At 40.4% G+C, this 115698-nt stretch overlaps 1 protein-coding gene across 1 annotated transcript; it reads left to right on the forward strand.

The window, feature by feature from the left end:
- The first annotated feature begins 16787 nt into the window (after positions 1-16787).
- On the forward strand, positions 16788-115277 carry LOC148164848 (protocadherin-23-like). The gene is made up of 3 exons (XM_088021327.1): positions 16788-18773; positions 114731-114815; positions 114991-115277. The coding sequence occupies exons 1-3, from the start codon at positions 16788-16790 to the stop codon at positions 115275-115277; spliced, it is 2358 nt and encodes a 785-aa protein (XP_087877453.1).
- Positions 115278-115698: the final 421 nt, after the last annotated feature.

A 115698-nucleotide genomic window follows, 5' to 3' on the forward strand; every position in this document is an offset into this window, starting at 1 on the left:
TTGCTGATTCTTGGGTAATCAAGATTATAGAACACGTTGTTTCGAGATGGACTTGAAATTTCAAAATAAAACGACTGCTTTAAAAAATATTAGAAAACACTTGCCTCCACTTCTGAAGTTGTCACCATATCTGCTATCCACTTAGTTATTCATTTATTTTTTCAATAAATAGTTCTCCGGGACTTTTTACATGCCTCGCTTTGCATTTATATTGGCAAGGAGAGCCCATACATTTCTCTTCTCCTAGAGCTGACAGCTATACTGGAGCTCATATTAGCTTCTCGAAAGATTTTAAAAAGTTCTCTGAACCAATAAAAGACCTAAATCGACAAATGGCACCTAAATAAATGTGTCCTTCGATATCCTTAAATAATCTGGTTAAGGGAAATCAATAGAACTCTACAAAAGAGAGTCACTGAAAGCAGAGACATTGAAAGCAAAGTTTTGTAATTTAGTTTCTAGCGGTAATCGAGTGGCTGTTAATTTTAAGGTTTGGAAAAGGAAATCCTAGGAGAATTTCTCCAGTCCTTAGCTCCTTGTGTGTGTATACACACACACACACACACACACACACACAGTATGTATAAATTATATATAAATTGTAAAGGATCACTTTGCTTTCTGCCCTCTCCTGTGATCACAAGATGGCAGTGTTTCTGAGCTTTGCTGCTATAGTAATTTGACTTAAAATGGAATTGGGCAGAATTGCTGTAGGGAAGTCAGGATAAATGCTGTGGAGAAAACTTAGCATGTAAAATAAAACCAACTAGCAAAGAAAAATAAACCGATTGTTTAGGAATTTGCATTTCTGAAGGGGCAAGCTTGTGCCTAGGTCTTGAATATATTTGCATATTTACAATTTAGTGACCTTTTCTAGAACTCTCAAAAGATTTGAGCTGGTTGAGGTCTTGAGAGGAAAGAAAGGTGGTGAGGTTGGGAAATAAGCTGGGATTTGATCACGAAGAGCTCTGCATCTTACACTAAGGAGATTTGATTCTGGTCCTCACTGGGCAGCTATTGAAGGGTTCTTAAACAAGGGGAGGGTCAAGAATCATCAGGTTGTGCTTTGGAAAGATAACTCTGACAGTATTTTATAGGTTGACAATGGAGGGGAGGGAGAATAAGTAGATGCTGCAGGCAGGCTAGCTAGTTAAGAAGCAGACTGATGGTTTCAATAAGACTTAATTATCTAGATTGAAACAATGTCAGAGAGATGGGGGAGAGATTTGAACCATATTTAAAAGTGTAGTCAAGAGGGATCAGTGATTATTTTGGGCTTTGAAAGAGAGGGAGATTCCTAAGTTAGGTGGCTGGTTAGATAGTCACATCATTATAACTAAATGAATTATATAAGAGAGAGAAAATGGTACATGGGGTTGAGGTGCTTTGCCTCTAAAATATCATTCAGAGGAGACTAGTCACCATTGAAAAGGAGGATTTAGTGTTCGAGGGGGAAAGAGTATGATTTTTTTTTTTTTTAAGAAGCGAAGGAGTGAGCCAAGTAGATCTCCGGGGGAGAGCATTCCATGACAAGGAGGGTGCTTTATGTGTTCAAGAAACAGTAAGAAGGCCAGCTCAATCTCCTAACATCTATTGATTCATCAAATAGTTATTGAGTGCCTATGATATGCAAAACACCAAGCCAGGGGTTGCAAAGAAAAAAATTATTCCCTGAACCTCGAGGAGCTATGGAGGAGATACCACTTTAAAAACCATATGGGGGGCACCTGGGTGGCTCAGTCAGTTAAGTGTCTGCCTTCAGCTCAGGTCAAGATCCTGGGGGTCTTGGGATTGAGCCCAGAGTGTGTTCAGGTTCCTGCTCAGCAGGGAGTCTGCTTCTTCCTCTCTCTCTGCCCCTCCCCCCAGCTGCTCAAGTGTGCTTGTTCTCTCTCTCTCAAATAAATAAATAAAATCTTAAAAAAAAAAGACCAACATATGGTTTGACTTTGCCACTGTGCCTTCTTTGTTCTAGGACATCTTAAACTGCCTCTCCCAAGTCGTCTTCTTCCCCACGTCTTTATTCCGTCTCTCCTTTCTGTGGCCCTCTCTCTTCTCAGCTGTGACATCACCCCAATTCTTTTTGTCATCTCTCTTCTCCCCTTCCCCATACAAGCCTCTCCAACTCCCCTTTCTCTCTCTAGTTCTCTCAGTCTCTTTCTCACAGGAGTTTTTCCTTACCGTGATTTTCTGTAGTCTGAAAATGATATGCCTGATGTAGGGTTGTTGTTTGTTTGTTTGTTTTTTTGGCATTTATCTGGCTGGATGTTCTCTGAGCTTCCTGTATCTGGGGTTTGGGGTCTGAAATTAATTTGGGGAAAATCCTCAGTCTTATTTCTTCGGTTCCTTTCTTTTTTTCTTTTCCTCTTGGCAATCCCATCATGCACCTGTCACATCTTTGGTCGTTATCCTGAAGTCCTTGGGAGAGTACGTGATCTTAAAGTTAGAGTTTGGGGCATCATGGGGTCTGGGTAGAAAGCTGACACCACAGCAGTGGGCAAGCACATGGGGTGTCAAGAACGAGGGACAGTTGATCACCCAAATAATAATCACCGTGGTAATAACAGTATTCTCTATATGGCAACTAATATTTTCTGAATCTTATGTAAATCGTGAACACATGCATCTGACAGAAATTGCCATTGGGTAGATTGGGTGCAAGGGCGTCTGGATTACGACGTCTTATTTGTAGCATTCCGAAAACATGTAATCTAAGTAAAAAAAGGTGTGTTTGCCATACATAGGCAGTTTTAAGGCACTCTTCCTCCATCCTGCCAATCACCTTTGCGTCCTCTCTAAGTTTTAAAGCCATCCCTGGACAAGAAAATGAGAAGGGAAGAAAGCCAGGGAAGTGGGCATCAGTCCTGCCTGTGTACCAGCAGCACCTATGCCTCTTTAAAAAGACTACACCCGTGGAACACCACATCAAAAACTAATGATGTACTGTATGGTGACTAACGTAACCTAATAAAATTAAATTAAAAAATAAGTATATTAATACTAAAAGAAACAATGCTAACAAAATAAAATAAATACTCCTATATGAAGTTAAAAAAAATAAAAAGACTACACCATGCTTGGGTCCTGAGTATGGAGATTTTGACTCAACAGGTTTGGGGAAAGAAAACCAGGACGGACAGTTCCTGTGTAAACCACAGGTGACATTTAAAGGAGGGGCTGGTCAATCTTGTGTGACGCAGCCCAGAGGCCAGCTAAGTGACCTCAATGTGGCTTCTGGAAAGCCCCCTGAAACACACATAGGAGCATTGCCCTTGGGGTGTGTGGAGGACCCCACTTCAGCTAATGGAGGGAGGGAGGGGGGTTCTTCTGACTCAAGGAATGGGATTTGCCGATGAAAAAAGTTTACTGAAGAGCCGTGGGGACCCAGTTGAGGTTGGGACCTATGGATCTGAAGTGGTGTCTGTCTGCATGAATTCATACCTTTATTCAATACCCTTGTAGACACTAGGGATAGAAAAGTAAACTAAATGCACAAGAATCTTACTACAGGCAAAGCAGATGGTAAATAGGTAACCAAATAAAGCTCCTACCTTCACAAAGTGATAAGGAGGACACGGAGAGCCGTGATGTGATCCCAAATGAGGGAAGGATTACCTGTAGTGGCAGTTAACGTCTCAAGGAGGACAGAAGGAAAGCAAAAACGTACTTGTATCAATCCAAAAGGGAAGGCTTGTGGAAGGGGCTGGAGACTCAGAAGGGTCAAGGGCCAGGGATATTAAGAGTATTGCCAAGAGATGGTTAGAGTGATGGACTCTCTTAGCCAGACTGGATCTGAATGAGATCGAAGATGTCCTTAGTTCCACAAGCTTTTGATCACACCTTCCGGTAGCATTATTCATCTTGTAATGTAATTAATTTTTACTTGTCTGCTTCCCTGACTAGATTGTGGGTTCTTCTAGGTGAGGGATTTTCTCCTACCAGATTCTTCCTTGGATCCCTGATACCTTCTACCTAGTAGGTCTGTATGGTTTCTGGAATGCTGGCTGCAAAAATCTGGCTCTCTCCCCATCTTGCGGTAGTGCAACATACCCCCGCCCCATAATCTGCTTGTGTTGGGAGTAGATGACTGAATCTCTCAAAAGGCAGGCAACTGGTTTTTCTATACAACAAAAGAGTCGTGTCAGATAAATCCTCAAAAACAACAAAACAGAATTCAGTGGTTTAAATGGTTCATCTTTATGTTGGTTCAAAGATTACCGGAAGAAACCAAAAGGCAAACAGGAACGGATTTCGTATATATAGAAGCCCTCTGCAAGCAGCGAGGAAAACAATTTTTATCCAAATCTGAAGAAAGAGAGGTTAAGATAATTTACCATGCAGTATTTTATTCACTCAATAATACAGAAGATAATTATGTATTTTTCTACCCTGAGACATTAATCTTATTGTTTTACGCCTCTGTCTGCAGGCTCAGCCCACAAGAGGAAGCTTATATTCATTTAGATGCTTTGCCTTGGGAACAGCTTTGCAGTCTGATAGTCAGGCTTTCTGGAATTAATAAAGAGATTTGAGCCTTTCTTTTTTTTCAATTATTATTTTAAATGCCTTTTGATTTCCAAAATTACTCATCATAAATGAAAAAATGGAAAGCTACCTCTAAAGAGAAAACTATAAAATTTAACAGATATTTTACTGCCTTTTGTATTTATCTTTAACCGCTATGTCAATCAACTAGTCCAAGGGTTGGGTGTAACACCTTCATTTTCAGATTGGTTAGATAGAGACTTCTAAGCTCTCCTGAGTCCAAATCCTAGCTCTGGAAGGTTCTGGAACTTCAGTCCAAATTAGAGATGAAAGCCCCCCTCTGACAATGTGTCCTTAATGCTCCAGCTGCTCGTAATTTCTTTCAGCTTCATAAATCAACGCCCTATTTCCCTTCAGGGTTGCTAAATCTAAATATAGATACGAAAATTTCCCTTCAAAATCCGTATTTAGAATTCCGAAAGTATTTCTTTTTATAAATCACATTTCTTTTTTTTTTAAGATTTTGTATTTATTTATTTGACAGAGGAGACACAGCGAGAGAGGGAACACAAGCAGGGGGGAGTGGGAGAGGGAGAAGCAGGCTTCCCGCGGAGCGGGGAGCCCGATGCGGGGCTCGATCAAGGACCCTGAGATCCGGACCTGAGCCAAAGGCAGACGCTTAATGACTGGGCCACCCAGGTGCCCCTATAAATCACATTTCTAATGGAACCTTTGAACCAGCTGAAATTCTGGTTCTGGACAGAATGGGCAAGTGAGTTTCTTCGCTCTCGATGGGTATTTCCGTTTGGTATTGCTGGCTTCAAGGAAATAGGTCCAAAGATGTCTTGGTACCTTCCCAACTGCTGTCTTATGTCCAGCGTTTATTTTCCGGCTTTCTTTTCATCCTTCTATCTTTCTATCACTTTCCATAAAAGAGACCATGTCTTCTCCCATAAAACAATAAGCTCTCAACAGTTTGATGGGATTTAAAGACAAAGTCACAAAGTAGTTTTGCTATACTGTATCGTCAAAAGGCTTCCAAAATAGTATGCATTATACATACCAGGGTAATACTGTAAAGCCTTGAACTGTGATCCTTCTTCAATTCTAAATGAAGAACTATAGGACTCTGCTTCTCCCCCCCAACCGCTTTTTTCCATCTTTCATTTTTTAAAAATCAAAGTAGCTGGAGTCACTCATTCACATTACAGTTTATTGACTTGCTGTATTTTGGAGCAAGTGCAAAGTCATTTTGATATATGGCAATTTAAAATAATTGCTCTCCTCAAAATAGAAGGAAAATTAGCTAGTCTGGTGCATCAGCCTATTTAGGCAATATGTCTCCATGTGTCAGCTCGCCGCTCTCCGCACCACCTGCTTGGGTCCCCATCAGGGACACAGACCGATGAGATCACTACAGCAAAAAAATAGATCTTGGGCAAGTTAACTGGTCTGGTTTTGCCTGGTAATAAGGAGAGTGTCTCTAGAAAATGGGAAATTGGAATCTGTCACCGCTTAGCAAACTGATGAGTGATTGCTATTGTTTTCCATCTCTGTAGGTTAGCACAATTTATTAACTATTCCTGGGCCCTGAGAGTTTGGTGTTACTTCTATTTTACAGGCGAGAAACTGAGAAGTGTGTTACGAAGCATAATTGTTGAAACAAAGCGAAGGTGAGCAGTTTTCTGTGAGTCTTAGGAGTCTAGCATTACCTGCCTCGAGTAAATTTAGTGATGGGGAGTGGAGCGGATTTTTGTGGCTAGGATCCCAAATCAAAATTCTCTCAGGGAATGACTCACTTTATCCCTTAGCAGTGAGTCTGCTTCCCTAATTCCTGAAATCAAAATTCTCAAATACCAATGCCTATATGGCCCAAACTCTGACAATATTTTCAAGAGTTCCTGATTTTGATTAGGAATTAATCACTGAAGAACAAGAAGTATCAGAACTATTTTAGAAAAAAACATTGATTTATTAAACTGAACTTACTGGAGGGAAGGTTCCAAGTTGTCAGTCCTAGCTTCATTCTATTAAAAAAGAAACAGTGGGTAAAATACTGTTCCTTTTGAGGAAAAACTATGAAATCATAAAGTTGGAAAAGACCTTCAAGGTAGTCAGTTCCAAACTAGCATTTCATTTTTAAGTTACTAGGTAATAATGAAAAAAACCCTTAGTACTAATCGGGAAGAAAATACCTATTTTAGTGTTAAATAGTATGTACTGCAGAAGATTTTTTTTTTTTAAGATTTCATTTATTTATTTGTCAGAAAGAGAGAGAGAGAGTACTAGTGGGGGGAGCAGCAAACACCCTGCTGAACAGGGAGCTTACAGAAGATGTGTTTTTAAACTGCAGATCATGACCACTTAGTGGGTCCTGGCCAGCATTTAAAAAATTAACAATGAAAAATAACAACAAAATTGGAAATGTCAGAGTCCATCTCACATTGTAAGGGTAAGTGGGTTGTCATGAAACTATTGTTCCAGTTACAGTGTGTGTGTGTGTGTGTGTGTGTGTGTAGTGGCATATGATATTGAAATATATATATATATTTTTAAAGATTTTATTTATTTATTTGACAGAGAGAGACACAGCGAGAGAGGGAACACAGTAGGGGGAATGGAAGAGGGAGAAGGAGGCTCCCGCTGAGCAAGGAGCCCGTTGCGGGGCTCCATCCCAGGACCCTGGGATCATGACCTGAGCCGAAGGCCGACGCTTAACGACTGAGCCACCCAGGCACCCCGAAATATATTTTAATACAGTGGGTCAGAAAAGTTTGAAAACCACTGCATTTACATCTGAGTATGCCAGATGAAAAAAAAACCTTACCTGTGTGCGTTAGTAGGTTTCCTACCTCTTGGGCCCCTCACCTCCCAGTGAGTAGATTTCATGGCCCATTATATAACACATTGTTTCCACAGTCAGGATTTATTTCTCTCCGCAATGCAACCAGAACCCCATTTTCTGGCTTTGGGGCCATGCATTTTGCTTTAAAAGTAATCTTTGTGTTCCCAAAGACTCTCACCTTCTTCGGATATATTGTGGCTACCTCTCAACCATACCCCAAATGCACATCTAATGAAGGTGGTAGCCATCAGAATTGTGTTTTAGTTGCACATTATTCCCTTAAGCTTTCAACAGGAGTGCTTTTCTGTTGCAGGTATATTTTTTAAAAACATTGTATACAAAGATAAAACTTTGGATAATGCATTTAAATCAAAGAAAAAAACTCATCTTGACATTATAAGAAATGTTCCCTGAAATGAATCTGCCCAAATTTCAAGCTGGAGCTAATCCCTGGAGATGCTATTGGCTGGAAGCAAAACCGAAGCTGTGGTAACTTCCTCCTTCTTTGCAACTGAGAACTCAGGTATTTGAGAGATAACAGAGGCTCTGGGAACATAGGTACCTGCTGTGGAGAATGCCAGAAAGAAGACACACTGACCCTGGGACTGTCGAGGGAAGTATTAGTTTCTCGTTGCTCCTGCAACGAATTACCACAAACTTAGGGGCCTAAAATAATACAAACGTACTATTTTACAGTTCTGGAGGTGAGACGCCTGCCACAGTTCTTCCTGGGCTAAAACCAATGGGTCAAAGGGGCTGTGTTCCTTCTGGGTGCTCTGGGGAGAATATATTTCCCTTGCCTTTTCCACCTTGTAGAGGCTGACTGAATTCTTTCCCTCATGGCCCCTTCACACTGACCTTCACTTCTCTTCTCCTACCTCCTTCTCTGACTCTGACCCTCCTCCGTTCACTTATAAGGGCCCATTTAGACAGTCTCTCCATCTCAAGATCCATAACTTGATCCCAACTGCAAAGTCCTTTTAACCACAGAAGGTAACACACTGGTAGGCTCTGGGGATGAGATCATGGACATCTTTGAGGGGTGGCATTATTTTAGCTCCCACAGGGGACTGCAGGGGTGCATATGTAGGAGCCAGGGAAAATGAGGTCAGGAACTCATCCTTCAGATTACCTTGAGTTGTGAAAATGGCTTTGATGCTGGTGACATGCTTGCAGAATAAGGGCTGCGATCCTGGAATTGTTCACTCTTGGCACCTGCAGAGTTCAAGGGTTGGCAGCTGGGGTCATTCTGCAGCCTTGTACAGCCCTGCCTTGTCCCTCATGGGCGGCGTGATGCACTTGCTCGAAAATGAGCAATTGCCTCTCTGTTTGCTGGTGGTTGCTTCTCGGCACTTAATATTCATCTGGGCCTCGTGAAGGGAGGTCTTTATCATTTGGCTCTTTAAAGCATCTCCTCTATAGTGCATTTTTTATAGCTGTTACTTTTCAGCTTCCCCATTCTGCCTGGATTGGAGAGACCAGGGCTTTGAAGAAAGAAGGAACAGAGTATAACACCCACAGGTGACGCAGGTGAGCTGGGGATAAAAATACAGGAGAAGCTGAGGGCCTTCAAAAGAGATCTTGAATATAAAGCACAGAGCAAAAACTCGGAAGCTGGATTTATAAATAGAAGATCAGAGGTAAAAGCCTGTGAAGGCAAAGGAAAAAAAATACATTTGTGGATACAGGAAGCTCTGTTTGAGGAGAAGCTCCTGCAAATTCAGTAATGTTGCTTGCTGTAGATACCCTGGAGCTCAGTTTGATGGTGAAAACACTCAGTGTACAGTGGTCAGAAAGCATATCGTTGACCATGGGACTTAGGCCTGCCTTCCTGCGAGACTGTGGTTTATTCATTGAATGCATCTTGCCAGGCCAAGAGCTTCTGGGATTTCATTCTTCTGTTTTTCTCTTTTTTATAATGGATACAAATAGTGATGGGAAACAAGACATCGGCAGTCAATCGGAGGAAATTTGAGGGGCCTTTGAATTCATGAAGCAGTTTCTACCATTTGCCTCTCCAGGTATGGCAATCCAGTTTTCTGGGGGAAGTCATCGGGTGGAAGAGACTTTCCCAAGACCTCAGGATTTCTGGGCCCTCACACTCTAAATCTGTGGCTTTTCAAAGCACAGTTTCTCTCTTCAGGATTAGCTTTGACTACAATATAAAAACACCTTTAAAAGTATTAATCACTGGTGGTGTGCCCAGGTGGCTCAATTGTTTAAGCATCTGACTCTTGATATTGGCTCAGGTCATGATCTCAGGGTCATAATCTCAGGGTCTGCTTAAGATTCTCTCCCTCTCCCTTTGCCCCCTCCACTTGCTCTCTCTCTCTCAAAAAAAAAAAGTATTAAGCACTACTATAATCCTTATAAATTATAATAGCTATAGGAAACCTCTGCATGACTTAAAGTAGGTAAATACAATAATTATTTAATTGTTGTAAATATCTACCTAATTTTTAGGTGAGTTTCATAGTCAGTAGTGGTATTTGTATCATGAATGGCCAAAAAGTTATTTGGAAAGTATAGTGAAAATGTTGCATTGGATACAAAAGAAGTTTAGGTAAAAAAATGGAAATATGTAGAAAATGTAAATTGTGATGATAGAGATACAGGTGTTTTTTTTTTTTTCTCCATTTACATGCTTTCAAAAGGCCTGGAACATTCCTGTTATGATGCTGCTGCTGTTTTGATCATACTAAGGAAAACCAAAGTGGCCTTATTCACTTTTTGCATTTCTCCTTACCTATACACACTGCTAAATCTAGAGAATCAGGGCAAGGCGCTCTGGTCCTGTGTGATCCAGGCAAACTGAATCAAGGAGCAGAGCTGCCAGATCCACATATATTCCCTGAGAGAAATAACCTAGATACTGACATAGCCAAAAATCTGCGGCGTGAGCTTTCTTACCAAATGTCTGTATATTGAAGGAGTTTCTTGTAGATAGTATCTGTACCCAGTACATCCCCATCTGTGTGTGCTAATCGTGAACTGTGCTTGAATCCAGCAGGATCTATTTATTTCCAAAATAACTGTGTCTTGATCAAATAGGATTCATGTGTGCCTGTCGTACTGAGGAGACAAACTGGGCCGGATGTGGCTCTTTTCCCTGACTGCCTTGATTCAATGGGATCCAGGCATTTTCCAACTGAACATCTGTGGCTTGGGGAGAATCCAGGTGTTTTTCTCACTGAATATTTGTGGGATTGGCAGGGTCCTGGGTATTTCCTTTGCTTTCCCTTGCTTGGAATTATTATAACATATATTATGTATATGTATTTCAGTGAACTTTGCTTTGTCCCAGGAAACAGATCAGTTTCCTTTACTTCGCACAAGAGCAATTACACCTAGAAAAATATGGGCAGAATTAACCACTATTTATCTTTTTCTTCACTATGTCTTTCATGCTGTTTTATACACATACATGAATATTCTAAAAATCCCTTTCAGTGAAAGCAAGTAAATTACCTTTCCACACTGAATAATTATCTATTTAGAAGGTGTTGCTTTATTGAATGGGGGTGTCACACCTGTTCCAACATCCACTTGTTAAGAACCTGTTGGACTTGGCTTTGATTTCTGATTGAAGAAGTAAGTCAGCCTCCCTAAATGTGGCAATCCATAGACCCTGTTAGAAAATGTTGTGTGGTTTTGGTTTCCACATCTCACACAATGTATAGGGAAATTGGAATGAGTTCAGAGAACAGAAACAAAATGATTAAAGGGCTGGGGAAATAGGAAGCTGGGATTATTTTATCTAAAGAAAAGCTTTCAGGGAAAGCAAGATGGTGTGTGTGAGAGAGAGAGAGAGTGTGTGTGTGTGTGTGTCTGTGTGTGTGTGTGTGCCAAAGACAGTCAAAGAAGCCAAATCTTAAAGGCTATGTGTTTGAGCAGGTTTGATTGGCCTTTGTAGGCCATCTGGAGCCTGGTGAAGGGAGTGGGGAGATGTTGGTCTGCCTTACCAATTATTGGGAAGGAGAATAAGCAATTTAAGAGAGAGAGAGGAGACTTGGCGAAAGTCAGGCAGAAATTACTTTACCTAGGGGTTCTGTCTCAAACCTACTTATATTATAATCTTCAAATATAGGGAGAATTTTTGTATATGTAACACATTCCAGCTTCTACTAGATTTGAAAAATATGATTTGATATAATATATATAAATCTACTTAATGATAAGCCATGTCATACTTCTCTCCAACCATATGATGGAATTTTGGGATAAAGTTTTTCTTCATGTCCCCAAAGAATCAGAGGAAATAACTATATGTTGATATCAAAAACAGAGACAGGTACTCTATAAAATTTAATCATATTCTGTTGGGCTCGGAAAATAGAATGGGTGTGCACACAATCTGTGTTCAAAATTAAAAAAGAGGGAAAAGACTATCATCTCTTTTGGACACTTAGATCCTAAGGTAGGGAAGTAGACTTGATTACCTATCATGTAATCACCTCTCTGGGCGAGACCTCCATCATGTCCAGGATTTTGATTTTAATACTTTCAGAACATGAAATATATGTATATCAAATACAGACTATGATAATAGACATTAAATCATCTCTTCTTATAAAGCTCTATATCAGTCAGGGTTCTTTAGAGAAACAGAACCAATACATACCTGGTAATTGGCAGACATGACTGTGTGGGTTGATAAGTCCAAAATTTGGAGGGTAGGCCAGCGGACTGGAAGCTCAGACAGGATTTCTATGTAACGGTCTTTAAGCACAATTCCTTCTTCTCTGGGAAACCTCAGTTTGCTCTTAAGGCCTTCAATGGATTGTGTGAGGCCCACCATATTGTCAAGCGCATTCTCCTTCACTTAAAGTCAACCCACTGTTGATGTTAATTGCATTTACAAATTACCTTCACAACAACATTTGGAGTAGTGCTCTATTACCTATCATGCTTGGCATCATAGTCTAGACAAATTGATACATAAAATTTAACCATCACGAGTTCCATTCTTTAGCTCATCCTCTTAGAGAGATAATAACATGTGAGCCAAAAAATAGGAGAGGCACCCCTCGCTGTGAAGGTGTCCTTCCTAGCCTCAGAGGGTCTTCCTTCTGGGGGAAGAGGTGGGAAGAAACCCTCTATCTTCCACAAGATCTTGCTCCTCCCTTGGCTTTAATGCCCCATTTCTAAATAGTTTCTTCTCGGTGCACGCTCAAGTAGTCACCTCTTTGTGGCTCTTCTCCCATGCCATCCCACCACTCGCACAGACATGCTATCTAGAGTTCTTCCCTCTGTTGTTGAGAAGCAAGGCAGTTCGCCTTAAGCAGAAAATCATAGAGTTGATAAATGACCAGTGAAAAGCTCCAAAGGCCAAGGACGCTGAAGCAAAGCTGTCTAGGCTCAGATTCCAATCCCACCACTTAACACCTATGTGACTTTGGCCAAGTTATTTGCCATGCCCTGAACCTCAGTTTCTTCATCTGTAACATGGGATAGTAATTATAATCCCCCCCACCCCCGCCAAAGGGTTGGTGGGAGCAGCTTTGAACATTATGAGCACTTAGTAACTATTTAGGCTATTTAAGTTAACTAGGGGCTATCTACAGTCTGGGAGAAAACGTCTTTGGTTGATGGACTTCCTGTACTACTTAAACCATGTAACACTGGGTGAAGATCTGCTCTGGGCTTTTCTGCCCATGATGGATGCTCTCTGTGATACTGGGAAGTTTTCATCTCCCTCTCCACACATTCAGGATGGCTAAGAAGTCAGAATTTGATATGACTGAGAATCCCAAACCACTTTGCCCCTAAGATATTTCATCACACAAACAACAGGGGCAAGAGAAGTATATTTGCTGATGTGTTCTATGTGTTAGTCTACATACATTGCCTCACTCAAGACTCAAAACGTCTTGTAAATTAGATAGTATAACCCCCGATTTAGAGAGCAAGAAACTGAGGCTTAAAAAGATTGAAATAATCTGCCTACAATTATAGAGCAGAGCCAAGGTTGCCCAGCTTCAATGCCCAGACTCCTGCCAGTTACACCATGATACTCCTCCCTAGAGGGTCAGACCTTGACCTATTTCTTGCAAAGCTATTGGCTTCTGTGCTAGAATCTAAAATTGTTTTTTGCATATTTGAGAAATGCTCCTTTTTTTTAACCCCACCAAATTGAATTTTCAATTTAGAATGCTGCTCAAGGCATTCAATGAAGGGTATGAAGTGGGCAGGAGACCTTGAATTGCACATGCTTAAATTATAAAGCTTAAAAACTAGTGGGAAAATAGATGTTTGAAGTTTTTGATTTTTCATTTGTTTCTAAACCAAACCACTGTTTACAAAGAATGTCAGTGAAAGATGCAGAATAACTAGCTGCTTTTCCTTTATTTTTAGACTCAAGTAAATATTTGGTAACAATACACTCTGCAAAATAAGCTGAAGTTCAAAAATTAGTTAACGAAGCCCCGTAGAATGATTAAAATGAGTAAACTGTGAAGATACAATTCATCACAATAAAGGATTTCATGGTCAGTTAATTCTGAATCATGGCTTCAAATCTCTCCTTTAACAGACTTATCCCTCCATCCACCCATCAGCTAAACCAACCATCTATCCAGTCATCCAACACCTGTTTAGAAAATGGAGACCCATTTATGTGATAGGTACTGATCTGGGTTCCAGGATAAAGCAATGCTTCAAGTGCACGAAGAGGGTTAAGATCACAATAATTTAATAAACAACTGAATAAAGCAAGCTAATTTCAGGCTCCGATAGGTGTTGTGAATGAAATCTAATATGAGGATAAGGGTTTATGGTGGAGAAGCTACTTGAGTAGAGTGGTCAAGAGAGGATTCCAAACAGTTGGTATTTGAATTAAGACCTGAATGAGATAGAGCAAAATCTTCACAAAGCAGAAGAAATAACTCCCAGGCACAGAAAAGTTTTAACGATTCAAATGCACTGTCTTCAGGCTGCTATAAAAAAGTACCATAGACTAGGTGGCTTATAAACAACAGAAATTTATTTCTCCCAGTTCTGGAGGCTAGAAGTCCGATATTAGAGCATCGGCATGGTCAAGTCCTGGGGAGGGCCCTCTTCCTGGTTGTGGACTGCTCACCTCCTATGTTCCTCACACAGCAGAGAACAGAGAGCATCAGGCTCTCTCCTGACTCTTATGACACTAATCCCATGATGTCATCTAATCCAAAGACCCCACCTCTTAATACCATCACGTTGGTGGGGTTGGGGGGGGTGTAGGATGACAACACATGAATTTTGAGGAAGACACAAACATTCAGTCTGTAGCAAATACCAGTATCAGAAAAAAGGCAGTACATCTGAATCAAGAGTGGTGGTATAAGATGAGGTTGGAAAGGTGGGTAGGGCAATGTTAGTTTTGTACAATTGGAAGGAGCCTGAATTATAATCCAAGCATAATGGAAATATATTGGCAGGTTCTAAGCAGGGGGAGACAAGATTTGAATTAGCTTTAAAAAAATATTCCAGATGCTTGTCTGAGAATTACTTATAGGGGGGTAAGAGTAGAGGCGGGGGACTGGTTCAAGTGAGATTGAAGAGGTTGAGGTGAAAGAAGATTCTAAAGACTCACACCTGGTCTCCTTAATGGTAAGGAGACTTCACCAGTGAGAGGCAGCTGGATGTATTTTAATAATGTCTCTATTTACATGCAACATATCAGCTATAAAATAAATTTTTATTATTATTTTGTCAGAGGTAGAGATAATGGTGTAGATTAGCAGTTATATATATAACTCCACCAAATATTAAAAGGCATTTGACTTGCTGCCCAGAACCATCATGCAGCGCTGTTGGTCCTCCTTAAAGGAGAGCAACAGTATCTAGGAAATTAATTCTTCCCTTTGGCCTAAATGCAAAATTGCAGAAACCATTTGCTAAATAGGACCAGCCATTCTCAAGAAGGCAGAGTCCTTCTCCAGGCATTTTTTTATTAGAGGCCATTTATCAATTTCTACCTATCATTACAGATAATTGAAGGGAAACCTGCGACTGGCAATTTATTGGAATTTTTCTTGGACTCAGACAGAAGCTAGTTTGAAAGTGCTGTCAGCAGCGGCCCTGACAGCAAACTTCCTTGCTCAGAGGCCATGGTGAAGTGCTGGTCAGGTGGTCTGGCCTGAGCTACCCCATCTTTCTGCCCATTAATCAGCATCATAAAACATCCTGGAAGTGTTGTGATGGCGCTGAATGCATAAGAAAGTGTTCACAAGCCGAATCTATTGTCGTCATTTTCGGTGGCAGAGGGGAGTGACGCGACCCTCACACGTCGCTGAGTAGTAGCGCGGCATAATAAAGCACGGTTTGCACCATGTGTATCACAGATTTCTCGGGGTTTCGCGAAGGTTTTTCCAAGTTCCGCCTCCCCCCCCCCCCCCTTTGCAGTCATCCCGGCCCCAGCTGCGCATCGGCCTTTGACTCCCATCTGTCCTTCCGCTGGGGACGAATCTCTCTCGCCAAATGGGGAACACAAGTTTGGCTCCCTAAAGTGATTCTAACCCCCACCCTCTGCTCAGCCTGAGCCAAGCGTCAGGCCTGCCGAAGGAACCGTCCAGGGGATGGAGGGAGGAAGGCGTGGAGGGGCTGCTGCTCCCGCCTCCCCGCACCCATCGCCACTTGGCCCGCAAAGCCGGGGCAGACCGCAGGCCTGCGCGACGGCCGCGCGCCTCGCGGCCCAAATCTGCGCGTCCTTCCTCCCGCGCTCCCCTCTCTTGGGTCCCCGGCCCAGGCGAGAGCGCGCCCTGCTGCAGAGCGGCCACTCGCAGGTTGGAGTTGGCCCTCGTGTGTGCCGCGTCACTGGCGGGGAGGAGAAGGGAGCGGGGGCGGCGTGGGCTGGGTCGGAGCTGGAGCCGAGCGGTCCTCGGCGCCCCGAGACGCGGCGGGGAGAGGCCGCCCCCGGAGCCGCCGGCACTGCCGCAGCCGGAGCCTCCTCTCCCTCCCTCCCTCCTCCGCTCCCGCCCTCCTCCGCTCCCGCCCGGCGCCCGCACTCGGCCTCCCAGCCCTTACTCCACCCCCTTCCCCGGGCCGACCCCCAGCCTCTCCTTGTGTGTGCGCGCTTTAAATAATTTCATCCTTTTTGGCAAAAGAAATAATGCACCTGACTTTACCAGGGGGAAACAACAAGCCGAGCAGAACAAGGAACAGATGTAAAAGGAATAAAAGGAGAGAGGAAAAAGAGATGAGACTCATTGGAAGAAACCCAGGGGCTGAAGAGGTGGCTGCCGCGGCAGAGGCGGCTAGAGCTTCCCTGTCTGCGTGAGCGGCAGGCGGAGGACGCTTTCACCAGTTGCAGATTGAACCTCGCCAACTCCTGGGTCTGGTGGTTTGCCAGACGAAGTCTTTTCTTCTTTGGCCCCGACACTGAAGAGGCTACTGGATTTTTCGGCCACCTTAACACAAGCTGGCAGTTACCCGGGAGCCTTCCCGATTTACTGGCGGAGAAACGAGCCCTGCTGGACGGAGGATGGGCCAAGGGCACCAGCAGTGGGGGGCTCCAGCCGGGAAGCGCCTTCTGTTCCCGGGGAGGAGAGGGTCACCCCGCGGGCTGCCGGGCGGCGGCGGCGCCCCCGGGGGACAGCGCTTCCTGCTCTGGCTCTTCATGCACGCGTGGCTGTGCGCGGCCTCGGGTTCACATGCCCAGGTGTTCAACCTCAGCCTTTCCGTGGACGAGGGACTTCCTCCGGACACTCTAGTCGGCGACATCCGCGCGGGGCTGCCGGCTGCACAGCAGCAGGAGGGGGACGGCTTCTTTCTATCCGAGGATTCGGATGACTCACCGCTGTTGGACGACTTCCACGTGCATCCGGACACCGGCATCATCCGCACGGCTCGGTGCCTGGACCGCGAGCGGCGGGACCACTACAGCTTTGTGGCCGCCACGCTGCTGGGCGCCGTGGTGCAGGTGGAGATCCGCGTCAACGACGTGAACGATCACTCGCCCAGCTTTCCCCGTGACTCCCTGCAACTCGACGTCTCCGAGCTCAGCCCTCCAGGTACCGCCTTCCGCCTGCCAGGTGCCCGTGACCCGGACGCGGGCCTGTTCAGCACGCAGGGCTACACCCTGCTGCAACCGTCCGACCTTCCCGAGGATCCCGCAGGGCCGTTCTTCCAGTTGCGCTACGGAACCCCGGGGTCACCACCGTCCTCGTCGCCCCTGGAGCCCCTGTACCTGGTGCTGCTGCGGCGCTTGGACCGAGAGGCGGCGGCGACACACGAGTTGCGTATCGAGGCCTGGGACGGCGGCCGCCCGCGGCGCACTGGCCACCTGCTTGTGGAGCTGCGGGTGCTGGATGAGAACGACAACCCGCCGGTCTTCGAGCAGGGCGAGTACCGCGCCGCGGTGCGGGAGGACGCTCGGCCGGGCGCCGAGGTCTGTCGCGTGCGCGCCACCGACCGCGACCTGGGGCCCAACGGCCACGTGCACTACAGCATCCGCGCCCGGCCGGCGCTCGGGCCACTGGGCGATGGGGCCTACTTCACCGTGGAGGAGATGAGCGGTGTGGTGCGGGTGCAGAGGCCGCTGGACCGCGAGGCACAGGCCTGGCACCAGCTGGTGGTCGAGGCCCGCGACGGAGGGGCCGAGCCCGAGGTTGCCACTGTACGCGTGTCCATCGCCGTGCTCGACGTCAATGACAACCCGCCTACCATTCACCTGCTCTTCCTCACCGAGGGAGGGGCCGCGCGCGTTTCCGAGGGCGCCGCGCTGGGCGATTACGTGGCTCGCGTCTCCGTGTCCGACGCGGACGGCGGTCCGGAGCAGGAAGAGGAGGCCGTCGGGGAGCCTGGTGTTGCCCTAGGACGCGGGAGCATCTCGCTGTCCTTGGAGGGCGGGGATGGAGCCTTCGCACTGAGCTCTGGCGGCTCCCCCGGGGTATTTTTCCTTTGCGTCGAGGGGCCCCTGGACAGGGAGAGCCGAGACCTGTACGATTTGCGACTGGTGGCCACGGATGCGGGCTCCCCGCCGTTGAGCACAGAGGAAACGCTGCTGCTCCGGGTTGCAGACCTCAACGACCAGCCACCTCTCTTCAGCAGGGAGCATTACCTGGCCTCGGTGTCAGAGGCCGCGGCCCCGGGCACCGCGGTCGTGTGGGTCAGCGCCTCCGATGCGGATGAGGCTGGCACAGACCATGCCAGGCTGCGCTACGCACTGGTCCACCTTCCGGGTCGCTGCAACCCAGAAGGCGTGTGGCCCACCGCGGAGTGCGGACCGTCCTTCACTATTGATCCTGAAAGCGGCGTGATCAGCACCGTCCGGAGCCTGGACCGAGAGGTCCAGGAGGCAGTGGAGCTGAGAGTGGTAGCCCAAGACCTCGGAGAACCCCCACTCTCTGCCACCTGCCTGGTGAGCATCACCGTGGACGATGTGAATGACAACGAGCCCATCTTCCAGAGGCAGGTGTACAACGCCACCCTGGTGGAGCATGCCCCGGTTGGACACTGCTTTTTGCAGGTGAGTGCATCATGCTTCTGGATCAACCTCTGGATTCCAGAAGGGCCTGGGAGGGGAGGGCAAGAGTAAGCCTATCCAGGGAGGGAACATTGTGATGTAGGTGGTTGTACCCTGGCTCCAAAAGCAAGGGGGCATGAGCTTCAGTTCCTCCTCTACAGTGAGATGAATGGGCGTCCTCTGGGCACCTAACTTCTCTGCCAGGAACTTGCACTGAGTGATCTCTGAGGTCCTTTCTACTTCATGTGATATTTGGATCCTGATTTTGCTTAAGGAATCCAGGTTTCCTTCATGCTGGGTATGTGTACCCACATCGATTTGAGAGGAACCACTTGCTCTCAAACAGTATGCAAATGGCAGCGTCTCATATTTGGGGGCGTCATTGTGTGGTGTCTTAGAGAAATAAGGGGGTCCTCAAAAATTATTTTTTTTTGCAAATAATATACTTTAAACATCGAAACCGTTTGAGTAACCATTTGCAGAGATTTTTAACATACATTTGTACCTTAGAGTCTTACAAAGGCTAGTTGAGAACATTAAGTCATTTTTTTTTTTCCTAGTCAGTTGTGGGTTGAGTATCTCCAGTGAGCCTTCAGGACTCTGAGAAGTAGTGGGGCTCAATTATAAAATGGAAATCTTTACCTTGCTTTTTGGAAATTCTGCCTTTAGAATTCTGATCTCTCCTTCACTCTCAGAATGTTGTGATTTGGTCCCTTCTAGCACCAGTCCTTATTGCTTCCCACTTCCTATTTTTTTCTTTTCTTTTTTCTTTTCTTTTCTTTTGTCTCTCTCTCTCTCTCTTTCTTTCTTTCTTTCTTTTTTTTTTTTTAGTGTAGTGGACACACAATGTTATATTAGTTTCAGGAGTAGAAGGTGATTTGACAACTCCGTACATTACACTATGCTCACAAGCATAGTTTCCATCTGTCACCATAGAACACTATTGCAAAACCGTGACTGTATTTCCCTGTGTGATACCTTTTATCCCTGAGACTTGTACATTCAGTAACTGGAAGCCCGTACTCCCACTCCCCTTCACCCATTTTGCCCATCTCCCCACCCATCTCCCCTCTGGGTGGGAATTTAAATTGGTGCAGCCAGTGTGGAAAACTGTATAGAGAGGTTCCTCAAAAAACTAAAAATAGAATGTCATATGATCCAGTAATTTCACTACTGGGTAAAGAAAAAAAAAACACTAAATAGAAAAAATATATGTACCCCTATGTTTATTGCAGCATTATTTAGAATAGACAAGATATGGAAGCAACCTAAGGATCCAAAAATACACGAATGGATAAAGAGAATGTAGTACACACACACACACACACACACACACACACACACACAGAGGAATATTATTCAGCCATAAAAAAGGAGATCTCGACTTTTGTGACAACATGGATGAACCTAGAGGTTATTATGCTAAGTGAAAAAAGTCAGAGAAAGACACTATATATTTTCATTCATATGTGGAATCTAAGAAACAAAACAAATGAACAAACAAAGCAGAAACAGATCAATTTCCAGTTTCTTATCCGATGTGAGATAAACAGATTTCTAAGATTGACTTATTTACTCCAAGATAACTTGAATAAATACAAAGAGCCTGAGAGCCTAAGTAGTGAGTGAACCTCTAACACTTTATTTAGCTTTCAGGCTGGGTTATTTAAGACCTCTACTGTTTATTTCCTGTTTCTCAGGGGTAGGGCCTTAACTTCTATAGGTTATGTCTCAAATAATACCCTTTAGATAACCAAGATGCTACTATATTATAAAAATGAGTTTCATGACTGCTTCTATCTTCTTAATCTTTTGGATCTGTGAGCAATAATAATCTCCATCTCTTTCTCTAGCATGACTGGCAGTTCTTTGAGTTGCTAGGTTATTCAAAGGCTTGAGAATCAATGAATGCTTGCTGTTGAAACAGACAAGTCTACAAATGTCAGTGAGTAGCAAAATGGAAGTTTATCTCTCTCTCAAGCAAAGTTTGATATGATGCAAATTGGCTGGTCTTCTTCAATCCAAGGTAGGACCGGATCTGGGAGTGACTTAGATCACGTCCACCAATGTCCCGTTGGCCAGAGCTCAGCTATGTGGCCTCAGGTGCACCCCCAAGGAGGCTTAAAAATGTAAAGCACCACATGGATGCCAGTGTGCACTGATAATTTCTGCCTCGGATTTCTAAAAATGAAGTCACAGTAAGTGAGAAGTTGGACTTGATGATTTTCAAGATTTCTTCCACCTGGAAGACCTTGATGATCTTGGTATGAAATAGTACAACTTGGCTCCATTTGAAGGAAAATAGGCAGGGTGGATTAACTGTGATTCCTTTGATTAGAACCTGTCTTTAGAATTGTTTCTAAAATGAGATGATTCCGCTCTGAGGTGTGTTTATCCTGTTATTATGACTCAGTATGCAGCAGATCCATTAGGTGAGCCGAAATTGGCTCCAGGGTAGGACTGCATCTCCAATTGCAAAAAACCTTTCCGGTTTGCCAAATATCGCTGTAAATAGTATTAAATCGTGCTACTTAGAATTTCTGGAAATTCCAGTGAGCTAGCCCCTCACGACTGCAGAAACCCCCTTATTCACTGGCTTCCCCGGTGGCCTCTCCCCAGCAGCTGTGTGAACTCTCTATGTTCTGTAAGCCCACTCACTAGCTGGCTCTGTCTCCTAACTTCCAGGTAAGCCTCACCAGGTGTCTCCCATCTGTTTTGTATCTCTTTACTCTCAATCCTTCTTTATACCACTTTGTAAAAAGGAACCTTCCCATCCAGCCTTTGGGTCTCATGGCCTCTCCTTTCTTCCAGGGCTTTCTTTAATTACATTGTATCGATCCTTACAACCCTACCTTCTTTCTATTGCTCTCCACCAGTTTTCTCCATTTGGACTGCGTATGTGCTCAGTTTCTCCTTTGTCTGAATCAAACAAAAACAAAATGAGAAGAAACAGGGGAAAAAAAAAGTTCTTTCCTATATTCCCTGTAAAGGAATACCATGTCGTCTAAGGTAACAAATCCTTGAACCTTCAAGGTGTCTTGGCTGTCACCCCACACTATTGATCCTGGGGGTTCTTCCACTCTTGATACTGCTTCTCCCGCCCCCCGGTGCTGCCCAAACCCATTATATTCTCATGCCCAGATCAGAACTTTACCGTGACTTTAAATGTGGGGCAGAATGAGGGGATTTAATACCGAGTAGGAGAACGGGTAGCAGCCCGAGATAGGTGACCTCTACTCCTAAAGGGCTTTCACAACCTTGCGGGCACTCACCTGGATTCTTAATTCCTTGCTGCCCACTGTCCCCCATGTGGAGAACCCCTTCTTCACAACCCACCCCTCAGGAGCTCCTTTTAATATCTCTTTATGGGTCAAGGCAGAGAGGGATTTCTGCTCTACAGACACTCAGGGGTTGCCTCCCCAAATTCAGGATCGGGCCTAAAAGATTCTCTTTCTCCTCAGATGACTGTCAAAAAGACTAACTTCAACCAAGTACAGTGATGTGAACTGTGCTTACAGGCTTTATCGCCCACATTTATACCTGAATCACAGCAATGCTGTTTAACAAGAGTATTGTCTCAGACTTCCTCAGATATCGTTACTGTGTTCATTCACTAATTCATTTATTTCATCAAACAGCAACATTGATTGAATAAACACACCATTCCATGAGCAAATATTTATGGAGCACCTCTTACTTGCCAGGAACTGGTCTTAGCGTGGAGGATGCAGCAGTGAGCAGACCGGGCAAAGTCCCTGTGCTTCCAGAGCCCCAGTGCTGGTGGTGCTGGTGGTAGGCTCTCTCCTTCCCTCCCCTGTCATGGTCCTCAAGAAGGAAGGACACTCGTCCCACCTCCACTAGCCGATCGCTCTGCAGCTCCCTGTTCTGACGTTCCCTTATTATACTAAATCCTGTCTTTCAAAAGGCAGCTGTGTTTTTAAATTTAAATCCAACCAGCTTGGGCGCCTGGGTGGCTCAGTTGGTTAAGCGACTGCCTTCGGCTCAGATCATGATCCTGGAGTCCCGGGATCGAGTCCCACATCGGGCTCCCTGCTCAGCAGGGAGTCTGCTTCTCCCTCTGACCCTCTTCCCTCTCGTGCTATCTCTCATTCTCTCTCTCTCAAATAAATAAATAAAATCTTAAAAAAAATCCAACCAGCTTTTCCTAATCCTACAGCATTTTGGACGGTTTCCTGCTCCCTCTTTCTTGAAGGCTGCCTCTTCTCTCGTCTTACTGCCTTCTCTTTGTGCCTCTCTCTTGCCGGGTGCTCCTTCTCCTCTTGTGTCACCCCACTCAGTGTGGTGGAGGTGGAGGTACGGGTGTTGGTCTTCCTCTCATTTCTCTCTTTTCTATACTTTCCTCTCTATATTCCCAGAACTGTTTGTTTTTGATGTTGTTTGTTTGTTTTTATTTCTTTTTTTTTTTAAACACATCTACAGGGTCAGCCTCTCTTATAAACTCACATTAACGTTTCTCTACCTTGTATGCATCTCTACCTGGGTATATTTTGGGCACCTTAAATCTAACATTTCCCAAACCAAAGTCATTTCCCTTCTAGCACTAACTTCTTTCTTTCTTAACTTTTATTCATTAGCTCCTTTCTGAAACTTTCCCATTTTCGTTAATGTGTCCTTTCCATAGACGTGTTTATGCATTTGGTGTGTGACTATGTGTGTGGATTTGCTGTTTGTTGGAATGGTTGTGTTTGGCATTGTTGAAAAGTAAAGTACCAGGATAAAGAGCAGGTCATGTCTCAAACCAATCAGTTGCATAAAAGCAGCTCTTGAGAGGGCACCTGGCTGTGTGCTGGTTTGTTTGCTCTTGTGGTCTGACTTTGAGGAACCCGTCTAGGAGGGTGCCCCAGCAGTGGACACTAAAGATAGTACCTACCTCTGGGAAGACCCTGAGAGTTGGGAGGACCTGATTCCTGCTGGACTCCATGGACCAGAAAGGACTAAACTGTATCTTGTTTCTGATTCATTATATCTTTTAGGGTTATTTCTTTTTTTAACATCTCCTAGCTGTTAGTGAAGTCTTGCTCAATGTGTTGACTTTGTCTCAACTATACCTATGGAGGTAAAAATGGAGAACCCCAAACTCCCTCTGGGGGTGGTATGATTTAAGTGAAGGGCCATTAATTGGCTTAAGTCAAAGTGTCCAGGGCAAGCAGCCACGCCCCTGAAGGCTGAGTGGTAATGAAAGCAGAAGTCTGCAAGGGAAGCTGAGGTAAAGTGGTTCCTATCTTGGCGTGAGGCCCTTTCTCTCCAGGGCCTCTCCTAGTGCCTTTGGAAGTAATAGACTTTATCAAGGAAGAAGATGTTTCCTGAATTCTTAGTGTCATCTGTGATTCCTCTGCACATTTGACCACAGAAGTTGACCCATCTTATGGGCTTCAGTATTTCTTACAACCATCCCTTCATTTATACCCATTGCCCTTACCCTAGTTGTGTCCATCATCACTTCTTGTCTTATATTGCCCATTCTTCAAACTGGAGACCATAGCCAAATCTTAAATGCCCCCTCCTCCCACTAAATGTGTCACATCCATCCTGCTCTTTTTTCTTTTTTCTTTGTCAAAGATTTATTTATTTTAGAGATACAGAGAGCACATGTGTGTGCGAGGGGACTTCCCGCTGAGTGAGGAGCCCGACGTGGGCCTTGAACTCAAGACCCTGAGATCACCACCTGAGCTGAAATCAAGAGTCAGACGCTTAACCGACAGAGCCACCCAGGCGCCCGTGTCCCATTCTTTTCTTAACGTTCCTTGTAGAGCTACAGTTGTTTACTTGTATTAGTAAAAGAGTGGGTTGTAAGTACCTGGTGGGGCTGCAGTTTAATGGTATTTGAGTCCCCTGTAATTCCTGATTGATGTCTGCCATCTAATGCATTAGAATAGACCAATAACTTTGTTGGACTGTATTGAAGAGCTACATAGTGAAAACAAAAGCTAAGTAAGAGTTACAACTAGTCAGAGTTTTTACTCTTTAATTTTTCACCTTTCATCTGAGTGTGTATTAATTTTATTTTAAAGTGTAATTCCTCTGTATAGTTTATCATTGATCCTTTGGAATTTTGTGGTCTGAATTGCACTGCTTATCCCTCACCTTACTACTAGCATGCCCTTATTGTTGACCTTACGTGCATGCTTCCATACTTACGTAGTGTATACCAGCTTTGATGGTCATATAATTGTATTACCCTTATATGATTGTCCTCTTCTGGCTCTTTTATTTATGTATTTTTTTTCTTTTCTGGCTCTTTTAAATGGACCTATCCTGTATGTACATACACATTGAAAGCATGTGAGATTTCCACAGCAGTCATTTGCCCCTGCCTCCAGGATAGGCTAAATTACCTGCCAACTGTCATCTTCCCTGATTATCTGACTCCTGCTGGCCTTAGACCTTAGCTCCCAGCATGCGCTGCATATGCCTCTGGTTTTGCTTTAATGACCTGTTTTAAGCACTTGAGATCAACTGTAGAATTCTCTCTTGGACTTCAATTTGATATTTCTCGTCTTCCTTTCCCCACACAACTGCTACCCAAGACCCATCAGCTGGCTTTACTTCCTTTTCCCTTTTCCTGCTTGGGAAAAGTGATCAGATAATATGTTTGGATGTGTTACAGGAAGGGTATCGCCTAGAATCTGTGGGATGTGTTTTTAGTTACAATCAATATATAACTTGCTAGGAATTTGTCTAGTTCTTGGTTTTATAATTAAAGATAACTGACACTACATGGTAGAGTGTTCATAGCTTGGAAGAACAAAATTATGTTGCATGCAGTGATGAAAAACATAGGCAGACTATGGGGCTAGAGTGCCTGGGTTTGAATCTCAGTTCCGCTACTTACTAGCAGTGTGATTTTGGGCACTGTACCTCAGATTCCTCCCCTGGAAAATATGGATAAGAGTAGTGTCAGCTTGGTAGAGTTTTTGTGTGGATTATGAATTAATACATGTTAGCTTAGAGTGGTGCTTGACTCATAGTAAGTACTCAATACATAGTATATATTATTAAATGTTAGTAAGTAAGACTTCTAGAAATGTTGAGGGAAACTATTTTGCTTGATGTAGCAATCAGTCATTAAAAATGACATTTCAAATTAAGACTCTCTTGCACTAAAAGATGGAAGAGGAGCAGAAATACATTTAAATGGTGTATCAGGTTTTAGCTAGATGTATATATTTCTGGCAGTGAAAGCAGAAATCTTTTGTACTTCATTTGGACACTTGTAACATCTTATGGGCTAGCAATCCCACCTGTCTTAAGGAAGGTTCAGAAGACCTCTCAATAGCAAGCCTCCCCACCCCACCGCCCCCCCAGAAAGTGCCGTGAGGGTCTTAGAGACACTAGGCACTGTGATATAAGCGGTGGCCAAGGTCTCTGTGCAGTGGATCCTGATTCCCCATGGGCCCGCCTCAGGGGGGGCTCCCCACCTCAGGAGTGCTCACCCCCACACTGAGACTCAGTGTCAGAAGCTGAACCCTCTCAGCTGTGCAGGGCACAATTCTCATTTTTGAGTGTCTTAGTGTCTTCTTTTTCCGTTTATCAGTTATTACTCTTTCGAGTCTTTTATTGGGAAAGCATGGAATAAGACAGCACTGGGTTTAGAATACCTTGGTTCTGGCTTTGATTGCACCACTAGCTCTACGAACTTTCCTGGCCAGGTCCTCATCCATGAAATGTGTATTAGTCAAGAATAAAATGTGTTTCTATATTATGAGGAATTAGCTCACACAGTTATAGAAAGAGAGAATTCCCACAATCCCATAATCTGCTGTCTGCAAACTGAGGACACAGGAAAACTAGTGTAATTCAGTCCAAGTCTGAAGGCCTGAGAACCAGGAGAGCCGATGGTGTGAGTGCCAGTCAGGGGGCAGAAGAAGACTGATGCCCCAGCTAATACAGTCAGGCAGAGAGACAACTCATCCCTCCTCCTCCTTTTTGTTCTATTCAGGCCTTCAGTGGATTGGATGATGCCCACATACGTATATTGGGGAGGGCATTCTGTTTTACTCACTCCCTCAATTCAAATATTGATGTCCGGGGACGCCTGGGTGGCTCAGTCAGTTAAATATCTGCCTTTGGCTCAGGTCATGATCCCAGCATCCTGGGATCGAGTCCCATTTCGGGTTCCTTGCTCAGCAGGGAGCCTGCTTCTCCCTCTGCCTGCTGCTCCCCCACTGCTTGTGCTCTCTCTCTGACAAATAAATAAAATCTTTAAAACAAAACAAAACAAAAACAAATATTGATGTCCAGATGACAATATTTGATGTCCTCTGGAAGCCCCCCACAGACATACCCAGAAATAATGTTTAGCTAGATACCTGGGCATCTCATGGCCCAGTCAGGTTGGCGTATTAACCATCACATGCTACTTCATTCTAACAACACATTATTGTAGGAATTTAAGATAATATATACGATGTGGTAGAAAGTAGAAAGAGTGTAGGAAGAGTTAAGGCTTCTACCTTTGCAGGTAGAAGGTTCTTTATGCAGTGGATCAGGATGGAGGTTTCACTAAGTATGCACCTTCTAGAGGGTCTCTTGCCCTTTTTTGTGATATATGTTTTTATTTACAGTCCTGTTATGGAAGCATTCTATTGTAACTAGGCAAAAAAAATTTTTTTGCATAAAAAAGTGTAATGCATTCCTAGGCATGATCACTTCCAAAAGAGAATCATTTAGGATGGATTTCTGAAAGTTGTGATTAGTAAGATTTCCTTTCTCTGAGGATTGAAATCTGACAATAAATTAATTTTATTAACATCTTGGCCCCAGACTTTACTAATGAGCCCCTTGCCTTCTAAATTATAAATTAAAAGTGAGCAACTATAGAAGTAATTTATACTTTCATAGCCCATTAGGGAAATTATGCTAGATCGTTTTTAGAAATGCCAGGTTACTTCTTGAACTCTTACTGAATTAAAATCTTCATTTTAAAGGCTTTTGTGCTTTATGGGCACAGGGAGCTCAAATGAATATCATAACAAATATCAATTTTAATTAAAACACTATTTAGGATTGCATAGTCCATGTGACAATAGTATGAATTGAAATAACTACAGTGTCTCTGGTTCCTGTAGTGAAGACATGGGAAGAGACAGCCCATAAAGGACTTGCAGCGTTTGCCTAGAGTTTGGCCTTTGTTATGGAAGCAAACAGAAGAGATGGGAGGTTTTTGAGGAGAGATTGACATGTGTCAAGTAAGGTTTTAGGAAGCTCTATCTTGGGTTAGTAGCAAGAAGGAGACAGGGAAACCAGGTAGGAGAGTCTCGACCCTCTTGTCACAATCCCTGTTCAGATGTGAGGGCTTGAACCGGGGAAATGGTGGTGCAGGGTAATGGAAAGGGTGGCCTTAGAGGCATTATAAAGGAAGAATTGGTACAACTTAAATAAGATGTGAGGGGAGACGTGCTGGAGGATGTAAAAATGGTGCCGTATTTTCAGTCTACTTAGTGAGAGGAATAGGAAAAGCTGGAGGTGAGAGTTTTTGGGGAAGGACGCTCACTCAGTCGAGTGTTTGGCAAGTTGACTACAAATTAATGGCCGGTAGTCCAAGAAAAGATGTCTTGGGGGCTATTTAGATATTCAGAACTAAGTGCGGGCCAGAGCCTGAGGCTGGGGAAAGAAACTTGGAAGTCATGTGCATAGAGGTGATAATCAAAGCTACGGAAGTGAAGGTGGGGGTAACTGAGAGAAGAGTCAGTGGCTCAGGACGCTGGCTGGCACAAGGGTCTTGCCACTCATATGCGGTGGGAGGGCAGGTCTCTGTGCTGCTTCTGCTGCTTTGTTTGCTTGGTCTCCTCGGCCTAATGGATCAGAGCCCAGACAGACAGTTGGCAGCTTACCCTGTCTTCTGAGCTCCTCCGCACCTCCTCCCTCTCAAATACTCAGCATCCCTCTCCATGATCCCAGGCACTAAGGCACACTCTCTGGCTCTGCTGTTCTCTCTACCCCCCTGTCTTTCTTTCCTACAGACCTTCTTGTCAGTCCCCCATATGCATTTTAGCCATTTTTGTCTCCATTATAACTCTTGCCATTCAGCCAAACTGGTCTTATATTTTCCCATTTGGCCCAGTATTGATGTCTTTTGTTTATTACTTTGACTCCAGGAACCCTATCCCACAACCAGACTCCATTACCCTGGAATCATCTAGAACCGCTCCACTCAGTGGTGTATTCCGGTCTCTGATCATAGCCTTCTGACATTTCAGCTCTCTCAGTCTTTGATTTAATTTACATTTACTTTTTGAATCTAGATTTTCTTCTAGGCTCCTTATTCTTCCTTTTCTTTCTTTAGGTATCAGAGCCCTCCTTGCTTTAGTTCTTTCCCTGTCCAGCTAGAATTCTTGGATGCACCCTATTAACCCTTGCTCTTCCATATCTGTGTCCATACTACTGATGGTGGATCAATCCAGCTGCTTGCTCTCCCCCGAGGGTACCATGGAACACCTCTGGAATAATTGAGTGATGGGTGGTTCCATCGTAAGTGTGTGGTATCAGCTGGGCCCTCAGTACTGCTGGGCGGTCTTGTCTTCACCTTGGCATCTCTCCCACAGCTTCACTTTCTTTCAGCATCATGTCTTACTCCCTGTTCTCTTACAGGTAATCATGCCTCCTACTCAGTAGAATCCAGAAGATGAAAACGTGCTTGTGTTTTGCCTGCCACCATCAGACTTTCTTGTCTCTGCACCATCCACTCTCCAAGGACTAAGTGGTTCTTCTCTGTCCAAATCAAACCCACCCATGGCTTTTCCACACTTCACGTCCTCCATCTTTTCTGACATTTCTCCTCAGTTATACCCTTTCTCCTCTGTAATCCCTGCCTCTCTGCTCTTTCCTTCTCTTTAGCGTGTACTGTGCCTCTCCTGTTGTTGGCAGTGTTTACAACCCAAGTCTGTGGGCATGTTGCCCCTGTTTGCTCAACTTCCTTCCTCAGTGCCCTGTAATGATCCAGTCTGCCATCTGTTGGCCCATCTCTTTTTGGACCTAGCCGTATTTTTTTTTTTTCAAGGTTTTATTTCTTTCTTTGACAGAGAGATAGCGAACACAGGTAGGGGGAGCAGCAGAGAGAGAGGGAGAAGCAGGCTCCCCAACAAGCGGGGAGCCCAATGCAGGCTCGATCACAGGAGCCCAGGATTATGACCTGAGCCGACTTAAGGCATTAAGGCAGACTCTAAATGACTGAGCCACCCGGGTGCCCCTGGCCCAAGCCATATGTTAAGAGCCCTTTCTCACTTGAAGAAGGGTTCTAGAAATTTCTGCTGCTGTCTTCTTTAGTGTCTGATATCCCTTGATGATGGATTCAACAGCTCTAGAGCTAAAGTGGTCTTCTTCAGCATCTACTAGTGTAATAAAGTTGTGAAGAAAATGTAGCTCCAAGTGTGTAGAGGCACAAGCAGGGGCAGAGGGGAGGGGCAGAGAGAGAGAAGGAGAAGCAGACTCCCTCCTGAACAGGAAGCCTGACTAGAGGCTCAATCCCAGGACCCTGAGGTCATGACTGAGTCCTGCAGGTGCCCCCGTTGTGTTTTAATGTGCTGTGTATACATTTGATATAATAAGATCAAGTAAATTTTTTTTAATGGTCACTTTTAGAAATTGAAACTTAGGTTTTCCATTTTAAACATCATGGTAGTAAATTAATTGTTGCATTTTTTTCAATGCTATTTTTGGTTTACTTCATACTAAATCCTCAGACAAGAAAATACCATTCACTTGATGCTTTTGGGAAATGTATTATGGCAAAAAAAACAAGGAAGACCTGTAGCGTACCTTTGTGTACACAAGGATAGCAAAGAGAAAAGAACAAAACAGAATTTGAGGCAATTTCTGATCAGTTTGTTTACTGACAGTTGATCCCAAAATTCTGTTCAAGAGACTGTTCTCCACCTTTAAAAGCCCTTCTGTTCAGATTATTCTGAGTGTTCTTTTGTTCTTCATTTAAATTAGCTGCCTAGAGGGGCGCCTTGGTGGCTCAGTTGGTTAAGCCTCTGCCTTTGGCTCAGGTCATGATCCCAGGGTCCTGATATCGAGTCCCACATCAGGCTCCCTGCTTGGGGAGGAGTGGGGAGCCTGCTTCTCCTCCCTCTGCCTGCCTCTCTATGTACTTGTGCTCTCTGTCTCTTTCAAATAAATAAATAAAATCTTTAAAAAAATTAGCTGCGTAGGAATAGCCATTGTTATGGTTTATATAATATATATATATTATATAATATATAATAACCATTGTTACGGTTATATTTTCAGGAAATTAGCTGCGTAGGAATAGCCATTGTTATGGTTATATTTTCAGGAGATTAAATATTATTTCTAGCCCTACCATAAACTTAAACACTATTTGGCTTTTAACGGTTGTCTAGTAAGAAACTTCCTGCATTGTATACTCTGCTTGATGTCTGCATTTGGGGACACGGAGGACGTTATTGTTTACATAGAGATTGGCTTGTCTAGTTCTTCAGAATGTCTGTTATAAAAGAACAAAGTCATGAGGTAAAGGGCAATCTAAGCATATGCACTGTTTACTTTCCTTTGAAGTATAGATTGTTTTAAGTACTGAACTGTTAAAAAAATACAAAGGCTGTTCTGTTGCATTAGGCATAAACAAGAACACAATATTTCAGTGCTGGCGGCTACTTTGTTTCCTGGACTCATCTCACAAGAATTTTTAGATGATTTTTTTCTCATGTAGAACTTGATTGGCATGCTTATGTCTATTCCATTATTATTGCCTCTCTCAGTGACCAGCGCAAAGGAGAGCAGTGACAGGAAGTGCAATTTATAAATTAATGTTCGACAGTACTTTAGGTAATTTGCTTACTTGCATTAAAAATATAGATTCTGTGTATATTAGAACATACTCCTCATACCGCAAGCTGAATTTGGTAAGTTTATCTTGAGTCTTGAATCTTAGTAGATTTTAAAGGAAAGACAGGTTTTTTTTTTGAAACACGGTAATACTCAGTTTTGCTATATACACAGAGGAGCACGATTGTGTTCTTATCCAAATTCAAAATATCTTAAGGGTAATTTGCTATTATTTCTCTAAATGCATTTTAACATATAAAGTGCAGTTAGTACTTTCATCTGTAATTTATGAAGATAACTGTTCTATTTTTTTTTAATGAGAAAGTTAAGCTTATTGCATGTATAGAGAGGAATCTTTCTAGAGGCTGCTTTTCCTTTATTTTAAAGTTTTTTTTTTTTCCTGCCTCATTCTTTCTTTTCTGTGTTCTTGAGATTCCAAATACACATATGTTAAACCTTTTGATCTGAGGCCTTGAGGGGCTGTTCATTCTCCTTTTCAATGATTTTCCTTCTGTTCTTCAGACCAGATGGTTTCTGTTGCTTTATTTTCAAGTTCACTGTCCTCATATCCATTCTGTTGTTAAGTACATCCAACAGTTTTTTTTTTAATTTCAGATGTTGTTTTTTTCATTTGTAGAATTTCCACTTTGTTCTTTTATAGTTTCTGTTTCTCTGCTGGTATTTGCTATCTTTTCATTCAATACAAGAGTGTGTTTCACTATAATAGTTGCCTTAAAGCCACTGTCTGTGAGTTCCAACATCTGGACCATCCTGGGTTGGATTCTTTGTTTTCTCTTGAAAATAGAGCCCATTTTCCTAATTATTCATATGCTGAATTATTTTGCATTATATTCTGGACATTGTGTATGTTATTGTGGAGATTCTAGATTCTGTTATATTCTTCTGAACAGTGTTGATATTTTTGGTTTAGCAGGCAATTAACTTGGTTGGACTCATACTGCAAATTCCTGGTGCCAGTGTGAATCTCGCTTCAGTTCTGCTTTTTCTTACCTGGGTTATTTGCAATCTACCGCACTCACGTGTAGTTTAGAGTCAGTGAGAGATTTGGGCAGAGTATATATACAGAATCTGGGGCTTGCCCAGAGGGCTTTCTCTCATCTGGGATTTCCCTTCCACTTTCTGATGGTTGTGGTTGCCTGAAGTCTGTGTTAAAGTTCTTCAATTCAGAAAGACTGTATTTCTATTGGCAATTTAGTCACCCTGCATGATGCCTTGACTGATACCTGTCCTTAGGTAGCAGGCCAAAATAATAATAATAATAATAACAATAACAATAATAATAATAATAATAAATTAAACTTAAAAAATGGGAAACCCATTTTACATCAGTCCATTATTCCAGTTTTTGACCCTTGTGAAAGTCTGACTACTTTTATTCAGTCCCCAGAATCTTCAGGTATTTTTTTTTCCATTTTACTCAGAGTTTATAGTTGCTACATACAAAAGAGTAGGTTTTTTGGAGCATACTGGGTCATACCAGAAGCATGACTCCTGCTCTTTCCCTAAACTCAAATCTCTATTAATTTCAATGAGATTCAGATGATTAAGACTTCATGGTAAAAGCCTTTTGAAAATGAAGCCTGTAGAATTTTGTTCTATCAGATTATGATTGAGTGGCAGCTAATGTGTTCAACTACAAAGGTTTACTGATTCAGTGTTTCATAGATTAATTAGTGTTAGCAGTAGTAAATGTTAACAGTTTAAAATCATTTAAATGTATTTTAGCTTTACCCAGACTCAACAAATAATTTCATGTATTTATAATTCTATAATTTTAATTGAACAAATGATAATCCTTCATGAAATGTAGTGATGAAATCAACTCCAGGAGTTATCTGATAATATTTCCCACCATTGAGTTTGGCTGAGAAATATAGAGAAAATAATTTATCGTGACCCTTTGGAGGAAAATCAGTTCTTAGCAAGCCTGTCCAAATGCAGACAACGAGCTAGGATCATTAAGACCAAGTTTTTATAGGCCATGCCAGGAAATTTTTTTTAAATCTATTTTGCCCATACCGCCTTCCACTATCCCCCTGGCAAACATTTTCTTATTTGTCTCTTTTTTCTTTGTTTTGCTTGAGAAGCTTTTCTCTAAGTAGAAATTCATTTTCCTATGTTTCTCTTTTTGTAAGTCAAGGCTCTGAGCCCAAATACCTCACAATTATCTTTTCCGAAGCACATTGCCTCTCATCCTGTATCAGACAGAACCTGACATTTCCTTTGATAAAGGCTTTCTTTCAAAATCATCTGTAACACAGATCTGATTATATTCCTCATGCTTTAAAGCCTTCAATGACTTTGCACTAGTTGTAAGATCAAGTTCAAAATCCTTGCTTACTCCATTCTGCCTGCCTTTCTATCCTTGTTCCAAGGAGCTCTCCCCAGCTCCTTCATATTTCATGAAGGCACCCTGTTCTTCCTCACCTCATGCCTTTGCTCTATGTTATGGACTGAATGCTTGTCTTATGTTGAAACTCTTACGTTGCAACCCTAACCCTCCAGTGTGATGGTACTTGGAGGTGGGGCCTTTGGGAGGTAACTTAATTTAGATACGGTCATGAGAGTGCCCTGCCCAATGGGATTAGTGTCCTTGTAAGAAGAAGAAGACGTAGCAAAGGAAACCAGCAGCAAAATGAAAAGGCAGCCTACTGAACAGGAGAAAATATTTGCAAATCATATATCTGATAAGGTGCTAATATCCAAAATATATTAAAAACTCATACAATCAGAGCAATCTGATTAAAAAATAGGCAGAAGAGCTGAACAGTCATTTTTCCAAAGAAGATATGTGGGTGGCCAACAGGTACATGAAAAGATGCTCAACAACATTAATTATCAGGGAAATGCAAATCAAAGCCACAATGAGATAGGGTTGGCAGGGATGTGGGGAAAAGGGTGGTACCCTTGTGCTCTTTTAGTTGGGATGAAAATTGGTGCAGCCACTATGGAAAACAATATGGAAATTCTTCAAAAAATTAAAAATAGAACTACCTTATGATCCAGAAGCTCCATTTCTGGATATTTATCTGAAGAAAACAAAAGCATTAACTTGAAGGTATCTGCACCCCATGTTCATTGCCAATTATTTACAATAGCCAAGCTATGCAAACAGCCTAAGTGTCCATCAACACACATGAATGGATAAAGAAATTTTAGTACACACACACACACACACACACACACACACACACACACACACACACACACTGGAATATTATTCAGCCATTAAAAAACAGTGAAATCCTGCCATTTGCAGTAAGGATGGACCTCAAAGGCATTATGCTAAGTGAAATAAGTCGAGAAAAACAAATACCATATGATCTCTCATATATGTGGAATCAAAAAAGCATACAAAAACAAACAAACAAAAAGCAATCAAAAATAAACTGAGCTCTTACAGAGAACAGACTGATGGTTGCCAGAGGCAAGGGATGGGGGTAGGAGAAATGAGTGAACTTTTTTTTTTAGTTTAAATAAATTGAATAATTTATAATTGAAAAAGAAAAAAAAGAAAGACCAGAGCTTGTTCTCCCCACCATGGGAGGAAAGATGGGTGTGTATGTAAGCTGGGAGGAGGGCTCTCACCAGGACTGCCCTATGCTGCATTCTGATCTCAGCCTTCCAGCTCCAAAACTGGGTGAGATGAATTTGTCTTTTTTAAGTCAGCCAGTCCATGGTATTTTATAATGGCAGCTTGAACTAAGACACTGGTGGTTCTTCTCTTTGCTTGAAATGTCCTGTCTTTGTCCTCTCTGCTACGGGTCTCCCTTCCCCCACTGCTCTTACTGGTTCCTTGAAAATATCATGTACTTAGGAAGCTTCCCTTGACCACCTAAGTCTCCTACCCCATCACTGTTAATTAAGTCCTGTCTTATAAACATCTGTAGGTTATATGTGTTATGCAGGAAACCTATTCGTAGCATGCAGCACACAGCTAACCTGTGCGGTATGTGCTCTCCTGCTCAGGATAAGCTGCACAAAAGGAAGGTAGAAGCCTTATCTGTCTTGCTTCCCGCTACGTGCTTACTAAAATGCCCAGCACGTAATAACAGTAAGATTTGTCCAATGATAAAATGAAATGATTGCATGTACCGGCCTTGGTGAGTGTTGACTGCTTCGGGAATTGAGCATATCCTACCGCGTTCTCATGACTTTCTGAAAAGCAATGCTGTCCTTGAAGCATCTACCATAAACAGTATAATACAGTCAGTCAGTTAATATCCTTTTTATGTTGTAATTTAGTACCAGACAATTCTCATTTCATGTAAAAAACATGATCTTTGTCAGAGCCTCTTTTTACTCTCAGAATATGAAGCCATACATTTTGCATATTTGCAGAAATACTACTAGAGTCTTTTTGATTCTTAAATGTCTCAAGTTAACAATCTACTGGTTAGCCCTTTAACCTGTAAAGGTACTCTTTGGTATATATATATATATGTGATATGTCACATATATATATTTGATATATATATTATTGTTATCCAAAGAAATAGGTGACTAATTTGGGAATGTAGCAATATTTTAATTTTTTAGTTTATTCTGTCTGTTCTCTAACTTGAAAAAATAAACCAGTTTGAAACTTAAAAAAAAAAAAGAACAATTACAGTAGATGTAGTTCCTCTTCTTTTTTTGGAGGAATGCCAATATTGTAAACCACTATTCCAAATCCTTTCACGCAGAATATGAGCTGGCTTATTAATAGTTATATGCTCAGCGGGAGACAGCAAGAGGAAAGAATACCGATAGACTTGAGTCTGTCTGACTCTGCATACTGTAAGCTGTGTTCTTCGAACCTCATTGTATCTCATCTGGTAAATGGGATAATAGTACATACTTCGGAGGGTTATTATTTCAAACACTAGTGCATAGTAAGCACTTAAAAAGTCGGAAATATTTCTTACAAGTGGAGACATGGGAACTCAACCACCCATTATTCTTAGGATTGTTCTTCCCGGACTGGGTGATTTCTGCACAAAGCAATGCAGGAAATACTTACCATGTAAGGACAAGTGGAATACAAATCCTCTGTCAGCTGGATTAGTTTTCCTTATTTATATTAACTTGCTCATCTTGTGCTAACAAATAATGAGATTGGACATGGCCACAAATGATATACATCATAATCCTGAGAAAAACGAATTCAAGATATGGCTGCATTAAATGTGGCTAATTTACTCTTTTATAAGTTCAGCCTATCAACTGTATGAACCTACCCTTAATTTTATATTGTTCTCTAAGAGTTACTTTATAGCTTTGATGGGCAGAATTCTATAGTATTGATATGTAAGATCCAGAGCTACTCTTATATATCAAGCGTTCAGTTTATTATTTTTTAAGCCATACTGGAATTAAATTTAAAAAATAATAAACTGAACCCTTGATATATATGGTTTTTAAATGTACAGTGTTCTGCTAGTTTCAGGTGTACAATATAGTGATTCAACAATGCTTTATATTACTCACTGCTCATCATGGTAAGTGTACTCTGAATCCCCATCACCTATTTCCCCTATTCCCCCACCTACCTCCCCTCTGGTCACCACCGGAGTTGTCTATAGTTAAAGGCTTCAGTTTTAAATTGTAGGTTTTTTTTCCTCCTTTTTGATTTTGTTGGGCTTGTTGGGTATGTTAAGTTTAGAATAAATATGTGAGTTTATAGGAGGTGTTAAGTACCATTCCTTTGATATTTGTAAGGAATAAAAAACCAATTTCATTCCCATGCTGGAAAATAATTAAGCCTGGAAATTGTGATAGTGTTAATAGTGATTTTTTAAAGTATTAGCATATTGATTTCATTATAATTGGAATATCAGAATGTAATATAAACTACAACTTACTGCTTTTAGTTTCATGGTTCTACTGACTTACAACTTAAAGAAAGCTGAAAAAATATTAATCTAAAAATTGATTCATTCCTTAATGAATATTTTCCCTACAGAAGAAAACATGCCCATAATAATAGCTCATAATAAACATTTATTGAATGTTTACTCCGTGCCAGGCAGTGCTCTAAGAGATGAGCGTGAATTAGCTTGCTCATTCTCACAACACCCCACATGGAAGGCACTATCATCATCTCGTCCTGCGCATGAGAAAAGTCAGGAGTGGTGAGCTTATGTAGTTTGTCCAAAGTTCCGGAGCTAGTGAGTGGCAGTCTCAGGTCAAGCTCCCTGGAAAGAGATGCTGAAAAGGCGACTTGCATGGAGGGAGTCTCCTGGGGAGCGCTCTTGGAGCACCCCGCAGACAGGAGGGAGCAGAAGGCAGAGGTGAAGCATGATGCAGGTACAGCATGACCTCAGCCTGTCCTCTAGGGAGCTGTGGGCTGGAGGAGCCCTTCCGATCTGTCCTGAGTTGGCTCTCGGGAAAGGGCACAGCCGTGGGTGAGGCAGCTCTCTTTGGCCGAGAGCAGTTCCCGGGTAGAGACTGAGTCACCAGCGCTCCTGCAGCTGGAGGAATGAGTGTCTAGAGCCTGCAGGGGACTCGGCGAGGTACATCCAACCATCCACTCAGCCCTCTTGTGGCTGTGACCTTATTTGGAATTAGGGACTTTGCAGATGTACGTTAAGGCTCTCGAGATGAAATGAGATGAGAGGAGAGGAGATCGGATCTTGCTGGATGGGTTGGTCCTAAATCCAATACCTGGTATCATAAGAGAAAAGAGAAGGTTTGACACAGAGAGGGGAAGGCCATCGGAAGAAAGAGGCAGAGACTGAGTTATGCTGCCACACACCAAGAAATTTTGGAGCTACTAGGAGCTGTAAGAGGCAGGGAAGGATGGTTCCCTAGAGCCTTCAGAGGGAGCAGATACCTTGATTTCAGACTTCTGGTACCCTTCCACAACTGTGAGAGAGTAAGTGCCTATTTGAAGCTCCTCTTTGGAGGGACTTTATTATGACAGTTCAAGGAAGTATAGTACCCCTTGTGCTTCTTGGGCCCATTTGCTTCCTATAAAAAGTTTATCCCATCTGGGAACTACTCCTCCTGGCTTTGGGTTGGTTTCTTTTACTGGGGAGACTTAAAATTGGAAGATCAGTGGGAGAAGCCCTAACCCTACTTGCTGCAGCTGGTTGTCTTACTGTAACTCATACCCAGCACCTCCCTCTCCTACTGCCCATTCTAGAATCACCTCATGCTTGGCGAGTGCCCCCTTGATCAAGGTGCTGTGACCCAGCTCTCCATCCCTCTGAGGGTTCTTGAATCTCTGATTGCAATAACCTTTTTCAGGCTGTATCTGCTGCTTCTGTCCATTTACTATCAAAGCTGGGCAAGGCAGTACCAAAAAATATTTCAGTTTATTTCCTGAGTGACAAGGGTTTTCCCCCCTGTCCTCACTGTATAATGCCTGCTCTGCCTCCTCACCATGACCAGGGTCAGTTGGACCTGTCAGGATGTAACTTCTTTCCTTGCTGCTGGTCACTTGGCACCGGGAGACTGAGGTGACTGAACATCAACCTATGCTTAGTTAAGTGGGGTTATTGCTGTATCCTATGAGGAAGTGCTCCCCCATCCAGGGGGAGCCTGGATCTCTAGACATACAGAGCCCAGGGTCATGGTGGTCAATGTTTCTTTTACTTGGAGGTGGACTGGTCAGTAGAGCCAGCTGCACTGAAGGAGTGCTTTGAAGTAACTATAGACTTAGAATTTCTGGAGCAGTGACTGAAGAGATGATAGAGTTAACTGATCGGCCTTCCTCATTTTGAAGATTTTTTTTAATTTATTTTTTTCAGAGAGAGCACGGGGTGGGGGCTGTTGGGGAGGGACAGAGGGAGAGGGAGAAGCAGATTCCCCACTAAGCAGGGAGCCCCAGGCGGAGTTTGATCCCAGGACCCCAGGATCATGACATGAGCCAAAGGCATACAGATGCTTAACTGACTGAGCCACCCAGGCACCCCCTTTAGGCTCAGGAAGGTGCCACAGCTTATCCAGGATAACCCAGAAAAGCAGGAGTTGAACCAGGACTAGAAAACAGGTGTCATGCTACTTCTCATTACTTTATGTGGATTAATTTTACTTAATTATTAAAATAAGTTAGCTGATAATTAAAATACTGAAAGATTTTCACATTTGGCTTCTAATTGAAATGTTATTAGTATAATGAAGCATCTTTTATTAGTAGTGAGAGATTCCCATTCTGTGTGTGTGTGTGTGTGTGTGTGTGTTTCAAAAGGAATTGGATCACCTCTGAAATGCATATTTAATTAAAGGTTTGAGATCCAAGGCAGTTTGCAGAGTCTTCATGTTTCCATCCATGTTAGCTGCCCATTTAAAAAAATTACATTATAAAATGCATTAAATTTTAGACATTTAATAAGAGTAAAATTTTTCCTTTGCAGTCAGTCAGCAAAGGAAAAAAATTTCTAGTTCTAAGTGCTGCATATGCCAAAAGTTTAGGGGGAAAATGGGGACTTTCTAATATGTTGAGAGAAAAGGTAATGCTTAAAAATATACCTATAACATTAGAATATGTGTGTAATGCTCACCAGTTATTCCAGTTTAACTTTAGCGTGACCTGCTTGGTTAAGACCACAGTGGATTGACATGCTGACTGTAGTTTCATTTGTCTTTAAGAACATGACAGAACTCATTTCTGGGATCATTTTATTATTGTGAGACTTAGAAGAAAGTAATTGGAATCAAGATTACTTTCATACTGTCCTGTAATCACGAATGTTAGACTTGGAAGAGATCTCAGTACAGAGTGTTACTGTCAAGGGGATAAAGCATAGAAGAAGAAAGGGCCTTTTAAAACTGTGGATTATGTACATATGTGTGACAACCGGCCAGAGAGCTGCTTTGTGGTCTCATGTCCTGAAGGTTTGCTGTCATGTTAATTAATAACTTTGTGCAATCCAAACCACCTTCTTTGCCCAGAGCTGTACTTTAAATAGCAAGTTGTTTTTGCTAGAGACTCACAGAACATAAGATATACCGTATTTTCAGTGGAATCCTTAATGGTATCACTGTTAAAATAAGAACACGATTGTATTTTTGGTCTGAAAACTCCAGCAGGACTCACAACCCCTACCGAAATGGTCATTGGCTTCAAGACCTGGACTGTGAGCTAATCTATTCTCTGCTTCTTCTAGTATTTTTTTTTCCCTACACCTTTTGTGAAGATTTAGCATCAACTTGCAATAATAAGAATTACTCTTCCAGGGAAAAGTTCGGTCTCAGACTCTCAAGCATTCTCTAACGTTTAGAGAATGGAAAAGACACAGAACTGATGCCGTGCACATGATCGTGACAAGGGATGTTCCAGAGATGGCAGAGATGTTTGCTCCCCGAGACCATTGTTCTCTCAGGCTTGTGCCCATGTGTCTCAGAAGGGTCAGTGCCTCTCAGGAGTCATTAATTGAGAAGTGAAAATCATCCATGATTGAGGACAGCTGGCAAGATACTAGGAGAAATCATTTATAACTCAATTAGAAGCATAGCTCCTTTTACAGCTGACCTTGAAAACAAAGAAAAGAATAGTTTGATCAAAAGTGAGAAGGCTTTCGCTACCCTCATGCCGTGATATGAAAAGAGCACTATTAGGAACACCTTTTTTTTTTTAACCATAATTTATTTCAGACCTTCGCTGGAATAAATAAAGCACATGAGCCTTCACAGATGCAAATAATAGGGAGTAATCTTTGTATGAGTAATTTAACACATTGCATATATTGTGGAATCCTTCTGATACAAAACCAGGCTGTTGGAGACACTGTGGAGTTGAGATGTTTTTAATGTGTAACCTTAAGTAAGTCAGTGTGTTCTGAAACCACATGGCAATAGTTATACAATCCAACCAACACATGATAAATAAATGAATAAATAGATAGATAAATTGTTAGGTTCTCAGACAATGCATAGAAACCATTTGTAGGCGTCTGGTCAACCACTGTGAATGGCTGGATGAAAGTTAAGTGTTGATGGTAGATTCTTGTGTAGCCCAGCTGCAGAAACCCAGTAGTCTAGATGATCCTTTCCCAGGTTACTTCTCTTGACTTCTAGGTGTGGTTTCCCACAGCTAGATGTGGATGAAATTCCATGTATATTAGAATGACCTTGAATTGACTTTGATCAACTATTACCAAGTTTACAACGGAAGTTACAATGGAAAAGAATGGTAATAAAAATCTCCTTTTAGAATCCTTAGTCCTACTTTATTAATGGGCGGGGGGGGGTGGAGAATGCTTTGAAAAACATAAATTCATTATGAATCAAACTTAAATTCAGGTGGAAATAACACTTTTAGGATGTTTCCAGTAGGGATTTTCTTAAGATAGATAGCTTGTGAGATGAGTGACTATATGTACAATAGCAGCAAAATTTTTGGCCCTAAGTGCTATAACATCTGAAACTAATACAGCTGATCCTTCAGCAACATGGGGGTTAAGGGCACCAGGCCCGGTGCATGTGGAAATCTGTTTAAACTTTTGACTCCATGAAAACTTTACTAATAGCCTACTGTTGAATGGAAACTTACTGATAACATAAACAATCAATTAGCACATATTTTGTATGTTATGTGTATTATATCCTGCGTTCTTACACTAAAGTAAGCAAGAGAAAACAAAATGTTATTAAGAAAATCATAAGGAAGAGAAAATGCACTTACAGTGCCATATTAATCATAAAAGGCCCATGTCTAAGTGGACTTGTGAAGTTCAAGACTGTGTTGCTCAAGACTATTATACAGTTGTTGGTCAACTGTATAATATTGTAGATCAACTGTACTTCAATTAAAAAAATTATAAAACTAGAAATGAAAAAAAAAAGTGACTTAGAGAAACAAACAAAAAAACCCACCACCGCCACCAACCAAAAACTCTGGGCCCATCCTAACAATGGTTGAAAATTGTGCATAAGCTATTGATGTCTAAAAACGTTCTGTGAGATAGTATCAGAGTTAGCTGACAGATCTTACTTAATACTAGCCAAAGAAGTTTGGTTGGTTTTGAGTTTTAAAAAATTCCTTCCTTCCTTCCATTCTTCCCTTCACTTCCTCCTTTCATTTTTTCTCTTACTCATTCTTTGTCATTTACTCATTCACTCAGCTAATATTTATTGGCCATCTGCCATGTTCCAAGGCCCGGTCTAAGCACTGGAAATACAAGATACACAGTGAACAACTTTCAGGGGTGTTTTCTTATGGGGGAAGTCAGAAAATGAAAATAATAAAAGAAATAAAACTATTAAATGTTACAGAGAATATACAACATAGTGATGGGCTACAGAGTGGTTGGGTGTAAAGTGGTGCTCCTTTAGTGAGAGCAGAGAGGGAAGGTTTCTCCTGGAGGGTGGGATTCCCACTGAGGCTGAATGATGAGCAGAAGGTGCCCATGCTACTACCCGGGCAAAGAGCACCGAAGGCAGAAAGGAGCAGGAAGTGCAAAGGCACTGAGACAGGTAGGAGGTTGTTATGGTCAGGGTTCAGAAGGCAGACCAGGATGATTGGAGCTTCATGATGCAGGGGAACATGGGAGGAGAGATAGGTAGGAGCCAGGTTAGGTCGGGTGTCACAGACCATGGGTTTGGATTTATTCTGATTCATTGGAAGGGCATTGGAGAGTTTTAAGCAGGGGTAGGATTTGAAACCTCATGAGTGTGTGTTTAAAAGATGTTGCTGAGATTGTCATTCACTAAATCACACAACAGCCAATCAATGAGTATATGGCAGAGAAACTCCTGTCAAATCTCAAATGGGGGAAACAGTTTAAATTTTTTCAGTCTTATCTCTGATTCTTGAAACATTTCTCCTTTGGTTTGACTTGTAGGCAATTCAGAGCTAATTTACAGTTTTCTTCTAGCAGTTATAGCCTATTGCATAGTATACACATTTTTCTTTTTAAAATTTTATTTGAATAGATAAATATTTATGATACCTAAAAGTAAAAACAATATAGAAATTTATATATTGAGAAGGTTTTCTCCCACTCCTGTCGCTGCCCGACTTACCAACCACCCCCCCGTAGACAACCCCTTAAATTAGTTTCTTATTAGTCTTTCTAGAGTGTTTCTTTATGCAGATACAAGCAAGTATAAATATATTTTCTTACTTCCCTTCCTTTCTTCCTTCACCAAGGGTGGTGTGTGTGTGTGTGTGTGTGTGTGTGTGTGTGTGTGTGTGTGTGTGTGTGCATTCTTCTACATCTTATTTTCTTTACCCAAAGTTGAGTGGAGATTTTTCATTTCAGCACACATAGCTTTTTCTCTCTGTGTGAGAGTAGGAAGGTTTTTCATTGAGTAGAAGTGCTATATGCTATTGAACCAGACTTCATTTCTGGACTTGGGTTATTCCTTGTCTTTTGGTGTTACAAACAGCTCTGCCACAAATAACCTTTGTTATTATGTCCCTCTGTATGTGTGAGATAGAACTATAACGTAAGTTCTCAGAAGTGGGACTGCTAGATCACAGTGCCTTTTTCATAATACATAATTTTGGTAGATGTTTTTGTTTTGCTGAATATTGCCAAATTTTCTTTGGTAGGAGTTGTGCCTTTTTGCATGTGAAATAGCAGTGTATGGTAAGTAATGGTGCTCTGATGGGTGGCTTTACTGTTTTCTTATCATTTACCCACATTTTTTTCTTAGTCCTAGCTCCCTGATTTATGTATTTCTATGCTTTTATGTTGTATATATTTTTGTAGGCCATTTTTAGGCCACTTGCAATTATTGCTTGAAGGAGAAATTGAATAAATAGATAAATTTAACTTGCTTTAGTTATTGTATTTAACATCCTCTATTATTCTTTTGCATTTCTACCCCTTTGCCCACTAGACTCCGAGTGGCTCCATAATAGCATGGTTCAAATTTTATTAGTTTTAGGAGACCAGTGCCTGGCAGATTACTATCTACAATAAATATTTGGTATATTAATGAATGGCTTAAAGTGTAGTAGTATTAGTACTAAGCTTACTAAGGCTAGGTAATACCTGGTATTCGGAAAGGAATCAGTGAATAATTCAATAAGTTAGTTAATGAATATAGGATTTTTCTTTTAAGAGACTGCATTGTATCAATAGCAATGAAGAAATATTGTTATGGAATAGACTAATCTTGTTTTATTTAACTGGATGCCATTATAACATAAATTAAAATGATATTCCATCAGTACATGACTTTAGAGCAAATGTAATCTTATACTCTATGGCAGATGAGAATTTTAATGAAAGCATTCGTATGGAAAAGTGTCCACTGAACAAACTGGAAGCTTAACATAGAGAATTAGCCAGGCAAAATAATGATTCTGAGGGAGAAAATTCTGCACGAGGGAGCTTCAATGACATAAGTACTCTAAGAACATTCTGGAAAACTTTGAAAATAAAATGCTTAAACTTTTCTATGTGTATAAAATGTGATTATAACTAATGCATTCAGCGATCTTGCTGCATGCTATAATCTTGGTTGTTTCATGATTTGTATCTAGATGAGCTGAAGAAACATTCTAAAACATTTAAAATGTGATATTACTGCTCATGAAACATGTATGTGCAAGAAAAATCTCCTGTCATTGGGTAAGAATGTCCAGCTGGAGTACTGTTCACATTTAATAATCCTTTGTGTATGAAACAACTAATCGTGGAAGACTGCGGACACCAAATAGGATAGCAGGCCGATGAGGTTTTGCTTTTAGGATCATGATGGTCAGGCATTAAAACAAACTCTACCTAGTCAAACTAATTTAAATGTGTACCTGCCAGATGTTACACATCACAATGACTAAGTGTGCATGTATCTTCAAAATTTTTTCATGCTTATTCAGTAATCTTGGCATGAACATATGACAGAATGATTTCATCAGACTTCAGGGATTATGATATTGAATATCACTCTGTAAGCATTCATAAAACATGTATAAAGATATAACCTTGCTTTAAAGAAGTCCAATTTATAAAAATTCACATATTTTACAGAAAGATTTTCTTTATAAATGATTTCTTTAAAATTACCTTTAAATATCCTTTTCATCATGCATTTGAATTATAATTCAACCTATAAATATCTATTTTCATTAAACTTTTTTCCAGAAATCTGTACATATTTTAAGTGTTATTCTTGGAAATAATGATACCACTTAACCTATGGTAACTTACAAATATTTCTTAAACTTTCAACATTTCTGCAAATTCCATACTTTGAAAAGTTAGCCAATACTTCTCTTGAATATTTTTATTATTTTAGCAATTTTAAAAGGTGAGCTTCTGTGGTCAAATGACTATGATGGCTACAGAGTATGTATATATGTTTAGAATTAAAACCATTTAAAATATAATTTTAATAAAAATAAAATTTTGAGATATGCCTTATTTTGTTGATAAGTACTATCACATAGTATCATTTTATGCCTGGCAATACTCCCTTGCTTGTATAAGACTCAAGTTAAATATAGAACATAGGAGTATTAACTGTATCCAGAGTATCAAACACTCAACAACCAGCACATTTATGGTATATTAAACTTATAAGTTACTTTTTATTCTGTACTCCATAAACATGAATAGGTTTTATATTAATGAACAAATTTCAGTCTTCTCTTTTAAAAAAATGCATACCAGATTAGTTAGAATGATCTCTGGATGTAATTAGAACTTTCTCTTGCTGTGGTTTTTCTTCAAGTTTTTGAAAATCAGCAATATTGGGTAACCTTCACGGACGTTATAGTAAATGCTTGGAAAACTTTCCTTTTTGTATCAGACACTGACAAAGTATCTGTGTACAACATTTAATACCTGTGAATATGGGAAAGAAGGGTATTTAAGCTCTCAACAAAGTCAAGGATTTTGTTAAGTGTTACTTATATGCTAGCAAAGGAAACTGTAGTAAAAAAGGAATTATGGTAATACCTAAGTCTTAAATTCCCTTCTGTATAAAAATATAGTAGTATATGCTACCTTTATTTCTTGAGCTAAAAAAGTAAAGTGTTGGATCAATTGCTTAAACTCTAGCAGTAATTCTCTTATTTGATTAAGAAACATGTTGAGTATAAACCATCTGGCTTCTTAAGTGGGCAAAGAATAGTTCAGTTTTTAGAGCTATAATTCTGACCCAGCTGACATACTTCATTTTGATGAAAGGTACTTAGATGTAGACGAGGTCAGTTTCCCATTGGTCCTACGTGTCTTGCTGGGTAAGCCAAAAATGCAGGGTCCTGACTCTTTACTTAGGTTATTTATCAGGCTGCCTTTGCAGCAAGCAACCTTGAAGGATGAGGTAATGTCTCCGTTGAGAACAAAGAGCGGGCTTGCTTACTGCTTGCTCTAAAACGATAGGTTCTTCAAGCTCAGTGTTCCTCTCCTGTAAAGCAGCCCACTGCTTGCACAGGGATCATCTGGCCTTCTACTCCCCCCTTAATGATTGGGCATGAGAAACTGATATGAATATGTTGACATTATGACTACTGCTTTTGCCGTGAGCAAAAGAGTCTTTCATTTATGTCTGAGAGTCATGCGTTTTGTGTCTTCTGTCAACCTCTACACTGGGTGATTGTAACAATCACTTTGCTTCTCTCTGCTTGGGGATCACAACTTGAGAAAAGTTGTTTCCTGTATTTTTCCAGCTTTTTAGTTGCTCATGACAGATCGGTAAGTCCAGTCGTGGTTGCATCAGGGAAGTACATCATGCCTGGAAGTAGAAATCTAGGGCATTATTTTCTGGTGTAGAGTTGTATGTAAAAATTCATCATCTTTTTTGTTTTTGTTCTCCATGAGCAAAATAGATATATAGCTTTTAAAATCTTTGACAACTTGACTCCAGTATCTGGGACTTTGTGAATCTGTTGCTGTCCATTCTTTCTATTGCATTTTCTTTTTGATTTCTATCTTGTATTTCTTGATATCTATAATTGCATGTGGGTATTGAATTTGCAGAACCGTTTGTAAGAATAATTTGAGTCTTAGGGCCATGAGGCAGCCAGGCTTAGTCCCTCCCTGTGACCCTATTTTTGTGTAGTCTCCTTTGTTGAGTGTGGGCTAGGCTTAGTAAGTCAATTCTGACAATAGAAAATGGCAGAAATAATGGTATGTCACTTTTGAGGTTAGGTTATAAGTTCATTTTATGCTTTCTGATTTCAAATTATACTACAGAGCTGTAGTAATCAAAGCAATATGGTACGAGCATGAAAAAGACACATAGATCAATGGATACAACAGAGAGCCCAGAAATCAACCCACACATATACAGCCAACTAATCTATGACAAGGGAGGCTAGAATATACAGTGGAGAATGGGTAGTCTATTCAATAAATGGTTTTGGGAAAACTAGATAGCTACACACAAAAGCCTGGTATTAGACCACTACTTTGCACCATATAAAAAATAAATTCAAATGGATTAAAGACTTGAATGTAAGACTTGAAACCTAGAATAAAACTCCTAGAAGAAAACATACGTAGTAAGCTCTTTGACATTTTTCTTAGCAATATTTTTCTTTTTTGGATCAATGTCCTGAGGCAAGGGCAACAAAAGGTAAAATATACAAGTGGGAATACGTCAAACTAAAAAACTTGTGCAGTGAAGGAAATCATCAACAAAATGAAAAGGCAACCTACTGAAAACATTTGTTAATCATGCATTTGATGGTGGGTTAACATCCAAACTATATAAAGAACTTACACAACTTAAAAAAACAAAAAACAGCAACCTGATTTAAGAATGGGCAGAGGACTTGAACATACATTTTTCCAAAAAAGACATGCTGGTGGTCAGCAGGCACATGAAAAGATGTGCAATATCATTAGTCATCAGGGAAGTGCAAACCAAAACCTCAATGAGATACTGCCTCACACCAGTCAGATTGGCTATTATCAAAAAGACAAAAAATGACAAGTATTGGTGAGGATATAGACAGAGAGAACCCTTGTAAACTGTTGGTGGGAATGTAAATTGGTGCAGCCACTATGGAAAACACTATGGAGGTTTCTCAAAAAGTTAAAAGTAGAATTACCATATGATCCAGCAATTCCACTTCTGGGTATTTATCTGATGAAAATGAAAACAATCAGAAGAGATATATGCACTCCCATGTTCATTGCAGCATTATTTACAGTAGTCAAGATATGGAAGCAATCTAAGTTGAATAGATTAATAGATGAATGGGTAAATAGGTAAAGAAATTGTGAGTAATAGCCATATATATACTATATGGCTATTAGCCATATATAGCTATTAGCCATAAGAGGAATGAAATTTTGCCATTTGTGACAACATGAATGGACCTTGAGGGTATTATGCTAAGTGAAATAAAATCAGAAAGAGAAAAACAAATATCATGTGGTTTTTCTTAGATGTAGAGTCTGAAAAACAAAACAAATGAACAAACAAAACAGAATGGAAACAGGCTCCTAGATACAGGAAACAGATTGTTGGTTCCCAGAGCGGGAAGGGATTTAGGAGGTGTATGAAACAGGTGAAAGAGATTAAGAGGTACAAACTTCCAGTTATAAACCAAATAAGTCAGGATATATGTACAGCATAGAGAACATAGTTAATGATATTGTAATAAATTTGTATAGTGACAGATGGTAACGACCTATGTGGATTATTTTGTAATGTACAAAAATATTGAAACGCTATGATGTACACCTGAAACTAATAGGATATTATATGTCAATTATACCTCAAGTAAAAAGGCAGAACAACAACAAAAAGACTGTAGCTCCCATATTCCTAGAGAGGGTCTCCTCTCTTGCTCTCGATTCCCTTGTTCCAGTAGACACCATGCTGTGAGCTGCTCCATGGAGAGGCTGAATGGTGAGGAACTGAAGCCTTCTGCAAACAGCCATGTGAGTGACTCCTCCACTCTCAGTCAAAGCTTTGATGACCGTAACACCATCTAACCTTTTGAATAAAGCCTGTTGGAAATCCTGAGCCAGAATCACTAAGCTAAGATGCTCCTAGATCTCTGATGCCCTCTGATTCATAGTAAGAATATATCTTGGCATTTTTTCTAAATTAACATATATAGATCTACAAAAATTACACAGGCTTATTCCCCACATAAGGTCTTAAGATTCCCAACTACTATCATGGCATTTTCCAGAAACCTATGTATTCCGTGTGACTTCGAGTTGGTACTTAAGCCACACAAGCTTATTTACTTCTTTACTAGAAAACACATATGAAAATAAAAACCACCACGATTATGCATAGAATAACAAATATTCAAAGAGATAGAATATATTCTAAAATGTGCAATTTAGCTTCCCATTATCCAAGTGAAGTCAAAAGACAACACTTGTCTAGCAGAGCAAAACTCGGAAAATGAATTAATGTCAGAGTAACCTATGAGATGATATATATTTATGGTTTTAAGCCACTAAGTTTGGAATAATTTTTCATGCAGCAATTGGTAACTAATACAGACAATGATCTCTTTTAACAGTTATGATTTCTATTTGCTTCTGCCAGTTGCCTGGGGGTGCTAGAACTCTAGGACACCTAGGGAGACTAGTAGCCCAGAATCGCCTGTTTTCAGTCTCAGGAACTGAGACTATTCAAGGCTGAATTTCAGCTTCCTCGAGGGCCTACCTGTAGTTCACCCTGGCTCCTAAGAGATAGCCCTTAGGGATCCTCGCCCAAAGTGAGTGAGTTTGGCAGGGCTCTCCGCAACCTTTTATAGACCCTGGAGAGCTGTCTCCAAGATCTAAGCGCTAAGAAGCTGTTGGAAATCCTTCTCAGTCTCTCAGGCTTCCAGCTTTCCCCCCCTGGAATTGGTATGGTTTCCGGGAGAAGAAGTTTCTCCAAACTTAGGGTGTATTAAGTTGGACTCCTTTCCCAGCAAATCTTTACTATATTGTGAGCTCTTTGATGCCATCAGTTGGCTATTTCTTTAAATATTTTCTTCAATTTTTCTAGTTGTCTAATGAGAAGACTGGGTGGAATTACCTAGTCTATCATTATTGGAAGAAGAAATCAGACTCTACCTTCATTTCTTTATCCGAAAAGTTACAAAGCCCTGAAGAAAAGTTTCATCTTATAAGTGCTCATACTGTGCTTATACGGTGGTAAGTTTCAGTATGGTGTTTTAATGAATTCTCTAGGAATTGTGTGTGTACCCTTCATCTAACAGTCTGGAGGTTACTCTTCTGGTGACCAATCTGATTTGATCTGCTCACAAATTTTATGTGGTGACTTTGCTAGTTTTCTAGTCTACATGGATGGGTTACTCTGACGTTAATTCATTTTCCGAGTTTGTATTTTGACTTCACTTGCATAATGGGAAGCTAAATAGCATATTTTAGAATATATTCTATCTCTTTGAATATTTGTTTTTCTATGCATAATCTTGGTGGTTTTTATTTCTAGTAAAGAAGTAAATAAGCTTGTGTGGCTTAAGTACCAACTCGAAGTCACACGGAATACATAGGTTTCTGGAAAATGCCCATGAGAGTAGCTGGGAATCTTAAGACCTTATGTGGGGAATAAGCCTGTGTAATTTTTGTAGATCTATATATGTTAATTAGGAAAAAATGCCAAGATATATTCTTACTGAAGAAAAGGAGCTTTATATCCAAAGCTCAGTGAGTGTGCATGTGTACATACTTGTAAATGTATACAAACTGTTTAAAAAGATGCAGAGGACCCTGGGGAAAGAGACTGAGAATTTGGTAAGGGAAGAACTCTTCTTCCTTGTACATCTTTGAATTATTTGACTTTTTATCTTTTCACATGTCATTTTCCCAATTAACTAGTGACTTTAAGCACTAAGTGGACACACATTAGTCGTATAATCTTACATTAGTTACAAGGAATGATATGCAATTATGTCCTTGTATCATCCTCTTTTATTATCTTTCTCATAGTCTCTACTAGATAATCGGGTTTCCACACTTATTTGTTTTAAATTGTGGATAGTAGGCATACTATGCCTCTTAGATTATTTTCTTCATCCAAATGTTTAATGCCACTTTTGGTTATATATATATTAGAGTTGCTAACTCTCCCTAAGTCGCATTTCAGACTTGAACAGTTGTCATTTGTAGATACAAAATCCAGAGTGAGAAATTCTGGAAGGAATTTAAATTCTATCACTTAATAGTTGTAAAACCTTGTACCAGAAATTTAAACAACCATTTCCCTCTTGTGTATTCCTCTATTCATCCAAGAACACAGAGTCAATATTAACAACTATTTTCCAGACACTTAGTTTTCTGTCTGAGAACGTGAATAATGATAAGATTTTTTCTCACTTACCTTATAGGTTTGTGATGAGGAGCAAGATTTGGTATGCGTGAGAGCTTTTGTAAGCTGTACAACAACATGCAAACATAAAGTATGATTATATTCAGTCCTTTCCTCCATTGTAAAGTGTTAAGTAGAGAGCACTGAGTTGAGATGTTCAATTTTCCATATTTTGAAGTAGGAAAAGATGTTGGAGGAATCAGTATTTATGAAGCCAAAAATCTAAGGAAAAATGTTAGGTATATCATTTGTAACTTGGGGGAGGGGAGCAGCAAAAGATATTGTGTCAAGGGGATAAATATTCCAGATGGTTGTTATAGCATCTCATTTTTTGGGGGTGGGGTGGGGGGTAAAGATGGGGTGGGGTAGGAGTGTTCCTGCCAGATGGCTTCTGTCCCTTTCCTTCCTCTGAATTTTAAAAATGTGACCTACCTCTTGTGCCCTTGATTAGTTTAGCATCAAGTGCAGGACTTTGAGTATCAGTTCCTGACCTCAGGGAAAACTTTCTGGGAAACTGTGGAAATTGAACAAGTATGGTTAAGTCTTCCTTTGGAAAACATCCCCCACCGCCCCTCACCTATCCCTTGGATAGTCCACTGAAAACTTCCAGGTTCTTGGTCTATGTTTCTCTAAATGATAAATACAGTTACTGAAGGATCCATCTGATGCAACCATATGGTAATAATCTTAAGAGCACAAAGGAAAAAAAAGGTGACATTTTTAGCTCTTCTTACTATATATAGATTTAAAGGAGAATATTTATATTTACTTCATTTATAATGATAATTTCTTTTTTTCTTTGAAGATTTATTTTTTTGAGAGACAGAGCATATGGGAGTGGGGGGAGGGGAAGCAGGAGAGACTCTTCAAGCAGACTCTCCACCCAGTGGGTACCCCAATACAGAGCCTGACCCCGAGACCCATGATATCATGACCTGAGCCGAAACCAAGAGTTGGACGCATAACCAACTGAGCCACCCAGGTGCCCCTCTAATGATAATTTCTATTTAATTACCTATATATGTTATCCTGAGTTATGTACCATTATACCATGTCACAGTCTTTTCAATCATATATATATTTATATATTTTCTCTCTTTTTTTTTCTCTTTCTTGGAAAGTGTCCCTAGTAGTATAGAGAATTAAATATTAACTTTTAAAACATGGGTAAATATAAATTTCCTCTTGAGATATACTAAATACTGATATATCCTGAATAGAAGGTAGAATTATTTGTTCCCATGGTTCTAGAATAGTTTTTTCTTAAAACTATATCCATTCGCTTTATTTAACTAGGCCCTGGGCAGCAATATGTTGGACAGATAACAAAATGGTACTGAAAGAGAACAGAAAAAGATATTTCATAGCAGAAAAGGGTGAATATGTTTTTAACAAAAAATTTTAGGTTCTTAGGTAAGACCTAAAATTCCATTTGAACTTTGTCTTCGCTCCAGCTGCCGTAACATGTACCCTAGACTGGGTAGCTTCGACAACAGATATTTAGTTCTCACAGTTTCGCAGGTTGTAGGTTCAACTGCAGGATGCCAGCATGGCTGGGTTCTGGTGAGAGCTCTCTTCTTGGACTACAAAAGGCTGCCACCTTGCTGTGTGCTCACGTGGTGGAGAAGAGAAAGATGTTGTCTCCTTCTCTTTCTTTCTTTTTTTTAAATTTTATTTTATTATGTTACATTAATCACCATATATTACATCATTGGTTTTTGATGTAGTGTTCCATGATTCACTGTTTGTGCATAACACCCAGTGCTCCATTCAGTACGTGCCCTCTTTAATACCCATCACCAGGCGAACGCATCCCCCCACCCTCTTCCCCTCTAGAACCCTCAGTTTGTTTCTCAGAGTCCATCGTCTCTCATGGTTCATCTCCCCCTCCAATTTCCCCCCCTTCATTTTTCCCTTCCTGCTATCTTCTTCTTCTTCTTCTTTTTTTTTTTTTTTAACATATAATGTATTATTTGTTTCAGAGGTACAGATCTGTGATTCATCGGTCTTACACAATTCACAGCGCTCACCATAGCACATACCTTCCCCAATGTCTATCACCCAGCCACCCCATCCCTCCCACCCTCCAACACTCCAGCAACCCTCAGTTTGTTTCCTGAGATTAAGAATTCCTCATATCAGTGAGACCATATGATACATGTCTTCTTCTGATTGACTTATTTTGCTTAGCATAATATCCTCTAGTTCCATCCATGTCGTAGCAAATGGCAAGATTTTGGTTTTTTTGATGGCTGCATAATATTCCATGTGTGTGTGTGTGTGTGTGTGTGTGTGTGTGTGTGTGTGTGTGTGTGTGTGTGTATACCACTTCTTCTTTATCCATTCATCTGTCGATGGACATCTTGGCTCTTTCCACAGTTTGGCTATTGTGGACATTGCTGCTATAAACATTGGGGTGCACTTACCCCTTCGGTTCACTACATTTGTATCTTTGGGGTAAATACCCAGTAGTGCTCATGCTGGGTTGTATGGTAGCTCTATTTTCAACTTTTTGAGGAACCTCCACACTGTTTTCCAGAGTGGCTGCACCAGCTTGCATTCCCACCAACAGTGTAGGAGGGTTCCCCTTTCTCTACATCCTCGCCAACGTCTGTTGTTTCCTGACTTGTTAATTTTAGCCATTCTGAGTGGTGTGTGGTGGTATCTCATTGGGGTTTTGACTTGGCTTTCCCTAATGCCAAGTGATGTTGAGCACTTTTTCATGTGCCTGTTGGCCATTTGGATGTCTTCTTTGGAAAAATATCTGTTCATGTCTTCTGCTCATTTCTTGATTGGGTTATTTGTTCTTTGGTGTTGAGGTTAAGAAGTTCCTTATAGATTTTGGATACTAGCCCTTTATCTGATATGTCATTTGCAAATATCTTCTCCCATTCTGTCGGTTGTCTTCTGGTTTTTTGACTGTTTCCTTTGCTGTGCAAAAGCTTTTTATCTTGATGAAGTCCCAATAGTTCATTTTTGCCATTGCTTCCCTTGCCTTTGGCAGTGTTTCTAGGAAGAAGATGCTGCGGATGAGGTGGAAGAGGTTGCTGCCTGTGTTCTCCTCTAGGATTTTGATGGACTCCTGTCTCACATCTAGGTCTTTCATCCATTTTGAGTCTGTTTTTGTGTGTGGTGTAAGGAAATGGTCCAGTTTCATTCTTCTGCACGTGGCTGTCCAATTTTCCCAACACCATTTGTTGAAGAGACTGTCTTTTTTCCATTGGACATTCTTTCCTGCTTTGTCAAAGATGAGTTGACCATAGAGTTGAGGGTCCATTTCTGGGCTCTGTATTCTGTTCCACTGATCTATGTGTCTGTTTTTGTGCCAGTACCATACTGTCTTGATGATGACAGCTTTGTAATAGACCTGGAAGTCCGGAATTGTGATGCCGCCAGCTTTGCTTTTCTTTTTCAACACTCCTCTGGCTATTCGGGGTCTTTTCTGGTTCCATACAAATTTTAGGATTATTTGTTCCGTTTCTTTGAAAAAAGTGGATGGTATTTTGATGGGGATTGCATTGAATGTGTAGATTGCTCTAGGTAGCATTGACATCTTCACAATGTTTGTTCTTCCAATCCATGAGCATAGAACGTTTTTCCATTTCTTTGTGTCTTCCTCAATTTCTTTCATGAGTATTTTATAGTTTTCTGAGTAAGGATTCTTTGCCTCTTTGGTTAGATTTACTCCTAGTTTTGGTTAGATTTACTCCTAGGTATCTTATGGTTTTTGGTGCAATTTTAAATGTGATTGACCCCTTTATTTCTCTTTCTTTTGTCTTGTTGTTGGTGTATAGGAGTGCCACTGATTTCTGTGCATTGATTTTATATCCTGCCACTTTACTGAATTCCTGTATGAGTTCTAGCAGTTTTGGGGTGGAGTCTTTTGGATTTTCCACATAAAGTATCATATCATCTGCAAAGAGTGAGAGTTTGACTCCCTCCTTGCCGATTTGGATGCCTTTGATTTCTTTTTGTTGTCTGATTGCTGTGGCTAGGACTTCTAGTACTATGTTGAATAGCAGTGGTGATAGTGAACATCCCTGCCGTGTTCCTGACCTTAGGGGGAAAGCTCTCAGTTTTTCCCCATTGAGTATGATATTTGCTGTAGGTTTTTCATAGATGGCTTTTATGATATTGAGGTAGGTACCCTCTATCCCTATACTCTGAAGAGTTTTGATCAAGAAAGGATGCTGTACTTGGTCAGATGCTTTCTCTGCATCTATTGAGAGGATCATATGATTCTTGTTCTTTCTTTTGTTAATATATTATATCCCGTTGATTGATTTGCGGATGCTGAACCAACCTTACAGCCCAGGGATAAATCCCACTTGGTCGTGGTGAATAATCCTTTTAGTGTACTGTTGGACCCTATTGGCTAGTATTTTGGTGAGAATTTTTGCATCCATGTCCAGGGATATTGGTCTGTAATTCTCCTTTTTGATGGGGTCTTTGTCTGGTTTGGGGATCAAGGTAATGGTGGCCTCATAAAATGAGTTGGGAAGTTTTTCCTTCCATTTCTATTTTTTGGAACAGTTTCAGAAGAATAGGTATTAATTCTTCTTTAAATGATTGTTAGAATTCCCCTGGGAAGCCATCTGGCCCTGGGCTTTTGTTGGGAGATTTTTGATGACTGCTTCAATTTCCTTAGTGGTTATAAGTCTGTTCAGGTTTTCTATTTCTTCCTGGTTCAATTTTGGTACTTGATACATCTCTAGGAATGCATCCATTTCTTCCACGTTATCTAATTTGCTGGCATAGAGTTGCTCATAATATGTTCTTATAATTGTTTGTATTTCTTTGGTGTTGGTTGTGATCTCTCCTCTTTCATTCATGATTTTGTTGATTTGGGTCCTTTCTCTTTTCTTTTTGATAAGTCTGGCCAGGGGTTTATCAATCTTTATCAGCCTCAAAGGACCAGCTCCTATCTGATCTTTATTATTTCTCTTCTCCTGCTCGGTTTAGGCTTTATTTGCTGTTTTTTCTCTAGCTCCTTTAGGTGTAGGGTTAGGTTGTGTATTTGAGACCTTTCTTGTTTCTTGAGAAAGGCTTGTATTGGCTGTATACTTTCCTCTCAGGACTGCCTTTGCTGTATCCCAAAGATTTTGAACAGTTGTGTTTTCATTTTCATTGGTTTCCATGAATTTTTTTAAAGTTTCTTTAATTTCCTGGTTGACCCATTCATTCTTTAGTAGGATGCCCTTTAGCCTCCATATATTTGAGTTCTTTCTGACTTTCCTCTTGTGATTGAGTTCTAGTTTCAAAGCATTGTGGTCTCAAAATATGCAGGGAATGATCCCAATCTTTTGGTACCGGTTGAGACCTGATTTGTGACCTAGGATGTGATCTATTCTGGAGAATGTTCCATGGGCACTAGAGACGAATGTGTATTCCGTTGTTTTGGGATGGAATGTTCTGAATATGTCTGTGAAGTCCATTTGGTCCAGGGTGTCATTTAACGTCTTTATTTCCCTGTGGATCTTTTGCTTAGATGATTCTGTCCATTTCAGTCACAGGGGTGTTAAAGTCCCCCGGTATTATTGTATTGTTGTCAATGTGTTTCTTTGCTTTTGTTATTAATTGCCTTATATAATTGGCTGCTCCCATGTTCGGGGCATAGATATTTACAATTGTTAGATCTTCTTGGTGGATAGACCCTTTAAGTATAATATAGTGTCCTTCCTCATCTCTTATTATAGTCTTTGTTTTAAAATCTAATTTATCTGATATAAGGATTGCCACCCCAACTTTCCTTTGGTGTCCATTAGCATGGTAAATGGTTTTCCACCCCTTCACTTTCAATGTGGGGGTGTCCTTGGGTCTAAAATGAGTCTCTTGCAGACAGCATATCGATGGGTCTTGTTTTTAATCCAATCTGATAGCCTGTGTCTTTTGATTGGGGCATTTAGCCCATTTATAGTCAGGGTAACTATTGAAAGATATGAATTAAGTGCCATTGTATTGCCTGTAAAGTGACTGTTACTGTATATTGTCTGTATTCCTTTCTGGTCCATGGTGCTTTTAGGCTCTCTCTTTGCTTAGAGGACCCCTTTCAGTATTCCTGTAGGGCTGGTTTCGTGTTTGCAACTTCCTTTAGTTTTTGTTTGTCCTGGAAGCTTTTCTCTCTCCTTCTATTTTCAGTGACAGCCTAGCTGGATATAGTATTCTTGGCTGTATATTTTTCTTGTTTAGTGCTCTGATTATATCATGCCAGTCCTTTCTGGCCTGCCAGGTCTCTGTGAATAGGTCTGTTGCCAATCTAATGTCTCCACCATTATAGGTTACATATCTCCTTTCCCGAGCTGCTCTCAGGATTTTCTCTTTGTCTCTGAGACTCGTAAGTTTTACTATTAGATGTCGGGGTGTTGACCTATTTTTATTGATTTTGAGAGGGGTTCTCTGTGCCTCCTGGATTTTGATGCCTGTTTCCTTCCCCACATTAGGGAAGTTCTCTGTTATAATTTGCTCCAATATACCTTCTGCCCCTCTCTCTCTTTCTTCTTCTTCTGGGATCCCAATTATTCTAACGTTGTTTTGTCTTATCGTATCGCTTATCTCTCGAATTCTGCCCTCGTGATCCTGTAGTTGTTTCTCTCTCTTTTTCTCAGCTTCTTTATTTTCCATCATTTGGTCTTCTATATTGCTGATTCTCTCTTCTGCCTCATTTATCCTAGCAGTTAGTGGCCCCTTTTTTGATTGCACCTCATTAATAGCCTTTTTTATTTCGACTTGGTTAGATTTTAGTTCTTTTATTTCTCCAGAAAGGGTTTCTCTAATAACTTCCACACTTTTTTCAAGCCCAGCTAGTATCTTTAAAGTCATGATTCTGAACTCTAGGTCCGACATCATACTAATGTCCGTATTGAGTATGTCCCTGGCAGTTGGTACTACCTCTTGTTCTTTTTGTTGAGGTGTTTTTTTTGTCTTGTCATTTTGTCCAGAGGAGAATAGATGAATGAGAGAACAAAATGTTAACAGGTTAACAATGTCCCCAGAAAATATACTCTAATCAAATCAGAAAAGACCTGAAACCAGGGGAAAAGAAAGGGAAAGAAAGAGAAACAAAAAAAACAAACAAACAAAAACAGAACAAAACAAAAAAAAAAACCAGAATATGATCAAATATGATCAGGCTGGTGTATAGATCAGTGCCACACACTAGATTTTGGGTGTATTTTAGTCTGTTAGAAGAAAGTGCCTCCTAAAATTTTAAAGAAAGAAAGACTTATATATGTACAAAATAAGGGTTGATACGATGAAGGGATGGAATATGACTGTAAAGATGAAAATTATAAAAAATTTTAAAAAAAGGAATTGATAAGAAGATGTTTGAAAAAGAAAGAAGAGGATTAAAAAAAAGGAAAGAAAGAAAGAAAGAAAAAGGGGGAGAGAATGTGATCAGGCAGGAGACTAGAACAAAGCCATACACTAGAGATTTAGGGTATATTTTGATCTGTTAGAAGAAACTGTATCTCAAAATTTTAAAGAGAGAACAACTTATGTATATATGCCAAAAATAAGGGTAACTACTATGAAGGAATAGAATATGACTCTAAAAATGAAAAATCAAAATGTTTTTTTAAAAAATGGGATTGATAAGATGTTGGTTGAAAAAGGGAAAAAGAAAAATTAAAAAAAAAAACAGTTAAAAAATTAACTTTGAAAGACTAATGAATCATAGTAAAAAAGCCATGAATTCTATGTGCAGTATTCCCCTAGCCCTGGAGTTTTCCTGTTCTCACTGATCGGTAAACTTGGTCTTGGCTGCCAGTTCATTCTGATCTTCTGGGAGAGGGGCCTGTTGCCGTGGTTCCCAAATATCTTTGCTGGAGGCGGAATTGCCCCGCCCTTGTCGGTCCGGGCTAAGCAAGCTGCTCGGGTTTGCTCTCGGGAGCTTTTGTTCCCTGCAAGCTCTCGGTACAGCCTTGGAGGATGAGAATGAAAATGGCGGCCTCCCAATCTCCACCCAGGAAGAGCCGAGAACTCGGGGCCCCACTCCTCAGTGCGCCCCCAGAGAAAAGCAGTCACTCCCGTGTCCCCGGTCTCCGGCCGCACTCCGTGCTCACCCGGCCTGTGACCGAGCGTTTCTATCTCTGGCACCCGACCCCGTGTGGAGTCTCCAAACCCAGCAGATCCCTGTGGTGCACTCCCGCGCTGCTCCTCCCCGGGGAGGAAGGGGAGTCTCCCCGGATCTGCCGCTTCTTGGGTCCCTGCTGGAGGAGCAGTGGCCCGACCGTTTCGCCGATCACAGTTTATGGCAACCCCGAGCTGAGAGCCCGCGGTTCGGCTCCGTTTCTGCAGCCGGCTTCCCCGCTCCGATACCTGGGAGCTCTGCCGCACTCAGGCACCCCCAGTCTTTCTGTGACCCCGAGGGTCCTGAGACCACACTGTCCCGTGAGGGTACCCCCCCCCCCCCCCCACTTAGCCACTGGAGCAACGTCCCTCAGCGGAGCCGACTTCTAAAAGTTCGGATTTTGTGCTCGGCGGCTCTATCACTTACAGGTAGTGGCCGACAGAGGCCCCCTCCCCCGCCATCTATCCTCCCGAATATCACCTCGGATTCACTTCTCCGCACGTCCTACCTTCCAGAAAGTGGTCGCTTTTCTGTTCAGAGGGTTGCTGGTATTCTTTTCTTTGATCTCCTGTTGAGTTCATAGGTGTTCAGAATGGTTTGATCCCTATCCAGCTGAATTCCTGGGACCAGACAAAATTTAGGTCTCCTACTCCTCCACCATCTGCTCCTCCTCCCTTGTCTCCTTTTCTTTTTATAAAAGCACTAATTCCATCATGAGGGCCCTACTCTCATGACCCAATCTAACCTAATTACTTCCCAAATTCCCCACCTTCACATCCCATCCCCCATCACGCTGGGGCTTAGAGCTTCAAATATATGAGTTTTGATGGGACACACAGTCAGACCTTAGGAAATTTTAGCGATGCCATTCCTTAGCTGGGGACTGGTATTGGAAAAGCTCCCACTTGTGACCCTTTCAGGGCTCAATAGGGCTGGTGGAAATCGTTTTCTGGGGATCTGATGTTTCTCAGAACCTCATGCTTCATATCTTAGTCCTTTGCTCACTGAATCACTTCTCCTTTTTCTCTTTTAACTAGTTTTAGTTTTTCTTGGTCTGGAAGCTCAATAAGGTAACATTGGCATACAATAATTCAGTTATAACTTTTAGTTGAAATCTGAGGGTAAGAACAGGGTTTGCACATGTTATGTGGAAATTTTAGGCTGATGGTTTATTGTTGTTATTTTAATCAGATTATATATCTGATATGTATGTATGTCAGCAACTTTTTCTCATTTATTCCTTGCCTGTGACTGGCATGAAGTTGTAGCTGGCAATAAAATAATAGCTAACATTTATAGAATTCTTACCATGTGTTAGACAATGCCATATACTTTATATGAAATAATTTGATTTAATCTTAGCAACAACTCCATGAGGTAGGACCCGTTATTAAGCCATTTTATAGTCGTGGAAACTGAGTCTTATAGCAGTAAAATAATATGTGTCAAACAGATCATAAATGGCATTGCTAGGATGTCTTTTTTGGGGACATTACAGAGTTTTACAACTCTCTGGTGACGAAGGAAGTTCCAGTGTATGGAAAATTTTTATATCAGCATTGAGTAAATCATTCCACAAAATATATACCTGAGAAGGGAAAGTTGGAGGTCAGCAAAATAACACTCAGCATTCATATAGCAGCATTTTGTTTTTGTTTTTGCTTCCTGCAAGCATCTCTAATTAAACCATTGGAAACTTTTGTAAGTTAAATCAGTATAATTAATTTCAGATACGTCGGGGAAACTGAAGATCAGAGTTTTAGATAGGACTTTAATTTATCTGTGACAGGGGAATGGTCCCAAAGAATTTACTTTTACATCTGGATTGGTTTTTGTAACTTGGAACTAATGAGAGAGAGAGAAAGAGAGCAAGAGAGAGTGCACGCAAGTGTGTTAGGAGCTAAGACCACAAGGAAGCTGCAGCCATTGCTAGAGACACCACTGGAGGCAGAGAAACCCTTGGGGGTTTCCAGTCTGGGGCCCTCCAGTCTCCTGCCACATCCCATTATGCGATCCTCAGGAAGCCAGGAGGCAGGGGAGCCTGCGAAAGGCCGCTTGCAGGGTCATCCTGTGAGCCACAGCAGAGCTAGGGAAGGGAAAGCAAGGCTTGGGGGTGCAGACACGCAAATGACTGGCACAGCATTTGTGGGGACAGCAGTGGGCACTCTCTGCCTGTGTTCTCCCTTTTGTGACAAGAGAAGAAACGGACTCCTGGTTTTTGGAATTTTTCATGGTCTTTTGAAATGTCATTTGTTTCCTTTTTAATGAAACATGAATTCCTCTTAGGAATGGGGAGACCCATGGAGGCAGGACTCTTATCATTTGGCTGTCTGCTTCAATTTTAACCTTCCTTTGCAGGAATTTTAAACAAGGGTTTCCCAGATGGACCCTGTGCTTGGGAGAATGCTATTTTGGATGAGAAAATGCCAGAGGAAGCATAACCTCCCCTGACACATCCAATTGTGAAGTATTATACCATTGATAGGAGCTACTACTCCTGGTCTGACTTCTCTTTACATGTGATGAATGGGAATTCTCCGTAATTCTTCACAGTTCTAGCCTCCATTGGTAACTACAGAGATGTTTTCTTAGAAATATGTCATATTATAAGATTATATAAATTTAAAATAATATATGCTATAGTATACTATGTCATATATATTATACACATATATATATGGTGGGAGGTTGCAATTTTGGAAGTGGTTTATCACTACAGTATTTTCTGTTGTTGAGTCTCCACTCTCCACTGGCATTTTTTGGGGAAAAGATTTAGTAACTCAAGATACGATAATAATGTTTTGGGTTTTTTTTTATCATTTTGTAGTATTGGATTTGTTTTGAACACACGTGTGGAGTGTTTGTGTATCTGGAAACTGCATCCTTAGAGCAGTGTTTGGAATGAACACAATCAGTCCAATGAACTTTAGAATCAGTGAGCATTGTAATTTAGGTTTGTTTTATTTTCCTGAGACTTTCAGGCATATATATATATATATATATATATACATACGTGCATATTCATATATTATGCGTAGATATTTTGATTGTAACATGGATGATCATTTAATATCTATCTAAATTCAAATTCTAGATTTAATACGGTATGTGCAAGAGATGGAATATCTCGTAATTGAGCTCACCAACTTCTAGGACTTCATGAGCCCTGAGCTGCATAGCCAGTCATTACCTTTTGAACTTCAAGACAAAACAAAAACCAAGGTGAATTTCATAATGAAAAACACCATGAAGTGCTTATAGTTTGAATAATAAAAGTTAGCTTTTCTTGGGGTGCCTGGGTGGCTCAGTCAGTTAAGCATCTGCCTTCGACTCAGGTCATGGTCCCAGGGTCCTGGGATTAAGCCTTGGGGTGGGCTCCCTGCTCAGTGGAGAGTCTGCTTCTCCTTCTCCCTCTGCCCTTCCCCTCCACTTGTGCTCTCTCTCTGTCTCCCTCTTTCTCCTCTCCCTCTCTCTCAAATACTTAAATCAATCAATCAATCAATCAATCTTTAAAAAAATTAGCTCTTCTCTGGGAAGTTAGGGCTTAGAGGAAGGAAGAGAAGTACGAAGCCACTGTTTTCTAGTTTGGCCTTTGGAAGCATGAAGCTTCTACATGCTAAGTTTATGAACCAAGTAACTTGATTCTATAATGAAAATTTCATTCCTCTGGAAGTATGGGTCTGATTTTCTATTTAAATAGGAAATTTTACTTAAAATTTTAGCAAATTACTGTTTTAGTTTGGACAAAAGAAATATGTTCTAACTTGAAATATGTAATTTTTAAAAAGATTTTATTTATGTATTTGAGAGAGAGAGACAGCAAGAGAGAGCACAAGCAGGGGAGGGGCAGAGGAAGAAGAAGCAGCAGACTCCCTGCTGAGCAGGGAGCCCAACATGGGGCTTGATCCTAGGACCCTAGGATCATGACCTGAGCCGAAGGCAGATGCTTAATCGACTGAGCCACCCAGGAGCCCCTTGAAATATATAATTTTTAAAAATAATTTGCATTACCTTAATTCTCTACAGTTACTCACCCCCTTTTGTGTTGTGTAATTTTTCTTCTTTTAACTTACTTTTTATTAGCAAGAGGATGAATGAAACTGAAATTTTTATAAAATAATTCATCTGAACAAACATTTATTTCTGTATTTGAGGATTGACGTGGGGCAAAAATGCTTACTAAAGACAGTTAAACATAAAAGCCCAGATCACACTGGTGTAACTGCAATCATGAACCTCACTGGTATAATATTTTTGCATCTGGTATCAATGAACTGATTTTCCAGAGCATTGGTTGTCCAGGTGTGGGCCCCGGACCAGCAGTATCAGCATCAGTGAACTGGTTGGAAATGTAGATTCTCGGGTCTCTTCCCAGACCCACTGAAGCAGAAACCTTCGGTAGGAGGTAGGGGCGAGCATTATGTGTTTTAACACACCCTTCTGGTGCTTCTTGAGGTCTGGATTAATTACTGTAACTTGATATTACCTTTTAATTCAGATCACTCTGTTTTAAGCCAGGTGTAACAGATGGCATAGATATTCGGAAAAACAAAATCATGGGACACCTGGGTGGCTCAAGTCAATTGGGCATCTGCCTTCGGCTCAGGTCATGATCTTGGGGTCCTGGGATCGAATCTTGCATCAGGCTCCTTGCTCAGCAGGGAGCCTGTTTCTCCTGCTCCCTCTGCCTGCCGCTCCCCCTGCTTGTGCTCTCTTTCTCTCTCCCTCTAACAAATAAATAAATAAAATCATTAAGACTAATGATGTTTGTTATTTAATTTGTAAATGTATTTTCTTGTGGAGAAAACTTTGCATGGATGTTTTTGGTTTAAGGCAGTGGTCGTACTCGAGGCCGGGGCATATACACTCTTTGTAAGTTTTGCCAACATAGTAAGGCCACCGTGATGGGGGCTAGAGGAATCAGGCACGGGGGAGAACTTACTGATTTAAAGTGGGGCTTGCTTTCATCTGTTTTGGGCTAGTGGGATAAAAAGAAGATACAAAAATGACTTGCAAGTTGTAAAGCACTATATAAATGCAACATGTGTGTTTGTTCAGTCAACAAACATTGGAGTGCTCTAGGTGCTGGGAATCAGCAGTGAGGAAAACCCAAGCGCATACCTTCGCAGAACTCACATTCCAGGGAGTTGCAGTTGTATTGAAGTAAGTGTATGTTATCATCAATGAAGCCACAAATGGATACCTACAAGTAAGCTGAGGTCGATTAGTAGAAAAAATTACAATTCACAATAGGTCCATGAAGCATTGACAATTTACCTACTTAGAGCTCAGTTACAAGACAGTTTCAAACACGTCTTACCAGGGAGTAAGAAAACAGGCCTCCGCAAACCCCAAATACATGTCAGCAGGTCTGTTTACTCACCCTCATGCTTTTTACTTGTAGCTCTGACAGAGTTCATTTTACAGTGTCTTATCTAATTCAGAATTTTTAAATTGTCTACGCTTTCTAAGTCCATCAGATCCTTTCATTACTTCATGCTTTTACTCCTGCTCTTTTTCTTTGGTGTGTGTAGTGCCCTTACTTTCTCTTTTTAGATTAACAAAATTATATATATTCTTCAACTCAAAACCCTCTCCCAGGACCCATTCCCAGTCTCCCAGTCTGAGCCACTTGGCTGGAGTACCCTTACTGAATTCCTCCCTCTCTTCTCTCCTCTGTCTGGCTGTGGATTCCTGGGGCCGGGGTCACATCTCAAGCAACTGTGTCACCGGCACCTGCCGGCTGTTGGAGACAAATACAAGGGGCTCCAAAAATATTTGTTGCATTCATGAATTTAACTTGGTAGACTCATTTCTAATCCTAAAGCCCTTTAGAAATAATAGCAAATTAAAAGAGAGTTTCCTGGTAGAGACATAGGATACCAGTGAGGAGGGACCCTTGACAATTTTACAACAAAGGACAAAACAGAAAATCTGTTAAAAAAAAAAAAAAGATCATCAAAGTCCCGCAATCTGGAGAACAAAGGTTAATTACTCGATAACACAGAGAATTAGTGTGAAGCTTTAAAGGGGGACTAAAATATATTCAAATATTTAAGATTTACAAGAAATGGTGCCTAAAGATGTAAACCATTAACTCTCCAGGACACTTAGCTCTCTGGAGTTTCCAGATACCCAGAGCCTTAGTGCTTTATTTTTTTTAATTAAAGCACTGTTTTGACTCACTATAGATTTCAAATATATTTTAAAGAATAACATTTATTATCCTGGTCTGTCTAGTACTGTTATTTTCATTAGTTTTAGTTTGGTAGCATTCTCTTTCAAAAGAAAACACTATGCTTTATAACTTAGCTAGAGAAAATGTATGTAAGTTTTTGAGAGACACAGGTATTTTTTCTTCTCATTTATGTTCCTTTTAACCTTTTAAATCATGTAATGTCATCTTTCGTGGCTAAGAAACATTTTCTTGAACAGCTATTAAACTAGTGGAGAAAGGAAAGACTGCTTGCATAATGCAAAGCTGGATAGTAGGGCTCTTATTTGGGATCTAGTCCCCAGTCTGCCACAGAGCAAATGTGCATCTCATCAAATCACTAAAATCCCACCAAGAACCTTTTCCTTATCTGCAAAGTGGGGCCACTACAAACCGATAGCACAGGACTGCTTTGACAATTAAACGGAATAGTGTGTGTGAAAAGCATTTTGAAAACAAGGATCACTTACAGAAATGGTGGGAACTAGTATCACAAAATATCCTATATGTTAAAAGACAGGATCCTAGTAATTGCCAAAAGTATTTACATTTTCCGTTCCCAATCTCTTCCTTCCTATGATATTTCCCATGACAATTTATAAAGTCAGATGATTCCCTGTTTATTTAAAATGGCCCACATCCAGTTGTTCTCATGAGCCTGCCTGGAGCTTTCTCAGGTAGGTTTGTTATTGAGCTTGATGGTTGGTGAATTAATTATAAATCCTAAGAAGGAAATCAGATGTTATTAGATGAGCATCAACAGCAGAAAGTAGGTCTAGACCTGGCAAGTGGAACACTGGCTGGGATTTTTTAAGGCTCATGGAAGACTGTTTACTGCACTGGGCTTCTAACATACTCACAGACAAATTGGATGTTTATCTGCACATCTCTTATTTGAAATTTTTGTCTTTAAACAATTCTTTAGCATCCACCTCACATTAAGGTCTTTGGAGACAAAGCCCGCAGTCACACATTCTGACAAAGAATAGTTAGAAAGCTGTGGTTCAGCTTAACAGTGGAAGTCAGCTATGTTTCACTTACCAAATCGATGAGGCTTTGCCTTGAATACCTTTGGATCCAGGTCCCAGGGTCAGTTTGGCAGGACAATTTTCACTGTAGTCCATATTGTTTTCTTCCTGAAAAGCAACTGTATTATGAGCTCATATCACTCGCCAGTACCTTAAGAGGGCACAAGTTATCTTCACATTTATCAAAAAGAAAAATATTCAGAAAAGAATGGGACACCTGGTTTTGGAAGCTGCTTGAAGGTAAAAGCCTGAAGCCTGAGAGTGCTTTTTGGGGTGCTAGAAACCGAAGGGAGCACAGATGTGCCTGAAGGGGGAGAAGAGCCTGGTAACAACTCCAAAGTAGCAGTGGGATGGGGGAGAGGCATTTAGGAAGAATGTTGAAAGACTGAAAATGAGTAGGATTGTGTCCTAGGCCGCTTCACCTGCTTTGCAGTTTTGCCTGGTTGTAATGTCCTGGGTGCAAACTGAATAAATACATGTTGTCTGATACATGATAGTTCCCACAATTCAGACTACAAATGTAGTGATTACTCAGTTCATATGTAGAATCTTATTTTTAAGCCTACATTTGTGATTAGTCTGGAGATTGCTGACTTATTTCTCTGATGAGAATCATTTCCTTCGGAAGAACTGCGCGTGTTTTGCTGATGCATCCATACCCCAGAAGGCAGGGGTGTGAATGTGTATCCATGCCATATGAACTAGGAGGTTGGATACAATCATTGCACTAGATGAAAACAACTGTAGATTCCAGTTAATGTTTGTCCTTATCAATTGTTTGTCAAGTCTTTTAGTAGTTTTAGTGTATGAAAGCAAAGAATTATGTTAGTATTTGCCACATGAACACTTTTAAAAATAAGCAATTGCTTAGCATTCATGAAATGAAATGTGCTATGTACCTACAACTAACAGTATTCTCTTCTCTCAAAACCGTATACAAACCAATACAAAATAGCACTGTGGATTATTACGTCAGTTCAGGTGCTCTGAGAAGCAGCCTCTGGGACGGGATGAGGCCTGCCGAAGACTCACACGGAGACAAATCTGTAAAGGACAGAGGACAAAGGAGCAGGGATGGGATGAAGGCACTCAGATTGTGGTTGAGGTCAGATGCCTGTGTAAGGAGAGGGGAAAGGAGGAAGGATTGGGTGGAAAGATGCTCAAACTGAATACAGCTCTGAAAAAAGTCTTGACTAGTCCAATGAGGTGCCCCAGAGTGAAGACTGCCCGTTAGAAGGGGCCTTCACTGGGCAAGAATGGCCAGTTCCCCACCTTCCTCAGTCATTGGCTGATAGCAGGTGGGGAACGGCATGACCGTGGCCGAGGTGCGGTGGCAGATCCCGAGGGGCAGCAGCCGGAGGCTACCTCATTCCTCCCAGCAGCTTCTCTCTTGAAGGGAGGGCTGAGCAGTCCAGGGTCATGCTACCACAATCACACAGGATGGTAAGCTATTCAACCTATCATCAAGCTTCAAAGTTGACATTTGAAATATTCATGCATGTAAATATTACCACTGGTAATTGGGGATTATTACAAACACACTGAAGTTATGTAAAATTACAGAATCACCAATGTGAAATTGTACGCTCTCTGAAAACGTAGGGGTAATCTTATTTTATTTGAAGATTTACAACCATATTACATCTTAGTATTTATTTTCACCTAGATCTAGGATCTAGAAATCAATTCTTGTTTTCTTTAAAAGTAGTGTTAATTGCTTTCTCTAATTTTAATATGATACATGCTCATCTTAGACAAACGAGAACTATTTTAAGAAGCTTTAAAAAAGGAAATAAAAATCACTCTTAATCCCACCACTGAAAAAGAGTACACAGTTAACTTTGCATGGTGTCTCCTTTGTGATCTTTTAAAGTATGTGCATCTAACAAGGATTGTTAGTAGTGTCTACAAATACCCATTGAATTAGGGGATGGGCTCTTTCCTTCAAGAAAAAAACCCCAGCCCCACCCCAGGTGCATCTCAGCTATGAGCTGATGGCATTGGCCTGACAAGCTTACCGGTGCCTGGGCTAAATAGTGAGCTCATGCTGAGAGAAGAGAGACCCAACCAAGGTGAATTTGTCCCATTAAAAAAGCCCTCAAGTGGGTGGGACTCCTTTGGTGACTACCATTTATAGGTGTCTTTCAGTCCCGGACCTATGGAACCTATGTCTGGGGACCACAAAGACCTGTTTCAAAAATGCTTTGGCCCAGAGTACGGCTTTGGGATCATATCAAGTGTACCTCAAGCGAGAGAATGGGGCAACTCCTGTTATGTCACTGTAGATCACCTCGAAGATGGCACTTGTGCTGAGCATGTCAATGGGGCAGGTGCATGCAAGGGCTAGTGAGACATGATGGTATTTGGAGGGTGTCCAACGGATGCCCAGAAGATCCCTTAAAGTGCTTAGCTGGAGCAGGAGTATTTGGAAACCCATAGGCAAGCTGATGATGCCCAGAAGTAATGCAGAGGTTTGTACTCCTTCATGAATGGCTGGGCTGGCCATTGAAGATGGGCTGTTACTAGTCTACCCTCATATAGAGCCTGACAGGTCTACACATGAGGAAATATACTTTCTGTGTGTGTGTGTGTGTGTGTGTGTGTGTGTGTGTGTGAGAGAGAGAGAGAGAGAGAGAGAGAGAGAGAGATTGTCTAGTTAATGGAGACTGTATAATTTTTCATTGTCCACTTTTTTTTTTTAAAGATTTTATTTATTTATTTGACAGAGAGAGACACAGCAAGAGAGGGAACACAAGCAGGGGGAGTGGGAGAGGGAGAAGCAGGCTTCCCACTGAGCAGGGAGCCTGATGTGGGGCCTGATCCCAGGACCCTGGGATCATGACCCGAGCCTAAGGCAGACACTTAATGACTGAGCCACCCAGGAACCCCATTGTCCACTTTTTAGCTACCATTACAGTGAATTAGTATTTACCCAAATCATTAAATTTTCCTTGAAAACATGCTTTTAAAATGGATGCAGGATGCTTCATGATATATGTGTGCTAGCATGTATTTAATTCTTGTATTGATGCCTGCTTAGGTTTTTTGTTTTTTGTTTTTTAATTTTAGAGCATGATGAACATATTTTCACTTCTATCTTTTATCATATCATGATTATTTAGGATGAATCCCTACAATGAGATTGGTGAATCAAAGTTTATTCTCATTGTAAGATCTTTAACACATATTACTTAATTGCTTTTAAGATATTTGTTGGTTTTTCTCTCATTAGCAGTGTATGAGATTATCTACCTCAAATCCACCTCATTGTTGTATCTGTTTTTAAAAAAAAATTTTCCAATTTGATATGTAAAAATGTTCGATTGTTTAAACTTTTGGAAAAGCAGTTAGATTGGACATTTTTTCCTGTGTTTTTCTATTTAGTCTTCTGTGAGCTTCTGTTCTTGTCTTCCACTTTTTTTTTTCTTGTCGGATATGAACATTGTTCATATTGATTGGAGAGTTCTTTTTATGAATATCAACCTTTTCTGTTTGTTCTTTTTTTTTCTCTTAATGTGACTTTGCCTTTTCATTTTATTTGCGATATATATTTTTTTAATGTATAGAAGTTTAAAGCTTTTTTGCAGTCAGATCCTTCTCTCTTTTCCTTTGTGACTTTTGGATTCCCCATCCCTGAATGAAAAAATCATTTAAGTACTTGGAATAAAATCAACTTGGAGTCTCAAATTAAACCACATGCCAAAATTAATTCCAGCTGGAATAAGAAATTAAATATAAAAGGAGCCATAAAATTCTGTTTGCCATAGCAGGGATTTGTAGGTCCCCCCTCACCGTCTGGTTTGCTGCTGTTAAAGTAATCCTTATAGCTCACAGTGGGAGGAAGATGGGAGGCAGGCAGGTCCTTCTTTGACTAGGTTTGAACTCCGGCCCTGAGGGGTCTGCCAGCCAGAAGAGCATCTCCAGCTCCTGTTACGTGGTCCTGGGCCAGTGCTAGAGGAAATTGTTTCTGGAAACTTTGTCTGAAGCAGTTTCTAACTTTTCCCTTGCTAAACAAATCTTTGTGATTTCCCAGATATAATCCTCATGAGGTCTTCTCTGACCCCACCCCCACCACCACCTTTTGCACATCTAGGATGCAGCAGGGCCCCTGTGTCTTTTGCATTACTAGGCAGGGTCCAAAAGGCTCTAGTCTCAGTCCCCTAGCAAATCAACAGGGCACTTCCTCCAAGAGGTCTTGAATGCAGGCTTGATGCCAACTTGTCAGGTTTGGCGAGGAGCAGTCTCAGGTTTGGCTGCCTCCAAAGAGCAGTCTCCTGTCTCCTTGCTTTTACTGCCCTCTAGCACCAGGCTTGGACTTCAGCTTACAGCTCACTGTGAGACCTGCAGTGCATTAGGCTTGTTGTAATCAGCCCAGTTTCTGTTTGAACTGTTGCCTAAGGGAGTTTTAGAATACCCAGTCTTCCATACTGCTTGGACTGCAAGTGCTTACCACGATCCTTCAGGTGTTTATAAAGCTAGTATCCTGACGATGATGCTTTTAAGATCAGCAAATAAAAGGACCTCCAGCTGCCTGGATCCATCACATTATTTATTTGTAATAAGTAACAAATATTGCTTTTTTCCCCTCAAAACATTTTTTTTCCTGGCACACTCATGTAGATAGTGTTTAGTTTCCGCTATTTGGATTAATTTAGATTTTTCACTTTTCAGATATGTGAAATGAAACCCAACTTTTGATTCTTTAAGCTTCTTTCGTAGAGATCATTTAAGTTCTTGACAAGCTAATATTTTTAGAGACTTGGTTCTGACTTTTATTAAACATGTAAACAGCAAATATTTGTATCCTTTCTTTTCTATGTAGTGATTGTGCTAAATTATAGTATCAAGTCATATAATGCGCAGTATGTATCAGCAGGACACAAGACCTATGATGACAATTGGCCCTGTAGTTTTGTGTGGTGCGTCCCAAGAACTAGATGATGGTATTAGTACTTCGGCCACATTGTTCATGAGCTCTTTGGGCAGTGACAGGAATACCTCGGATAGGTGCTGGTTGGTATCTACATAGCAGGTCATTCTACCCACTTGATTACAATTCTCCTCTGCTGAAATAACTCTTTGGTGAACATTCACATGGACACAAATATCTTTGTTTGTTTTTTCCCATTCAGAGAGGTCTGTCTACATACCTCTTCCCCAAATCTCCCGCTCACCCGTTTTTCTAATCAGATTTCAACTTCCTGACAATCCAGTCAGACCATTGGCCACAGCCCATGAATATAGATTCATATCTCTGGCCATGTCTTCCAAGCAAAATGAACCACCAGAGGCACTACTAGAAATTCTGCCCTCTGGGAAGATTTCCTTCACCACTGTCCTTCATGGATGTTCCAGAAAGGGAGTGTACTGTTGGAGCTGTCCACTTTCAGGTGGTGCTTGCATACCATGCAGAACCATCTGTAAACCAGGCCTGCGTCCTTCTTCCTCAGTCAGAGGACTGAATGGAACTCCCCATGAGATCAGGAGCGTGGGCTGGAAGAAAGGAGGTAACGTAGTCGGAGTGGGGACCATGAGCATTTGGCACACTTCTTCATGCAACTTACTTGTGCCCTCAGGCCATTTTGATCATGTATATAACACTTGCATTTGATAATGGAGGACCGCTGTGCAAACCCAAATTTTATAGCTTGGAAGGTCCAACAACACCCAGTTCGTGATGGGCAGCTTGGGTCACATGATAACTTGGTGGCCCAGAGTTAATTTTCTAGTCTCTTTTAAGGCCCAGTGACAATCTAAAAGCTGTTTCTCAAAAAGAGGGTATTTACCTGCAGAGCTTTGCTTCAAAATCCTAAGGGTCTGTGCCATGAGTCACCTATAGAGGCCTGCCCAAGGCTCCAAACAGCATCTCTCACTGCCACTGACACCACAGGCCCCGTTCATCTGCTGGATCATGTGGTCCAAGGGGCAGACCAGCTTGCATAGCAGCCTGGACCTGTTGCAGAGCCTTCTCTTATCTGGGCCCCACTTAAAACTAGCAGCTTTTCGAGTTAGTCAGTAAATGGAGTAGAACACCCAGATGAGAACTATGTTGCCTCCAAAATTCAAAGAGATCTGCTAGGCATTGTACCTCTCTTTTGGTTGTAGGAGTCAGATGCGACAACTCATCCTTCACCTTAGAGGGGATGTCTCTACATGCCCCACCCCTCCGGACCCCTAGAAATTTTACTGAGGAGGAAGCCTCCTAAATTTTTGTTGGATGTATTTTCCACCCTCTGACACACTTGTGACTTATCAATTAGTTTAGAGTAGTAGCTAGTACCAGGAGCTTTCTATGTGAGTTTAGAATAGTACCCAGGCATGGTAAGTGCAGAATAAGTGTTACTATTACTATTATTTCTAGGAATTGGTGAAAAAACTTGATGGGGGCATGTTTTATTCAAAGAAACATAGTCAGGGCACCTGTCAGTCAGTTGAGCGTCCAACTCTGGATTTTGGCTCAGGCCATGATCTCAGGGTCATGAGATTGGGTCCTGTGTCAAGCTCCATGCCCAGTGGGGAGTCTGCTTGAGATTCTCTCTCTCCCTCTCCATCTGTCCTCCCTACACCCAAATAAATAAATCTTAAAAAAAAAAAAAAAAGCATGGTCTGAGCAGGAATTCCAACCTACCTAAAACTCTCCACTTTTTAAGAGAATACATACACACAATCTCAGGCAAATGTCAGTAAAGACACTGGTCCCCTCCCTATTCTTTGACATCCCATAACTTTGGGAGACTGGAACTCTCTTACGCCAAGAAAACTTTTGCTTTCATCTATGTAATTTTTCCCTCCTCACTGTCTCTCTCTTTGGGTTCCCGACAAGTTCTGAACTGTTCCCCAGGATGACCTTCTTTCAGTAGTTATGCTGCTTCTGCTGCCTGCAGCCTATAAGAAATACAATTCTTCTCTCAGTATTTTCCTTTAGAAGATCCATTTTCATCAATCTTGTCCTTTCTGTACTCAAAGAAGGGACAGGGGAAAGCCAAGTTGGTCATTGTCTCATGTTGATGGAGGGCTGGGAGGAGGGAACGCTGTGATGCTTGCATGTCAATGATTTTTGTATAGTTACAAATGCTGTGAAGAGGCTAATAAAAATATAACAATGATGATCACAAAATCCAAGGCTAACAAGTTGTCATAATGGGAATGCTCAATATTGCCATTTGTTTAATAACAAGTTAAAATCTGAAAATTAGACTTATTATTATTGTAACAATATAAAACATCTCATTTATGCACATTTTTACCTTTTTACTTGTGGCTATAAGGTTTGGTAGGAAATAAAGATTAATATAAAAAATGATTTTATTTATGCCTTTTTAAAAAACCTTTTGAATATCTGTGGAATGAAGATATAGAAAACAAATCAAAATTATTTTAGAAAAGGATAATTCAATTAAAACATGCATAGTGACATTTAAATAACCATAATAATAACAATTTTTAATTTATGAGTTGTTTAAATGACAAAGTATATCATGCATATATTTGTAAAACCAACCAGTGTGTGTGGGAATAGGAGATAGGAAGGCAGAGGAGCCATTTTTAAATTTACTTTTTATGTTTGGTGTTACCAGAACTCGTGCATCAGTAGAGTATCTGAGTTCAGTGGGGAGTACATCTAAACATGATTCTTTCCTTGTGGAGTTTATGGCCCAGGGAGGAGGCATACATAAGGCAACCAATCACACAAGTAGAAGTTAAATTTAAGTTTGTGAGTGCCACGGAGAATGTTCTATGGCAATGCATGAGCCTATACTGGAGGATAGCAAGGGCAGGCAAGTCTTGCCCAGGAGAGTATTGTTTATGAAGTTGGAATCTGAAGTGTGGGAACTTCATTAGGCAGAAGAATTGGAAGAATTGGCTCAGCTAAAGGGAGCAGGGACAGAAGAAAAGGCCTGTGTGGCTGGAGTAGAGAGAGCAAGGGGCCATAGTAAGGATTTTTGACCTTATTATAAAAAGTCACTGAATTTTTTGAGCAAGAGGTCACAAGAACCTTACTTGAAGGCAGGGGGCAAGAGTGATGGCAGGGAGATATGTTAGCAGGAGTTTTCTGAAACTCCATCTTTTTTTTTTTTAATTTTTATTGTTATGTTAATCACCATACATCACACCATTAGGTTTTGTTGTAGTGTTCCATGATTCATTGTTTGTGCGTAACACCCAGTGCTCCATGCTGAACGTGCCCTCCTTAATACCCATCACCAGGTTAACCAATCCTCCCAACCCCCTCCCCTCTAGAACCCTCAGTTTGTTTTCCAGAGTCCATCGTCTCTCATAGTTTGTCTCCCCCTCTGATTTCCCCCCTTCATTCTTCTCCTCCTGCTATCTTCTTTTTTTTTTTCAACATATACTGTATTATTTGTTTCAGAGGTACAGATCTGTGATTCAACAGTCTTGCACAATTCACAGCACTCACCATAGCACATACCCTCCCCAATGTCCATCACCCAGACACCCCATTCCTCCCACCCCCCACCACCCCAGCAACCCTCAGTTTGTTTCCTGAGATTAAGAATTCCTCACACCAGTGAGGTCATAAGATACACGTCTTTCTCTGATTGACTTATTTCACTCAGCATAACACCCTCCAGTTCCATCCACATCGTTGCAAATGGCAAAATCTCATTCCTTTTGATGGCTTCATAATATTCCATTGTGTATATATACCACATCTTTATCCATTCATCTGTCGATGGACGCCTTGGCTCATTCCACAGTTTGGCTATTGTGGACATTGCTGCTATAAACATTGGGGTGCACGTACCCCTTTGGATCCCTACATTTGTATCTTTGGGGTAAATACCCAGTAGTGCAATTGCTGGATCATATGGTAGCTCTATTTTCAACTTTTTGAGGAACCTCCATACTGTTTTCCAGAGTGGTTGCACCAGCTTGCATTCCCACCAACAGTGTAGGAGGGTTCCCCTTTCTCCGCATCCCCGCCAACATCTGTCGTTACCTGACTTGTTAATTTTAGCCATTCTGACTGGTGTGAGGTGGTATCTCATTGAGGCTTTGATTTGGATTTCCCTGATGCTGAGCGATGTTGAGCACTTTTTCATGTGTCTGTTGGCCATTTGGATGTCTTCTTTGGAAACATGTCTGTTCATGTCTTCTGCTCATTTCTTGATTGGATTATTTGTTCTTTGGGTGTTGAGTTTGATAAGTTCTTTATAGATTTTGGATACTAGCCCTTTATCTGATATGTCATTTGCAAATATCTTCTCGCATTCTGTCGGTTGTCTTTTGGTTTTGTGGACTGTTTCTTTTGCTGTGCAAAAGCTTTTTATCTTGATGAAGTCCCAATAGTTCATTTTTGCCCTTGCTTCCCTTGCTTTTGGTGATGTTTCTAGGAAGAAGTTGCTGCAGCTGAGGTCAAAGAGGTTGCTGCCTCTGTTCTCCTCTAGGATTTTGATGGACTCCTGTCTCACATCTAGGTCTTTCAACCATTTTGAGTCTATTTTTGTGTGTGGTGTAAGGAAATGGTCCAGTTTCATTCTTCTGCATGTGGCTGTCCAATTTTCCCAACACCATTTGTTGAAGAGACTTTTTTCCATTGGACATTCTTTCCTGCTTTGTCAAAGATGAGTTGACCATAGAGTTGAGGGTCCATTTCTGGGCTCTCTGTTCTGTTCCACTGATCTATGTGTCTGTTTTTTGTGCCAGTACCGTACTGTCTTGATGATGACAGCTTTGTAATAGAGCTGGAAGTCCGGAACTGTGATGCCGCCAGCTTTGCTTTTCTTTTTCAACACTCCTCTGGCTATTCGGGGTCTCTTCTGGTTCCATACAAATTTTAGGATTATTTGTTCCATTTCTTTGAAAAAAGTGGATGGTATTTTGATGGGGATTGCATTGAATGTGTACATTGCTCTAGGTAGCATTGACATCTTCACAATATTTGTTCTTGCAATCCATGAGCATGGAACGTTTTTCCATTTCTTTATGTCTTCCTCAATTTGTTCTTCCTCATGAGTATTTTATAGTTTTCTGAGTGAGGATTCTTTGCCTCTTTGGTTAGATTCACTTCTAGGTATCTTATGGTTTTAGGCGCAATTGTAAATGGGATCCACTCCTTAACTTCTCTTTCTTCTGTTTTGTTGTTGGTATATAGGAATGCCACTGATTTCTGTGCATTGATTTTATATCCTGCCATTTTACTGAATTCCTGTTTGAGTTCCAGCAGTTTGCGGGTGAAGTCTTTTGGGTTTTCCACATAAAGTATCATCTCATCTCCAAAGAGGGAGAGTTTGACTTCTTCTTTGCCGATTCAGATGCCTTTTATTTCTTTTTGTTGTCTGATTGCTGTGGCTAGAACTTCTAGTACTATGTTGAATAGCAGTGGTGATAGTGGACATCCCTGCCGCATTCCTGACCTTAGGGGGAAAGCTCTCAGTTTTTCCCCATTCAGTATGATATTCGCTGTGGGTTTTTCATAGATGACTTTTATGATATTGAGGTATGTACCCTCTATCCCTATACTCTGAAGAGTTTTGATCAAGAAAGGATGCTGTACTTTGTCAAATGCTTTTTCTGCATCTATTGAGAGGATCATATGATTCTTGTTCTTTCTTTTGTTAATGTATTGTATCACATTGATTGATTTGTGGATGTTGAACCAACCTTGCAGCCCAGGGATAAATCCCACTTGGTCGTGGTGAATAATCCTTTTAATGTACTGTTGTATCCCATTGGCTAGTATTTTGGTGAGAATTTTTGCATTCATGTTCATCAAGGATATTGGTCTGTAGTTCTCCTTTTTGATGGGGTCTTTGTCTGGTTTTGGGATCAGGGTAATGGTGACCTCATAAAATGAGTTTGGAAGTTTTCCTTCCATTTCTATTTTTTGGAACCATTTCAGAAGAATAGGTATTAATTCTTCTTTAAATGTGTGGTAGAATTCCCGTGGGAAGCCATCTGCCCCCGTGCTTTTATTTGTTGGGAGATTTTTGATGACTGCTTCAAATTCCTTAGTGGTTCTAGGTCTGTTCAGATTTTCTATTTCCTCCTGGTTGTTTTGGTAGTTGATACATCTCTAGGAATCCATCCATTTCTTCCAGGTAATCTAATTTGCTGGGGCATATAGCTGCTCATAATATGTTCTTATAATTGTTTGCATTTCTTTGGTGTTGGTTGTGATCTCTCCTCTTTCATTCATGATTTTGTTGATTTGGGTCTTTCTCTTTTCTTTTTGATAAGTGTGGCCAGGAGTTTATCAATCTTGTTAATTCTTTCAAAGAACCAGCTCCTAGTTTCATTGATCTGTTCTCCTGTTCTTTTGGTTTCTATTTCATTGATTTCTGCTGTGATCTTTATTATTTCTCTTCTACTGCTGGGTTTAAGCTTTATTTGCTGTTCTTTCTCCAGCTCCTTTAGGTGTAGGTTTAGGTTGTGTATTTGAGACTTTTTTGTTTCTTGAGAAAGGCTTATATTGCTATATACTTTCCTCTTAGGACTGCCTTTGCTGCATCCCAAAGATTTTGAACACTTGTGTTTTCATTTTCATTTGTTTCCATGAATTTTTTTTAATTCTTCTTTAATCTCCTGGTTGACCCATTCATTCTTTAGTAGGATGCTCTTTAGCCTCCATGTATTTGAGTTCTTTCCGACTTTCCTCTTGTGATTGAGTTCTATGAAACTCCATCTTGTTAAGAGCAAACATAGTTTGAGAGATCATTAGGGGAGAGCATTAAGATAGAAGAGGAGTAGGGCAACCCTAAGCTTGCCTTCTCCCTCAAACACAGCTAGATAAATATCAAATCATTCTGAACACCCAAGAAAATTGATCAGAAGTCTTAGAGAACAAAGTTGCATTGTCTACAAACAGAAAAAAAACGACCCATGGGAGTTTCTCTTATCAAGCAGACCAAAATACATCTAACTTTATTTGCTTAAAATTTTTTTTAAAATTTTATTTTATTTTGCTTTTTTTTCTCTCCAAAATGACAAGATGGAGGAATTCACCCCAAAAGAAAGACCAGGAAGAAATGATGGCCTGAGATTTAATTAATGCAGATGTAAGCAACATGTTTGAATCAGAATTTAAAACCATTATAAGGATACTAGCTGGGCTTGAGAAAACCATAGAAGGCACTAGAGAATCCCTTATTGCAGAGATAAAAGAGTTAAAAGCTAGTCAAGCTGAAATTAAAAATGCTATAACCAAGATGCAAACCCAAATAGCTGCCATAACAATGAGGATGGATGAAATAGAGGAATGAATCAGTGATATAGAAGATAAAATTATGGAAAATAATGAAGCTGTAAGGAAGAGGGAAACAAAGATAATGGATCATGAAGGTAGACTTAGGGAACTCAGTGACTTATTAAAATGGAATAGCATTCGTATCATGGGAGTCCCAGAAGAGGAGGAGAGAGTGAAAGGGCAGAAGGTTTATTTGAACAAATTATAGCTGAAAACTTCCCTAATCTGGGGAAGGAAACAGACATTAAAAACCAAGAAGCACAGCACACTCCCGTTAAATTCAACAAAAGCCAGCCATCACCAAGGCGTATCATAGTCAAATTCACAAAATACACAGACAAGGAAAGAATCCTGAAAGCAGCAAGTGAAAAAAAGCCCTTAATGTACAAGGGAAGACAGATTAGGTTCGCAGCAGATCTGTCCATAGAAACTTGACAGGCCAGAAGAGAATGGCAGGATATACTCAAGGCGCTGAAGGAGAAAAATATGCAGCCAAGAATACTTTATCCAGCAAGGCTGTCATTCAGAATAGAAGGAGAGATAAAGAGTTTCTCAGACAATCAAAAACTAAAGGAGATCATGACCACTCAACCAGCACTGCAAGAAATATTAAGGGGGACTCTTTGAGTGGGGAAAAAAAAACGACCAAAAGAAGCAAGGACTGAAAAGGAACAGAGAACATCACTAGAAACACCAATTTTGCAGGTAACACAATAGCACTAAATTCATCTTTCAATAATCACTCTGAAAGTAAATGTATTAAATGCTCCAATCAAAAGACATAGGGTAACAGAATGGATAAAAAAGACAAGACCCATCTATATGCTGCATACAGGAGACTCATTTTAGAACTGAAGAGCAAACATAGTTTGAAATTCAGCAGGAAAAATCCAGGTCTGTTCAAAAGTAGTTTTTTAAAAAAAGCCTAGAACGCCTGAATAGATGTACTTTTAAATAATTTGTAACTGAAATTTTTACTGAGATCATTGTAGATGTACATATAGTTGTGAGGAAGAGTGCACAGAGATCTTGTGTACCATTTACTCAGGTTCCCCCAATGGTAACATTTTGTAAAACTGTAATATAATAACATAATCAAGATATTGATATTAAATATAACCCATTTATTTAGATATTCCTAGTTTTACTTGTACTCATGTGTGTGTATTTAATTCAGTTTGATTTTGTCATATATGTTTGCTTGCATATCCACCAGCACAGTCAAAGATTTTTGACGAGAGAAAAACTTAACCCTCTAATTTGGAATAGTTCATAACAAATTATATGTGAAGTGGTCAAAGAGCAAATATAACCAATTTATTTGCCTTCTTTGCACTAGCCAGGGATTTTCTTTACTTTTGAAATCTGGGCATTTCAAAATGTCTTTGAGAGGCAACATTGCAGGTCCCATCATGGAACTGTGCTGTGGTAGGGTGCTTACATGGAGTCTGGAGCTAGGCTGCCTGGGTTCAGGTTCCAGCCCTATGCCTTTTTCTGTGTGTGGTTTCAGGCAGTTTACTTCACCTCTCTCTGACTCACTTTTCTTATCTGTAAAATGGAGATAGTAACAGGGCCTACCCCTCCAAAGTTGTTCTGAGAATAAAGTGGTGCAGTGTATAAGCGAGAACCAGCCTCCTTATTACTTTAGAGTTAATTCCTTCAAGACTATAATTTATAGGTCAGTGAAAATTTCCAGAAACAGATTCTGGGACTTATATTCTTCACTCTGTGGAAACAAAGACATTCTGTTGACAGAAGATTTGTGATAACTTTAGAGTATGTTTATCTTTTGGTACAAAATATAAATATGTTGCTATACATTTGCCTCCCAGAGATATATCGACTATGATAAAATATTTCAATTTCAGAACCATGATGAAACTTTCAAAGATAACACCTTTAACTTTCACATTTTTAATGTAAGCTGTTATGGATTACACTTTTAAATCTTTTCTATTTCCTGAGAAATTTTATTGATTTATTAAGAGCTCATACCACATAGGAGACTACTAATATAGGAGAGTTATACTGGTTATTGGAAGAAAAGATGAAATGTTCTTTCTGACAGGAAAATGGTGATGAAATTATAAGCAATTCTTGAAGGAATTTTCTTATCCTCTGTAAATCCAGTTTTGAATCTTGTTTCCAGATTGTACCTGGAGAGATTTTGGAATCATCGTTCAGGGATAGATAAAAACATTCATACATTTAGGATTCTATAATCAGTTTTTGTTCTACTCAGGGGACATGGACAGGTTCAAACAGGGGGTCAGGTGACCTATGCTTTCATTGTAGGGGGACGTGCACTTATAAAACAGCCAGCTATTTGAGGTTATTCTAGGGTGTCCAGGGAGGAACATGAACAAATACATATATAAACCTGTTTTCCTTCAGTTACTTACAAAAGAGAGATGGAAAATTGCGCCCTATCCCAAATACACTGGAGAAATGGAGGTCCTATTCATATGAAGTAGGTTTTCTCAGCGCACATAGTTTTGCACATTTATTCATTCAGCAAATGTTTATTTATTGAGGCGTGATTAGGTTCCAGACTCTATCTTAGGCCCTGGAGACATCAGTGAACCAAATCCCCTCCTTCAGGGAGCCATTCTAGGAGGGGCGAAAAATAATAAAGTAACAAATAATGAATGACATGTAGTGGCAAATGCTGCAGCTAGAATTTAAGCAAGGTGAGAAGCCAGAGTGACAGATACTACTCTTTCAGATGAGGTGGTCAGGAAGGACCTCTCTGAGGAAGGGGACATTGATCAAAGACCAGAGTGAGGTGGGAAGCCAACTGCCACGCCCATCTCTGTGGGCCCAGTCATCCAGGCAGAAGAGACAGCAAGTGCAGACACTCTGAGGTAGGACCCTGCTTGCTGCCTGTGGGACCACAAAGAAGCCATCGGGACTGGAGCTGAATGAGGAATGATTGGTAAATGTGGGAGAGATGAGTTTGGAGAGGTGGTCAAAGACCTGTTTGATAAAAGGCCTCGTATTTTATTCTACATGTGATTGGAAGTGAGTAAAGGCTTTCAAGACCAGCAAAGTTCTATGATCTGACTTATCTTATCAGATATATATAAGTATGATATATATTCTGCACTGTGTGTGCTTTAAAAATAGACTTCACATGTATTAAGTAAGCTGGGAAAAATACAATCATTTATAGTATTTAGAACTAATTCATGAACTATTGTAGTCTCTTTGCTTCCAAGACTGCTGATCCAGTGTCTTACCTTTCTGGTTCCCAGAGCATCAACAGGTTGCTACAGTCGATGTGGAAATCTTTTGAACATACTATATTATCTTATTGAAGAAATTTTGGCCAAAGTTTAAAATATGATCAAACCAATTTCCATTTAGCTTTTAAGTCAATGAGGATTTCCATTCTATTTTAGTACATGATTCCAACAAAGAGTTAGCATCCTTTCTTTTAAAAGGAACCTAATATCAAAGGACTGTCAGAGCTGCAAGGCCTCTTTATTTTTGCCCTTGCCAGCAAAAGTCAGAGTCATTTTTCTAAAATGTTGGCAAAGTTCAAAGAGACTTCATAGTAACTCTCAACTTACTGGTGATATATATGTGTGTGTGCCTTTTGCACATTATAACTCCAGGCATCCCATGCTTTTTTTCTAATGGCATATGGTATAATAAACATGTGAAAAGCATTATTTGGTGAAACAGAGAAAGCCTGAATTATGTGGCAAGAATGGGGTCCAATTGTGATTTTTTAGAAATGCCTCTCTTTATATCCTCTTTATACTGTATTTGGTTTTATACCTTCTCAGCCTGTAGGGATAAAGAGGGTAAGACCGAATTGTTTCTAGAATGATTTATGATTTATATTTCTCAGAATACAAATATGTTCAGTAATTCATAGAATTTCATCTAGTCTATTTAATGGGGGCAATAATTGCTTTTGCCCAAGAAGGCAAAAATTGGTTTGGGGGAAATTAGGAAAGAAAAAAAAAAAAAAAACCTTACACCAATGTTCTTTTGGCCCTCCAAAAGTAGATATATAGTATATCTCCAAATTTCATGGGAAGGGAGGTAGGAAAAAAATGCCTAAAAAGTCTCCTTAGAAGTACAATAATTTTTAAAAAGTTTGAGAAACACAGATTTAGTCTTTGAAGATAGAAGGCCCAGCACCAAAGTAAAATGAGAACCACCGGCATGCTGATACAGATAGATTTTGAAAATAAGTTCCAATTGCATATTCTTTAAGTACAATTTCATTTGGTTTGCTAACCATCAGTCTTACACTGAGTTTTTGGTACATCCGCCTATTTATAACTCATGCTGGCTCCTCACATGCCAGAGTTCTGAGGCAGAGCATTGGGTGGCTCAGCTTTGCTTCACCCTGTCCTCTCCTCTAGGAGCTAACTGTCTTTTGGGGGAAATGAGATAAGAAAAGTAAAGCACTTGGCATGGGACACTCTGTGAGTGCAAGTGTAGACAGCTGTGGGATCATAAAGGAAGAACAGTTAACTTTGTAAGAAGGTGATTGGAAAAGATTCAATAGAGATGACTTTAGACCAAGGAGTTTACAAACTTGGATGGGAAAACAATTACGTCTTTATTTTCAATTAAAGCCATCTGAAATTTACTGTTTCAAGCTACAGAATTAGCAATATCTGGACTTTGTCACCAATAGAAATCATAAATATTTCGTAGCACATTATAGTTGTTGCAGGTATCTTAAAATATAGTTTATAGTCATCGGTACTTTGAAATTGCAGTAGTTACTAGACCTACCTCTAGATCTTGTTATTTAACATGTTAATAATGTACATATCTTGTAAAGCTCACATTTAACTATATAAATACTCCAAACTTGGTTGGACAAGAGGCACCACAAAGTTGAAAGGAAAATGACACCATGTGATGCATATATAAGAGATAAGAGATATATACTCATAATAAAAATAGGGGTCCTATGGCAAATTTATAAAATTGAGAAAATTCATGGCTTATCAAAGAGGGACTATGACAAGACAGGTTATAGGAGAAGATACTGATATGGCCAATGCAAATATAAAAATGCCTCTTAGGTCTTCAGGGAATTACGAATTTTTTTTAAAAAATTAACATTTTGGCAAATTGCCAAAAACAGCGAAAATGTAAAATATAAAGGGTATGGGAAAATGGATGCTTTTATAAGGTTGGTACAAAGTGGCAAATCTTGAGGTGCCTGGGTGGCTCAGTCGTTAAGCATCTACCTTCAGCTCAGGTCATGATCCCAGGGTCCTGGGATCGAGCCCCGCATCGGGCTCCCTGCTCAGCGGGAAGCCTGCTTCTCCCTCTCCCACTCCCCCTGCTTGTGTTCCCTCTCTCGCTGTCTCTCTGTCAAATAATAGATGAAATCTTAAAAAAAAAAAGTGGCAAATCCCCTTTTTTAGGGCAGTTTGATGGTAGCTTTCAGTTTTTGTAAATGCTTATTACCGGAATCCTAGAATCCTATCTTCAGAAATCTCTCCTACAAAAATATGCCCGTAGATGTTATGTACAAGAATGCTTGGCAAAGTAATGTTTTCATTGTGAAATATCGGAAGTGACTTAAATGTCCTTTAGTGGAGAAATTTATTGAATACATTATCAGATTCTGATAATGGTATAATATGCAGCAATAGGTATAGTATGTCTATGGACATGGAAAGTCTTCTAAGACATACTGCTCTATGAAAAGTCATGGGGAAAATATGCGGTATGATCTTGTTTATGTAAAACATAGCAAAGCCAAAAACTCAACAAAGTCCAGAGAGCGTGGAAAATTGTCCTTATGGACACAAGCCCGACTTTACATAGATGTTCCTGCTGGTTAGAGGGGTGGGGATTGGCAGGATGAGTGACACGAGATTTTGTTTTTACTCTTCTGTAATGTTTGGACTTTTTATTCATGTATTACCACATGATTAAGCAAAAGGAAAAGAATTCTAGAAAACTGACTGCATTTACAATGAAAACAAAAGTATAAACTACTTGGGAATAAACCACCAAGAAATGTGCAGGACTTGTGGAAAGAGAACTATTAAGTTTTATTGAGATATATAAAAGACAGCCCCAATAAATGGAGAAATGCACCATGTTCTTGAATTGGATGATTCATTGTAAGTTTATAGGTTTTAGTGCAAATCTCCAAAGCCCATGGGAAATTAAACTTGATCAAATGATCTTAAAATTTTTCTTCAAGATAAAAAAAAAAAAAACCTAGGCAAGAATACCTACGAAAATTTTGAAAAGGAATAATGAGAGTGTGCCTGTGCAGCCAGATATTAAAGAGTATTCTAAAATTAAAATAATGGAAATAGTGAGTACTTGGCCCATGATTAGACAAGAAGATCCATTTAACAGAATGGAAAGCCAGAAATTAGTTGGCTATCCACTACAGCCTCTTGAGCATTGATTGGCATTTGTCTACTGGAAACTCGTAGTTAGCCTTCCTAGCTCTTTACTATCATTCAAAACAAGCCAGAATCATCCTTGCCTCCTTTGTTGCTTTTCACAGCACCTTGTGCCAACTCAGTGTTTGGTACTCTATTGGGAAGTATGGCAGGCAGAGGGAGACCATTTGATGGGGTTTACTTGGCAAAGTGATTTTAGGGGCAAGGGTCTTGTTACTGTAGTTCCCTTGGGGAGGGTGATGTAGGCGTCTGCCTGGGGTAGTGGGCATTTACAGAGGGATTGAGGAAGGTCAATTTGAAATAAAATTTGACCCTGGAAGAAAAAAGAATTTGGGGTTGTTTTTTTTTTTAAGATTTTATTTATTTACCTGAGAGAGAGAGAGAGAGGAAGCACAGAGGGAGAGTGTGAGGGAGAAGCAGACTCCCGACTGAGCAGAGAGCCCAATGTGGGCTCTATCCCAGGACCCTGAGATCATGACCCCAGCTGAAGGCAAACGCTTAACCGACTGAGCCACCCAGGTGCCTTGAAAAAAGAATTTTTGAAACAGTCTGTTTCTAAGTGGGGGACCGAGGAGCACTTTTTGGAGGTTTTTCCATATACGATGATAAAAAATATTTTAGCGAATAGTTGAGAGGTATTTGCTATATATAAGTTATCAAGGAAAAACAAAATCAGCCAGGTTCAAAGAATGTGCTACTCAAAATCAAAGTTTATTCACAGGAGCAGCAATAAAGTTAGAAGTTGTAGCACAAACTGGTTATGTAGATTCTGAAATTTTACCCCTCAAGTGAAACCTGTAAATGGTAGGAGAAGAACTAATGATATTTGCATTGTCTGATTATAAACATAAGGCTGTGTCTTAGTCTGTTCAGGCTGCTATAACAGAATACACATTTACACATTGGCATTTGTCAATGTGTAACAGATGTATATGCTGGGTCAAGGAGTAACCATCTTCATGGTGCTTGATATATAACAGAATATAACAGAATACCACAGATTGGGTGTCTTACAAACAACAGAGATTTACTTTTTGCAGTTTTGGAGGCTGGAAGCCTGAGATCAGGGTGCCAGTATGGTCAAGTTCTGGTGAGAATCTTCTTTTTGGTTGCAGACTGTCAACTTTTCTATGTGTCCTTACATGGTGGAAAGAGCGGATAGAGTGCTTTCAGGGGTTTCTTTTATAAAGACATTAACCTCATTCATAAGGGCTCCATCCTCCTGACCTAATAACGTCTCAGAGGTCTCACTTCCAAATACCATCATATTGTGGGTTAGGTTTCAACATAAGGATGTTGAGAGGGAGACAGCTCTATAGTCCATAACAGACTAATAGACAATATCTTTGTGTTTTTTGAATTACTTTATTTTAGACCATTGCTCTAGGGAGTTCCCAAAGATCCACTTGGGTCGAAGTTTGCCTCCATCTCTACCCAAGGAAAATGTGGATTAAGCTTGTTTCGTTTTAGATTTTCAATAGATTGCTGCCCCCCTTCCATGTCACTGAATTTATTTTTCCTAGACTTTTTTCATCATGAGGGTGATCAGTGATAAGATCTACACGGCCAAGTTTGGGATGTTAATTAAAGAAGTCATTCTCACTTTACTGTATATATAGGCATCTTCTAGAGGGGTCTCTTAAAATGCAGATTCTGATTTAGTAGTTTGGGAGTGGGCCCTAAAATTCTACATGTTTAAAAGCTCCTAGTAAACTCTTGAGACTGGTCTAGGGACCACACTTTGAGTAGCAAGGACCTAAACTGAAAAGGAGCTAACAAGGGCTAATTTGACTTTAGAATCTAGGTCAGCACTATCCAATAGAAATATAGTGTGAGTCACAAATATAATTTAAATATTTCTAGTAGTCATATCAAAAGAAGGAAAAGGAACAGGTGAAATTAATTTTAACAATTTATTTAAACCAATATATCCAAAGTCTTATGATTTTAATATTAATAATATGAGAAATTATTGAGATATTTTACATGCTTTGTTTTTGGATTAAATATTTGAAATCTCTTGTATATTTTATACTTACAGCACAGCCTGATTTCTGCTGTAATACAGATATATTTCAAGTACTCAATAGTTACATGTGGCTACTGGCTACTATACTGGACCATAACAGGATAAAAGGAGCCTTTCTGGCTTATATAAATTTTAACCTAGATGAAGATTTGGACCTATTAGTTTCTTTATGTATAAGAATTGAATGCATGTTTAAAGTGTATGTTTAAATATATGTATATTACCTTCACATACCCCAAAATCAATTCCTAATGGACTAAAGATTTTAAAACGAGCGCATACAACATGTGTATAAAATATAGATGACAGATTTTCTGATCTTAAGAGTGCCATAGACCCATAGACCTTTATTAACATGAAAATGTAAAGGAAGAGAAGTCATGAAAGAAAAAAAAAGCTAGATTTGGCTACAGGGGCAAAGCTAAATTTTAATTAACCAGAAACACTGCAGCCTGAATTAGAAATCAAGCAACAAAGTTGGGAAAAAGATTTATAACATCTACTGTAGTATAGATTGTTTCCTTAACCTTTTGTAAGGAGCTGCTTCTTATTTGCAAGAAAAATGAGAAGTGTACATGGTACATAAAGACAAACAAGGAACCAATAAATTAAAAAGAAATTGAACTTCACTATTAATAAACAAAATTAAAACTAGCAGTGAGGTTCAAATTCTTCCCATCAATCGGGCATTAGTGGGAGGGGGAATAACACAGTGGTAGAGGGAAGACCAGCTTAGTCTTTGAGGAGCCCTCTGGCAGAATGTCTCTATCAAGCACCATGAAAATGGTTACTCCTTGACCCAGCATTGTTTCCAGTTTTGGGAATTTAACTGAATGAAGCAGAGAGGTTCACAAAGTTTGGGTAAAATGACATTTATCACAATGTTATGTATAAAATTGGAAGTTACCTACATGTCTAGTAATAAGGAACTAATAAAATGTATTGTGGTTCATTATTAGATCAATATTTATTGATATGAAAGGATGTTAAACTGTCAGGCAAAGTATAAAAGCTAGCTTATAAAACTGTAAGGATAATATGAGATTTTTTTTGCTTATATATAAACAAAAAATAAAAGATTCATTAAAATGTTAATACTCTCTGAGTATTGATGGAATTTTTGATGATTTATTTTTTTCTCTGCTTAACTGCATTTCCTACCTTTTCTACAATGAACATGTATCATGAAATAAAATAAATCTTGGAAAATATTGAAGGCCACAAGGAAATGATCATCATATATTAAATAGAAAATAACAGGTTATAAATGCATTGGCATGATCCTAGTTTGTATTTATAAAGATATATAATAACAAGAGTCTAAAAAAGATACATCAATATATCAGCAGTGAACATGTTGGTGTTGGGTTTTTTGGTATTTCTCTATTATTACTAAATGTTCTATAATGAAAATGATTATACCTATAAGCAGGCAAAATGCTATTTCATCATTTTTAGGAGAAACACTCTTCAGAGAACATGTATTTGTGATTCTGACAAAATAGTTCATTTATTCAATAAGAACTTCAGTTATTAATAATTGCTTTATATTTTCCAAAACTAATAATAGACTCTTTGTACGTAGCCTTTACATAGTCATGAAATTTAGGTTGACAGGATTTAGCCAATAGTAGTTTGAAGGATAGTTTTGCCAGATGTAGAATTCTTGGTTGAGTCTTTTTCTTTCAGCATTTGAAGTATGTCCTCTCACTGCCTTCTGGCGTCCTTGGTTTCTAATGAGAAATGAGCTGTTAATCTAATTGAATATCCCTTGTATGTGAAAAGTTGCTTCTTTCTTGATGCTTTCAAGATTCTCTTGTTGTTGGCTTTTGACAATTTGATTATAATCTGTCTCAGTATGGATTTCTTTGAATTTATCCTCATTGGATGTTGTTGGTCTTCTTGAATATATAGATTCATGTATTCCATCAGACTTGGGAGTTTTTGCCATTATTTCTTCAAATATTTTTTCTACCCCTTTATCTCTCTTTTCTCCTTCAGAGAGTTCCATGATGTATATATTGGTCCATTTGATGGTATCCCGCAGATCCTTTAGGTTCTGTTCACTTTTCTTCATTTTTTTTCTGCTTCTTAGATTGGGTAATTTCAGTTTGTCTTATCTCCAATTTTGCTGATTCTTTCTTCTACTTTCACAAATCTGCTGTTCAATCCAACTAATACATTTTTAATTTCTGATATTGTACTTTTCAGCTCCAAATTTCCTTTGTGGTTCCTTTTTATACTTGTATCTCTGTTGATACTGTCATATATTCATACGTCACTTTCCTGGTTTCCTTTAGCTCTTTGAGCATATATAAGTCATTGGTAAGTCTAATGTCTGGGCTTCTTCAGGGACTATTTTGGTCTATTTTTCCCCTTTTTATGGACCATATTTTCATGCTTCTTTGTATGCCTTATAATCTCTTGTTGAAACTTTGGCATTTTAAATATTATATTATCATGACTGTAGAAATCAGATTTCACCTCTCCCTCAAAGTTTGCTGTTGTGGATTATTGAAAGCTTCAGTTGACCATTTGGTCAATGGCTTTTCAAAAAACTATTTTTTTCAAAGATTGTGTAGTCACTGAAGTCTTTGTTCCTTTAGTTTCTGTTCAGCTGATGTTTTGACAGAAATTTCCTTGAATTTCAAGAGCCTAATGAAGGTGGGGGGGGAATAGAGACAGAGATAGAGATGGAGGTAAAGATAGAGATAGATAAATAGGTAGATGGGGAAAATACTTCTCTCAGAGTGTACAGAATCGCTTTTTTTAAGGTTTTTTTATGTTTAAAATCAAACACCAATGTCACTAACAATGACAAATTTTGGCAGCTCACATTTAACATTTGTGTAACAAGCCCAAAATAAAATCTTTTAGATTCTGACCCAATTTATCAGTTTTAATTTTTGGTGGTTAGTATGTCTGATTTGCATTATTTTGCTAGGAGGATAACAGGGAGGTTATAAAATCTGTGCTATTTGTCTTTTATTTGTCTTTTATTGGTTACTACTTCTAAAGTAGTAGTGGTTTTATGATTCTTGTAATATTTGTTATCTGGCATGGTACCTGTGCTGACCAAGAATTTGCTGCTCAACCTGAAAAAGTTTTCTTTTTGCTTTTAATAACTTCCAGATCACTTTTAAAAAAAGATTTTATTTATTTGTCAGAGAGAGAGCGCAAGCAGGGGGAACAGCAGGCAGAGGGAGAAGCAGGCTCCCCGACAAGCAAGGAGCCCGATGCAGGACTCAATCCCAGGACCCTGAGATCATAACCTGAGCTGACGGTAGACACTTGACTGACTGAGCCACCCAGGTGTACCTCCAAATCACTTTTTAATTTAGGATAGTTTTAGATTCACAGAAAAGTTGCAAGGATAGTATAGATCTCCCTTACTCAATTTTTCCTATTGTTAGCATCTTATATTACTATGGTACATTTATCAAAAACAAGAAACCAACTTTGCTACATTACTATTAACTGAACTCCACACTTAATTCCCATTCTAATGTCCTTTTTCCATCCAAAATCCCATTCAGGATACTTCATTACCTTTAGTTTTCATGTTTCTTTAGATTTCTCTGGTCTGTGACAGTTTCTCAGGATTTCCTTTGTTTTGTGGACTTTTTTTTTTTTTTTTGGTTCAAAACGGTTTTATGGAAAAACTAATCTGTAACAAAAACTTGGCATTGAGTGCGAAGCCTCCATCATTTTTGAGCAAAGTGTACAAAGGTTCTGAGGGGGACAGTGTGGTGGCGGGGGGGAGCCTGGGCATTTACAACAGCAGGCATTTTCTCTTCCTCTTCTTGATGGGAGGGGGCAGAGAACCGCTAGAATCGCTTCATCAAACACTGTCTTGAGGCCTCGATGAGTGAGTGCCGAGCACTCTAGGTATTTTACTGCACCAATCTCCTTAGCCATGGCCAGACCCTGTGGGTAGGTGATAGGAGTCAGCTTCTTTTCCTTCAGCTTCTTGATCTTGTCTTTGTCATCCCTGAGATCAAGTTTAGTCCCCACCAAGATGATGGGGGTGTTGGGACAGTGGTGTCGCACTTCGGGGTACCACTTTGCTCGAACATTTTCAAATGATGCAGGACTCACAAGAGAAAAGCAAATTAAGAATACATCTGTTTGTGGATAGGATAAGGGATGTAATTGGTCCACAAAACTACCAGTAGTTTTAATGAGTACTGGTCAGGTTATTTTGTAGACTGTTTCTTAAAATGTGTTTCTCTTAGGCTATTCTCATGATTAGACTGGGGTTATGCGTTTTCTAAGAAAATATAATTTTCATCATATTATATCATGGGTACATGCTATCAACAGGACCTATCACTGATAATGTTAATTAACTTTGTACTGCTTTAAATTTATTGTGACATATGTCATCATTCTTACCAGAGTATATAAAATATATATGTACAGTTAAATGAATTCTAATAAAGAGAACACTCACATATTCCTTACCCAGCTTAAGAAACAAACAACTTGGAAATTTTCTGTTGGCTTGATCTCCATAACTACAGTCCTGAATTTTGTCTAATCATTCCCATAAATAAATATGTATTTCTGAACAATATATTTTATTTTTGTGCCAGTTTTTTGAAAATTTTTTAGAGATTTTATTTATTTGACAGAGAGAGAGACAGGTGGGCAGAGGAGAGGGAGAAGCAGGCTCCCCGCTGAGCAGGGAGCCCGATGCAGGGCTTGATCCCAGGACCCTGGGATCATGACCCGAGCTGAAGGTAGACACTCAACCTTGAATTTTATATAAATTTGTTATTTTACATGTATTCTTCTGTGACTTGATTTTTTCACCCTACTTTAGTTTATGATGTTTATCTATCTGAGGACTGATATTTGGATTTACTATCTTATTCTACCATCTTGTTATGTACTTTCTTTTTATCAACCTCTTTTTCTATTTTTTCCCCTTCTTTTCTTCCTTTCTATATTAGTCAAGGTCCTGGCGTGAAATTAGGGAACTCTGAAATTAGATGATTTGAAGGGAGTTATTAAAGCTACTATTTACAAAGGTAAAATAGGTTTACAGGGTGTAGGAAAACCACAAAAACAGTGTGATGGCCTGGAGCTAGTAAGAACATCAAAGTCATTGCATGAGTCTAGAGGAGCAAGGGGAGTGTATTAGTTTCCTTGGGTTAACTGTAACAAATTACTGGCTTAAAGCAACAGATATTTATTGTCTCACAGTTTTGAAGACAAGTCCAAAATCAAGGAATTGGAAAGCCATGCTCTTTAATTTAGACTAGAATCTTTCCTTGCTTCTAGTGGCTAGGCTCTCAGAACTCTTTGGCATTCCTTGGCTTGCAGCTGGATCACTCCCAGTGCTGCCTGCATTATCATATTTTCTTCTTTCCAGTGTCTCCTCTGTTTCTGCCCCCCAAAACGCCTTCTCTTTTCTCTAACAAAGATACCAGTCATTGGATTTAGGGCCCACATAATTCAATCCGACCTCATCTTAATTTGGTTACATCTGCAAAGACCCTTCCAAATAAGGTCTTATTCACAGGTCCTAGGGGTTAGGACTTGAACATATCTTTCTGGAGAACGTAATTCAAACCATTACAAGGAGGGAGAAGTTACAGGAATCAGGACAGGGAGATGGAGAGAGAGAGAGAGAGAGAGAGAGAGAGAAAAGAGAGATAGGAGAATGAATCTGTAGAGATCCCCCTTAAGAGGCTGATAGCCCTTACGAGGATGGTGCTGGGGAATAGATGCTCTGCTTACACTTTCTCCCCACTCCGTACCCCCAGTCATCTACTCTGCCTCTTATTAGCCAAACCCACTGGGAGTCAAGAGATCAAGAGAACCTCAGGGTCTGTTCCAAACAAGGTCAACCTTGAAGGGCACAGAGCATGGTGGACAAGGGTAGAGACAGGATTGAGGGCATGGCTGTTGGATTGATTGAGGTTTTTTTTCTCTCTATCTCTTCTTTTCTCATTTCATCATTCCCTCTGTTATCCTGAAAACTTTATTCTCCATATCTATTCTTTTAGTTGTCACCCTGCCTATTTTAACATGCATATTTAACTCAAAGTCTAAAATCAGTAGCTTTACCCTTCTACTGAGCAATGTAAGAACTTGAACTCCCATCATTCTCTTCCAGCTTATATATGATTAGGGTTTATTTGAAATTGTTATTATAATACAACTTGATGAGGAGAATGAGGCTCTGGAGGTTGTGTGGCCTGCCTTAAGTCAAGCAGTACTCCACTAAAGAGTCTTTAGCATTGGAGTACTGCTTGACTCTGAGAATTGGAAGGTAAAGTATAATCCATGCTGTAACATCTAGTAGAGTATGTGAAAAGATTGTACTCACTATTAAGGTTGCCCTTTCATCAAGGTAGCTAAAAGTATCTTGCTTTTTAAAGATTTGCCTTATGATCTCTTAGAATTTCACATTTACTTTTTCATTTTTATATACTGTGCTTTATTCAAAACATTTTCTATAGTCAAGACATTATGAAGATGATTGTATTATCTTCTGAGAAGGAGTCACGGGTAGTTGATATCTTGATAAATTTCTTTCTTTACAAACACATATGACGGCAGAAGAAATATTAAAATAGGAAACTAAAATACATACTCAGGCTCAAAAAGAGCACCTTCCTCTCTGTGGAACAGAAATGAAACAGAAATGAAAAATGGTGAGTGGAGCCAAAACCCTAAGCTTATTGGGCATTGGTCCCGGGATGGTCTGGCAGCAGGAAGCGTGGCTGAGTTCAGCTTTTGCAGGTAAGGAGGATTGAGGGTCCATGCAGCCTGGGGACTCAGAGCCAGGTGTCCAAAAACTGAACTAGGCTTCCTGTGGGCTTTGAGGCTAGGAATCTGACATCCCAGTGTCCCCTTGGGACAGGAGCCCTTACAAGTTCTAGAAGAGATTCAGCTGACCAATGTTATTGTCTACATAGAAAAATCCAAGAAATGTATCAACTAATGATGAAATGACTTCTTTGAAGTATATAAGGTTTAACACAAAAACGTGGAAACTTTTCTATGTAGTAGTAATATGCAATGAGAAAGTAGAAGAGAAGGTAACTAACTTTTTAATAAAATATACCTAAGAAAAGATGTGCAAGACATTTTCTGAGAAAAGCACAAACTGGTATTTAGGATACCAGTTCAGCAAGCACCGCTTGTGATATAATAAAAAAAGCAACTTTAATTTTGTCTCTTATCTTCCCTTTAAAATGGATCCAGCAAAGGAATCTCCCCAGCACTTGGATTGCAACCTGAGCAGCCCCTTTCTTTTCTGGTTACCGGTAATGAGTCTCAGGTTCTCTTTATGTTATACACACAGTCTTATTTCGGTAAATAGTATCCTCAGTACCCAGTCAGAGCCAAAACTCAGAATTTAATTTAGTGTTAAATCTCTCCCAGCTGAGGTCTGTTTGCCCTTTTTATTTTTCAATATTATGAAGATGTTAATACTCCCCTAAGTTGACCTGTAGATTCAATGCAATCCCAATAAAAATCCCAGTGGGTTTTTTATTTTTTTTTAATGGAATTTGATGAGCTGATTCTAAAGTGTGTATGAACAGGGAGAGGGCCAAAAATAACTGAGGCACTCTTGAAGAAGAATGAGGTCAGGGGACTTAAGCTACCAGGAAAGAAGACTTATAATTAAAGCATAGTAATTAAGATAGTGCATCACTGGCATAGAAATGGGCAGATCAATCAATGGAAAAGAACACACAGAAACAGACTCATGCATGTGGACAGTTGATTTATTCTAGAACTGGCACTTCAGAGCCACGGGGCAAGATGGTCTTTTTCAATAAATTGGGCTGGAAGAACTGGAAACATAATAAGGAAAAAAAGAAATTGAATTTCCAAAAGCAGGTATACTAGATGGTGCTAAAATCGAATCCCCAAAAGTAGTTGTCTTAGATGATGCAGAGATATATACATTTTTATGACTATTGATAGATACTAAACCACACAACTCATGCTTAGATTTAAAAAGATGCATAATTCAGACTTCGGCTGTGAGAACAGGTCCAAGAATTCTGTAGCATCTTTTGCTTTGCAGGAGGGACTTTATTTGAATTATGGTTAACTCCTCATCTTGGGGGATTTGTTCTTATATTCCCTCAGGAAGGATCCTGTGAGGTCATGTCTTAATTTTATTCTCCCTGCGGTCCCCATATATCTGACCAGAACCCCTAGGGGACACTGAAATAGACTTTCCTGGGGAGTGCTTTTGAATTTTGGACACCACTCAGGCTTTAATTTTTTTTTATTTCATTTTATTATGTTTTGTTAGTCACTATACAATACATCATTAGTTTTTGATGTAGTGATCCACGCTTCATTGTTTCGTATAACACCCAGTGCCCTCCTTAATACCCATCACCGGGCTGACCCATCCCCCCAACCCCCTTCCCTCTAAAACCCTCATTTTGTTTCTCAGAGTCCATCGTCTCTCATGGTTCGTCTCTCCCTCCGATCCCCCCCCTTCATTTCTCCCTTCCTTCTCCTAATGTCCTCCACGCTATTCCTTATGTTCCACAAATAGGTGAAACCCTATGATAATTGACTTTCTCTGCCTGACTTATTTCACTTAGCGTAATCTCCTCCGGTCCCATCCATGTTGATGTGAAAGTTGGGTGTTCATCCTTTCTGATGGCTGAGTAATATTCCATTGTATATATGGACCACATCTTCTTTACCCATTCGTCTGTTGAAGGGCATCTCGGCCCTTTCCACAGTTTGGCTCTTGCGGACATTGCTGCTATGAACGTTGAGGTGCATATGGCCCTTCTTTTCACTACATCTGTGCCTTTGGGGTAAATACCCAGTAGTGCAATTGCTGGGTCATAGGGTAGCTCTATTTTTAATTTTTTGAGGCACCTCCACACTGTTTTCCAAAGTGGCTGTAACAACTTGCATCCCCTCCAACAGTGTAAGAGGGTTCCCCTTTCTCCAGAACCTCGCCAACATTCGTTGTTTCTTGCCTTGTCAACTTTTGCCCTTCTAACTGGTGTAAGGTGGTATCTCAGTGTGGTTTTGATATGAATTTCCCTGATGGCTAATGATGATGAACATTTTTTCATGTGTCTGTTAGCCATTTGTATGTCTTCTTTGGGGGAGTGTCTGTTCATGTCTTCTGCCCATTTTTTGACTTGATTATTTGTTTTTTGGGTGTTGCATTTGAGAAGTTCTTTATAGATCTTGGATACCAGCCCTTTGTCTGTAGTGTCATTTGCAAATATCTTCTCCCATTCTGTGGGTTGCCTCTTTGCTTTATTGACTGTTTCCTTTGCTGTGCAGAAGCTTTTTATCCTGATGAAGTCCCAAAAGTTCATTTTTGCTTTTGTTTCACTTGCCTTTGGAGATGACTCTTGAAAGAAGTTGCTGTGGGCGATGTCAAAGAGGTTACTGCCTATGTTCTCCTCTAGGATTTTTGATGGATTCCTGTCTCGAATGGAGGTCTTTCATCCATTTTGAGTTTATCTTTGTGTGTACATTGCTCAGGCTTTAAACAAATGTCCTTTGTTCATTTCTCTTTAATCTTAGCCTGTCATCAATTCTTAGGTGAACCATGAAAACTTTTCACGGCCTTAAGGCATGGCCTAGTTTTTCAGGGGCATAAATGTGGCTAGTTTAAAAATGAACATCCCATAAACTGACATGGTAACAGGGTGTAGACTCACATTTGTGTCCTATGTATGCATGCTATACCATCCTTTCCTACTTACAGAATACTGAATAGATATGTCTCTTACCTCTTTAATTAGATTGCAAAGTGCTAAAGAGCGTGATCTTGGCTTATTTGAGGGACACCTACACGATTATTGTCATTGCGTTATCATAATCACAGCTAACATTTATGCTCACTGTGGGCCAAGCCCTCCCATGGGCACTTTATATTATCAAGTCTATTCCCAAGGTGTCACCATGAGGTGCATCACTCTCGGGACCCCTATTTGCAGCTGTAGAAACTGAGGCACAGTGTGTGAAGTGATTCCCTGAGGATCACCCAGCTGGTAAGGGACAGAGCTGGGGACAGACACAGGGGAGTCCTAAGCTAAAGTCCTGGCTACTCACTACTGTATAATGCTTTTTACTATGCAGATAAGACACTGATTACCGAAGAGAAGTTTTCAAGTTTTCAAGTTCTGTGGCCATAGCAACCGACCCTGGCTAACTTAAGTAGAAAAAAACAATCTTAGAAGGATATTGGATCGTTTTAAAAATTGATCCAAAGTCCAGCAAGGTAGGACAGGAGTATCGGCAGACGCCCAGAGAGCCTGGGGCATGTTGCAGAAGAGTCTGGTAAGTCTGTGGCTGTTAGGTGCCGCCGCTAACACTGAGCTCCAAACTGTCTCCTGTTCCTTGCTTTGCTTGCTCAAGCATTTTAAGTTTTCTTGTAGAAACTTCTGCTTGGCCAAGCCTCGGACACCTGTGCGCGCTCCATCTGCCAAGGGTGATGGGAGGGAGTCTGTGGCCTCCTCCCTTGGCTTTTGCAGCAAGAAGTAGGACTTGGCTTCCCATCAAAACACACACACACACACACACACACACACACACACAAATGGAAGGCTTCCCAGCAGGAGGGGGCGGGGGGGTTAGATGTTGAGCGGCCAAAAAATGACAGATAGTCATGACAGCCCTCGTATTTGTGGTCCATCCCACCAACCAGTTCTCACTGACAGCAGCCTGCAAGGCACTTTCGTCCCATATCCGGCTCCACGCCAACAAATAGGAGAACCAGCTGTGCAAGTCAGACTTAGGGTATTAAACAATAGCCCTAAAAAACAAATAAGTAAGTAAATAAGTAAGTAAGTAAATAAATAAATAAAATAAAATAAGCAATAACCCTGTGCCCCCCCCCCACAGGAAAGAGATAATCCAGTTGCATATACCGCTGCCAGATGGCGCTCTAATTTTTGAAGATTTTCTCAAATGTTTAGAACCTTTATAATCAAATGTTCTGCTAGAACCTGGAACATAATTACATTCATCTTTTATCTTTTCAAACTTACTTCTTCTTTGGGGTTCTCTAAATCTATCAATAGCACTGTCTTTTTACCCAGTTCTCTCTTTTCCATTCCCCTTGACTCCAACATCCACGAAGTTATCAAACCTTAGCAGTTATATACTTTTTAATGTCTAGAATTGGCTCTTTCTTATTTTCCACCCCCACCCGCCCTTTTTTTCATGACTTACTTTATATCTAATTGGATTGCACATCTCCAGTCTGCCCTCTTCCAATCTGCCCTTCCTTTATGGCTGCCAAATTACATTACTCTGGAGCACAGCTCTGTCCACGTGACTCTCTTACTTTATATTCTTCCATGGCTGTAGCCTCCTGAGTTTGAGTTCAGAGCACAGCATGATGTGGCCCTGGATACACCCCCAACCTAGTTTTTCACTCACCACCTTCGTATTCTCTTCCCTCCAGCCACGCTGCGAGTGAATATTTGTATGGTGACCGCTTACAGTGTGTAGGGCAACTGACTGTCTTTGGATATCTACTGATATATCACAAAAGTCTTATGTGAAATTATTTTATTCTTTCCATTTTACAGATGAAGAGAAAGAGAGTTGACATTTTGGGCTTTTTCCCCTAGGTTGCTCTCATAGGAAATGGTAGAGCTGAGCTTCAAACACCTTCTTTGTCATTCAGAGGTCTTTGTTCCTCCAAAACATTCTACCACCTCTTTGCATTTACTTTTTAGTTCTCTCTGGAATCCCATTTTCTTTTTTTTCTACGTGACCAAAACTTCCCCATCTTTCAGATGCCACCTTCTTAGTGAAGCATTCTTGAATCATTGTAGCTCCAAGAAATTTCTACCACCTCTGATTTCCCATGGCATTTCATCTCTTATAGATCAACACTTTGTGGAATGGCCTTTCACAGAGAGGTCTTAGGAGGGGCCGGCCGTATGTGACTTCCTGCTTATTCCTTTACATTATCAAGTACTATCACTGAGGGATGGAATGCTTCCTGCTCTAAGGAACGCAAAATGGGAAAACAGTGATTTTAAAGGGCTCATCACTGTTATTAACTAAGGGCAGCTCTTCTCGATTAGCCAGTCACTACTACCCTTCCCTGTGTTCTACTAAGAAATAAAGTCCAGAGAGATATATCGGTGATATTTACATGAGATCAAATAGAAGGGACTTTTCTCTTGCTTGTTTGTCACATGACGATTTGGGTAGCAAGCAGGACAGCCAAGTGGAGCTGGAGTTGGGGTGGGGTGGGGAGTGGGGAGTGGGGCAACAGGGCTGAGGCCCCTGGAAGATTCTGGCCTGTAATTCAGGTCTAGGGAGGCAAAACATTCATGGTGAGGAAAAAGTGAGGCCAAGAGATCAGCCAACCAAGGGAGCTGAAAACAGGGCAGGGGCAGAGGATCAAGGAAAAATGCTAGAGATGTATGCAGGCTGGGCCCCAAGGTGTCTCGGTCCTAGAGAGCAGGCCGGGGAACAGCTAAGAGTGTTTTAGCAGTAGAATGGAGTGGGAGACTGAACCCGTCCTTATTTTTGCCCAGGGACAGAATGACTCCCAGACTGTGGGTGGGCCCAGCCGAGGAGCAATTAGACACACTTGGCTGGGGTGAGGGTCTGTGGTGTGTGGATTGAGAGACTGATGACAGTATTACTTTAAAAAAAAAAAGCCCTGTTTAAAAATTGGTCATGGTTCATTTAAACACTGTGGCTTTGAGAGTTACCTCACAGCTATGTGTTTTGCCTTAGTGGAACCTGATGAACGAGAAATGTACTTTCTACTATACAAGGCAGTGATCTGATGGAATGGAAATTTAGTTCCTGCTAAGTGTTAAAGTGCTAAATTCTCCACATTAACTAACCACCAGCTGAGTTTCAGAGCTCCAGTTTCAGTGATGAAGGGGACGTGCTAATTGATATTTGGCTTCCAAGTAGAGTAGTGATCTTGTGTTCCTACTAGATGCTTTTCAGTAACATTTGGATATAAAAGTGATCTCGGTGAATTAAATTATTCTGTCTGGAAGAAATGCAGCTTTTACTTAGTTTAGGAATTTGAACAGATTAAGAATCCTCCCGGCACCACTCGAGGGACCAGGGATAACTGGGGCTGCTATTTCCAAGCATTTGCATGACACAGATAGTCCCCAAAGCTACTTTTTCCTCTGATGGCGCTAGAGCTTTCGAAAAGTAGTTTGTCCTTTCATTCAAGGCTGCGACTTTGGGATGACTTTGATGGTAAGTCTCTTCACTAACGGAGAGACCCCACTAGCCCTGTTACACAGCACCGGTGAATAATTTCTGTCACGTGACTTGGCTGTGATTTTTTTTTCCCTCAGCCCCGCGACCCTGTTTATCTGCTGCTGTCAAGGTGTGCTTATCAGGAATCTGCTTACCCTAGCTCAGACTTCTCACTTGCTTGGAAAAGATGTTAATTAAAAAAAAGAAATAGAGCTGCCAAAAGTGAATTATTGAGTTCCACGGTTATCTTTGGACTCTGTGCCTATTGTCGATGTCATTATCACGGGGAGAGGAGGAGGTCCTAGAGCTGGGTCCTCCAGCTTCGTTCATTACCTGGTGAAGGAGGAGGCAGTATTTGCAGATAATGCAATCCTGAATCTTAAGTAAAACAGACTAAATGAAGATTACCTTCCAGTTTTGTGTCAGACATATGATTTGTGGTAAAGGCTTAGTTAGGCACGTATGCCTAACGCATTTCCTGAGAGCCTATGAGGTTTCTGGCAAGTTGCAGTTTTTTAAAATTCCTGGTGTCCGTGTTCATACGTTTCTTCACAACGTGTTTTTATGCTGTTTCTCCTGAAATCCAGGAGATTCTGGTTTGATTTAGTAATTCAGTTTCATGTCTGCATGATTCATTTTCTCAAAAGAAAATTCATTTTCATTGTTTAGATCTGTAGCTGGCTTTCATCTTCATTTTCTTGTTCTTGCATGATTTTTTTTTCCCTTCTATCCACTGCAAATTTTCATTTTTCCAAGGCTGTATTTTCTCATTTCCTTAAGCTCCTTATAATCATCGTATAAAGACAAGTGAAGCTTTTTATTTTCTTTTTCAGATAGTATACAGATTTGCTTGGGACGTTCACAAGTTCTTTCCTGGGTTTATTTTTATTATTGTTTATACTCAGCTCAGTGACTGACTCCTCCTTATACCGTGAATTATTGTTCTTTAGGATCTGATTTACTTCTTTCTTGATTCTTTGATTCTTGAAGCTTCTTGCTTTTATCTGCTGTTTCAGAAGCTGCTCTAACTGCTACCACTTCTAAGGGAAATTTTTTACATTTGAATGTTCTTTACATTTACTAAGTAATAATTCAACAAGTATTTGCTAAGCTCCTACTGTTTGAATCTTTAGTGCAATAATATATCAAAAATGATTTGAACATATTTTTAAATGCCAGCAAGCTTGAAGAGGATAAAGTATGATGCTCTAAGACCTTGCTGCTCAAAGTGTGGTCCCTGGAGCATCAACACTGGCATCACCTGGGTGCTTCTTAGAAATGCCAGTTCTCAGGCCCCACCCAAGATTTACTGAACCAGAATCTGCTTTTTAACCAAGATACTCAGGTGATCTCTATACATTTTAAATTTTAAGAAAAGTGTGCAGAGGTACCTAAAATGTGAAAGATACATTTGTAGATTTTAATTATTTGCCAATTATTGCTAAAATGTACAAAAATAGATTGCAGAATGAGTTTTATTTCAGTGATTAAAAAAAAAGCTCAATTGGATTCTCAGCCTTCAAAATTGGAGTGACATATTGCAGGGGCTTTGAGCCAAACTCACTTTTTTGGTTTGTTGGTAGTTCAACAAATCATTCTGAACACCTCTCTGTGTGATATAGGAAGGAAGGAGACAGTTCTTGGTTTCATGGAACTTATATTTTAGCAAGAGACCACAATTATCCAATTATGAAAAATGCTTTTGAGAACATAAAAAGGAATGATTGATGCTTGCTACAACATGGATGAACCTTGAAAACATTATGCTCAGTGAAAGAAGACTACATATAAGATTCCATTCATACAACAAGTCCAGAATTGGGAGATCTAAAGAGAAAAAAAAGTAGTTCAGTGTTAGCTTAGGGCTGGGGCAAAGATGATGGGGGATAGGACAGTGATAACAAAAGGGTATAAGTTTCTTTTTATTTTTTAAATTTAAATTCAATTAACATACAATGTATTATTTGTTTCAGGGGTACAGGTCAGTGATTCATCAGTCTTATAGAATACCCAGTGCTCATTACAACACATACTGTCCCCAGGGTCCCTCACCCAGCTACCCCATCCCCCATTCCCCTCCCCTCCAGCAACCCCCAGTTTGTTCCCTAAGATTAAGAGTCTCTGATGGTTTGTCTCCCTCTCTGGTTTCGTCTTGTTTCATTTTTTCCTCTCTTCCCCTAGGATCCTCTGTTTTGTTTCTTAAATTCCACATGTCAGTGAGATCATATGATAATTGTCTTTCTCTGATTGACTTATTTCACTTAGCATAATACTCTCTAGTTCCATCCATGTTATTGCAAATGGCAAGATTTCATTTTTTTTTTTTTTTGGATGGCTGAGTAATATTCTTTTGTATATCTGGGGTATAGGTTTCTTTTGGAGGTAATTAAAATGTTCTAAGATTGACTGTGGTCTGGTCACACATATCTATGAATATAATAAAAACCATTGAACTGTATACTTTAAGTGGGTGCATTTTATGACGTGTGAACTGTATCTCAATAAGGCTGTTAAAATTATTTTGAACAGGACTGTGTAGAAGGAGCATTGGATGTTGTGAGCAGATATAATGGGGACGTCAGGCGTGGACACAAGAGGCTTCTTTGGTTGAGGGTCCCTTCAGCTGAGCTTTGAAGAATAAGTGGGAATCACCTGGACAAGGCAGGGGGCATGCAGAGCATTCTAGGCAGAGGGAGACATAATGCCTGAGACCTGTGCAGAAAGGCACAGGAGGGACGCCTGGGTGGCTCAGTTGGTTAAGCGTCTGCCTTCGGCTCAGGTCATGATCCCAGGGTCCTGGGATCGAGTCCCACATCAGGCTCCTTGCTCAACAGGGAGCCTGCTTCTCCCTCTGCTTGTGCTCTCTCACTCTCCCTCTCTCTCTCTCTCTCTCTGACAAATAAATAAATAAAATCTTTAAAAAAAATAAAGAAAGGAACAGGAAAGAAATGAGAACCTGGAAAGTGTGATGGAGCCCAGGATATGAGAGGAGAAGAGTGTCATGAGTGAGGCTGAAAGATGGTAGGTCCCAGGTGATGGGGAGCCTGTAGGACATAAAGAACCTTGGTCTTTATACTAAAACAAGCAGTTACTGAAGAGGTTTAATAAGGAGCAGGTGTGATGTTGTTGTTGTTGTTTAGATCATTCTTGCTTTTAGGTGGAGAATATGTATGTCACCATTATTGGTTGGATGAGGACCAAGTATGGAGACTGGGAGACCTCTGGAGATTATTATAGTAGTCCAGAGTTTAGAGGAATGTGGTCACAGTGGAGAAGGAGAATGAATGGTGGATGTTTCAGGATAAAATCTGATTATAGAATCAGTAGAACTTACTGATGGGGTGAGAGACAGAGCAAAGGAAGGGTGAGTCAAGGATGACCATTAGGTTTCTGACTTTTACCTCTTGATGAGTTCAGTGTTGGACATACTGAGTTTGTGGGACCTGTGGTCACCCAAATGGAGATGCTGAAGTGGTGGATTTAAAGAACTAGAGTTCAAATGAGTGTTCCAGGCAGATGATAAAATTGAAAAGTTTGTCAGCATATGGGTGGTAATTGAGGTCATGGGCAGAGATGAAATAACTTAAGCAGAGAGTATAGTATGAAGAGAGAAGACATGCAAGATCAAACCTCTGAGGACCTCTAGCATTTAAAGGTTTGATAGAAGAGGATGAGTCAGCTTAGGATACTGAGAAAAGACACTTAGAGAAGTAGGAGGAAACCAAGTTCATTGACATCAGGACCAGAAAATATATCATGAGATAAAAATGGTGAGACTTGTTGATTGATGCTCAGAGGTTAAACAAAACAAGAATGGAAATATTTACTGGATTTAGCAACATGGAGGTTGTTTGTGGCTTTAGTGAGAACAATTAGTTTCAGAGGTAGAGGTTGGTGATTCATCAGTCTTATGTAATACCCAGTGCACATTACATCACGTGCCCTCCTTAATGTCTACCATCCAGTTACCCCATCCCCCCTCCCCTCCAGCAGCCCTCAGTTTGTTTCCTATGATTAAGGGACCCCATTCCGCCCTCCCCTCCAGCAAACCCTCAGTTTGTCTCCCTCTCTGGTTTCATCTTGTTTCATTTCTTCCTCTCTTCCCCTAGGATCCTCTGCTTTGTTTCTTAAATTCCAGATATGAGTGAGATCATGTGATAATTGTCTTTCTCTGATTGACTTATTTCGAGGACTTAAAATGTTTAAACACAGATGAAAAGGGTCTAGTAGAAAGGGAACATTCTTGGAAGGGAAAGAAGTGATGTTTTAATAAAGTATTTTAATGCTTAATCAGATGTTTCATATTTTATAAATATTTACTGAGTTTTCACTTTGTGCCAGTCGTTATGCTAGAACTAGGGTTGTAGCAATGAAAACCAGTTTCTGCCCCATATTACTTCCATGATGTCATTTGGGTGGCTAAAGTTCCTTAAGACCAGGTTCTGAGTCTTCTTCACTCTGCTTCCCCAAGCATCTAGGTAATGCCTGTCCTATCAGTGATGTCAATAAAAGTTTGCTGAATTACGTTAGTTAAACCCACTATCAGTATGTGTGATTTTGGAGTGATTTTTCCAATAATGGTGACATACATATTATACCTAGTAGTAATTACCAAACTACTGGTGGTCACTGGTAATAAGTACCCACCATCCATTAATACCAAAAGAGCCATCTTTCCTCCATAGCTACGGACCCTCTAGATGTCCCACAAGGGACTCCTTTTTGTCCCTCCCCTCTTCTCTCCATCTCATCTCTTCATCCCGTTGAATCTACTTCTAAATATACGTCAAATCCATCCTGTCCACTCTGACCTCATGGCCACTATTTTAAGTCTTCACTATTTCTCACCTGTGTTAATCTAATGATCTCCTAACTCATCTGACTTACAAATCACTGACTTGTTGTAAATCATCATTCTGTTCTGCTGCCAAGAGAGTGTTCTTCAATGCAATGTGGATGTCAGTCCCAGCTTAAAAGACTCCAGGATACATGCAGAACACAATCCTTCATCATGTCCTTCTTGCCCATATAGATCCAGTCTCACCTCCTGCCTTCCTTTACACTCACGAGGCCACGTTCACTTGTACCGAAATGCTTATTCACTCACACTCCCTTCTGCGGCTTTGTTCATCTGTTTTGTTCTAGTTCTAAGACTTAGTTCAAGCATTACCCCACATCCTCCCCTGGACACCTGGCTTTCTTCTGTGCTCCTACAATGCCCTGGACATACTTCCTAATGGCATCCTGCACTTTTTAATATGATTGTCATTTCTCAGTTTCCCATGCAATGTAGGATTTGCTTGAGTTCCTCATAAATTTTGATTGAATAATTCAATATGCAGGTCGAGGAAAAACCTGCTTATAATGATCTAAGTCTAGAAACTTACTCTTTCCTGTGGAAACACGAAATAATTTTCCCACCGATTTAATTTGCCCTGAATTACTCAGGAATCCAACCACCCAATAAATTGAGGGAAGATTATGCTTTGTTGTATTTGTAACCTACCATTTTGCAAGATACATTACTGATGGCTGCATCGCCTGATTAAATGGTGTCACTGGCTCAGGAGGCCTGGATCGGTCTCTCATTGTACTACAGTGTGTCTCCTGACTTTGTGTGAGTGTGTGGATTTGTAGGTACTTAGCCCTTATTTTAAAATGCCAAATATGAAGCATTCATGAGCAGCCTTCATACTGATTCTCTGTGTCTATGTCTTTATTTAGCCCATATTTCGAATTACAAAATACGTACAAAAGCATATTGAAGGTGTCTTATTTCTCCTAATTCTAAACTTGTCCATTAAGAGTATGTGCAAGTATTTTCCTCATTATGTTTCTGGTGTAGTCATACCTGAATCATTATGTTTTAAAGTATGTGCTATTTTATTATAAATCACTTTCTTTTTCTTTTTCTTTATATTAGAGTTAGGAGGTGATATTGGTTTTATAAAAGATAGAAAAGGATAGGGAATACAAACATTTAACGATCAAGGGGGCATTGATTTGAAAGGGGACAACAACTGGTATTTAGTGTCAATTTTTTATAGCGAACACATAGACTTGTAATTTGTTACATTGTTTTTTCTAAAATAAATAGATTTTTAAAAGGTTTTATTTAAATCTCAGTTTGTTAACATCAGCGTAATATTAGTTTCAGGGGTACACTTAGTGATTCAATACTTACAACAGGTGGTCATCATACTTTTATTAAAAGATTTTATTTATTTGAGAGAGAGAGAGCACAAGCAGGGGGAGTGGCAGGCAGAGGGAGAGGGAGAAGCAGACTCCCCGCTGAGCAGAGAGAGCCCCACATGGGGCTCCAGACAGGCTCGATCCCAGGACCCTGGGATCATGACCTGAGCCAAAGGCAGATGTTTAACACACTGAGCCACCCAAGCCACCCCTATCATATTTTTAATAAATACTTGTTAAGCCACTTGGATACATTTTCTTGTTTTCTCTGCAGGGGTATGATGATGATCTCCCTTTTGTAAATGGGGAAAGAGGAAAAGAGAAGCTCAGTGAATAGATTAAAGGCACCCACCATCCAGGGGAGACCTGACAGAGGGCCTGGATCTGGGCCAATGGGAAGTGGTGTCCCTGTCCTTCATCAGGCACCGCTCTGGGCCCTGCAACACCTGGACTTAGTCATCAATACACCAGGGCCATTTGCCTAACTTTGAGCACATTCTTATAGTTTTCTGAGTCTCATTTTCTACATATGTAAAGTAAAGGAATAGATTTGATTAATTTGATTTTTTCACATTTGTTCCAATAACTGTCCTGCAAGAACGCAATGAAAGACAGATGCATTTAAAAATCATCCCATTAACTAGGAAGAATTTTACTGTCAGAAAACTTGCCCATATAATATAAATGGAACAAAATAAGAGCATTTGTCTATGATAAAGGCAAACTTCCAACCAAGAATGGTCAAGTGTTTTTTGCTAATGACAGCTGTTCACTTTTTCTGCCATCTGCTGGCATTGGCTGGCAGGTAAGCAGCACCGAGATGGTTAGGGAAAAGATTGCAAAAGGAAAGATTACAACTGAGAAATTCTTTCTATTATTTTGCTCTCTGAAGGTTGGGAGAACAGCGTGCGATTCTGTTTTGTGTGGGACACAGGAAGAGAATTGAAAGCCCAGTTGATTATTAAGGTCATTTTTATTATTAAGAGACATTTTTGGCCCAGGTCCCCCTAAGTCCAGGACACTTTTTTTTTCAGGCCATAGTAGGGTTGTTAGATTTAACCAATAAAAACGCAGGACACCCATTTAAGTTTGAATTTTAGGTAAACAACGAATAGTTATTTTAGTATAAGGATGTTCCCAATGTTGCACAAATTATTCTGATTTCCTTAGAAATCAGCTCAGGTTATCAGTCCACTAATGTCTGAGGGTTTGAAGTCCAAAAAGATCACAAGGCTTTTGCCGTGAAGTGGCTTAAAGGGGCCACAGGTGCTTCGAGGGAGTTAATTCAAACAACTGTGGAATAAGAACAAAGTGCTTTGGCTTGAATAGAAATAGCTATTGAATTGGCCAAGGAATTCTGGTAAGGGTTACCAAGCCCAAACATTACACTATCAAAAATCTGCTCGCAGTTACACCTGGAAGTCCACAGTGTAGACTGGAAATAGTGACTGTGGCCTCCCGCGCCCTCCCCCCAACTAGCTTCCCACTCAGGACTGCCCTGAGGTGGTGACAGGTGATCTTCGTGTGGTTTTCACCCTGGGAGTCCCACGTGTATGGCCTCTAACAGAGGATGACCCCGCCACGAGCGTGCTCACGCAAATATTGCAGTAAAACAGCACAGCTTGGCATCTGTGATCTGTGTGGCTGGGGCGCCCGTCGGGGGGCTGGGAGAAGTGACGGGGACAGATGGAGTCGGCATTTGGACAGGGAAGGAACAGTTGGCGTTGAGCTTCGGCCTTGGAGCATAGAAACATCTGGGAAATAAAATGAGTGAAGCTGACTGGAAATGTGAACCTTTGCCAAGAGTGTGTAAGAAAGGTACCGTGAGGAACTGGAGCAGACACCACTTCCCTCTTCTTGGCCCCCAGCCTTGAGAGTTAAAACAACAACAACAACAACTACGAGACATCATGTTGTTACACATGGGAAAATTGGCCATATTTATAAACGTTAATTTTGGCTTTGCCTAGTTCCCCTTCTGTGGTAATAAGCTGGGTGCTCAGGAAAGGGGGTGCAGCTACTGTGGGACCTGAGAGGATGTGGACCCGCAGAGCGTTAACCCTGTCTCGAATCTTCAGATGTCAGAGCAGCCCTCTCTAGAGGCAGGAACGAGAGGAATTTCGAGGATCAGATGGCAGAAACAAGGAAACAATAGTGACAAGATTCAGAAAGCAGGAAGACTTAAAAAGAGAGGAAGACTCATTCCTCACTGGATGGGGCCTAGCCCCGGAGGCCAGAGGCCTGAAGGAAGAGGAAGGATGTTGAGTGAACACAATGTCCCTGGCCCAGCCAGCTCCTAATGGCCAGCTGCTGGGGGCACTGTGAGGTCAGCCATGTCCTTCTGGCTCCTTACAGGCCTCTTCTCTCGGCAGGAAATAGAAGACCGGCAGGATGTGGCATGCACCCTACTCCTAGTGGCCACAGTCCTCCTGTGTCTCTGCTGCAGACCCTCCTTCCAGACTGTTCTCTCAGTTCACGCTGCTCCTTTTCTCTGGTATCTCTTACCCCCCCTGTGCCCTGTGGGCGCTCCCCAAACTCTTAGCTCTCTCGTCCATCTCATTTCTACAGTACCAGCCTTCAAACTTTCTTGAATTTCCTGACTGAATACCTATTAGTAACAATTTTTGAGGAATCATTTCCAAAACTGTTCACTTCCTTATAAACCATGTAAAGGAATTATATACAAATATAAGTATATATGATGTATGGATTATTATAAATAAATATATACAATATTAAAATAGGCATTAAAGTATATCTGTAAGCTAAGATATACGTAAATAAGTTTATAAGTAAATATATAAGCTAAAAATATTGAAATATAGGAATAAAAAATGGAAGAGGTCAAGAAATTATTAAAATGAATTTGTTTTTTTCCCACCTCTCTGTCTGTTCCCTTGACCAAACCTTGGACTGTGCCTGTGCCTTTGGGAGACCCCTACTAGGCAGGAGCTTCACCTTGATTTGAATCCGGTCTCTTAAGACATTGCCCTCACCAGTGTCCTCACCTCCTGACTGGCTCCACCTTACCAACACGCACGGCCTGGAGAGACCACAGTTCTAGTTCTCAGTACTTGAGATCAGACTTACTTGAGAATCTTCAGCCAAAAGTACTGACTTTCTAGCTTTCCCTCAGTATCACGAGTCAGTGATAAATATCTGAATAATCTCATAGTATCTCTGGCTGCTTCTCTGAGCAAGGAGAAATTCTGTCAAATAGAGCTCATTTAAGAGCAGGTCTGGGAGTAGGTATGCTTCTAAGTGATAATGTGGTAACACCCCCAGAGGTGGTAAATCTTGGAACTGGAAGAAACCTGAGAAAACTGAAAGTGAGGCGGAAGTTTTAGGAAATTCTATTGCAAATGAGCCATGGGCTCCATTCAAATGTGCATGCAATTAAATTTATGTCAAAGTCAAAACGATTTGTGAAACATTGCATCAATATTTGAGCAAGAAGATTGGAAATGAATCCTACTAAGTAATGGCAAATAACACTCAAATTACTATCACATTCCTGAAAACACTGTTTATATGCTGAGTTTTCTCATCTATTGATTTGCAGACAATATCTGCTTCTGACGAGGATAATTCAGTGATAATGTGTTTAGCCAAAGAAAAGAGCCATTTGTTAGCAGTTGCACAGCTGTTAGAGCTCCTTGGAAGACATTATCGGAGACAAGCATTTTTGCTACACCCGCAGGAGCTCATTTTGGAACTGGGGACCTAACTTCACTCTGTTAGCCGCTATCAAGAAAGGAGAGCACTTCCACTGTTGAATTGCTTCATTCCCCAGTGGCGTGACTGCCCTGGAAGATTCAGAACTTCCAAACTATTCCCTTTTGTCCCCTGACTCTTGGTTTGCCCCATAGTGCACAATATCTCATTTAAGAAAGAGGCGGGTAAGGTCTCACTTACAGTCTTTCCTTCACTTCTCGATCTTGAATACCTAAATTAATTTTTAGGTGTTCATGGAAGAAAAAGGCCTACCCCTCATCTTGGTAGGTATTAATGTACTTTAGAAGCATAGCTTTAGGTCGGAAATGGGGAGATGATTTTTGGAGGGCAATTCAATGACAGTGATAAATTTTTGTTTGGAGTTGGGAAACGATTTACAGGGATGTCAGAGAGGCTTCTTGAATTACAGCCTAATTTTTTGGCAAGGATAACATTTCTCTTGGCAAAAAAAAAAAAAAAGGTTGTTGGGAGGTATCTTTTTTGTCTTCCTTCTATATTATGCCCTGGTATTTTTTTGCTTTGCTTCCCTTTGTTAGAAGCGCAAGTTCAGGAAAATAATGTAGAGAGCTAAGCATTTTGTGTTTTGATTGGGCTTAAATGCTGCATTCAGACTCTGAGTTAGTGCTTTGTTCTAAACCTTGAAAATATGAGTTAATATGAGTTAATAACTGATTCGTGATTTTGGAATCATCTTTTAAATCTATAGATTATAGCGATATTACTTTGAATTGGAATATACATATATATTTATTGACAAATATTCATTGACTGCCTCTTCTCTGTCTGGCATGGTTCTAGAAGCTGAGAGTAATAGTAATAAAAAAGACAAAACGCCTGCCAAATGGATCTATTGTTCTTTTTTGAGGGATGAGGAGGGGAAGAGTACAAAACAGTAAATACATAAATTAATAAGATCATTTCAGATATTAAGTGCAAAGAGGAAAATGGAGCAGATGTATTTATCAGGGTCCCAGCAAGAAACAGAGAGTGTACTTAAGTTATGATAATTTGAGAAAAGTTTAATAAAACCTCTATTTACAAGGATATGGACAGGGGCAAGATAAAGGAAACCTCATAAATTAATGTAGTATTTTGAGGCTAGTAACAGAGGCAAACCCTGAAGAGGAGGACCCACCCAGGTACTGTAAGGATGGAGAGGGCCAGGTGGAGAGGACTGACATAAGGGGCTCTGGCCTTCAGTGGGGCCTCAACCAGCCCTTGGGTCTCTGCAGGAAGGGAACTGGGGAAGTTGACTGCCAGTCTTAACAGGTTCCCCATTGGCCTAATCCACTGTAAGTCACAGGGTGAGGGATCTGGATGATGTGATCTATACAGGTCAGTATTCTAGGGCCTGGAGCAGGTGGGAGAAAGGGGAACAGTGTGGACTGAGACGGGCAGGTAGGCTGTTCAGCACCAGAGAGAAATGGAACATCATATGAAACATACAATGGGTGGTGATCTAAAATGTCATAGAGTTTCTGCCACAGAGGCACTCACAGCTTATTTGAGGTGATCAGAAATAAGTTCATGAAAAAATAACTAACAATATTAAATTGGTTATAAGTAATAGAAGTGTTATACACAATAACTTATATTTGAGAACAGGTAGAGATCACTTCTACTTTGGAAGATGAGGAAACGTTTCATGGAGTGGGTGTAGTTGGAATTGAGCTTAAGGAATGGATTAACTGTTGGGAAGGAAGGAAACATTCCGGGACTATAAAATGTCATGGGTCAAAGTGCACAGATGGGACACATTTTAGGAACAATTTGGCTAAGGTGGTTGAATGATTCTCTTTTGGAATCAGAGACTTGTAATGAAAATAAATCTACTCTCTTCTAAACTCCCACTCAGTGTAGAAATCACATCTGTAGGTACTAGCGAGCTTCCTTTCTTCCTCCCTCTCTTCCTTTCTCTGTCTCTCTTCCCCCCCCACCCAGCTCTGTGCCTTCCAGCAAGTCTTTATTGAGTATCCATAATTTGCATAGTTGCAATAAGTAAGCCATAAGACACTGCATTGAACAAGACCATGTTCCAACTCAGTCAGGGAGTTTAGTTTCAATTCCATCATTCCAGAGGGTCTCTCAGTAACTCAACAAGATCATAATACAATAGCTAGCATTTATTGAATGCTTTTTGTATATCAGACACTGTTCTTATTCAAGTAGACTCTGTTTTCTTGTGAAGAATGCATTAAAGACTCAGGAGAAGGGATTACTGACATGTTTACACATTTTGGCCCTACAAAGGTGGGTTTGATTGTTTTGTTTTATTTTTTTCAAGAGATAAACTTTATTTTAACTTGTTCTTTTCTTTTTCAAATTATTATTTTTTTCATCACAATAAGTGTACTCCTTAATCCCCATCACCTATTTAACCCATCCCCCCACCTTCCCTCTGGTAACCATCAGTTTGTTCTCTATGGTTAAGGGTCTGTTCCTTGGTTTGCCTCTCTTATTTTTTTTTTCATTTTGCACATTTGTTTTGTTTCTTAAATTCTACATATGAGTGAGATCATATAGTATTTGTCTTTCTCTGACTTATTTCTCTTAGCATTATACTCTTTAGCTCCACCCATGTTGTTGCAAATGGCCAAATTTCATTCCTTTTTATGGCTGAATAATATTCCATTGTATTTGTATTTCACATCTTCTTTATCCATCCATCAATGGACACTTGGGCTACTTCCACAGTTTGGCTATTGTAGATAAAGCTGCTATAAACAGAGGGGTGCATATATCCTTTGAATTAATGTTTTTGTATTTTGGGAGTGAATACCCAGTAGTTATAGGACAGTTCTATTTTTAGTTTTTTCAGGAACCTCCATACTGTTTTCTGCAGTGGCTGCACCCGTTTGCATTCCCTGGATGTGGGTGAATTCTCAATTCCAAGTTGTTTTAAAAGAAGCACTCACTTGTTCAAATATTAAATTGACTGGATAACCTACTGCATATCAAGTGTCCGTAAGATTTTAATTTCCCATAAACTATAGAAGAGGAAGACTTTCTCAGTGAGAGAGCCATAGTGATTGAGTTTGGGTCCAAAGTGATGTCTTTGCACTCCAAGAGAACATTTCCTTCTCTTCCTTCTTTTTGGGATTCCAGGCCTCAATTCAGCAGTAAGTCAGTAGTAAGCCAGGCAGGGAACTGAGGGAGTCAATCAGACTGAGGAGGGGAGTACCAGGGAGGCTCACCTCCAGGAGAGGCTGAAGTCTGTGATGGTAGAGCATTCATTTGTTTACAGAGGAAGTAAGAAATCTGACTTGGCATTGCACATTCACAAAGATGTTTCTTTAGGGGCTTGCTGTGGTTTCTCTTTATTTCTGATGTTGACAAGACAGGATTCATTTAGAAAAAAGAGCTTCATGATTCACATGTAGCTAGTGTGTGTGTGTTATAGTTTTTAGGAACTGAATTTGCTTTATAACTCTTAAATCTTTTCTTTTTAACTTTAGGCTAGTTTAAAAAATAAGTTACACACAAAAATAATGATGACCTATTTGAGGAAAGAGCAGTATATTTAATTTTCCCTGCTCAACATATATGAATAATAGATTGATCTCCTGTGAAGGGTCCCCCAGAACTGTCAGCCTTCTTGGATAGACTTTCAGTGTTAGTCTTGTTAAATTTGTTCATTAAACATAACTTCAGTGCCATCATAATATTTCAATTGGAGTAATCACTGGGTAGCAAATGAGATATTATTAATGTGATTTTAAAATGACACAGCTGAATGTATTTCACACATGAAAGAAGTGTTTTAAATTTGTATTTTTACCCCTAAGATCCTGGAACCTAGGTACTTGAGAAATTACTCGTAAGATGACACTCGTGTTAACTTTCTCATTTTCTAACTTGCTTCCCAAGATGAATTCCATATCGAACACACATGGAGATGAAAGGCGCTGTTGGGAGAACCAGAGGGACTGCTCGTGGAACGGGTGGTTTGAGGGTGAGAGATGGACTGTGCCTGGGGTGGGTCAGAGCAGAAGTAGGCAGGGTCCAGTTTCAGAAACTCTAGGTTTTAGAAGGAGATGGGGGAGGAAGGAAGTCAGGAAAGAGGGGAGCATGTGAGATGTAGTCGTGGGAATGCATGGAGACAGGTTTTTGCCTTGTTGCACCAACAGAAAATGGTTCCCCTGGCACTGCTGTGGTGCTTCCAGTTAAGCAGGCTTTACCAGCGTTGGTACAGCTGGCCTTCTTCCAGACCCTTGAGCAAAGAAGCACTGGACAAAAGACCAGGGGAAAAGAGACTCAAGGTTGTGTGGAGGAGGATCTCACTGACGTAGTCAGGGATTGTCAGAGCGTGTGCTCTGAGTGTCTGAGGGAGAGCAACAAGGACCTCTTTGGCTTGGTAGACTGGGTGACTGCTCTAAAGCATGTGGAAGGACAGAGCATTCCTGGGACAGTTTAAGTCCCTAACCAATTGTTAATAAGCAGGAGAGAAAGGTTCTCTATGTATAGTCAGTCTGAGATGTCTCCTTGGCCAGGGTCTATGCTAGAGTCTTGGTGGTTCAGTTACCACATAACCTCTGCTATATCACACACCTGTGAAGCCTCTGAGATGTGCTCTTGGTGAAGCAGATTGGGGTTGACATAAAAAAAGAGGAAAACAAGTGGCCTTCTGGCAGGAAACCAGGTATGAGACATTTGTTGAATGAGAAATTAAAGTAGATATGAACCTGCCTCCTAGAGCAAGATCTGTAATAAGTGAGGAAGTTCCCATGATGGGCAAGGAGGTAAAGAGCTCTCAATTCCAAGCAAAAGGCCCTGAAAGCTAAGAATTTGGACATTTTAGTGTGTGTCCTGTACTCCCCCACATTGTCATAAAGGAG

The sequence above is a fragment of the Eumetopias jubatus genome, unplaced genomic scaffold (assembly GCF_037043125.1).
Source record: "Eumetopias jubatus isolate StellerSeaLion01/CBP00866 unplaced genomic scaffold, mEumJub1_p1.0 scaffold_2, whole genome shotgun sequence".
NCBI classification, from domain to species: Eukaryota; Metazoa; Chordata; class Mammalia; order Carnivora; family Otariidae; genus Eumetopias; species Eumetopias jubatus.

Excerpts from the sequence above, each read along its gene's own strand:
- LOC148164848 (XM_088021327.1), top strand. The coding sequence starts at position 16,788 with ATGGGCCAAGGGCACCAGCAGTGGGGGGCTCCAGCCGGGAAGCGCCTT. Across the intron at positions 18,774-114,730 it reads TTGGACACTGCTTTTTGCAG|ATGAATTCCATATCGAACAC; the intron begins GTGAGTGCATCA and ends TTGCTTCCCAAG. Across the intron at positions 114,816-114,990 it reads GTGGAACGGGTGGTTTGAGG|AAAATGGTTCCCCTGGCACT; the intron begins GTGAGAGATGGA and ends TTGCACCAACAG.